Source organism: Protopterus annectens, chromosome 6.part1 (genome assembly GCF_019279795.1).
Source record: "Protopterus annectens isolate FY-2018-M chromosome 6.part1, PAN1.0, whole genome shotgun sequence".
Classification (NCBI taxonomy): Eukaryota; Metazoa; Chordata; order Ceratodontiformes; family Protopteridae; genus Protopterus; species Protopterus annectens.
In genome coordinates, this window is record NC_056738.1 from 510,551,871 (window position 1) to 510,696,049 (window position 144,179).

Genomic DNA, 144,179 nt, shown 5'->3' on the forward strand with positions numbered 1-144,179 from the left:
CTAAAAATTGTAAGACTCTAATATGCATTATAAACTAGAGTTTGAAGTATATAACCAAATAGTCAAAGAAACATTGGATAGAATAAGTAATCTATGAGTATTAAATTATCTTGAACAATAACTAGTTTGCAGAGCTTACCATATGTTTGCGCTAACAAAAATTATATATTTTTTAAATTTTTTTAGCAAAAAACAACATCACAACTTTGTATGTAATACAATTTCTTGATTCATGGGAAATTTACAAGCATATACCATTCAATGATTTTTTGTTTTCTTTTTATTTAAAACTTAATGTATTTATGTAAAATAGATTTCATTACAATCAATATGTATTTGGAAAAGATTTTATCTGTCATCTACTATTAGATGATTAACTTGAACATTTGATGCATATATTACTATGTTAATAGTTCTGTCATGTACATATATAGAAAATCTATAATCACATCAGAATCAGAAATGATTCAATAGTTGATATCAGTCACTATGAATGGTTCAATGAAAATAGTATATAATAAAATACATATTGGTGTCTTTGCAAATTGTTCCTATACATAAGGGAGAGAGAAGGGGAAAAGAAGATGACATAAGAGCAATTGAATGTCGCTTTAACTTATTTGAGATGAATATACTTAGCCATATGATTGATATGTTATTAAATGTTCATAATAAGGAATGTATTTATATATATGTATATAGCCTACAATTACTTATGTGTTTCACTATGTATATAATATGTAGAACCATAAATATCATTCAACATATACTAGTTTATAATTTCAAAGGTCTCTAAGAATACAAGAATGGAGCATGAGGAAATCTGTCTACCAAACTTGAGGGTTAATCTGGTAGATATTTTGTTTATGTCTGTCAGATTAGGAATATATATATCATTCCATGTGTGATGTGGGAAGGCTGAAAGAAAAGATTATAATAATCAAAATAATTTTACTTGAATCATTTTACACTTTTTTATTATGGCCTGAAATGAACATCAATATAAAAGTTTTACAAAAGAGATTCAGTCTATTTATGATACATGAAATAAGGAGAATTTTGTTCCAAATACAATACTATAAAATGTACTTGAATATTAATATAAATATTAGCAAGCATGAAACTCAACAACAAACATGGACTTAACACTACTCTCACTGAACATAAATGGTTTAAATAATCCAAAGAAAAGATCAAACCTACTAAAATATTTAACATTAAACAAAGCACAAGTAATATTTCTTCAAGAGACTCACTTTAAAGATGATGAAAAGCATTTATGGAATCCAAAAGAGTATACAACAATAGAGCAATCATCATATAAAACCAAAACTAGATGAGTTAGGATACTATGGAGAAAAAACATCATTAATCCCCAAATTATTTATAGCTATGAAGATAAAGAGGGGCTTATAACACTTGTTATAATAAAATTCAATAATAGAATCTGGGCATTAGTGAATCTTTATTGGTTCCCAGGAATAGGAAAAAGTATGACAATGAAACATCTAAACTTTATTAGTAAAACATATAAAGGTAGCTTGATATTAGGTGGTGACTTTAATTGCATTCTTGATCATTCAGAGTCCACCAACAAAAAAAATTATGTATAACTCCTATAGCAAAGCTACTTAAAAAATGGATTGAAAATCACAATTTAATAGATACATTCAAATTTAGAGAAAGTAATTCACTGTTATTTTCACACCAAGATCACAGATTTACAACCCAAACAAGAATAGATAAAATTTTTGTTGCACAAGACCTTGATGCGAAGATAAATAGTTTTACAATCATACCATGTTCATTATCAGATCATAGAGCAATCCTTATTAATATTCAAACACATTTTAAAAAATTAATACAAATGGCAAGAATTCCAGCATATATTACGAAACTAAAAGAATTTAAACCCTGGCTATTCACAGAGTTGAAATTCTTTCTAGGCACTAATCACACTAATGAAATCAACATAGTTATGGTATGGGATGCTCTAAAAGCCTATATTTATGGTAAAATTATCACATGGTACAAAAATAAACTAAAAGAATGGGAATCAGAATTACTCAACATACAAAACCAAATCATAAAAATAAATAATAATAATTTAACAAATGCACTGAATAATAATAAGAAAATTAATGATCTGCATGAAAAGTTTAATGAAATCCTAACACATAAAACTAATCTAGCACTAGAAAGATTAAAATTAAACTCATATGCTGTTTCTCCTAAACATATGCATAACTTGGCAATAAGAGTTAAAGTACAATCAAAAGAAATAAAATTACTATTATTATACATGAAGGAAGGAATAACAAGAAAGTGTCAGATATAAGTGATATATTAGATGATTTTAAATACCATTTTACAGAACATTAGAAGAAGGAAGGAGCTCAAACAAAAAAAAATAATTTAGATTTGAAACCTGAATTGAATAAAACAATCCCAGAAAATTTAAAATTAGAACTTCAAAAGCAAATTACTCTTAAAGAAATTTCAGAGAAAATCAAAGAAAGCAAAAATAATAAAGCTCCAGGAATGGATGGTATTATAGCTGAAATATACAAAATCTTTCCATCATCTATAATCTCAGTCTTCCAAAAAAACCTTAATAGAAATACAAACACACAACACCATTCCACCATCTTGGAGATACTCATTAATTACTTCTATAATAAAAGAAAATAAAGATGGATCAAAATGCAGCTCCTATAGACCAATTTCATTACTAAACAATGATTATAAAATCTTTATGGCTATTCTAGTCAATATAATAAAAAAATCTATGATAAAAATTATAAATGAAGGTCAAACAGGGTTTATACATAATAGGCGCACCTATGATAATATATACAAAGAATACTAACTATTATTGACTATTTAAATAGAGGAAAAACAAGAAGCCTTAATAGTTGCATTGGACATAGAGAAAGCTTTTGACTCCTTAAACTGGGATTTCTTGTTTAAAATATTAGAGTATTATGAGTTTCCTAGCTCCTTTATTTCATTAATAAAGAACATATATAAAAACAATTTAGCATATGTAAAATTAGGACCTTTCACCTCTGAATCAATACTATTGACAAAAGGCAAAAAACAAGGTTGTCCCATGTCCCCCATATTATTTGCATTAGCCATTGAAATATTTGCCATCTCAATATGAACCAATCCCAAAATAGAGAGTATAAATTTATATAATCAATATAATTAAAAAATAATGTTATTTGCAGATGATATACTTCTTACCACATCTACTTCTAAAAATTCATTAAAAGAATTAGATATACAAGTTGATAAATTTTATTCGATTTCAGGATTACATTTTAACAAAATAAAATCAAATTTTATGATATTGAATAAAAAATTATTTTAAATAAATAATAATCATATAATTGGTAAACAATCTCTCACTTTAAACTATCTAGGTATAACATTAAGTACAACATTAGAAAAAATGTTAAAGATAAATTACAGGGAAATCATACACACAATAAAGTCAAATATAATAAAATGGAACAAAATATATATATAACATTTGAAGATAAATTACAAGTAATAAAAATTATATTACTTCCAAAAATCCTATATATAGCACAAGCTATTCCAGTAATACCAGACAAATATATTTTTAAAAGAAATAAATACATTATTATTAAGATTTCTTTGGCATCCTAACAAAAACAGAATAGCTTATACACACCACATTGGACCATGGAAACTAGGTGGAATCAATTTCCCGGATATTAGAGCCTCCATTTTTAAAATAATTATAAACTGGATAGATCCGTGCTATTCTTGTAACTGGAAATCTCTCCACACTGTTATTTATTCAAATGAAAATACCATTTTAAAGAATTTAATGATAGACAATCATATTAATAAACCATGGCATATCTTATGTGCTAGCCTTCAATATAATCTAACAAAACCTACTAATCTAAAATACGTAAATGATATGTATAATTCATTTAGAAGATTTGTAACTTCTAATACAGATATAAAGTTATGGCTAGAACTTTTATATCCTTTCAATGTAACAAGAAATTTTCCAAACAAAATGCATAGGACACTTTTCATTACTTGGGAAAAGAAATGATTAATTTGCTGGCAACAATGCATTAATGAACATAAGGTTTTGGATAGTCAACTTATAATAAAAACTTATAATCTCTCTACATCAGACTGAGTATTATTACAAAGTATATTACAATACTCACAAGATCTATGCAGAATAATTAACAATTCTTCTTTTAGAGATAAACCCACACATAACTCATTTATATGAAATAGTATACAATAATCATGCTGCGGTAGCATTGTCGCCTCACAGTAAGACGCTGTCCAGTTCAATTCTCAGCTACAGTGTCTTCTGTGTGGAGACATGTGTGAATGGGCGTACCTTCGTTGAAGGTTGTGCATCAGGACTGGTAACTCGGCATGTAAAAATCAACTACCAATCATTAGTGGACCAGAGTTCTGCTGTGGCGACCCCTAACCGGGAAAAGCCAAAAGACACAACAACAAGTATACAGTAATCAAAACTGGGAAAATTTGACATCAAAATTATATAAAATTTTAATAAATTATAAAGTTAACAAAAGGTCATTCAATAAATGTATCCCAAAACCAAAATACTAAATTCTGTTAAATTGACATCCAACATACAATTTTGGAGAATTTATACATGGAAATTTTTGCATAGATCTTTTTTTACTCCAGATAGATTAAAAATGTAATACTTCTAATAATGTTACATGTTGGAGATGCTTACAGAGTTGTAAAGCAGATTGGATACATGTATTTCATGACTGTATTAAAGTTAAAAAATTTTGAGAAGATGTCAGCAATCTTATACAAGCCATATTCTCAGATACATTTGTAGTAAGTAAGTCTCTAATTTTGTTGAATGTTAATGAGAATTTAGAATTAAATAATAGCAATCTCTACCTACTATGGAACATTATAGCAAATGCTAGAAAATGTATTACCAGAAAATGGAAATCAAATCTGGAACCATCATTTAAAGAATTTCTGATAATATTGAAGGAAACTGCATTACTTGAAACCAGAGTAAAAGAACTAAGAATAGCACCAAGATGATGGAACAAGAATCCATGGGAAAAAATACTATCACTTATTGAGACACTAAACTTGAATTTAAACTCTTAATGAGAGTGAAAGAAAAAGGAACAAATGATCTCTCATTAATATGATGTTACTCTGACTAGACTGAGCAATATAATAATTTAATTTCAGGCCAACTGTAAATATTGTATATAGTTAATCATACTGTTTTACTTATCAGAAAATGTATTAAGATTATTATACAATGGAATTATTTGAAAAATTAATAAAAAAACATTTGGAGTAAAAAAAAATATATTAATTTAGCCTGGGTGGAAAATGTCCACCCAGTTTGATGATCCATTTTTTCACTTTTACATCCAATATAGAGTGCCATCCCGCTTTGTTTGATCTGCATGCAACCAGTCAATCTGTCCCCTGAGAGTGTTGTTTGAATGCTATCTGTGAAGCAGTCCTGTGTGGCCATTTATAATGACTCAAATGTTAACCCAGGTTCTTGCCTTTATGAAATGAAAAATTACATGTGTTCCCAAGATATTGTGTTAAGGTGTTATCAGCCAATAGTATGTTCCAATGTCTCCGTACAATGTCCATCAGTGTGTTGGTGTTCCTAACATAAGTAGTTGTAAAGCGTATGACATTGCCAGTGCTCCGATGCTTCTCTTTGTATTTGAGTAGATCCTCCCTCTTAAGGTTTGCAGCATAATTGCTTGCTCCTAGAACATAACCCATCTTGTTTCTAAATCTGTTAACCAGATCCTTATGAAAAACCTTGAAAGAGGAATCTTGTGAGCAGATACGCCTCATCCTAATAAACTGGGATTTGGGAATATTTCTAGTGATATAGGGAGGATGAAAGCTGGATGCATGAAGTAGGGAATTATATTGAGGGTATTTACGGAAAACTTCAGTACGTAGTGTGTGATCCTCATTTCTACTAACCTGAACATCTAAATAAGTAATGTGTTCTCTATGGTAGTTTACCATAAACTGAAGACCCCATTTGTTGTCGCTTAGATTTTCAATAAATTCCATAAGATAATCAACATCTGACCTCCACACCCGACATAAGCCATAAAGAGGTCTGCATAAATGGGGGCAAAAGATGCTCCCATGGCTGTTCCCTGTACCTGCCAGTAGCACTGATTTTGGTAGAAAAAAACATTCTTGGTTAGTACATGTTCTGTTAAGCAATTCAGGAAGATATTAAAACCCGGTTCATACAAATTAGATTTGTATAATTAATATTCAATTGCATCGAGGCCTGCCCAATGTGGGATGTTTGTGGAAAGTGCACAAACATCCAAAGTACAGAGGAACCAACCCTCCTCCAGTTGCATTTCAGAAACAATGCCCAAGAACTCCATAGTGTCCTAAATCCTAGATCTAACCCATTTCAACAAAGGCTGAAGATGTATCATAAGGAATTGGGACAAAGGTTCAGTTAGTGAACCATTCCCAGCAACAATGGGTCTGCCAGGTGGATTGAAGGGATCCCTGTGAATTTTAGGAAGAAAGTATATGTATTTACTGCATTAATATGATACTGTAAGATGGAATTTGATTTTATCGGTAATGATGCCCTCCTGCAGTGCTGACCCCAAAAATTGGTCTATTTGTTTTTTAAACATAAATGTGGGGTCCAAAGGCATTTTGGTATAATATCTGCCGTCTGTCAGTTGTTTCAGTGCTTCGGCATCATATTGCTGCCAATTCATAACTACCACAGCCCCTCCCTTGTCAGCAGAAAGAATCTCCAATTCCTTATTGTCAAAGGGCTATTATTGTCCAATACTAATTTGGAGAATATATATTATCTTTGACATCTAGTGTTCCTTTATAAGTTGTTGTTTGACCTTGGGTTGATGGTCTGATCAGACCAAAATTATATTTGCAACTGAATACACCTTATATAGTTGTTCATTATATTACTAAAAGTGTACCATTTGACTATGGATTTAACCAGGATCTTAGCAGGACTGTCCTCTGATAGGGAGGATTTGGGTATATTTTGACTTGGTAATGCTATTATTGTTGGGAATAATACTCTGACTTTCAGTCCTGAGAACCAATGTGAAGTTTTATTTCAGCAACTCAACAAAAACATGAGATCCCTAAGATCGAATGTCTGGCACTGCAAACTTTTCAAAGCCTGTTTGTCTAAAGAGATATCCCCTAGAGGTCTGAGAGTTAAGATACAGCCCCTGGTTAGCAATATAGATGATGTATTAGCCAAGGAATGATCAGGTATACAACAGCAAACATCCATGGCATTTGTTGAAACACTAGCCAGATAACATGAACATATAACAGACAAGGAAATTGTCAATATTACTAAATTATGTGAAAAGACCAAGGTCTATGAGGGTCAGCCCTTCTATACTGCATGTCTTAACAAACTAAGTACAGATCTTTTGGGCCTTGAACAACAATTGCGGGATAGAAAGGACTGTAAATTTCAACGTGACCAATTGGACTATGACAAGGGGAATCCATTTAGTCATAATAGACATGTGAGGTTTGAGGGGGGCACCAGTAGGACCAGTCATCTACTAAACGTAAATGCCCTAGATCTATACTTAAAAAATTAGGGTTGCATACGGATTCATCAAGGGCGGAGTCATCATCAGGCACTGACCTGGACATGCAGCAAATCTCAGACTCAGCCACCCCCAAAAGAAATAATACTGTTTCCCCTTTAGGTGTTGCAAATGAGCAGGACAGAAGCACAACAATAGTAAGCAGCATGGAGGGGTTATTGGAACTTCTTACGAAGAAATGATTGATTGTAACAAGACCAAAGTGCTGCATATTTCAAATGTGGTTTTAACTGAAACCCAGGTATCTCTGCTCAATAAAGGACTCAATTTTATCCCCGTTTTTTTTTTGTCTCTGAGGATGTGTTAGCACAAGATGTTATGGCATTTTGTAGATTGCTAAACCTTAAATTGCATTTTCATGACAATGTTTCCAGTTTTGACTCTGATACAACATTTACGTATCATAAATCCAGTTTTGTACCACCAATGCACCACATTGTTTATCTTTTTCAGTCTTGTGTGCTCAAAGATCTACATTTCAACTTTAGGGGAACTAACGTTAAGGCAAAGAACCTCTCAAAGACTGATATGGAGAGCCTATGTGAGCTGATTGACAACAAGATATTAATGATTCTTTCTGCTGACAAGGGAGGGGCCGTGGTAGTTATGAATTGGCAGCAATATGATGCCGAAGCCCTGAAACAACTGACAGATGGCAGATATTATATCAAAATGCCTTTGGACCCCACATTTATGTTTAAAAAACAAATAGACCAATTTTTGGGGTCAGCACTGCAGGAGGGCATCATTACTGATAAAACCAAATTCCATCTTACAGTATCAGATCCGTGCAGCCAATACATATACTTTCTTCCTAAAATTCACAAGGATCCCCTCAATCCACCAGCCAGACCCATTGTTGCTGGGAATGGTTCAATAACTGAACCTTTGTCCCAATTCCTTACGATACATATTCAGCCTTTGTTGAAATGGGTTAGATCTAGGATTCAGGACACTACTGGGTTCTTGGGCATTATTTCTGAGATGCAACTGGAGGAGGGTTGGTTTCTCTGTACGTTGGATGTTTGTGCACTTTACACAAACATCCCACACTGGGCAGGCCTCGATGCAATTGAATATTGGTTATGCAAATGTAATTTGTATAAACCAGGTTTTAATACCTTCCTGATTTGCTTAACAGAACATGTGCTAACCAGGAATGTTTTTTCTACCAAAATCAGTGCTACTGGCAGGTACAGGGAACAGCCATGGGGACATCTTTTGCCCCCATTTATGCAGACCTCTTTATGGCTTATATCGAGGAGCACATAATTTATGATGTGACACATAACATCTATTTGGGTGAAATTTACATATGGAAGAGATATCTGGATGATTGCTGGATGGTGTGGAGGTCAGATGTTGATTATCTTATAGAATTTATTGAATATCTAAACGACAACAAATGGGGTCTTCAGTTTATGGTAAACTACCATAGAGAACACATTACTTATTTAGATGTTCAGGTTATTTGAAATGAGGATCACACACTACATACTGAAGTTTTACGTAAATATCCTGAATATAATTCCCTACTCCACGCATCCAGCTTTCATCCTCCACATATCACTAGGAACATTCCCAAATCTCAGTTCATTAGGATGAGGCGTATCTCCTCACAGGACTCCTCCTTCAAGGTTTTACATAAGGATCTGTTTAACAGATTTAGAAACAGGGGTTACAAGATGGGTTATGTTGTAGGAGCAAGCAATTATGCTGCAAACCTTAACAGGGAGGATCTACTCAAATACAAAGAGAAGCATCGGGGCACTGGCAATGTCATACGGTTTACAACTACTTATGTTAGGAACACCAACACACTGATGGACATTGTATGGAGACATTGGAACATACTATTGGCTGATAACACCTTAACACAATATCTTGGGAACACATGTCATTTTTCATTTCGTAAAGGCAAGAACCTGGGTTCACATTTGAGTCATTACAAATGGTCACACAGATCTGCTTTCACAGACAGCATTCAAACAACACTCTCAGGGGACAGATTGACTGGATTCATGCCTTGTGGTCACTGCAGCCACTGCAATAAGGTCACCAAGTCCAAACAATTCTCTACTAGAAATTGTGGTGTGGTTTTTCATATTGATTTCTTTGCCAACTGCAGCAGTGACTGGCTAGTTTATTTGGCTTCATGCAGCTGTTCTGCATTTTATAAAGGTCAGACATCCAAGCCACTTAGATTGTAGATCTCTGAGATTCTAAGTGGCATTAAAGACAAGAGAACCATTAATGCCTTATATAAGCATACTACTAAACACCCCACAGCCTCTTTCAACTTTATGATTATTGATAGAATTTTGGGTGACAGATCAAACAAAGCGGGATGGCACTCCATATTGGATGTAAAAGAGAAAAAAATGGATCATCAAACTGGGTGGACTTTTTCCACCTGGGCTAAATGAATATTTATGAGGCAACCAATCACAGTATGTACTAATTTGTATTACTGTTTAAAAGGAAGAAATGAATGCTTTTGTTTTCAACACTGAAGAAGGCTAAGAAATGATTCCAGATGAAACCGATCTGTTCTTTTGTCGTGTAACTTAATAAATATATTTTGATATTTGTTACAGCTTACAGTTGTTGGCTCATTTTTTTCTGATACTTTGCTTTTTGAAGCCATGCATTTGCCTACGTGCAGGGACTTGTTTTGGAGTGGCACAATTGTGAAGAACACCAATTCACTTGTGGTGCCACTTTACATTGTGGTTGAAGAATAGAGCAAGTGGTGCTGTTGAAAAGACACACACACAGACACACACATGGAGGATGTGCAAACTCCACACAGAAGGCATCCCAGCTGAAACCCAAACTGAAGAACCAGTCAGTGTGAGACAGCAAAACTAACTGGTGTGCCTCTTTGCTACCATCAAGCACTTCATGTCAATTAATATTTCTGAATTTGCATTCTATTTTATTTTTCATTTTTCTCAGCAAGAGTGGTGTGTTGGGTTTTATATAGCTATGTAAGATGTGATACAAAAAATGCATTTTCCTGTGTATACACAGGACGGGCAACAGTAGCGATTCTGTAATTCTCCGGCAGCTCGCCAACACCAAATTCTACTCGCTTTTTTTCTTTACTGTGGGAAGAAATGCCAGATATCACTGTCTGCACTGAGCATCTTCTGCTTTTGCTTGGCAACATTGCTTGAACATGAGTGTACATTCTGACCAACATGATGGTAAGTGAGGCATCTTAGTAGTAGATAGACCTGCTGTCTCAGTGCTTGCTTCCACATCTCACATCTCAGCTTATTAGTGAAGTACCTTCTTTGTGGAGTCTGTACATCCTCCTTCAATCCATGTAGGATTTTGCTAGATCCTCTAATTTCTTCTCAGTTCCCATAGACATGCCAGAGATGCTGTAAATGCATTTTCCATTCTCCAAATTACCTTTAGTTGGGATGGGTGAGGGTTCCATTTTTGATTGCATGTGTGTGTGTGTGTGTGTGTGTGTGTGTGTGTGTGTGTGTGTGTGTGTGTGTGTGTGTGTGTGTGTGTGTGTGTGTGTGTATGTGTTTGTGTCAGTATGTGTGCATGCTGTTGCATCCTGTGATAGATGACATCTTATCTAAAATTAGTTTCTTTGCCCGGTGTCTACTGAAAGTCATCATAAGGTCCGGCTTCACTTTGGTCCTCAACTGAATAAAGTGAGTATGGGTGAGGGAATGAATAAATGAATGAATGAAAGGAAGTGAGAACCTGTGCCACATTTTCTTCCAAATCACAAAAAAGACATTTAAATCAGGCACATCTAGAACATGGAAGAACATTTTATGCACTTCTCTGTCCTTCTGATACACTCATAGCTCTTCAATGCTTATTCCCTAACATCCACTCTGACTAGCGCTCCTTTAAAATGACAGCTTCTGTCTTAACTTTGCACTGCCATCATGCTTTATACTATAATACTACCTTTGTGCACAGCACTCAACATAAATTATGCTTCATGAATTCAAATAACATGTTCAGTGATATGTGAAACATCAGGCACATTTAACTGAAAAGGTGGTAATCTAAACAGTTTGGTTTTTATGTGGGATCAGCTGTCCACACCTCCATGACGGGACTCACTCATACCTCTCAAATGTCCAGATTTTTGCAGAAAGTCCGGATTTTTGCCTCATATTTTTCACCTGTTCCTCATAAAATTTGTGATTTTGTGGATGTTGTGGCAAATCAGTGAGGATTGAATTAACTAAATAATGACATGCATTTGAATTTCAGACTTCATATCCTTCATAAAATGTATGCTAACATTGTAACTTTCTAAGTTTATAAGAGCAATATTTAAAATCCATCCCTATTTTTGCAGCTTTGTCCCCCCATTGTTTTTAGCTTTGTCCAGATTTTTTTGTGCTAAGAGGTTGAGAGCTATGGGCTCTCCTCTAAGTTAATATAAGCTAAATAACTAACACTGATGTCATAAAACCTCAAGGAAAAATGTAAAAAGATTTTCTGGGCTCATTTGTGAATTGAAAAGTGACTCATTGGTATAAACAAAATGCTGTCAATTTGTATAATGTCTGTGTCTTTTTAGGCCTAGCTTGCCACATGATTTCATTTTCAGGCAGGCCTCAGTGCAAGGAGAAGTAGCCTGGTCAATAACCAGTGATGCTTCCATGTAATACTTGCTGTAACTATAGCCATGCTTTATTGATTAAACCACAGAGTTATGTAACTGTTGCACAAGTTTAGGGGTGGAATAAAAGTTGATACTGAATAAAGCAAAACTCCTGTCTGAAAGAGAACTCATACTTTCATAGCTTCATAGGTTTGTACTAGGCTATTGGCCCTAGGGCCTATACAAGCCTAGCCATAACAATTCCCTGACTATTTCTTCCCACAGTATTTACTTCCCTGGACCTCTGTCTAGCAGGGCGATGGACATGATCAACAGTTTCACAACTATTTCATGAGTTGCGCTGCCTGCTGTTGTCTTTATTCATTTATTTTATTTTATTTTATTTTTGCAGAAGGACTGTAAGATGTCCTTGTATGATCTTATACTTCATGCACTATATTTCTTAGAATGTAACACATTTCATACACATGTTGTCATGCCTTCCTTATCACAACTATCATATTTCATATGTCCTGATAGCAAACCAACAACATTTTGGTTGTACACACTACATGACATTTAACCTTCTTTTGAAAAGCAGAAGCAACTTGTCAACAAAATAAGTCCCTTTAGTTTAAATTCTTTTGCATTTCTTTTCTTCTATAGGAAAACTAAAATATGTTTTATTTTTTTTTAGTCTACCACATAACTGGCAAGGAAAGTACAATTTTGTGAGGCCCTCACCATAACAATAGTTCTGGCTGTGCTTGCTCTTTTATTTAAGTCTATCTCTCTCTGCAACAGTTCAACATTTATGCACAACAATTTCAAGAAATGTTACTGAAATCATAATTTATAAAATTTCACTGTACTGGGTTCCCCCACTCAAAGGCAAAGGAGCACCTGCAGTTTAAATGTTAATAAAAATATAATTATGTTAATATAATTTTATGCCTTAATATATACAAAGAATGAAAAGATCACGGGCCGGATTCACGAAGGCTTGCACGGAGTCTAAGAGTAGTGTAAGACTCCATGCAGCCTTCACGATCCAGGAACAGCCCAAAGTCCGTGTAAGAGACAAGCTAAAATGGCTCTTACACGGAGTGGGCGTGGATAAGCTAATCACCTCACTTGCAGCCGAATAGCATGCAAATGAGGATGATTAGCGATCCAGGAAGCCCAGAACAGCCTGTGTAAGAGCCGTTTTAGCTGCAGAAATGTACTCAGTTGACAACTGAGTACGTTTCTGCAAAACGCAATGGAGCCATGTCAGCTCCAAATAAAGGGTGCATATGTGTCAGGCAGCATGCCAATGGCCAAATATGTGGCCATTGGCAAGGTAACCTGATGAAAATATCTTAAAAATATAATTTTCTTTTTCGGCGATCGCCGATGTTTAAACCCAGCGCAGCCCCGCGCAAATGGGCTGCGCTGCATAAAACATAAAAATGAAGGTTATAAACCCACAAATGTGGGTTTTATGCAATACATGGAATGTCAATGCAGGGACCAGCAGACCAAAACCAACATGGCCACCGTGTAGTGGTTGCTAAGGGGAGAAGCTGAGTCTAAGACATGTAACTAAGCATTAGTAGGCAATCTGATGCAAATGAGTGTTAGGATACTGAATTCCACTGTCACATAGCAAATGAGCACAGTCTGAGTAGTGTAAGAGTTACAGAAGGGGAGGAACAGAGTAGGAGATAGGTGACATCACAGGGGGGAATGGTAGAAAGAAATGCAGTTCATTGGAGGTCAGAGTTACATGACAGATGTCAGACAGATATCATGGAAAGAGGTGTGCCACTAAATAAGCATGAGAAAGTCAAGAAATGGAAGGTGTACACTGTTGCCTACACCAAAGTTTCTTGCTGGGCGTGCATGCACACGTGCGCGCGCCATGAAGCGTGAGTAAGGCAGTGTGCGCGCGTGTAAGGCAGACTGAGCATGTGGGAGCGTGCTGGGGGATGTTTAACACTGTTTGCGTGGGTGTGCACGCGTTTTAACCCGAATAAGCAGATTCTGAACCGTGTAAGCATGTGTGCGCGTGTGTAAGCCACTGTGAGTGTGTTTCTGCTGGTCTGCACACAGCTCCTCCCTGAGGAAACAGAGAGGAAAAAGGAAGCAACAGATTTAGTAGGAAGCTAGCAGGGAATACTGCTGGAGCTAGCAGGTGAAAACAATTAGAAGCAGGCAATTACACAGGCAGAATAGTAGCCCAGCCCAGCACTTAAAACTCTGCAAACACCAGTGCAGGATGTTTCTCTCAAGAGACACTGCAAGACAGGAGTTAAGTTATTAGAAGTGAAAACTGAAAAAGCTGAACTCAGAGCAGAAATGTTAGGGGCTGCCATAGCTGTCATAATGAGACATAGGCGACTTGCTGAGGGTGTTGACAATGCAGATGGTGCCAGACAACCCACAGTGAGGAGACGGAGAAGAGTGTGCAGGCCCAGGGTCACCTACCACGGGTTACATGAGCTGGAGATAGTAGAGTGCTATAGAGTGGACAGAGACCTCCTGCAGCAAATAGTGGAGCTGTGCAGGCCACGCCTCACACACAGAACCAACAGAGGGGAACCCATCCCAGTGGAAACCAAGGTATGTGTTGGCGTAAGAATACTAGCAACAGGTACCTTCCAGAGACCAACTGGTGATATGATGGGGATATCGCAGGCATCAGCCTCCAGGGTACTGCACCAGTTCCTGGATGCCATGTCAGCACATGTCGGTGATCATGTATATTTCCCCAATGCCCGTGAGGTATTGGCCAGCAATATGCGTCTCTTCCAGCAAATAGCGGAATACCCTGAGGTAGTGGGTGCAATAGACTGCACGCACATACGCATCAAAGCACCAGCCGGTGAGCGGGGTAGGGCATACATCAACCGCAAGGGCTTCCCCTCCATCAACTGCCAGGTCATGTGTGATGCCCAGGGCATAATAATGAATGTGTGTGCTGGCTGTCCTGGGAGCTACTATGATTCCCACATCTGGCATTTGACGCAGCTGTATCAGACATTTGCCAATGGGGACATCCCGCACGGACACCTAGTGGGGGATGCAGGTTATGCACTGGAGCCGTGGCTGATGACACCCATCAGAAACGCACACACACCTGAACAGGAATGCCATAATAAGGCACACGCACAAACACGTAATGTAATAGAGCATGTGTTTGGGCTGCTCAAGTCATGGTTCCGGTGTCTGGACACATCTGGTGGAGCCTTGCAGTACACACCAACTACATGTACCCAAATTGTCATGGTATGTGCTATGCTACATAATATGATCTTGCGAAAACAGCTGCAGCAGGACCAGCATAGGGCTGGGCCAAACAGCCCCCCACCATTGCCAAGGCCATTACAGGCAGAGCGTGATTCGGAGGAGGAACAACCTGAGCCTGCCCCAGTAGGCAGAAGGAGGCGTGCCCAGTATGCCCTGGCCTTGGCAAAGAGGCAACGCATAGCACATACACTGGCTCAGTAGGAACCCTGGGAATGATACCCCCTCTGACTCACTCAAATAATAACATGGATGCCTACAATGACATGACCTGCTCACAAACATGTACAGGGAAGTGTAATATGCGCATCTGACAGAGGCAGCCCTGCAGCACCACCTGAGGCATGAATGCCATGTGTTAAGTAATGTAACACCATGTACTATATGCACACCTGAGGACCCTGAATAACATCCTACCCTCACCAAGCATCATGCCACAATATGACAATGAGATGATCAAGTGCAATAATTGACTGAAGTATCGCAGTTAGTCAAAGGGGATCCAATGTGTGCCAGTCTGGGATGACATGCTGAGCATGACATGATGCTCCACCTGCTAGGACTGGTGTGCACCTATCAGTGCAGGCCGTATGGATACTGGCAAAGGCTGTTGTTACCCACAGTGTGCCCTGAATAGGTAAGGCTCAAAACACAAACCTATCTCCATAGGTATCAGAAGGGATAAGAATAAGATAAGGGATAAGTCGAAACAGCAACATGCATGCAGTCTAAACTCACCCAGTATGGAGAATGTTGATATCTGCGCTGTAACAGAAAACTGAGTCAAGGCTCACAACAGCACCCTAACACTACCAGGTTACACCTCATACTGTGCTGTACAGCCGCAAAACATGGAACAAGCTACAAAAGGAGGGTGACTAGCAAGAATTGTCAAGGATAACCACACCCCCATGTTGGTACCACAATAAAAAGCAGCATGGACTAGCCATGGTCAAGTAACAGTGGCTAAAACTGCCCCCCAGTTTATAGCCTGCTACAGACTACTGTCCCAACACCAGGAACTGCACCTGGCCTGTGCTGGAATACATGAATATATCAAGTCCTCCAAACCACATTATTTTGGGTGACTGAAAATACCCAGACATAGACTGGGAGCATTATACTAGCTCCAACAGTGTAGGACAAAAGTTCATAGAATCCATAAACCAAAAGGCCCAGGAACAACGTACCACTCCCACAAGAGGGGTAAGCATACTGGATGTGATAATCAGCAACATGGGTACTGGATGGCAAGACGAGAAGTGTATCCCTCACTGGTAAGACCAGACCATAGAGTAATCACACTGGATATACAAATCCTGACCACAGTCCCTGGCCAGAAAACCACAGGGGAAAACATGTGTAAAGCAATATTTGCACTCCTCCAAACTGATGTGGAATCCATTAAAGGTCCTGTGCAGGTGCAAAGTATGGGCCACACCTCAGAACCTGTAATACAGCCATTCCATGAACACTGCCAGGAATGCTTGGATTATGCAATCCTAAATTAAAACAAGACACAATGCCATACACGCAGGCATCTGGCATGGTGGACACCAGCCAAAACCAAACCATGCAAGAGAATGAGGAAGCCACTACATGATAGAGCAAACATAAACAATGAAGTAATCACTGATCAGTAGTATTGCAATAAAATCTGTCCACACATACAATCCACTAAGGCCAGCCGCAACAAGTTGAATCTGTGAATCCTGAGGCAATGTTACACCTGCCCCAAGTACACAGACAACCCCCAACTCCACCCAAGAAATACAAATATATGTGAGAGATGCAACCATCTAGCCAAACTGGAGGCTGAGCTCCCTCAAGTCAGTACTCCCAAAACTAGTCAGGAGGAGAAGGTAACCACACACACCACAAACACAGTCCCACATAGACCTATCACAACTGCAAACCAAACACATAAACACAGAAAAACATTCCCGGAGGCACAAATTACAAACACAGCACACCAACAGAGGCCTCTAAAGCAGACACCCAATCAAACAACCTCCAAACATAGCACATGCAACACATAGTACACAAAGCTTGTGTGCCAGTCACAGGCCAGAAGGAGAAACAACATGCCTGATACAGTTGTAATAGGTGACTCCATAGTCAGACACACTGCTGTCCTGCACACCAGACTGAACAAGGGAAAGGGTACAGTAAGCTGCCTGTAGGCTGCCACAATACGCCACATAACAGAAGTATGCAGGTCACTCCAAAGCAAGTAGAAATATGATGCAGTCATAGTCCATGCTGGTGTGAATGACCTGAGATGTACCTCCCTAGACTACATGAAAAGAGACATAGATGAGCTCTCTGATTATGTAGTTCAGGCCGGTATGACACTCACCGTTTGCAGCATCCTACCCTTACCAAGAATAATGCCACAGTACAAACACGGAATGATCAGTCATAGCAAGTGGCACACTTACTGGTGTCATTCGAAGGGGATCCAATGTCTGTCTGCTTGGGATGTCATGCTTGACAAGCCACGCAGCTGTTCTTGGGATGGCTTGCACCTGTTACCCCTGGGCATCTGGATATTGGATAAGGCCTTTGCCACCTCCATAGAGCCTTTTGCAGTCAAGGCTGAAAAGACTGACCCACCACCCTAGAAAACATAAGTGGAAAGAAACATAAGGGTAATGCTGACCAATGCCAGATGTGTAAACCCCAATATGCACGCTCCCAAGGCCATCCCCAGTATGGAGAACATCGATGTCTGTGCAGTGACAGAAACCTGCTGCAAGCCTCCTGACAGCACACCAGCACTACCAGGTTATACCACATATCATGTGTCATGGCCCCAAAACCTGGAACAAAACATAAAAGGAGGGTGAGTATCCATATTCAGCACATACACCCATACGTCCAGGTAACTGACAATGCACAAGGCATTGGAGTCCACCCATGTGCAACTAACTGTAGGCAAGACTGCTGTACAGTCTGTAGCATGCTACAGACCACACTCTCACACACAGGAACCCCACCCAGCCGTCCTGAAGACACTGGACAGTATGAATGTCCCACCAAATACCAAACAAGGTACCACAAATTACCACATAGGTGGTAAACCATTATGTATGGAAGGAGTAACCAGGGACCTAGGGACACAAGTGGACAGTAACCTGTTATGTGACACCCACATTGCCAATGTGGCTAGGAAGACTGTCTACATTTGACACCGTATCAGGAAAGGATTCACATCTATGTCAACAGAGGTCATTGTGCCCCTATACTGTTCTCTTATCACACCCATAATCTAGTACAATGCCTCATATGGGATGTACCTTACCTGACACCTGCAGCAGTTAGAAAGACCTCAAAGGTACCTCACCAAGAGGATAAAGGGTCTCAAATATATGTCATATGCTGCCTGGCTGTAGACACCCCAGCTGAATGCAGTCACATACTGCCTACACAGAGGCATTGCATGCCTGTTGTAGAAGGCCATGCCCAACACAGGAGTAATGGACATGCTCCACCCCAGAAAACTCAAAGCCATCGGAGCTGAGAGAGTGAGAGATGTCAACCTCAACAAATAATGAAATAGGATGTGCTGGTGGGACAGATACATAATCCAGAGGCTCCCCACACCCTGGACCAGAATCCCACTCCATGTTAGGCAGAGCCCCTCACTGACACTCTTCAACAGGAATCTTGCCAAGTGGATGGATGATTGTAGAGTTACACTGGGGTCTTCACTGTGTCATGTCCAGACAGAGGCACAGCAAAGCAAATCATAAATGGCCATAATATTCACATAGCAAGGGTGGCAAAAGCCACACACACTCTGGCTAGGCTAACAAATGCCCTAGGGTGGATAGCCTAGTATGAACCTATGAACCTATGAAGATACAAATTGTACAGGACACTAAGGATAATCCCAAGGCTTTCACAACTGATGGTAGGAACCATGTTGGGAATTCACAGATATGCTCTGAATCACACAAATATCACAAACACACACACACATATTGCCAACATACATCCTGACAGGTGCAGTGCAAACCCGAATGCAGAATATCTATCCCAGCAGACTGCTGGCCCCCTGACATTGCAGATGCTGAGGTAACAGCCAGCATCTACAAAGCAAAACACACAGCAGCAATGGTATGAGATGGTGTCCTGGGCTTAGTGCAACATGGACTCCAAGATTAATGGAATGCCAAATCACACTACTGCTCAATGTCAGCCTTACCACAGAATATGTACCCAAAGAGCAGTGTACAACAACAGTGGTCCTTCTCAACAAAGGTGTTGCCTGAATGGATACTGAAAACTACTACCCCAGAATCCTGAGAAGCTCGGTCTGCACAGCTATGGAAAGGATCAGCATGTACCACAGACATAGAGATATTGGGGACCTACTGACACCGGACCCTACCCAGTGTGGCTTTCTTAAGTGCAGATCCTGCCCCTAAACATGTTTGACTCAATTGAAACAGTCATTAAGGTCATTGATGAGGGCAATGTGGTCCACACAGCGTAGCTGGACCTTGCAAAGGCTTCTATACAATACCCTACGTGCTCATTATAGATAAGCTCACCAGCTTAAATATAAACCCCTATGTCAGTAGAGGGGTTGCAAACCAGACCAAGGACAGAACAGACATGGTCAGACATGCTGCAGCCATGTCAGACTACAAACCAGATATAACTGGCATCCCACAAGGCTTGGTCCTGGGATCTCCCTCGTCTGGTATATATGTCCCATAGGTACAGGCAAACATGGAAGGACTGTGTCTGAACATGTTTGCAGAGGACTACAAACTGCTCACCACATATGATCCACCAGCTGACACAAGCATCCCACAAAAGGGCCACATAGAAACAGACAAGTGGTGCCATAGCCATGTCAGCAAGCTAATTGCAGAAAAGTGTATAGTCAACCCCCGTGGATATACAGTAAGTGCCCACCAATTACCACATAGGTGTTAACCCATTATGTAGTTAACATGTAATGAGAGACCTGGGGACACAAGGTGATAGATATCCTGCATTGGACAAACATGTGCTGTAGTGTTTACAGAAACATACCATATACCCACCTAATCATGAAGGTTGTCAGATCTAGATAAGGGAGGTCATTGTGGCTCTGCAGTCATCCTTCATCAGTGGTACAATTGACTACAATAGCCCCTGTGGGATGTACCTCAGCAGACACCTCCATCAACCGTAAAGTCCCCAACAGTACCTCACCAGGAGTATCAAAGAGCTTGCACAGATGCCATGTGTTGCCTGTGTTGCTGGTATCAATAAACATGCTGCACCTTGTACAATCTGAATGGCAGTGAGCTATGCACATGAGAGACCTGAACCCCAGCACTGACTTACATAGGACAAGCTGTACTGCATGATCCATAACACAGAAGCCACCCCCACCCATGAGTGAACTCCCAGTACAGGCTACCCATAGTCACTTATCAATCTTCCTCAATAGGAATCTTGATGAGTGGATGGGAGATGGTAGCTTTATCCTGGTTATCACTGTCATGTCACAGGTAGACAGAGGCACAGTATACTAACCATGACATATGTCATGGCAAACTCCACTTACAATGTGTGTTGAAGGACAAACACACTCTCCAACTAGCATTAGACATGGACTAGGTCACATCGCTATGTTTGCAAATGTACACCTATGTTGTGGAATACACTACCTATGTTGGACAAGCCTGGTTTAAGTAGTTCATATCTGAACAGAATGCAACATGGTCAGATGTACACAACTGGCCCCTAACCAGGCTGTTGTGCTCACTATCGAAATGTAAAGCAGTGATAGCACTAAAGCCCAGGATACTGTCCACCACAGTCAAAGTACTACCAGTACACTATACAGTACTACAGTGTTAGGTCAGTGTGAAAGGATGTTGACAACTGTATGCAAAGTATCCCATGCAAACACTGCAGGCACAGTATAATCCTGTTGTGTTCACACACAAAGCAGTTGTACAGTAACTACACAACATGACACACAACACACAACCATAAACGGGTGATATTTGTTGAAGTTCACACTCATCCACAAATGTGGTGGGCTGCAGAGTCCAACATATGGAATGCTCACACTGGGCATGCTCACACACTTTGATAAATGAGACATATGTCAGACAACATGCCATGGGAAGGCTGAACTGGGCATGCTCACACACTTAGGCCAAATCTCAGTTTAGCAGTTGGACACACATATCTGGTATTTTTACGTGTTATTCCAGGAACCAACCACATTACAGCAGTCTGCCCAGTGCACACAGTTAAATGACTACAGAGACATACGTGATATAGTGGATCCCTCCCATATGCAAACATCTTCCACAGATGCACAAGTTGTTCATACAAACAGGGAATGCTATGGCAATAAAGATGTGCAAACAGTCTGTCAGCAACAAATAATGTGCATTTGACAATTAAACATATGGGTGTAGAGGTCAACACTAGGCTGTTTGCCCTAGGGAATGACAGCTTAGCCAGAGTGTGCTTGGCGTCTGCCTCCCCACAGGATGCACATTCCCCTTTCTAAACACCGATGATGTCAGCACCCTATAAGTGCAGCAGGAGAAAAGAGACCTCCCAATAATGCGAATAGCGTGCTCTGCTAATGCGTCTGTCATAACATAGTTAGGTAGGGTTTTGAATCCTGTAAATGCTCAGTGTGTGTGTGAGTGGGGTTGGTGTGTGTGTAAGTCTGTGGGAAAAAAATGTCCCTTTTGGCAACTGGGAAAACACACTACAGGATGCACATTCCCTTTCTAAACACCGATGATGTCAGCACTCTATAAGTATAGCAGGAGAAAGGAAACCTCCCAGTAATGCGAATAACGTGCTCCGCTAATGCGTCCGTCACAAGTGTCATAACATAGTTAGGTAGGCCTTTTGGCAACTGGGAAAACACACTACACGATGCACATTCCCCTTTCTAAACACCGATGATGTCAGCACTCTATAAGTACAGCAGGAGAAGAGACACCTCCCAGTACTGCGAATAGCATGCTCTGCTAATGCGTCCGTCTCAAGTGTCATAACGTAGTTAGGTAGGGGTTTGAATCCTGCAAATGGCAAGTGTGTGTGTTTGTCTGAGGTGGGTTAGTGTGTGTGAGAGAAATGTCCCTTTTGGCAACTAGGAGAACAGACTACAGGATGCACATTCCCCTTTCTAAACACCGATGATGTCAGCACTCTAAGTACAGCAGGAGAAGGGAAACCTCCCAGTCATGCGAATAGCGTGCTCTGCTAATGCGTCAGTCTCACGTGTCATAACATAGCTAGATAGGTGTTTGAATCCTGCAAGTGTGTGTGTTTGGCTGAGGGGGGTTATTGTGTGTGATGGAAATGTCCCTTTTGGCAACTGGTTGAACAGACTACAGGATGCACATTTCCCTTTCTAAACACTGATGATGTCAATACCCTATAAGTAAAGCAAGAGAAGAGAAACCTCCCAGTAATGCAAATAGCGTGGTCCGCTAATGCGTCTGTCATAATATAGTTAGGTAGGGGTTTGAATCCTGCAAGTGTGTGTGTGTTTGGCTGAGGGGGGTTAGTGTGTGAGGAAAATGTCCCTTTTGGCAACTAGGAGAACAGATTACAGGATGCACATTTCCCTTTCTAAACGCTGATGATGTCAGCACCCTATAAGTGGAGCAAGAGAAGAGAAACCTCCCAGTAATGCGAATAGCACGCTCTGCTAATGTGTCCGTCTCGAGTGTCATAACATAGTCAGATAGGGATTTGAATCCTGCAAGTGTGTGTTTTTGGCTGAGGGGGGTTAGTGTGCGTGAGGACAATGTCCCTTTTGGCAACTAGGTGAACAGACTACAGGATGCACATTTCCCTTTCTAAACACTGATGATGTCAGCACCCTATAAGTACAGCAAGAGAAGGAAAACCTCACAGTAATGTGAAGAGCGCGCTCCGCTAATGCGTCCGTCTCAAGTGTCATAATATAGTTAGGTAGGGGTTTGAATCCTGCAAGTGTGTGTGTTTGGCTGAGGTGGGTTATTGTGTCTGAGGAAAATGTCCCTTTTGGCAACTAGGAGAACAGACTACAGGATGCACATTTCCCTTTTTAAACACTGATGATGTCAGCACCCTATAAGTACAGCAAGAGAAGAAAAACCTCCCAGTAATGCGAATAGCACACTGCTAATGTGTCCGTCTCGAGTGTCATAACATAGCCTGATAGGGATTTGAATCCTGCAATAGGCAAGTGTGTGTTTTTGGCTGAGGGGGGGTTAGTGTGTGTGAGGAAAATGTCCCTTTTGGCAACTAGGTGAACAGACTACAGGATGCACATTTCCCTTTCTAAACACTGTTCAGCTGAAGGCCATGTCTCTGGCACAAGTTGTCTGTTTCTATGATGCCCCTTTGGAAGATGCTTGTGTCGGCTGGAGAGTCGACTATGGTGGCCAGTTCGCAGTCATCTGCATATTTGGTCAGCCACAGTCCGTCCGTGTTGGCCTGTACCTCCAATAAATATATACCAAACAAGAGAGGTCCCAGGACTGAGCCTTGTGGGACACAACTCGTAACTGGTTTGGAGTCTGGCATGGCTCCAGCAATTCTAACCATGTGGGTTCTGTCCTTGAGCCACTGTGCAATCCATCTAGTGACATAGGGGCTTATATTTAAGCTGGTAAGCATCTCTAGAATGCCCAAGTGGGGTATTGTTGTGAAGGCTTTTGCGAGGTCCAGGTAGGCTGTGTGAACCACCTTCCCCTCGTCAATGGCCTTGGTGACTGTTGCAAAGAAATCAACCAGGTTAAACCTGGTAGTGCTGGTGTGCTCTCAGTAGCCCTGAACCAGGCATCTGTTACTGCACAGATATCGATGTTCTCCATGCCAAGGAGAGTTTCGGGTGCATGCATCTGGAGGTTTAGACTTCTGGCGTTGGGTAGCATTACTCTTAGTTTCTTATCCCTTGTGATACCTATGAAGGTGGGTTTGTCATTTGAGCCTTGCCTAACATAGGCACTATGGGGGTAGCAAGAGCCTTTGCCAATATCTGAAAGCCCAGGGGTGACAGGTGCAGGCCATCCCTAGCGAAGCAGGTAGTTCAACAGAAGATGAATATGTGAAGGTGTAGTGCCTGTGATTAAGTAGCAGTAGCATATATGACTGCTCACGTGGACACATGCCAGGTAAGTCATATGCACTGTGTCACAGGCAATGTACATGTGAACAAGACAAACAGTGACATCCTGTCAAGTGGGCCATGGACATACATATAGTAAGCTATGCAGATGGCACTAGGAGTCCACAGAAGCTCTGTAACTATGCATTGCAGGTGTGATCAGTATTCCAGGGTAATTGCAAGCAAACATGCATGCAAACAAAGCTACAGTAAACAGGGCTGCATGTAGTCCATTGTACAACAAACAAGCTGTACCAGTTCCAGTAGGTAACACTGCAAATATGCAGGCACTATGCACATGTACATGGAAATACATGGGTCAGATGGCTAGGGTCCATTCTCAGTGCACACAAGTGTACAGACCATGTACTGTCAGGATGTACAATAACTGGATGGAAACCCATGTGCTCATACCTGCAGTAATACACATGTCAAATAACAGACACTGAGCCTTCACTCAGTGGTTCCATACTTAGTAGGAGGTATGCTACCTGGCCTGCCACCACAGTATCCCTGACATATATGGGGACTCTCCCTCCTGTGACAGTTAGTTTTGTGTGTTGGGGCTGTCTAGCATGGTATGAGATGTGAGCATGCAGTGCTAGGGTGCTCCTGTGTGTCCTGTACCAGTCGTGTAGTACTGCACACATATCAACATCCTCAAACATCTGCATTGCAGAGTCCAGTGTGGGCAACATGCCACTTGCAATTTACATGTCCATCATTGCGTATTACTACATTCATTACCTTATCCCCTGTGCTACCTATGTATGTAGCCTTCTGTTGACATCATTACCACCAGTATGCCAACATGTGCAGATGATACACTATGGTATTTACCATGGGTGTAGACAACAGGACATGACATTCACACACTTACTGCATCAGGCATGCTGTGATATACCCACAATTAATTCAGCACACAGTACTGTTAACAACATGATACTATTACTACACATCTATGTGGTCACCCTGTGCATCAGCAACATGTTAACCTGTACCTGCACAGTTGTTACAGATTGCAGGAGGTGGCACAGTTTCATCATATGCACAGGGTGTGAACTTGGTATGCCTGAGTCAGCCACCGATACCACCAATTGACATGTATGTGTATGTGTGTTGGTGAGGGACAGCAGTAGAAGGTGGGGCAATGTTGATGCAGTGTGTGCGTGTATGCGGTAGCCCTAGGTGCTGTCAATTCGCATGTGTGTATGGATGCACACAGTTCCACCTCATGGCTGCCATATACTGGTGTTTGCGGACAGCCACAGACTGTACCTGCCAGGTCATACAAATCAGTGTCTCTGGCCACAGACACGGTACCTGTGCCATACAGGGGTGCTACGGACCGTATCCGGTACCAACCCAGACTGGGTACTGTCATCAGAAGCAGGTGTTCATTGACTGGACACAGATCCCTGTCGGGCCTGGCCAGAGCCATGTGCACGTGGTCTCCTGGGGTGGTCTGATGACAGCACAGACCCAGCATTGCTGGAGCTGCTGCTGGCACTACAGGGGCGGCCGCGGCCCTGTTGTCGTCCGCAACGACTGCCAGCTGCTGCTGTTGCTGGCATATGGCCACGTCGACGCCTCAACCGCCCACCATCACCCTGGCTCATGGACATGTAGTTGTGGAACCGGTCTAATATGTCCCCACAATGTCTGTCTATGACATCGGTGAAATCACAGATGGCAGCCGCAATGTCACGCATACTGTCAGTCATGGCTGTGCGACATGCTGTCAGCTCCCTCAGACCCTGTCTGGTGTACCGTTCCATACGTGACTGTGCCTGCATGACAGCCCGAAACATAGCTGAGGTTGTAAGAGCTCTGTGGGCATGTCTGACAGGGGCAGTACGCCCATGGATGCTCCCACGAGAACACCTGGACATCTGTCTGTGTGGTGCCATCTCTGGGCCATGCCCATGGCTGCTGTGTGGGGAGGCATGTGCCACAGATACCACATTACCCTGGTCAATGCCCACTGTATGCTGTCCATCACCTAGGGACATTGGTGACAAAGGGTGTATTGGCAGGATAACTGTGCGCATTGATGGGGTTGACAGCTGTGTACTGTCAATCGGCTGACCAATGGCGGACCCTGGCATACCTTCCTGTGACATTACACAGATGTCATCATTATCAGTACCCATGGCACCTGATTCAGGTTCCCTGCTACATGACACCAGAGCAGCACCAGAGCCTGTGGGAGGGAAACAGGAAACACATTTTACAATGTCTACACATTACCAGTGATGCACACATGCACACATGCACACATGCACAGGTGCACACATGCACAGGTGCACACATGCACACATGCACACATGCACAGGTGCACACATGCACACATGCACAGGTGCACACATGCACAGGTGCACACATGCACACATGCACAGGTGCACACATGCACACATGCACAGGTGCACACATGCACACATGCACACATGCACACATGCACAGGTGCACAGGTGCACACATGCACACATGCACACATGCACATGCACATGTGCACACATGCACACATGCACAGGTGCACACATGCACACATGCACACATGCACAGGTGCACACATGCACACATGCACACATGCACAGGTGCACACATGCACACATGCACAGGTGCACACATGCACAGGTGCACACATGCACACATGCACACATGCACGCATGCACAGGTGCACACATGCACACATGCACACGTGCACACATGCACACATGCACACGTGCACACATGCACATGTGCACACATGCACAGGTGCACACATGCACACATGCACACGTGCACACATGCACACATGCACACAGTTTCACACAATTGTACAGTACTCAGTATGCGTGATATCAACACACAGACACAGACACACCTACATGCATACAAAGAGCACTACTAAGTGAGCCAAATAGTACTATTACTATCAAGACTATTACAGGAATTGTTAATACACACTCACCAGCATGGATAGGCTGCATTGTTGTTATACCAGAGGGACCTGCAGACGTGAAGAAACTAATGTCAGTGGGCACAACTGTGCCATTTTTACTGAGTATGATACAGGTCAGTAGTACAACAGTCGCCTTTCACAGGTCAGCTGCTAATATTGAGGATATCACACTTGCACATTAAATACTATGGTGACAGCTACAAACCAAGGACACACCTCACACATGCATTAACTACCAGTGTACACAACAGTCAACTATACATATGGCATATTACCTGCACGCTCACTGTCTTGCTGCTGCGTGGCTCCAGCCTCCATCATAATGCATGCCTGCTGCTGTTGTTGTTGCTGGCGGACTGGAGCCACTACACTCATGAGTAGTCCCTCCAGTCTGGTGAGTGGGGGATGTGTAGCCACCCCACCACCTGTGGCGACCTGTTGCCTGTGGATATCCGACGATGCTGACGGACATGTCTGATTAAATCACTGCAGTGGTGTCGCACCTGCTCATATGTCCTATTATGCGTGCCTATGTCATTTACCCGACGGACAAGGTCTTGCCACAGTGCAGCCCTCTCCTGCTGATTCTGGCTGGTGCGGGAAAGAGTATTGCATAATCCCGCACCAGGCTCTGGTTTATCTCCTCATCCTCAGCTGTGGAGTAAGTGGGATTCCGCTGGTGGGCCATGTACCTGAGAAAGAAAATAACCTGATATCAGCAATATATGTCAGCAGAATTTGGCACACATACTACACATGCTACTCGACTGTTATGATACAACATATCTCACATATGTAGCATCTGTCTGTCTATTGGTGGATACACATGTAAATGGCCAGGTATCAGTGCTCAGCCAGCAACTGTGCAACAGTACCTGGCACACTCCATACGACATACTACCAAACCCCAGCAGTCAGAACACTGATTCAGGTCAAGACCACCTCCTCACTCTGGGGGTTTGTATCTAGGTACTGTATGGCCTACATCATCAACTACTGTGAGCTGACCACACACTGATTGCCCTGGATATACATATCCCACCTCCACCACCAGCACAAACGACTATAGTGAATAACATTACAGATGCAAACTTTACACTTTGTAACAATGACATGGTATCCTTTCAGCCCACTGGGCCAGTGGCAGATACAACCCACAATGCTAACCCCTACACAATTGCTTTCTACAGACATCTCCGAGAATGCATGGATCATGCAATCCCATATATGACCAAGACACTCTCCACAAAGGGACAGCATCCTGTCTGGTGGACCCCAGCCATAGACAGATTGTATTACAGAAGATGGAAGCTACTGCAAGACAGAGCATAATTCCATAAAGGGAGGGCATGTCTGAGCAGCACTAGTAAGGATCTATTTTCCATCATACAAACATCCATGGGCAACTTTGAGAGGGAAATCAAGAGGGACACTACAGATAACCAGAAGGCCTTCTTCAGTTATGTTAGCAACCTGGTCAGGATCCATCCTCTATGCCCATAGTTAGTACACAACAACACATATTTCACTGACACCACAGATATTGACAACATTGTGGCAGACAGGTTCAGTGCAGGTGTCACCCTGCCCTTTCCCACAAAATAAGACATAGTTATCCCAGCTGACTGTAACCTCCCTGTCATCACAGATGTCCAGGTGAGAGCCACCCTCAGGACAGCAGAATACACAACATGAATGGGACCTGATGGTATCCCCAGTTGCATGCTACATAAACTCTGACAGGAGCTAAACACACATATAGAAGTGCTATGTAACACTAGCCTGACTACAGGATATGTACCTGTACACTGGCGCACAGCAGCAGTGGTTCCACTCCACGAAGGAGGCACCTCAACATGCCAATACAATACAACACAATACATTACATTACAATACAATACTATACAATATGCTATTGCCCCTGGGACTACAGCAGCGTACTGTTCTGCTACCCCAACCATTGTGACGCATGTGGTGTGATGGTACCTGCTGCTGTCACACAGTTACACAGGGTGACTCATATGGCATATTACCTATCTGACTAACATTCAGCAGGGGTATGTGTGACATGTACTCATGGGGAGTCTTGCTTCTTAACACTGTGTGGTTTATTGCAGGGTATATATATATTGATGTACATATATTGCTATAGATGTGGAGGGGGGGGCACAGAGGGGGTGAGAGTGACAGAGGGGGTGGGACAGGCTGTGTTGAAGGTCGTCATATACAGTCATACCTGTAGATAGTCAGATCAGTCTGTCTATGTATATGTATCTACATATATCTATATCTGTATGTGTGCATTACATATATATGTTTGTACAATATTCTGTCTACATCTGTCTATGTATTCCTACATCTCTCTCTCTATGTATGTATACATATATGCATATCATATATATATATATATATATATATATATATATATATACATACATATGTATATATATATATATATATATATATATATATATATATATATATATATATATATATATATATATATATATATATACACATACATATGTTGACATACATACGTATCCATATGATAGACAGGTATATCAACATGTTTGTCTACCATACTGTGTACACACACTAACATACTGCAAAACATACATAACTGTGAAACCTACTTTGTACATGACACTACAACCTACAATCAACCAACACTGATATGTGCACATAGATGCTCTCACATACAAATGTATGTACAGCCTTCACTGATAGTTGCTGTATGTCCCCTGCCCTTTACACATCTTCATATACATATGGATACAGACCAATGACACATATGGAGGGTTCACAGTATGTAGACCTTTATAGTATTACTTTACATTACCTGTGTTTGTCACAGCTGCTTGTGTTGCCGTCTGGTTCTCTGTCCTGCTGCTCAACTTCCCAGTTGTCAGCTTTCAGGTGGCTGTTGCTGAACAATTTGTTTGTGTCTGCTTAATTGCAATTTTCTCTGTCTCTGTCTCTGTCTCTCTCTCTCTCTCTCTCTGTCTGTCTGTCTCTCACGTCCTTCTCAGGGTGCAATGAAAGTATTGCATGTGTAGACTGGGAGTACAGCATACTTTTGTAGGTATCTGCATATGCCCATGTGATGGCCTCTGCACCAATTGTTAGCCAGCATTTGCTAATTGCATGCAGCCAGTTGTGTACTGATTGCAGTTCTCACTGTGATTTCAGAACAGTGCTATAAAAAGGTATGTGAGATAGGCATAGCCCTTTCAGATTTTAAGGGCAGGGACCATGCTGTTATGCTGTGGACAATGTTCTGTGAGTGTAAAGGTTGGTATCTCTCTCATATTTCCAGGTGTGTTGTAGATTAACATTCCTCCATTCATTTCTCCAGTTTCCTGTACTAACTGTGTATGTACACTGACACCTACAACTACTACTACTGTTAATGTGTGTGTGTGTGCTTTCCTTTCACTTTTGCTTGCACTTTGTTGCTAAGGCTTCAATAGTTGCCCTTTACAGTCACTACTTGTATGCCTGCTAGGTGTCCTGACTGTAGTGTGCTGCTGTAGCTTTCCTATTTTCCATGTACATTCACACCTTGGAATGCTTGCTATATCTGCTAGGGTGTTACAGCATGCAGTGTGGTCTGGCCATGGTGTGGGCCTTGACATCTATTAGGGTATTTGAGTATGCTGCTGAGCAGGCCCCAGAGACTTTCAGGCTCATCTGTTATGTGCCTCATGGAATGGTACATATCAGTGGGGTACACCCATTAAAATGTCTGGTATGCTGCAGTTGTGACTGTGGGTTAGCATGAGCATATGTATTACTATACTTTTTCTGCCATGCAAGTGGTGAATACTTTCAGGACTCCATAGTTACCATTGCATGTGTTACACCTTTCTGCCTACTGTTTGTACATTTCACATGGAGTCTGTGGGGCATCCCTCTAAGTCATTCACTGTTGCTCTGTCTAGGCTCTTCACTATTCAAATATGGTGGTGTCAGACCCGTCATGTGTACAGATATTTGCAGGTTGTCCACATTTCTGCCTCATATTTTGGTCAATATCTCATGCACACCTTTTTCTGGCAAATCACTCTGGGCTCAAGTCAGAATATGGTGACAAACATTCAAGTTTCAGACTTCATACCCTTCCAAACATCCCACAAAGTGCAGACCCTGTTACTCTCTGAACTGTCTGCATTTGTTGTAACATTATTTGTAATGTGTCCCTGGTTTTGGGCCTTTGCTCCACATATTTTATTACTTGGTCCAGATGTGTTCCTGTAAGAGGTTGTGGGGTATGGGCAGTGATTATCCTGCTGTGAGTATGTGTGTGGCTTGCAAGGTGCTATAGTGACATTATTACCTACTAGCTTCCAACTAGCATGGCTGTTTCAGTTCACACACTACTATTGTGGAAATCCACTAGTTTTGATAGTAATTCTAAATGGCATGCTTTGTGTACTACACATCTATATTCCCTTTACATTCATTCCTACTATTACATGATATATTTATTTTATGTTCTTGTGTAAGAGTCATGGCTTAGTGGTAAGTCATGCAGACTACTGTTTCCCAGGTCCTGGGTTCGGGACTGCCAGTGGGATTTTATTTTGCTTCTGAACTGACTACAAGACCTGTCAATCAAAGTGACTAAGGCACTTTTAAGCAGTTGTAACCAGGTTAGCGCTGGTTTGCGTGGAGCTCACGCATGCGCACTGGCATTTAGCTCCGCGGACACAAGCGCACACCCGCTTACAACCGCTTAAACGTGCTTACTCTTGCACACACCCGCGCTATTTTCTTTGAAAGAAAAGAAAATGGAGAGACAGGAAAGTGGTGAAAAAGGGGTCACAAAGAGGGTAAGACAGTAGGGAAACAAGCTTGGGATGTGCAGGAGGGATGTAGGTAAGGCCCATAGCTGCCCATTTCTTCATCAGCAACAGCTGTGCATATGTATGTAATTTGGTGTGACATTTGAAACCTTCCACCCCTGAGAGAGGTGTCAGGACAACAATAATACTTGTTGTACAGCCAATTGTAATTGATAGGTTCCATGTCCAGCAGACATGTGTGCGGAATGGGCAGCTATGTATGGGGCGTAATTTTTTGTGGGTACAGAGTGCCCTTTTTTTTTTTTTTTTCAGGTGAGAGTGGTATGTCAGGTGAAGGAAGTCGGTACAGCTGGGGAGGTAGGTTGGGTAGGTAAACGGACAAGACAAACAAGACGCATACAGGGGCAGTGTATGACACGTGTGGGGGGGGTTACACAATTGACGGGGACGGAGGTTTGGATATCCAGAGCCCATGAGCCCACAGATGGCAACAGTGGAACTGATATCCCCACCCATAGGCAGTTGCCACTGTTCCTTCACTGCCCAGGATGGGGCTGTGCTGGGGGCTGTGTAGGAGGGCAACAGGCATGCCTGTTAGTTGCACCTCCCATGCCTCGAGCTGGCGTAGGGGCTCGAGAACAGAGTCCCGAATCTCCCTACGCACCACAGTCCGGACGCTACGGAGGGTGAGTGGTGGTTCTCCTCCGGCCACACTTGCAGAGGGGGGGCGAGCCCCATCCCCTGCAGCGCTTCCACCCGCAGGTGGCACAGGGCCACCGGAGGAGGGTCCGGACTCGGCACTAGTGCCAGGTGCACTCGCCAGCTGAGGTGGGAGAGGTGGGTCCACTGGAACCCGCCTTCCCTGTGATCCTATGTTTTGCATTATGTCATGACAGTTTGGGTTAGTGACATATAATACCATTCACAATTAGTTGTAACAGCATGCATTAGTATTCCCATTAACCAAACACCCAGATATTCACACCATTGAACAGCGTGCATAACACATGCATAATTTGAACAGAAACACACAGTCCAACAACATGCAGGGTTAATTGATGGCAACAGGCCATCAGGTGTGGATGTATGAACAGGGCAGATGCATCAACAGACATGCAAATATATATGACCCAACAGGACAAACGTCCAGGGGTGTTAATTGTGATTGCACATACCATTTTCACGTGGAATGGGTTATATGTGGTTATAGGGTGGGGTAAAGAAAGTAATATTAACACCTTCAATAACAATACATATGCTGTACATTTCTAATAGCTACAGTTATATACACACTACTGTTCTAACTACAGTTTCCTATATGATAACTATTTCAACTTGGTGATAGGACTGTTACTGCAACATCAATATACATTTTATGGTTCTTCATACACATTCATATCTAGCTTTGTTCAGCTACATCATCCTGCTACATTTGCTTTATATAGCTGTAGACAAGTGTGGATGTTTGGTATATCAGACAATCATCCTATCTGCATATTGCAGACTGAGAGCAACATATCCAGATTTTGGGATACACATTCCAGATGCAACAACACTTTGAACAGATTTTGCTGTTTGGTTTTGAATCTCACATGCATTTCATTCTGTCTTGACTGCAGTATACTTTATTCAGGGGTTATTACTACTGTATTGCTGGATTCATGACACTTTCTCACACTCTCTCACTTGCTTTCATTTTACTGTTCAGGATGGTACTTCTAGGCTTTATTGACATGTTTTACCAGTAGTTATTACAATCCTTTCCAGCAGTCTCACTTCTGTCATGTTTCAGTATTTCCACAGGGATATATTTCACACATGTGATTTCATCATCTTCTGCAGCTATACTTTTCAGCCTGCTGCAGGTTGTGTACTATTTTCTTACAGGTAGGGCATTTTTATTTCAGAATATATGTCAGACAGTTTCATTTTCGGTTTAACTTACAGGCTGAAACACAGTTTTGTAATCAAGCAATACTTGCATACACTTTCACACTGTTACTTGCAGATTTTATTCCTTACTGACTACACTGCACTCTTTTGCTGACTGTCATACTTTTATATTTCTTTACAGTTACTGGTAGTGGATTACTGACCTGCCTGGTGGTGCAACCGCACCAGCCTATCGCCATAGGCTCTGCGGTTTGCAGAACGGACACCTGCAGCTGTAATATAAATGAAGTAATATTGGAATACACATCTCCATAATATCAGCTAGTTTAATTTCTTACATACATAATTAAATGTTACTTACTCAGTAGTGGGGCGTTGGGTGTTTGCCGGGCCTCCTGGATCCAAAGGTTCAGTTCGTCCTGCTTGCGTCTCTTCAGGTCCGCATGGTGGTGATGGACCTGCTCACCAGTCCTTGGAATCCCTGTGGCACTGGTGAGATCATGAGCCAACCGGTCCCACGCCTCAGCCCTGTATGCTCCCCAGAGGACCTGTCCCTGCATGAGTTGGGCCTCATGATTATGGACTAGGAGCCAGACCATGTACCTGGACTCCTCAACACCCCACCTCTGTGCTCGAAAGCAACTACCCTCTCCTACTCCTGTCATTCTGCCTGCAGGTCAGTTCTACAATCGTTTATGCTGTGTATTCCTGCCTATGGGGCTTATATAGTCCGTTTTTCCCGCACATATCTGCGATTGGCCATTTTGGAATTGTATCAACTTCAGTAAACCTGCATTGTCATGCTCCAGTTTGTATTCATTCCTATATATTAGCTATTATTGCATTTCTAGGTATTGCTGTCATGGCTTAGTGGTTCTGTACCTTGACTATGGTGTATAGTATCCTGGGTTTGAACCTGACCACTACTTTTCATTTTTTATGACTGTCTAGACATGCTGAGGGGTGTGTCTGTGTAAAGGCAGTTTTGATACGGCTTGCTCAACGTTGCCCGTCCGTTAGCTTGTTTGCGTGGTGCGCAGCTCCGCGCAAACGGGGTATGCTGGTTTAAGCCTCATTTGGCTATAGGCACGCATATTATGCTCAGCTCAGTTAGGGGCACATAGATTTAGCGTGTTAGACCACTGCTCAGCTATGGGCACTCATTTTGCACCAGTTAAACCACTGCTCATCTACGGGCACATGCACTCACTCTGTTAAACTGTAGCTCAGCTATGAGCACATCTGGCATTTTTTCTTCTCTTGTTACCTCACATGTCTTCAATATAAATGGGCTATTTCATTACATTTTACATAAATTGTGGTTTTATGTGTACATATTTGTCAGGGACTTGTTTCCTGCTTATTTTGAAAAAAAAAAAATTGGTGTTGTGGGGGCTCGAACCATGAATGCCTGCTCTTCAGCCAACATCTCTACCGCTACGCTATTGCTTCCTGGCTTATTTTGCATATTTAGTTCTTATATGCTTTCCCACTGACTGCTAACTGTAGCTGCGCTACGGGCACGCCCGCACAAAAGAGCGCACTCACGGTTAAACATCTTTACAATTTAAAAAAAAAATTTAACATGTTCATTTATATATATTTTATGTTCATAGTCTGTGGGGGCATGTGTTGTGTTGTGTTTATTCACATTTCCGTGGACTCTGTTGTGGGTGTTTACTTTGGGCACTTTTACACTTCTGGGGGCGTGTCCGCTTGCAGGGCTCAGCCTATGGACACGCCCCCTACTGTCTTACATGGACCGTGTTAGACTTAGGTGTGATTCAGCATGCTCTCATGAATATGCAGAGCATGCTGACATCACTCCGTTTAACTGCAGCCTCCGTGTAAGAGTTATAACTCTTACATGGAGGCTTCGTGAATCCTTGCCCACATTTATACAAAAGCACGATTTGTTTTTTTAATGTGAAATCACATCAGCATTGTATAGTTATCGTTTTAATAACTTTGGTTAATTTTACTCTAAAGAGGACTGAAAGCTATTCGTTTGTTTTCAACTGAATGTCATGTAAACATCGAACTCTATTTACAAAGGCCATTCTGGCCTGAATTCTTCCCTAACTTCAAATGACAACATCTCTCTACTGCTTCAGGATACTTTTGTGAAACCACAAGACAAGACTCCTTGATTGTCTCACTTTCATTTATTTTTCCACAGCGTAGCAGCCTTTATGGAAACTTGACAAAATAATCTCAAATATGAGTATGTTTTTTCAAACCATGTAAAAATATATGTATTTAGCAAAATGACAAAGATATTATTTTTTCCTAAAAGAGAGCATTATTTACAGTTCTAGTTTTGTATGAACACTTGAGTAATGTGATTCAGATACACACAGAGTGTGTCAATATGAAAATAATACAAAATATAATGTTTTGTCAAATGAATAGCAAAACCAGAACATTCAAATGGATTTATAAGACTACTGGTGGTAGTGGTAATGGTATCTAGCAATAATGGATCATCTGTAACAATAAGAAGTATTATGGTACATTTCTAAGCATGATATATCATGACTTTCAGCTATAAAATACAAATAGCTGGTCAGTCTAGCTTGCACATACACAACTTTATCTTCTCATAAAGCAGTTTGTTGCATGATTGTCTAAACTGGAAGGGGGAGTTCACAAACCCAATGACAAAAAAACATCAGTACTGAGGAAAAATAAATAGAATTTTACTTCTTATGTACTGGCAAGTCAATAAAGAGGAATTTCAGGTCATTATTGTACTCAATGCTCTAAGCAAATGTTCACCATACAACACAAAATAAAAACAAGGTATACTGAAAAATGTCAAATTCAGCAATATCGTAAATAAAAAGCAAACTGATACGGATTCAAACACAATAAAAACTCGGCTCGGACAGTGGAATGACCATTTAATACCAAAACACAAATATCTCCACAACTAACAGGTAGAAAAACTCCACAACAAACAGGTTAAGCACTTTCATCTGGCTTGCAGACTTCTTCAGAACAAAATTGATTAATACTGTGTTCATTAAATACCAAATTTGGCACCAAAATAAAATCTCACAATAAATTTCCTTAAAGAAATACATACATATAGAACTGCTGACAATCACACACTGCTAAATATATAAATAAATACATCAATACATAGATTCCATATAAAGAAACCATATGTAGACACTCTATATGTTAAAAACCTGTAGAAATGTGTGAATACATATTGAAAATCTAAAAACTATTAAATATGTGACTATAAAACATAAGTATGTATTTATATCTCCCTAAAAAAAACATACTATTGGGACAAAATTAAGTATGGTTTAATACTGATAAAATCATTAATACCTGGGTATCTGGTGGCATCAGTGAACATCTGCCACCTACTCTCCTTCAAAGCCAAAAGTGCTTTGATATTCCCACCATATGGAGAAATACCCACTGTGTCAATAATAGCAAATGTAAAATGATGAGTTTCACCATAATGATATATATGCCGATATAAGGCGTTCTTTTTATCCTTCGTTCTGATGCGATACAAATGGTCATATATATGCCGTTTAAATTGTCTCTCGGTCTTACCTATGTAGAATGCATTGCATTCTACACAAGTAGCCAAATATACCACATACTTCGTATTGCAGTTTCCACCCCTACTATATATGTAAGTCCTATTAAAATTATCTAACTTACAACCTTCAGCTTCATTAATACAATGACACTGATTGCAGGCTCCATATTTTCTAGTTCGAAAACTTCCCCTCTTTTTATCATTTCTATTGGATTCCAACATATTCTTAATATTAAAACCAGTCTTATAAACTATCTTGGGATGTATACCTAAAATTCTCAATGTATCAACATCCTTTGTTACCAAATTCCAATGTTCTCTGATAATGGCTTTGATATTATAAACAACTGGTGAATACATAAGTACACAAACTAAATGACTTGATTCAGTCTTCAGTTTCATTGATTGTGTTGTGTTCACACCTCCTAATTTCCCTAATAATGGCACATACTTACTACCCCACTCTCTTATAACATATTAAACTACATCATTCAACAACATATTGGGGTACCCCTTGGCCATAAACATGTTGATGTAATAACACATAATAATATGTAGCTTATTAAACAAGGTTTTTGGGCGATCTTTTTGTGCTTTGGAAAGGTCCTATTGATATGGTTACTGAATTTATTAGCTATATCAATAATACGACTGAGTTTCTTAAATTCACCTATTCCTCAAGTACATGTGGAATAGCTTATTTAGACACATACATTAGTCATGGGGAAGATGGATTCATATCTAGTATATATAGGAAGGAGACCTTCTCCAATGATTACTTAGAGTATAGTAGTAACCATCCTCCGCATGTGTTCAAAAATATTTTTAAAGGGCAGTGTATTAGGGCTGCATGTATGTCATCCACTAGAGATATTATGTTGAAAGAAGTGGATTTTATTAAGTCCATGTTTATGGCCAGGGGGTACCCCGATATGTTGTTGAATGATGTAGTTCAATATGTTATAAGAGAGTGGGGTAGGAAGTATGTGAAAGAATGCCTTATATCGGCATATATATCATTATGGTGAAACTCATCATTTTACATTTGCTATTATTGACACAGTGGGTATTTCTCCATATGGTGGGAATATCAAAGCACTTTTGGCTTTGAAGGAGAGTAGGTGGCAGATGTTCACTGATGCCACCAGATACCCAGGTATTAATGATTTTATCAGTATTAAACCATACTTAATTTTGTCCCAATAGTATGTTTTTTTAGGGAGATATATATATACATACTTATGTTTTATAGTCATATATAGTCACATATTTAATAGTTTTTAGATTTTCAATATGTATTCACACATTTCTACAGGTTTTTAACATATAGAGTGTCTACATATGGTTTCTTTATATGGAATCTATGTATTGATCTATTTATTTATATATTTAGCAGTGTGTGATTGCCAACAGTTCTATATGTATGTATTTCTTTAAGGAAATTTATTGTGAGATTTTATTTTGGCTCCAAATTTGGTATTTAATGAACACAGTATTAATCAATTTTGTTCTGAAGAAGTCTGCTAGCCAGATGAAAGCGCTTAACCTGTTTGTTGTGACGTTTTTCAACCTGTTAGTTGTGGAGATATTCGTGTTTTGGTATTAAATGGTCATTCCACTGTCCGAGCCGAGTTTTTATTGTGTTTGAATCCATATCAGTTTTCTTTTTATTTACGGTGTTGCAAAATTCAGCAATATATAAGCTTCTGTGGCTGGTCTGAGATAGGTTATATCTCTGTCCCCCTCTTGTTTGTCATTATGAAACTTTCAGCCAAAAACAATAAGACTACTAATAAATAGCATGACTTCTCACTTTTGGGTTAAGGATTTCATTAATTTTAATTATAACGTGGAATAATTACTTGGCTAGTACATTTATTGCAGTAGCTAAATATTTACTTCATAGATGTGCTGCAAAACATCTAAAATAAATAAACTTGGCATATTCACTGGTAGCTCAAGTATGCAGAGGCAGTCTAGTTCATAAACTGCAGACAAAGGGTTAAGGATTGTCACAGGAATGACTAAAAGATAGCAGGAGTTTCTTGCATTTAATTAGTTTTGCATGCTGTTGAACAGACATGAAAATAAACTGCATGTAAAACAGAGAAAGATCAATGTAAGGCTAACTATTGACAAGAAGAACTATTGGACAGAATGTTAAATTTAAGCTAGACTAATCTGCAGATTGTAATATTGTGTCCAGTAGCATTAATTTTTTTAGGTTCTGAAGACAGAGTATACATTGACAATGTAGTCTATCAGAAAAGTATAATAAATTTAATAATAAAAAAGTACAATTCTCTTTTTTTAAAATCTGTTTAGCACTTTAAGTATAATTGGGTTGTATGGTATTTGAGAGATTAGGCATGGTAATACACATTCTGCATTCAAGGGAAAATAATGTATGTCTACAAAATCCTTCAAAATCACAGAGCCACAACAATGATGAAGGCAGGAGTGTGTTACTGAATCGAGAGAGTTGGCCATAGTTAACACGATACCCCAACCCCATGTCGAAAAAATGAGAAAAAGGGGGCTGATGATGATGACAGCAATGATAACCCACATGATTATGATGATTGATGTACAGACTTTTGAAGATTGCCCAGAGAATATTGCATGCTGATAAAATATGATGGTATACCAGTAATACAGGATCTTAGTAAAGTAACAGCAGTCTGAAAAAGTAAAGATGAATATGAATTAAAGTCAGTGGAAAACTTTATCATTAAGAGTCAACCAGAAGCAATGGAATAGATAAATAGTATGGTCAGCATTGTTAGGAAAGTGAAAATTTGCATTTGTACTGATCAGCAAGATCTAAATAAAGCAAATGAAGAACATTACCCTTTGCTTACAATTAAAGAAGACAACTTAAGAATTCCAAATGCTATGTTTTATCAAAATAAGATGCAAAGCAGAGTTTCTGGCAGATAACATTAAGTGAAACAAGCTCCAACCTGTGTTACTTTTTTTTTTAATTTCTCCAAGTCTTTTGGGTTTCTATTACCATGACGGGAATGGACCCCATTCCTAAGTCAAAGTACGATTAATGTTCATGAAATTAGTATTGTTTCAATCTTTGATGTCAGCCAAAAGTGCTCTTCACAGCACCCACAATGTGCCCAGTAATGACTCCTTGTGCTATTCTTATGGGTTACATGTAGTGGTAACAAATCTAAATACGATTGTGTATTCTTTTTTATAAGACCCATTGCTCCTTGGAACTGTCTAGGTATCTTTCTTCCACATTGCTCTCATTTCTGCCTGCAGATCCGGATATTTTATGACTTTGTGTCTCTCTGTACACAACACACTGTAGTCACTGGGTGTGATGATTTCAATGATCAATGCTACGTTTGTCTTCTTTTCATGGACCACTATATTTGTTTTTTTAGCATCTGTCATTTGAACTGTTGGTAATGGATAATCCCATGTAATTTAAACTTCATCATTTTCTAGTTTGCTTTGTGGCTTATGTTTTCAGTGTTTTTCAGCCACTTCAATACCATAATGTTTGCACAATCCCCAGTGCAACAATGTTGCCACATTATCATGCCTTTCAGTATTTAGTCCTTCTGCCATTAGTATGTCACAACCAGCAATGAGGTGTGTAACTGTTTTCAATTTGGTTTTACAAAACCTACATTTGTCTGTTTCTTCCACATGTTCAATTGTCTTTGTAAACCAGTGTGTATGTAGCCCACTATTTTGGGGTACCAATATTAACCTTTCATCTCTTGGTTTTCACCTCTCCTTAACCATTCATGCATTCATTCCTGATCAACATGAGGTTCTTTCAGAAGTTTTCTGTACTTGCAACTATATTTATGAAGTTTCCACATTTCTTACCTTCTCATCTGGTCCTTCACCTTATATTCTTTCTTTTGATTTTTGGCACATTCAGTTGTTGCCTGATTTTTATCTACTTCTGGTTTGATTTCCATTCCCGCTTGACGCCAACATGCTTCTGCTAGATTAACCAGAGATGTCATCTTACATTTATTCTCATGTTTCAAAAGCTTTCACTACATTTGGGTCTTGTGAGGTCAGCAGATAAGTGTGGAGTCTCACGATTGCAGATTTATGCATGTAATCAAGTTCAAGGAGGCTCACCCCTCCTTCAGAATGGGGAATATATAATCTTGGTATGCACTGATTTTTATAAATCATTTTGTGAACATGACGCATCCTTCTTGTTTTCCTAGCTAATCTAGCCAACATGTTTTGGGACCAGTCAATCACTCCAAAACTGTAAGTTAGGACAGGAAGAGCAAACTGGTTTATAGCTTGGATTTTGTTCCTAGATGTCAACACTGTTTTCAGGATTAATTTAAGTCTGCTAAAGTATTTCTTACTAAGTTTTATTCACATTTGTTCATGTTTTATTGGTGATCCTTCATCAATTCCCAAATATTTATACACTCTTTCTCTTGCTCAAGTTCTTTTATATCACATTCTTTTTTAAAATTGATGTTTTCCAGGTGCTACAGTTTTCCTGCTTTAAAGGTTGCTTTTGCACATTTATCAAGACCAAATGACATTCTTATATCATTTGAAACAGTTTTGACAACTTGCAGTTGTGATTTCAGTTTCTCATCTGATGAGCTATACAGTTTTAAATCATCCACAAAGAGAAGATGAAAAGTCTTTACATTTTGTTGTTTTCTAGGAGCCAAATTATAACCATAACCTAAGCTGTTAAGTAAACAGCTTAATGGGTTAAGGGCAAGACAGAATAGCAGCAGTGACAGAGAGTCACCCTGGAATATCCCCCTTTGAATGTTTATCCCTGGGATAATAATTTGTCCTTTATCATGGCTTAATTGCATAATGGTCTGCCACTGTTTTATAGTCACTGTAATGTAGTTAATCAGTGTAGGGTGTATCTCATATATTTTTAAGCACTCTTTTATCCATGAATGTGGGATACTATCAAATGATTTTTTGTAGTCAATCCATCCCATACTTAGATTTTTCTCCTTTTTACAGTTCTTCACTATGACTTTATTTAACAGCAAATGATCCTTTGTCCATATGACTTTCTTTTATTGCCTTTTGTTCTACTGCCATAATTGAGTTTTCTTCTAAATGACTATAAACTCTGTCGACATCAGTTCCCATGTATGGTTTATATGTCTTCAGAAGGCAAGTTGTCAATAAAAATGTGAAGCAAATTGGATACATGTTATATGATTGTACAAAAATCAAAAAATATTGGGAAGAAATAAGTAAATTTCTTCAAGCCACCTTCACAAATACATTTGTACTAACAAAATCTTTAATTTTGTTAAATGTTAATAAAAAAATAGAAATGAATAATAATGATCTATACCTACTATGGACTTTACTAGCAGTAGCAAGAAAATGTATTGCAAGAAAATGGAATTCATCATTAGAACCAACAATTGAAGAATTTCTGTATCTATTAAAAGAAACAGCTTTGATGGAAATCAAGACCAAGGAACTGAGAATCACTCCTAAATTTTGGAGTAGCAATCCATGGAAGAAGATCTTATCTCTTATCGAGACTTTTAAAATGGATCCAGATGACACTTGAAAGTAAGGGGGAAAAAATATGAAAATACTTGTCTTTATAGGTAGAGGTATAGCATGCACCCGGGATATGTATTTAGAAATGTGGCCAGAGGTCAAGCCATGAGGACTTCACATTACAATCCATCCCAGGCAGGCTTTAAATCCGAATTAGAGGAACTATGTGAGAGATTTATATTTACGGGGTATAAGGATGAGGAGATTGAGATGGGAATTGCTGGGATCTCCACTTTAAGAAGAGATGTGGCTACCCCCTATTTTTCAGATTTTAAGGTAACGGTCGTTGACCAGGTAGAATTAGAGTGCCCTATAGTTACAATGGAGCATAGTAATGTCAGAATCCCCCTGTTTTATACTAAGGATGTAGGTAATGTCAAAGATGTCATCAGATAACATTGGCAGGTGTTGACTGTGGATCCAGTGATCAGAGTGGTAGTAGGGGAAACACCATGTTTTGTGTATAAGAATCGATCTAACCTGAAGAAGTTGTTATGCTATCTTAAGAATAACATGAAAGAGAATGTTTACAATACTTTTGGTACATTTCCTTGCACTTGCAATTTTTGCCACTTAATAAATTCTAGTGGTAATTTTGTGCACCCTTTGAATGGCATGAGGTATGAATTCCGTGCCCCTGCCCATTGCCTGTCTGAACATGTGGTTTATGTTGCTACGTGAGTAGCATAGGTTCATAGGTTCATAGGTTGATACTAGGCTATCTGCCCTAGGGCATTTATAAGCCTAGCCAGAGCGTGTTTGGCTTTCGCCACCCTTTTAGATTAGTAGACTGTGCCTTTGAATAGTAGGTCACAGAAGATAGCCCTTTTAAGGTTAGTTTACTGTGCCTCTGTCTAGCAGGGACACAGAAGAGATCCCCGGGGTAAACTTATGATCTCCCATCCACTCGTCAAGATTTCTCTTGAAGAGGGTCAGTGAGGGGCTCTGACTAACTTGGACTGGGATTTTGTTCCAGAGTGAGGGGAGCCTCTGGGATATGAATCTGTCCCTCCAGCATGTCCTATTTATTTCTGTGCTGAGGTTTAAGTCCCTGGAGTGTGTAGCTCTAAGGGATTTGGATTTCTGGAGGTGGAGCATATCCATTAATTCTGGGTTGGACATGGCTTAATATGTCAGGCATAGATCGCCTCTGAGTAGGCGGTAGGCAACTGAGTAGAGCTGGAGTTTCTTTAGCCGAACTGCATAGGGCATCTGTCTGAGTCCCTTGATCCTCTTGGGGAGGTACTTTTGGGGTCTTTCCAGTTGCTGCAGGTGTCGGGTAAGGTACATCCCAAATGGGGCATTATATTCAAGTATGGGCCTGATGAGTGATGAGTAGAGGGGCACAATGACCTCTCTTGATCTAGATGTGAAACCTTTCGTGATAAGGTGGGCTATATAGAAGGTCTTTCTAACCACTTTGGCAATGTGATTGTCAAAGGAGAGATTACTATCTACTTGGGTCCCCAAATCCCTAAATACGTCTTCCGTACTTAATGGATTACCACCTATGTGGTAATTTGTGGGCACTTTGTTTTTCCCAAAGGGGATGACTATGCATTTTTTGGCATTTAGCTTTAGGCCATGGCTCTGGCACCAGTTATCCATCTCTGTGAGACTGTTTTGGAGGATGCTTGTGTCAGCCGGAGAGTTGATTATGGCACCCAGTTTGCAGTTATCTGCGAACTTGGTCAGCCATAGTTCTCCCATGTTAGCCTGTACCTCAGAGAAATATATACCGAACAAGAGAGGTCCCATGACTGAGCCTTGTGGGACACCACTTGTAACTGGTTTAGAGTCTGACATGGCACCTGCAATTCTGACCATGTGGGTACTATCCCTGAGCCAGTTTGCAACCCATCTTGTGACATATGGGTTGATATTTAAGCTGGTGAGCTTATTTATGATGCCCGAGTCGGGTATTGTGTCAAAGGCTTTTGCGAGGTCCAGGTAGGCTGTGAGGACTACCTTCCCTTCGTCTATGGCCCTGGTAACTGTTTCAAAGAAGTTGACCAGGTTCAAGAGGCAAGATCTGCCCTTAACAAAGCCGAATTGGGTAGGATCCAGTGTCTGGAGGTTCCCAATGTCTTTGTTTATGAGTTCCATGATGATACGCTCCATAGCTTTGCAGACCAGGCTAGTCAGGCTTATAGGGCGATAGTTTCCAGGGTCTGTTGTGGCACCACCTTTGTGGAGCGGGACCACTGTTGCTGTATGCCATTCCTTGGGTACATATCCTGTAGTAAGGCTGAGATTGAACAGTGACTTTATGTGAGGGTTAAGTTCTTCTTGAAGCTCATGTAAGACGCAGCCCAGGACACCGTCCGGTCCCATTGATGCTGTGTTTTTTGCTTTGGAGAGGGCAGCTCTCACCTGTTCATCTGTGATGTCAGGGAGGCTACACTGTGTTGGGATAGACATTTGCTCTTTTGGGGGGGATGGGGGGAAGAAATTTGCACTGAACCTGTCTGCCAGGATGTTGGCAATGTCTGTGGGTTCAGTGTATTTTTTGTCATTTTGCACTAACTCAGAGCATATCTGGGAGTTGCCACCCAAGTTCCTGACATAACTAAAGAGGGCCTTATGATTGTCTTTAGTGTCTTGTGCAATTTTTCTTTCGAAGGTAGCCTTAGATGATTTTATGAGGGATCGTAGTTTCTTGCTAGTACTGATCAGAGATGCCTTCCCTTTTTGGGATTTTGCTCTATCATGTAGTAGCTTCCTCCTTCTGTTGTATAGCTTATTTATGGCCTGGGTCCACCAGACAGGTCTCCTGCCTTTGGGGGAGTGAGTCTTGGTTTTATTTGGGATAGCATGATCCATGCATTCCTGTAGGTGTCCATAGAAAGTATTTGTAAAGGATTCTGCGGTTTGAGCTGTATTTTCCACTGGCTCGGGGGTTTTGAAGGATACCATCTCAGTTTTGAGAAGTGTGAAGTTTACTTTTGAGAAGTTCTTCACCGTAGTTTCCTTGGCTGGGGGTGGGGATGGGATATGGATGTCCAGTGAGATTAATTTATGGTCTGACCTTACCAATGAGGGGTATACCTCTGGTGTGGAACATAGAGTCCCCATGTTGGTGATGACCAGGTCCAATATGTTTTCCCCTCTTGTGGGAGTGGTGACCAGTTGTTCCATAGCATTTGAGTTTATAAATTCTAGGAACCGTTTGGCGAGGGTGTTGGGGCTTGAGTAGTTTTCCCAGTCAATGTTTGGGTAGTTAAAGTCACCCAATATAATGGTGTTTGGAGAGACCTTCATATTCTCTAGTATTCTCAGGAAAGCCGAGTGGGGTTCCTGAGTTTGGGAGGGTGGTCTGTAGCAGGCTACAAACTGAAAGGCAGTTTTGCCCACTGTTAGTTGCACATGGATGGTCTCCGATGCTTCGTGCAGTGCTACTAACCTGGAGGTGTGGGTATCTTTGATGTATATGGATACTCCCCCTCCTTTTGTGGTTCGGTCTGAGTTTTGTGGCCGAAAAGCATGGTATGAAGTATAACCTGGTAGTGCTGGGATGCTTTTGGGAGCCTTGATCCAGGTTTCTGTAACTGCACAGATATCGATATTCTCCATACTGAGGAGAGCCTCGAGTGCATGCATCTTGAGGTTTAGACTTCTGGCGTTGAGCAGCATTACCCTTAGTTTTTTTTTCATTGTGTTGTCTATGGAGGTGGGTTTGTCTTTTGAGTCTTGCCTAAAAAAGGCACTATGGGGGTGGCAAGAGCCTTAGCCAGTATTCGAAAGCCCAGGGGTGACAGGTGCAAGCCATCACTAGCGAAGCAACGTGGCTTGTTGAGCATGTCATCCCAGGCTGACAGACACTGGATCCCCTTTAAATGACACCAATACTTTAGCCAATTGTTAAAATTGATCATTTTGTCTTGATATTGTGGCATCATTTTTGATGAGGGCAAGATGCTACTCAAGGTCAGGGTCATACCGGCCTGGGCTACATGATCAGAGAGCTCCTCTATGTCTCTTTTCATGTAGTCCAGGGAGGTACGTCTCAGGTCATTCACACCAGCATGTACAATGACGGAGTCATACTTGTACTTGCTTTGGAGTGACCTGAGTGCATGCGTTATGTGGCGGATCCTGGCACCTGACAGGCAGCTTACAGTGACCTTCTCCTTGTTCAGTCTGGTGAGTAGAACGTCAGTGTATCTGACAATAGAGTCACCTATTATAAGTTTATTAGGTGTGTTGTTTAGCCTTAAGGGCTGTGACTGTGTGGCACACTGACTTTGTGAACTATGTGATACGTGGGTTTTGGTGTGGGGTGGGGTTTGCTTGGATGTCTGCTTTGGAGATCTCTGCTGCTTAGGCAGATTTTTATTTAGAGCCTCCGAGTATGTTTTTGTGTGTTTATGTGTTTGGTTTGCTGATACGGTAGGTCTATGTGAGACTGGAATTGTGGTGTGTGTGGTTCCCTTCTCCTCCTGACTGACCGAGCCAGTACTGGGTTGAGAGAGCTCAGCCTCCAGTTTAGCTATATAGTTGCATCTCTCACATATATTTGAGCTTGTAGGGAGGAGGAGAGGGTGGTCTGTGTACATAAGGCAATTGTAACATTGCCTCAAGATTCCCAGATTCACCAGCTGGACTGGAGAGTAAACCTGAAACTGACTTTTGGACATGCCAGAATAGTATAAGGAACTACTTTTTGACTGATCAGAAAGGACCAATAGGGAGCCAAGTACTTAAAAGGAGTATAAGAGGGTGTAGTGCTTTAGTTTATTAGTGTTTACTTATAAGATTACTTATAAGAGCAAGTGCAGGGCTTTAGGATGAAGATAGAGTGCTTTATTTGAGATTTAGATCATGTGATGGATGTTATGTGGGCAAGACAGACAGGAAACATAGAGATAGGATACGTGAGCATATATATCCAGTCAAGGTGAAGTCGACAGTCAGTGCACTATCTAAGCATGTATTAGAGAAAGGAGATGCACACATGTTCACAGTTAGAGTCATTGAACTATTATCCATAAATTCTAGATGTGGTGACACGAGTAACCCCACTGAGACACAAGAGGCTAAATGGATAATCAGGCTCAGGGCAGACTTTTATCCAGGTCTCAATGATAAGGAACACCTGAAACCTTTTTTAAACTCTAGACGGCTTAGATAACATCAGTTTGGTAAATATCACTATGGCATCTATGTTTTGTACATATATAGAAATATGAAAGTTGTGTTTTTATGAGATGAGAATATATATATATATGTTTGATATATATTTTTATTTTTTGTATATATATATATATATATATATATATATATATATATAGATATGCATTTTGTAGGTTATATGACAATGTATTATTTTATATGAAGCACATGCGTAGTTATGCAGTTTTGCATGTTTTAAATAGGTGCTGATGGTATTGATGCATTTTGAGTAAAGTGTTTTATATGAATAAGGGGTTGTCACTTTAAGAAAGTATTTGAATTTTGATTTTGGCGCTGTTTTTAGTATATAACGAGTTGATACTAGTAATGCATTATGGTCTGATGAAGCCCTGTTGGGTGAAAGCGCTTACCGGATTGTCTGATTGTTTTAATAAAAGACTTATATTGGATCGAACTGTTGCCCTTGGATGTGTTTGAACTTTACCAGCTGTGCTTCACCCTGATACCAGTTTCATATTGTTTTTATTTATTTGGATTGTGAGGGGTGTACGGAGCATTTACTATTTGTGGGTTTTCACTTATTTGTTTGGTGTTGTCTTTATATTACTTAAACATGTTCAAAGATTGACTTTTGTAATTACTTTCTAAACCATTCAGGCCTAGTGTAAATATTGTACATAGTTTGTTATCATATTAAGCTGACTTAGATATATGTAATAATACCATTGTTATAAAAAATAAATTAATAAAAACGTTTGAAAAAAAAAGAAGGCAGGTTATTGGTCTAGAATTTTTATGGTAGCTTGCAGGTTCCCTCTTAAGTAGGAGCTCTGTTTTTCCTGTTGTTAGCCAGCTTGGTGTCTGTTTGGGGTGAGCATATAAATAGTTCTTACTCATGGTTAAATCTTCATGCAAAGATGTTAATACTTTTAGCCAAATGCTAGGTACTGCATCTGGGCCTGGGGTTTTCCATTTAGAGGCTTTTCTTAACTTTGTTTCAATCTCTTGTACTTTTAAACTTCTTATTCTTTCCTTTACTTCTTCTATTCATTTAGCATCTTTGTTATGTTCCACAGGATCTTCATAGATACTTCTCCAAAATGTATCTATTTCTTCTTTTTTTGGCAGTCTTTCAAGTTCTTTTACCTTGTTTCCCAATTCTCTATAAAACGTGTTTTGTTTCATCAATAAATTGCTTATTTTGTACTTTTCCTTTATATTTTCTGTGTATCTTTTGTTTTTTTCACCTTTGTTGAGATTTCTACTTTGTTATTTGTGATAGTGCATGATAGATCCTGATCTGTTCTAATATTGTATCTATCTTTCTTAGTATTTTTGTTAATCTGTTCCCTCTTCTATAGTCTTCTAACAGTGACACTTCTTGTCTTTATTGCTTTATAGTTTTCTCTATTTGATACTTCCATGATGATGTTCGATTTCTCCCCTTCCATTCCCTCACTACCATGTGTTCCTGTGGTAGAACTTTATCAGTTATTAATTTAGCTGCACAGTAATATATCCTGTTTACTTCTGTTATATTGCATGAATCTGTATGGACAGTCCTAATTACTGTGTTCATTTGTTTTATTAAACTTATTACTTTTTTGGGTTTTATTGACCTTCTGCAGTCTATTTCTTTCATTGATCTTAATATATTTATGTCTATTAAATTAATCAGCTCTTCTCTTAACTTATTTTCTTCTAAACTAAGGGCACATTTTTTGTTTTCCATTTCCTGCAGGCATTCTTTAGAAAGTTCTATAGCATCTTCCTGTGGCACATTCTCTTCAGTTTCATCCTGTGTCATCCATTGCTCTGTCATATGGGAACTCACTGGCCTATCACTCCTCAACACTGACTGCATCAGAGTTTCCATATATTCCTCTTCCTTCCCTTGTTGTCCATTTACAAGTGAGCATTTATACTGGTTTCCTGGGGAACGGTCCAAAATATCTTTATATGGCACCTGACCAATTTCTTCCCATTCCACTGGTTTCCCCTTAATTTGGAAATACATTACTCTATCCTGTTGTAGTGCTTTATGAATTAGATTTTCTACACTGAATCCTTCACTTTGCAGGTACTCCATAACCTCAGTTTCGATTTTGTTAACTTCTCAATTACTAATCTCCTTTTCTACTCTTCCTGTTTGTCTTCTTAGTTTTTATATTGAAAAGTTTTCCATGTCTGGATTCCTTTGCTTGTATTTCTCTTCAAGTATCTTTGGTGCTGCTCGTTTTGCATTGGTTAGTTTTGCTTTCTCCTTTGCATCAATATTACACCACATTAAATATCTTTTTCTTTCTCATGTCCGTATTTCTTCTTCAGATGTCTCATGATATTTCTGCTTCTCCTTACTTTGGGGACATACTCCATCATGGTGTAGTATAACCTGTGTTAGACCTTCTACACCAAATTGTTCACTTCACAGACACTCCATAACTTCAACTACTATTTTTAACTTCTGCTTTCCTAATCTTCTTTTCTACATTCCCTCTTTGTGATATTATTTTTTTATTGTGAAATTTTCCATATGTGGATGCAGATGCCTGCATTTCTCTTTGAATATCTTCAGGACTGCTTTCTTTATATTGATTAATTTGGCTTTCTCTTTGCATAAATATTACACCATATCAAATCTCTGTTTCATTCCCATGTCCATATTTCTTTTTTATACTTTTCAAAAATCTCTAGGTTTTGTAGTTTATATTTTTGTACTTCTTCAGATGCTTCTTTTTCCAAAGAGATCTAAGTTTCTTGATCTATATACTATTTTTCACAAATCTGTTGTATTAATGAATACACATTTTTATTTGAAGCTTCTGACAGTTTTTCTTGTGGAAGTATTTTTATTTCCTCTAATTTCTCTCTCAATCATTTTGTATATCTTGTGTCAGGAAATTTGGGCTTTTTGCATAATAGTAAGAATATATAATTTCTTTTTTATCCTCAATAGTCCACTTTATTGTCTTTATAGCTCTTCTTTGGCGTATCAGTTTTTGTGATTTTTTTGTGAAGTACTACTTCCTTCTACAACAGGGGAGCCATCCTCCCCCAAATCTGGCCTAGCCCCATTGTAGAAATGTTTCTGTATTTTGAGGATTACACACTGTCATCTTTTCTAATCCTGGCACCAGTGTGCCTAGCAGGATTGGGCACTTTTTTATCCTGGGTGTTATGCACCCAGCTATCTTTTTTAATTTTTAATCTACTTCTATCCATGATATATGCTATATAAATACTGTCTATATATCAGTGTCACCTTGATGAGATTTTGTGAAAACAGGGTCCACCTCGTGAAGGCACTCACCAAGACTTGAGGATGAATTCAATTTCAGCAATACTACCCCTTTCCTGCTGACTTATCATCTCTCCATTCTGACCCCTAGACTCAGCACATGTGCTTTTACAGTGTCGGAAATGTAATGTTTCTTTAAACATGCAATTAGTATTTCATAAGAACCAAACGTATTCCAAAAAAGTGGTGTATAAGTAGTTGGAACCTTATCGGGTGCTGCATACATAACCAAGGTTGTATTATTGTTGTGTCAGATACAATAAAATCATAAGAGGCTGATTAAGGCAGACTGCAAGTTAAAGAAGAATAGGTACAATATAGGCGTGACATGTCTGAATTACTGGATCATATTCTCATGAAAGAGGGATTGAAACCCAACAGAAAAAAGTAAGATTAAGTGTGCTCATGCCAGGGTCAGAAGAGAAGTGAGCATTGCAGAAGTTTCCAAAATTATGTCTTATATTGAAAAAGCTTATTACTAATATGTCTGAGATACCCATGTTTTTATGAAAATGGCTAGAACAAGAGGTAGCCTGGAAATGAAGCTATGAGCAAGAAAATAATTTTTGAAATCCTTTAAAAAACTAGCTAGAGACATTCTGTCCAAAAATTTGTTACATTACATTATCTTGATGGTAGAGGGAAACAATGCATCTATCTAGTCCATTATATTAAGCAGCTTGACATTTTACTTCCTGTTTCTACTTTCCTACTTACTGTGTTTTTACCTGCCATAAGATGTTTTCAATATCTCTGTTGATTTTCTCTCTACCATTGTCCATTCAATTGGTCCACAGCCTTCTCAGTGAAAAATTAGTTTTGGAGAGTCTGAGAGTTGCTATTCCCTACAATCTTCCACCTCTGCCCCTTCCTTTCCCCTGTTCTTCTGTTCAGAAGGACTCACTCACATATCCCTGACACAATCTTGTGCAACACAATGTTCACCATCACATCTGGTTTCATGTAAGAAGAGCTCTAGCTCCTCTAGCCTATGAATATGTTCTTTCTTCTGATTCCTAGAAATCTTTCTAGTACTTTCCTCTGAATTCCTTCCAGCAGCTTGATGCACTTTTTTATATATGACATCTGGATTGCAAACAGTACTTGTGCTGTGGTCTGAGCAAGACCGTGTAGAGTGGGAACATTCCATATTTGCTTCTGGAATCTATTCAACTGATGATGCAAAGCTACTGCCACTTTCCTTCTCACTCTACTCCTTTTGATCCAATACAGTTGTGATGATCACCCCAGATCATTTTCCTCCTCTCTTGCCATCAGTTGCACTCTTCCCAGCTAATTCTTCACAGCAAGGTTATTGTGGACCAAGTACGGCACTTTACAGTTATTTGCACTGAGTCTTAATTGCCACATTTCTGACCACTTTTTCAGTCTTTCCAAATCCTTGACTAGACTGTTCCTTCAATATTCCAGTCCTGCACCTATCTTTATCTCCTCTGTTTCCATATAAAAGACACTATTGAGAATAGCATGTAACAGCTTAGTGAATGCTCATCAGTTACCTAGTATTGTTTTAAATTCTATTTGTTACCCAGATAGTCCCACTGAGCACACAGTCCCTTTTCAGGAGCAAGTATCTAAAATCTAAAATCTAAAACCTAGAACATTCCCCAATGCATTTTAAGCATTGCAGACAAAACTCAATTTAAGAAGCACCTAAAAGACTATCTATATAGCAAATGGATCTGCTCTATCAACCCTGGCTAATCTCCCCCATATGTCTTCTTATCTAACCTTGAAGCTATACTTTCATTCCTTGTGTATCGCCTTCCTCTAACTCCTTTCTCCTCTTCCTCTAGTTATACAAAGCTATTTTTTCTCTTAAATATCTTCTGTGTAATAGAAAAAATTCATGCATCCATCAACAAATTTTTATGTTTATTTCTCATTGTGTACTATTGATTATTCTCATAATTGTCATTGCTCTAAGATGCCAGTTGTACAGTTGTATTTATCTTATCCCATCAATGTATTTATTCTTTTATAATAATACCTATGTAAATTGTAATTCTGGAGCTTTTCTCCCCGGGCCTCTGCTGTAAATGGGCCCACACTCAGTCAGACTATCCCGGTTAACAACTGTAAAATAAAATAAATAAGTAAATACGTGACTTGCTCAGTGTCACAGAGCAGGCAAATGATGGCTACAAAATAGTAAATCCCTGTCCCAGAGGAACTATAGCTTTCAACCTTAACTTCTGCATCATCTCCCAAACAAATGACTTTTAATTTTGGTCAGAGGGAAGCTTTAACCTTTATCTGAATTGCATAAATGAGATCAGTTAAAATAACATTTCTTCTTCTTCTTGTCTTGGTGAAATGAAGCAAATTTTAAGCTTTCATTAGCATCAGAAAGGTCAAACAGCCAAGATGTCAGATACATTGCTATGCCTAGAGACTGACTTTATTTACAAGAAACATGCTTTTTTTAACCATTTGCTGTATTCTTCACTAAGATGAAGGGTAAAACTGCTTATAAGTTGTTCCTATGCTCCAAATGTCACATTTGTTTGCGCGGCTTGTTCCTCTGCATTGTGATACCCCTGTAAGCACTATTAGTTCCTTAAACTGTCAGTCTTTTTTAATGTTTTAACAGGAAATTCCACCCAAATATGAAAACAGGATACCACACAGAAACAGTCATCACATTCAGAGCTTGTTTAGTTTTATAAGGACCACTTTATTTGCACCCATTCCCCAGTATGAGTGCACTTTTATACTCTAAAAGAATGCACATTGTTTTTATTTATGCATTTATTTATTTATTTACTATTTTGTAACCAGTTAAGTGGGTTGATTCAAATATCCTTTTCAACCATCAACTGAAAATACAGATCCTAAAGCAAGTAGTGTGACTATTCAAGAAGCATACAACATGTGCAAAATCAAATGGTTTTAAAGGGTCTTAGAATAAATGTACACTTGTGGATCGTTATACTTGTTATAGAGTTGTATGTACAGAGAAACATTGTAAAAATAGAGTTAAGAGTAACCAATGTGACTGTGCAACTCAATACCAGACTTACTTTAAGCCAAGAAAGAGGAAAAAAAACCTCAGGTAGTGCAACACCAGGAAGGGGATAAAACCCACAGCTGTTAGCCACGTTTGGCTAAAATGAACAATCCAACCACTTATAAAATCCAAGTGTAATATAAAATGTAATAAATCATCCACCACTCAAGGGACATAAAATCAAATATACCAGTCCACTAGTACACTCGCCAGTGTGAACCATGCCAAAATGTAAGTAAAATAATAACAAATAAAGTGTACCAATCCACTGAGTCCTTAAAAGATGTTTAAAAATAACATCCACAATATCCTGTGCTGGAAAAAACAGGAAGAAGGGATGAGTAAATGTAAGATTTTCATTGAGATAGTACTGTGTTAGTTATTTCATCTGTATGATTTGAAAAAGTTACTAATCGACAAATGTTAGGTCCTAGGTACTTTTATTCAGAAATGACGGGAAATTATGTTGTGGTTATCAGTGATGTTAACAAAAGATGGATGAGGGAGATTCTGAGAAGTTATAAATAGCTTAATGTTAGTTTTTATGTGGCTAATTCGAAGGTGATTACAGTCATCCCAGTTGCATAGCTAAGAGAAAGACTGTTGTTTGTTCTGGGGATTACAAGAGCACTTACTGCCTTGTAACAGAAGGGTGTCATCTGTATACAGTATGACATGAAGAGATGGGAGGTCTTCTGTAAGAGCATTAATAAATAATGAAAGCAAAATGGGACCCAGAACTGAACCTTGTAGCACCCGGGTGTTCAAGATGATTCCATAACTATACCCCAACATCCAAATGCTCTAAACACAAATTAACTTATTATATATAGTTAAAAAAACACTACTTATTTGAGAACACATAACATCTAACTATATGTAGTCATGTGTAAGCTAGTTTTGCATAAATGCTACACACACACATAATTAAATAAGGTGCTTTTGTAGGGAAGATAATCCTCTCTTGTTCTATTATTCCCATACTAAGATCACCATAAGCCAAAAGAAAGCCATCAGTTAATATATAAAATATAATTTCTTGCTCCTTTTCTGAGATGCTGCTGCCTTGGAGTCAACTGAATAAAATCTATTATGAATCCACATACATGATTAGCTGTAACAAGTAAACAAAAACTGGGAAAGAAAGTATCACACAAACATACTCAAGCAATTTAAAAATGAGCAGCTATGGACTGAGTGTGTGAATAAACATACATGGCATTGTGCAGTCCCATCTACTAAATAGTCTGTGTTTATCTATAATTGGTACAGGATTGTGGGATGATTCATCCTCTGTGTACCTTGTCTCACAAACACGAATTAATAAATTGGAATTAATACAACTTTCATTTGGCTATTTTACTGGTACCCAATGCTGTATATGAACAGTTGAACAGATACAGCATTCAACTGGACAAAGACCAGAATCTTGAAAAATTTAAAATGAACTTGGTGAAAACAAATGATCATGGAGATGCAGCATAAGCCTTTCATCTTGGTAAAATAGAAATTATGTGCTTTCAAAGTAAGCAAACATCTTTGTGGTTGAATTCACAACACTGACATGCTACATTGGACTGATTCACAATGCTGTACTTTGCTCAACTGAATGAATACAGCATTCAACACTGTTTTGCTTTTAAGAAACTGCATTGCTTTTCCCTCATGCCAAGGGAAAGAAGGAAAGGAGTCATACAACCAGGTCAGGGTGGAAACTCCGAGAAAGATCCATTACCTTAAAAACAAATGTGGAACAAGAAGGTAAATAAGATGCTGTATGGCAATGCATACAATGCAGAACTGTTCCAAGGCTATAGAGCCATTTTTGGTCAATGCAGCCCTGCTCCTGATCCTTTTTAATCATAGGATTGCCTAACAATTCATAAAAGATGAAAAGATATCTAAGCTGAAGCGAAAGAACACTTTGAAACACTCCTGAATTGTCATTATTCTGTAACAGATGTCTATCAATATTCTGCAAGAAAATTTCTAGATCTTTTCACCACTGAATAAATGAGATGTGAATGTTCCACCAAACAGGTTCACAAAAAGAAACCAGATGGCATTCTGACTGAAAGGTATTTAAAGACAGAGATGAGGAAGTGGTTTTGAAGTTCTAGTTGCTCATTTTCTGAATTAAAAAAAAAAACAAGAAGGAAATGCATAAGTCTTACGACTGCAAAAATCTTTACTAAATTTAGGAAGTTGTGTTGAAATTGTTAATACGTGGTCAAACTTTATGTAAGTAGCAATTCTGTTATCACATTCTTCTAAGTAGCAAACAGAAAAATAAGGTCCAACCAGCTGTTTAGTTTAATCAAAAATGAAAAGCTTTCAAGCCATTAAAACCTCTTCATCAGTGTTACAAAACCAGCTGCACTAACATCATATTTAAATTAAAACCCAGCCTATCAAAATCCAAGACAATAGTCACATGACAGAGAATATATAAAAGCTACTTAAATATAGTAAAATATAGAAATAAATACAACATTTATAATATGATACAGTGTAAATCAACAACAAATGAATACTAAATAACAATTCATACCTAACACAGACCTAAGTTACATAACTCTGTCTATCTTTTAAAATAGGTTTCACACTATTTTTTTTTGTGCTAAGACTTGATGGTCTATCTGCTCTGAGGTAGTTGATCCATCTATAGTCCATAATTTCTGTTTCATTAACTATATCTCTTTGTTGTTCAAATGTACTTTTTGTAAGACCCTGCATTTGAAAGTATGTTCATTTCCACAATAAGATGTGTTTAGCCGATGCATTAGTTTCTACTTTTCTCCGAATTTCTGATAAATTGGAGGCTATTTGTTCTTCTTGTATTTGCTTTTTTCCTATATAGAAACATCTACATTTTTCTCAACTGGCAAAATAAACATTTTCAGTTAAGCATGTTGCAAGTGTGTTCAACTCAAAGATTTTATTTGACACAGGATGCACAAACTCATTAGTCAGATTAATATAATTACAAAAACAGCAATTACAACATGGGAGGGTAGCGTTACTATTAATTACAGAGTGTTTTGTTTCATAAAGGTCCTTATAACATAGATATTGCTTCAAATGTCTTCCCTGCTTAAATATAAAACGTGGAAAATCACCAGCAAATTTCTTTACTTCTCCATCAGATTCTAAGATACCTCAATTCTTTCTTATTATTGATTTAATCTGGGGGTTACATCTTTAAATTGTGTAATGTACCTCAATGGTCTCATTGTTTCAGACATATTATTCTGAAAGGAGGATAAGTCTTTGCCTAGCAAGTATGGTTCAGCCAGACCATCTCTTTGTGATATTACCAGTTGCTTATTGTATTGACCATCTTCATATTATAACCTCTAATGTAAAAGGCATTAGTCATAGCATTAAGCTCTGCACTAAATCCACTTTTACTAGTATTACGCCTACTGGCTCTTAAGAACTGGTTCCTTACAACACTATTATAAATATGTCAGGGATATATACTAGTATTATGAACATATCTAGTGGTTTGAACATTTTTCCTATGTATTGAGATATGAAATTCCCCATTAATAAATGCTACATTAATATCTAAAAAATAATGTTCTCAGTGGAGTAATATAGTTCAAATTGCAAAAATTCAGTTGTTTGGTGTAAGTAATCAACAAATGCTTTTAAGGACTCTACACTTCCTGACCATATCAAGAAGGTATCATCCACAAAGCGTTTATAAAATGTTAAGCCATCATTTAGATACTTTACCTGACCATTTAAAATATTAAGTATATAAAGTTCTTCCCATCTAGAAAGAACTAAATTGGCATAGCATTTAGCAACTGGGGTCCCCATGGCTACACCTAATAATTGGTGGAACCACTCATAATTAAACATAAATACATTATTAGCTAGTACTACATCCAACATCATACAAATCATCAATATCTTAATTGCAGAGAGGGTACTATGATGGCATTCTTCTAAGTTATCTCCTTCCCAGTGCTGAAGAAATTATGTTGGATTTCAGACTATCGTTTGGGGCCACAGATATAATTCTCATTACCAAGCAGATCCAAGAAAATTGTTGAGGACACCATCTGGATCTATAAATAATGTTTATTGATTGGCAGAGGCCTTCAACTGTATCACTCATGATGGCATGTAAAAGGTTCATGCAAAATTTGGTTGTTCTACCAAATTCATCATAGTCTTGTACTGTTTTCTTCAAAGATTTAAATATAGACATGCAAAACCTAAAATGGGGTCGAGCTAGGGCATATCTCTGCCTCAGCCTTACTACACATCTTCCTAACAGTTATCCTAATCCTCAGCAAAATCTTATATCCACTAGAACTGACAGAGATTATAAAATGTATTTTAGGCTCTTTGATCATGGACATCTCTGTTCAAAAGTAGAGTTGCGTAAGCATTTCTCATTGGCTTTTTTTATGCTGATGATGGCCCCATTGCTGTACACTACAAAAGTTGCTTTGGAGCTGCACACAATACTTTTGCAGAGGGTTGCCAAAGCTGGAAGTTAATGCCAAATCTCAGAAAACCAAGATACTCTAAAAAACCAGTTCAAGGTCTTGCAAGTCAGTGTCCACAGTTCACCAGTGATGGACAGACCCTCGAGACAGTTGAGCAGTCCCCTTACTTTGGTAGGTACTTCTCCTTAAAAATAATATGGACATTAAGATTCAATACAGGATTCAGTGTGCTAGGTCATCATTTGGTTCATAGGTTCATAGGTTCATAGGTAGGTAGTAGGCTATTGGCCCTAGGGCCTATACAATCTTAGCTGAAAACGTACCCTGGCTTTCGCCACCCAAGAAAATTATTTTCCTGTGCCCCTGTCAAGCAGAGTCACAGAAGTGATCCCCGAGGTGAATTTCCTATTACCCATCCAGTCATCAAGATTTTTCTTGAAGAGTGCTAATGAGGAGCTCTGTTTGACATAGATAGGTAGTCTGTTCCAGAGTATGGAAAGTCTCTGGGACAGGAATCTATCCCTCCCGCATGTTCTGTTTATTGTAGTGACAAGGTTTAGGTCCCTATAGCATGTAGCTTGGAAGGATTGGGATTTCTTTAAGTGGAGCATGTCCAACAGCTCTGGGTTTGACATAGCTTTGTATGTTAGGGAGAGGTCGCCTCTGAGTAGGCGATATGCGATGGAATAAAACTGGAGTTTTTTAGACAGTCTGCATAGGGCATCTGTTTGAGGCCAGTAATCCTCTTTGTAAGGTATTTCTGCAGCCTTTCCAGTTGTTGTAGATGTCCTGTGAGGTACATACCAAAAGGGGCGTTGTACTCTATAATGGGTCTAATGAGTGATGAGTAGAGGGGAACAATGACCTCTTTTTTTTTGGATGAGAAACCTTTTGTGATGAGGTGTGCCATGTAGAAGGATTTCCTGACCACTGTGGCGATGTGATTATCAAAGGAGAGACTACTGTCCACCTGTGTCCCAAGGTCTCTTATCACACCTTCAGTGTTGAGTAGACTGCCGCCTATGTGGTAGCTCATGGGTACAGAGTTTATACCAAAGGGGATGACAATGCACTTTTTGGCATTGAGCTTGAGGCCATGGCTTTGACACCAGGCATCTGTCTCAGTGAGGCCCTTTTGTAGGATGTCCACATCGTTAGGAGTTTCAATTATGGCTCCTAGTTTGCAGTCATCTGCAAACTTAGTTAGCTAAAGACCTTCTGTGTTAGCCTGTACTTCATAGAAGTAGATACCAAACAGGAGAGGACTCAGGACTGAACCCTGTGGTACTCCACTTGTCACTGGTCTGAAGTCTGATTTGGAGTCTGCTACTTTCACAGTGTGGGTTCTGTCAGTAAGCCAGCTGGCTACCCATCTTGTGACATAGGGATTTATACCTAGTTTATTGAGTTTATCTATAATTCCAGAGTGGGGAATGTTGTCGAACACCTTGGTGAGTTCTAGATAGGCTGTGTGAACCACCTTACCCTCATCTATGGCTTTGGTGACTGCTTCAAAGAAGTCTATCAGGTTTAGGAGACATGATCTGCCTTTTACAAACCCGAGCTGTGTGGGGTACAGAGTTTAGAGATCTCCAAACTCTTTGTTTATGAGTTCCATGATGGTACGTTCAATGGCCTTGTAGACCAGGCTCATCAGGCTAATGAGGCGGTAGTTCCTGGGGTCTGTTGTGGCTCCCCCTTTGTGGAGTGGGTTAATTTATTTATTTATTTATTTATTTGCATTTGTTTAACCAGGATAGTCCATTGGGCTCAAGAACCCGTTTTCAATGGAGTCCTGGGGAGAAAAGCTCCACATACATAATTAACAGAGAATGAGGATAAACATAGACATTACATGGGGTTCAACATGAGAAAAGTAACAAGTACAGGGGAAATACATATACATTTGATGGGGTAAAACATAATACAATGTACATAATAAATCGTGCAGAAAACAGCTGAAACAAGGCAATAAGAGATACACCAAATTAAAAAACAAAAATATGCTGCCATTCAATGGGCACAAAGCCTGAAGTGAGGCTATGACTGAACATGGTACTTAGGTGAGGTGCCAGTTTATTCTCTAGTTCATTTAGAAGGCAGCCTGGGATGTTGTCAGGTCCCATCGATGCTGTGTTCTTGGCTTTGAAGAGTGAGGTTTTTACCTGTGCAGCCATGATTACAGGAAATTTGCATTCTTCTATTACAAAGATGGTCCCTTTAGGGGGTGAGAGGGGGGTAAAGTTAGCACTTCACCTATCTGCCAGGATGTTGGCAATATCGGGTCTATATCATTTTATTGAAAACTCATTTCATCGAAGCTTAATTCATTGACACATATTCACTGAAATCTCACTTCACTGAAAACCCAAATCACTGAAAGCTCACTTCACTGAAAACCCATTTCAATGAAAGTCATTTAATTGAAAGTTATATATGGCCTATTCCCCATTGTTGTGCGATCCTGGAGTTAGTATATAAAGTAAGGGGGGTGTGAGGGGCACAGCCCCCCACATTTGGGGGTGTGTGGGGGTAAAAGCCCCTCACATAAATTGGTTATATGTTGTCTTCTGGAAGACTTTTTTCATTACACTTTTAAGTATCCATCTATATGCTTTAAAATATTTACAATATGTGGGGGGGCTATGCCCCCACACCCCCTAATGTAGGGGGCTGTGCCCCCCTTACTTTATATACTAACTCCAGGATCACACAACAGTGGGGAAAAGGCCATATATACCTTTCAACTAAATGAGTTTCAGTGAAATGGGTTTTCAGTGAAGTGAGCTTTCAGTGAATTGGGTTTTCAGTGAAGTGAGCTTTCAGTGAATATGTGTCAATGAATTAAACTTCGATGAAACGAGTTTTCAATGAAATGATATAGACCCGGCAATATCAGCTGGTTCTGTATATTTAGTGCCATTGTGCTGTAACTCAGAGCAGATCTGTGTGTTGCCATTGAGATTCTTGTCATAGCTATAGAATGCTTTGTGGTTGTCTTTAGAATCAGTGGCAATTTTGTTTTCATAACTAGCTTTGGAGGATTTTATGAGGGATCTCAGCTTCTTACTGAGGCTGATCAGGGAGTTAATACAATCATGGGATTTTACACTTTTTTACAACAGTTTCTTTCTTCTATTGTAGAGTTTGTTTATGGCAGAAGACCACCAGATTGGCTTCCTTTTTTTGGAGGATAGCATCTTGGTTCTGTTACGGATAGCATGATCCATGCACTCGTGTAAGTGCTTATAAAGTGCATTGGTGTAGGATTCAGCAGTCGTACCTCTATTGTCCATCTGCATGGGTGTCATGAAGTTTGTCACTTCTGTCTTCAGAAGCCTGATGTTGGCTTTGGAGAATTTTTTTACGGTTGTTTTCCTAATGGGGGTTGGGAGTGGGATGTGGATGTCTAGGGTGATTAGCTTGTGGTCGGATCTGACCAACAAGGAATCGATCTCTGGTATGGAACACTGGTCACCCATGTTGGTGATGACCAGGTCTAGGATTTGCTGCCCCTGGTGGAGGTGTGGATAAGTTGATCCAAGGCATTGGAATTGATGAATTCCAGAAAACGTTGAGCAAAAGAGTTGGTACATGAGTAATTTTCCCAGTTAATGGTGGGGTAGTTAAAATCACCCATTATTAGGGTGTTGGGTTGTACCCTAATATTTTCCAGTGTATCAAAAAAAGAGGAGTGGGAATCCTGGAGCATGGTGGGAGGGAGGTCTGTAGCAAGCTACAATCTGGATTGCAGCCTTGCCCAGGGTTAGTTCAACTTGGATAATCTCGGATGCATTATGCTGAGCAACTAGCTTGGAGGTGTGGATATCCTAAATTAATATGGACACGCCTCCACCTTTAGTGTTTCGGACTGGGTTAGGTGGCCGAAAGGTGTGGTATGAATTATAGCCTGGTAATGCAGGGGTGCTCTCTGCAGCTTTGAACCAGGTCTCTGTCACTGCACAGATGTCGATGTTCTCCATTTTAAGGAGTGCCTCGAGTGAGTGCATTTTGTGGTTTAGACTTCTAGCATTGAATAGCATTATCCTCAGATTTTGCTTGATTGTACCTATTACAGTGGTGAATTTGTCATTTGAACCATGCTTAAAAAATTCACTATAGGGGTGGCAAGAGCCTTTGCCAGTATACGGAATCCCAAGGGTGACAGGTGCAGGCCATCTCTGGCAAAGCATCGTGGTCTGTCGATCATGTCATCCTAGGCAGACAGATACTGAATTCTCTTAGAATGACACCAGAAGCTTAGCCAATTGTTGAAGTCAATCATTTTGTCCTTGTACTGTGGTATCATTTTGGATGATGGCAGGATGCTACTCAAGGTTAGGGTCATATCTGCCTGGGCTACAAGATCGGAGAGCTCCTCCATGTCTCTTTTCATGTAGTCCAGGGATGTATATCTCAGGTCATTCACACCAACATGGACAATGACAAAGTTATAATTGCACTTGTTGTGGAGTGACCTGAGTGCATGCGTTATGTGGTAAATGTTGGCACCTGACAGGCAGCTGACAGTAACTTTCTCCTTGTTTAGCCTGGTGAGTGGAATATCAGTGTGCCTGACTATAGAGTCACCTATGACTAGAGTGTTGGGTACATTATGCCTTATGAGCTCTAGTTGAGTGGCACACTGAGTATGTGGGCTATGTGTCATTTGTTTTTTGTTGGGAGGGGTGGAGGTTGCTTGCAATTCTGCTTTGGAGGTCTAGGTTGTTTGGGCAGATTTTTGAGAGCCTCCGTGAATGTAGGCATGTGTTTTGTGCTTCTGTGTGTGTGTTTTGGTGGTGTAGGTTTTGAGGGACTATGTGATGAGTGTGGTGTAGTGCAAGTGTTTACCTTCTCCTCTTGACTGTCTAGTCCAGTCTTTGGTGAAGAGAGCTTTGCTTCCAATTTGGCTATATAATTGCATCACTCACAGGTTGTAGTGTTGGGTGGTAGTTGGTGAGGGTTGTCTGTGTACATGAGGCAATTGCTGCATTGCCCAAGATGCCCTGATTCATCAGGTAGACAGGAGAAAACACCGGGAGGTGACCTTTAGACATGGCTGGATAGGTGCTTATTTATTAAGTACTAAAAACTGTTTTCCTCTAGACAAGTGAGGAAAGTTGAGTGCTGTAGCAATATGTAGCTTATTTAGTGCTTATGAGTTCTGAACAAGTGCTAAGCTCAAAGAAACAGATTTGAGTGCTAAAACTAAAAAGCTGGCTAGTTACAAGGGAAAATCTGAAGAGCAGACTTTACGGTGCCAGGAATAGTTTAACCCTAGTTAAGTGGGGGGTGCTCAGGAGCTTACAAACAGTCCTGGATGCAGCAAATCTGTATCTGGACTACACTTGTTACAGGAAAGAGGGGAAACAAGCTTAGATTTTTTTTTCAGTAAAGTGGAAATGGAGAAAGTTGGAACAGAAGTTAATTCAAGGTTAAGAATCTGAGTGGGTTGGCCTTCACAAATGTTCTCTCCTAGATTGAATGAACTAATGACACTAGACTGGGAGGAGTGTCACAGATCAAATATATAGTATGGGCGGGCAACTGCAAAGCCACCAAGTATAAGAACACCACAACACTAGGTAGGGTGGGTGGGAAACTATTACAGCTCCTAGCTGTAGTCACTAAATGAAAGTTAACAGATCAAGGAGCAAGCAGCTCCTAGCTGTAGCTACTAAATGAAAGTTAACAGATTAAGGAGCAAGCAGACTCTAGAGAATGCTTTTAACTACAAACAGACTAGACTAGATCACAGAAACCTCAAAAAATCAAAAATGCACAGAAAAGCTCGGTAAACTTGGTAAACTGTATCAACATATCTTCACCAGTCATGACCTATGAAATGGGTAATAAGATATAGACTTACAGTTTGGTCCACAACCTAATCCTTTTTAATGACTGTGAAAGCTAAGTAACCTTCCACAAACATCTAAAGAGTTGGAAAATGTTTTGTATCAAGTGGAAGACCACAACTTTATTTATTTACTTATTGGTTTGCTTGCTTACTTATTTTCTTTTGTCTGTTTGTTTAAATCTGTTAATTTGGTAGGTGAACTATCCCAAAGACCATTTTCAGTCACAACTGTGGACCTTGTAAAGTAACATTATAACATGAGCAACACAGTGATAAATAATAAGGAAATATAATAATGAGTATCAGTGTAAGATAAACAATACGCAGTACTATAACATGAACAACATAATGGTTAGAATGGAATCCATGCTGAAACAATGTATAATACATTTGACTAAACTTATTAACTCCCAGTAATTGGTGTCATATTGTGCACCGTATGTCATACATAATGTTATTAACAATTGGTTCCTGTTCTGTAAGGATTCTACAGCAGCTGTGCTTCTTGGAGTATTTAGTTTCTACTTAGATATCACACACTTTTTATGTATGTGTTATAGTTGCAATGATTCTAATTTTTAATGTAACATAAATGGATTTCATGTGTAAAGTATTCTTCTTGCCAGATTTCTGTTGGGAGTTTTTATTTATTTATTTATTTATTGATTTAACATTTGTTAATCAGGAAAGTCCAACTTGGAATAAAGCCAATTTTCAGCGGATGCCCAGAGAGAAACACTCCAGCTGCATGTCTTTGTAATAAACCAGAGCATCCAGAGGAATCCCACACGAATGCAGGGAGGACATGCAGACTCCACACAGAAGGCACCCCAGCCAAGAATCGAACCGGAGAACCTCTTGCTGTGAGGCGACAATGCTAGATTCCAGATGGCAAGTGCAAGCTATGCAAATGCCATTTCAGCCATAGTAGTCTTAAATCTGGGTCTAAGTAGGGAAAGGGTATCCTCATTTATGTCCCTCAATGCATAGTTATGCTGTCTGATTTGCAGCTTAGATTTTAATGGGGGGCAATGGCCCAACACTTGAGTTTAAAGATCTGAGAAGGTAGTAGTGGGGTTCTCTTTGATTCATTTGTATCTGGGGTAAGAGTAGGTAATGATGGGATCTCTGGTCAGCAAGTAACACAAATCTGCAAATTTTGTTAATTGTTGTTTGTACCATTTGTATGTTTTTGCTTGCGTGGAAAGTTACTAATGGAAGACCCTATTCAATTTTTGTAATTATGCTCCTTTCTAAAACTTGGTTGGAGGCTGATATAAGTAAATGGAATATTTTATAGCACAATTTTAAGTATGAGTGTGCTTTGTTTATAATAATGTCTGTGTGTTTAGAGAAAGATAGTGAGGGATGACTGTTGAGCCAAGGTGCTTTTATTTAGTCAAAATTTAAAGATTGCTTCTGTTTGTCTCTGTAGCAATAATACTAGTGTTCTTGGCACTCTCTCAAGGTGTTCCAAAGATCATGATGCTAAATTTTAAGGTTGTAAGAGGCAACCTATACCTTTGGGTTCAGTTGCAAATCTTACTGAAGCTGTCTTGTAGTTTCAGCTAGAATTATGGAAGTTTATTACTAGCTTCAAGTATGAGGAGGCCATTATCATACATTTTAATGTTCAGATTGGGGAGGTAATTGGTGAGACTATTGATGATAAGTGAGAAAAGTGATGGATTCAGAACAAATCCAGTACTAGGCAACCTAGGCAGCTGCCTAGGGCCCATGCTGGCTGGAGGCCTCAGCCACAGCATTAATAAAAAAAGACATTTTCTCTTGCACAGTCTTCCTTTTTTTTTGCTTTGCTCGGTATCACAACATTAAAAAGTGCTTCCGTTCCACTAGCAACAATAATATTGCATTGTATTTTTAAGATTTCCTGCTTGCATGAATGCTTTCAGCCAATGAGAAGGCAGGCAGGGCACAGAGCAATGGCATGAGATTTTATTCTGCAAACAGAGATGAAATTGTTTAATAGCAGTTTTACATTATGGTTTAGAAAAGGAGCTCTGTGTGTGTGTGTGTGTGTGTGTGTGTGTAATGCCTCGGTTAGAGAAGGCTGTTTAGTTAAGTGTCTTGCTCAGACTCAAACTCTGTACATTGGTTACAGGTGAGAAGAACCTTAATCCACTGCACCAACTACCAAATATTTAGTAAGTCAGTGAAGATTACAGTAAATGTCAGTCCTTAGTCTTTCAGAGTTTTTGTGTTTTGTAACATTTATAGTGTCTGTAATTGTTATGTTTTTTATTGCACTAAAGAATAAATTAGTTCATTAATAGTCCTGGATTATGTAATAATCCTTAACCATGTTGCATTTTAGTAATATATTTATACTATACCTTCTTTACAGCAAAAGCAAAGGGGTTAAAGTTTGTCAGGTCATATAGTCTGCATTATTTGGAGTGATAATCAAAACAGTCTGAATTTCAGCATACATTATGTAGACATTGCTATATATTACTGTGATATAGTTTTCTCTACAAGATTGGATTGTAAAGGATTTTAGCTTTAAATTAAAAATGTTAGCCTGGCAGTTAGTGCAGAGGATTAAAGCCCTAACTTGGTAATGAGCTGCTTCTTGTGTCAAGGGTACAAGGTTTGAATCTTTCCACTTTCATTTACCCACTGTGTGACATGTGACATTGAGTGAGTCACTTAACCAGACAGTGCTTTGGAACAACTGGGAATTTGGTCTAGGCTTCTTAATGGTCTCCTGAACTGCAAGCCTAATACCTATGAACCTGTTGCCATTTGCCAGTCATCCCCTATTGCATAGCTGATCTAGTTTAGGAAATGTTATGACAAAATTATCACTACACCATTTTTTATTCAAGGACAGCAGGTACTGTATTTGTAGCTGAAGCACTAAATTGCAAAGTTGTTTGCCAGCAGCGATGCTTGCATTAGTAATATTTCTCTTTAATGTAGAATTATTTGGATGACTTTTACTTCTGCAGATATTGCACATATTGACTTAGCATATGTTATCAGGTTTCATAAGCATTCTTATTTAAACTTTGCCACAGTTGGCTGGATCATAATGCATGATGCTAGTGATCTTTATACAGCATAACTTAGTTCATCCAAAGCTATCAGCAAAGTATATGTAAATTATTTCTTCATAAGAATAAAAGGTGTACAACATCAACAAAGTGGCTATAACTGCTGCTGGAGGCTCTTATCTGATCATATTTAAACAGTTTTTAACCTGGTTCAGTGGGACTAGTGTGCATGAGTATGTATGAATTAATTAGGAATAACTTTGCTACTGTGTGTTTGTGTGAAATAAATTTGAAATATGTGACTTTGGTCATTATTATTAATTTTTTGCATGGGGATTTATGAATGATGCACTCAAAATATACCTATAATTTTGGGGTTTGTGTGATGTCTCTAGACAAAAATGACAGAGTCTGCTGAGCTGATAAAGTGAAAAAGTCAGTCTATCTTTACAGGACTACTGCGCATTTATATAAAGCAAATTAGAATACTTTACTGTGGTCATTTTTGTCTCTCTGTCACACACACACACACACACACACACACACACACACACACACACACACACACACACACACACACACACTCACACACACACACACACACACACACACACACACACACACACACACACACACACACACACACACACACACACATATACATTATGTGCATGGTCAATTTAGTGGCCGTAACTGTTGAGTATAAATATTAGTGGATTATAATGACAGCAGTTTGAGTGGACTTTTATGGTTCAATTGTTCAGAAATTGGTACTTTTGTCATTACTGGTTCATACATTTTGTTTTTCTGCTTAATGGAAAAAACGTTCAAAACTGCACATTTAAAATGCAGTCTTAATAAACTTGGTGTATTAAACAATCAGGAAGGTAAATCAAGAGCACATGTATTTATGTATGGTCCTAAAAATATATGAAAAGGTTCATAGTTTGAAAACAACCCAGGAACCAAGGTACACGTAATACATCACTGGCCAAGCTCTTTTTCAATGTGAGTTTCAATACATTTTCAATAAATGTAAGCTTCAAGGAAAGAGAAGTTTATTGTTGCTCATGCTAAGTCTTCTTAAACATGCAACTGTCCAATACCACTTCTTTGCAAAATTATGGGTCACCCTGTATGACCCAGGAAACCCAAACCATGTATTTAAACTTATTGGAAATGTTCATCATCCAACCCAATACCATATTTATGAGCAACTTTAATTACTCTATAATTAACTATGAATCGTATATGACACCAAACATATAAGCCCGGAGATTCCTAGATTTTGTAAACACAAACTCCATGGACCAAATTGTCAGTACACTGACCGGGGGATGCTACCATACTGGATCTGGTCCTCACTAATAAGGGAGAGTTCTACACATCTCCTAATATAGTGTCCTCTCTGGTACTCCTTTGAAGTAAAAATAAAACCTGGAACTCCAGCTAACCTTGGAATATTCAGGGACTACTCTAAAGCTATCTTCCTACTATAAAGTGATAATATGGCAAAATTTCAAGCCCCCATAAACCCAGAGAACACTGCTGTTTATGATGAACTGTTCACAGAAACCCTATACAAGCATGTTAATAGCTGCATAAAGGCTGTTGTACTCACAGAGGAATTTCAGAACTAACTCCAAAAACAAGCCACCCTGGTGGAATCACAACCTCAATAGGCTGTATAACAGAAGGAAGGAAATCATGGCATAAATTACGAGGCATAGAACCCAGCAAGATAAAAGCACTCCCATCAAACTAAACAAACAACTCCGAGGACAAATGAAGTCTATCAAAGCCATATTTGAAACAAATGTGGTCTCCCAGGCCAAGAACAATCACAAGGCAGTCTTTAGCAATGTCTGCAACCCGAAAGGCAATACATACTTGTGTGCAGAGCTCATTGTAAATGGAGTCACTTATACTGAGCAAGAATATATAGCAAACCTACTGTCCGACAAATACAGTTCCAATTTTACCCCTTTCTCCTCCTCAACCATCCCTCAGGAAATACCATCAAATATAACTCCTCCTGCTATCACTAGGGAGCAGATCCTTAATGCTCTCTCTAAGGCCATGAACACTGCATCAATGGGCCCTGACAATATCCCAGGATGCCTTCTAAATAGAATGAAATATGACCTATCAGGCCCCCTGGAATTACTATTTAACTATAGTCTCCAAACAGGCTTCATACCTCATGAATGGAGAACAGCAACAGTCATCCCTCTGCACAAAAGTGGGCCATCACAGACCCTAGAAGGTACAGACCCATAAGTCTCACTAGTCTCATATGCAAAGCCATGGAAAGAATTATCATTGAAATGAGTATTGATAGCTTAGAAAACCTCCAGACACTGGACCCAACCCAGTTTTGTTATCTCAAGGGCAGATCATAGCTACAAAACCTGGTGGACTTCTTTGAAGTCACCAAAGCAATGGATGAGGGCAAAATGGTTCACACTGCCTATCTTGACCTGGCCAAGGCATTGAACACAATACCCCACTTGGGCATTGTTGACAAACTCAAGAAGTTAGGTATAAACTCTCATGTCACCTGGTGGATAGCCAGCTTGCTCATAGACAGGACCCAGGAAGTTAGAACTGGGGAGTCCACCTATACAAAGAGGCCAGTCACAAGTGGAGTCCCTCAGAGATCGGTTCTGGTACTGCTCTTTTTTGGCATTTACTTCTCTGAAGTCAAAGCTAATGTCAGTGGCCTCTGGCTGACTAAATTTGCAGATGATTGCAAATTAGAAGCCATCATTGAATACCCCCACTGACACAAACATTCTCCAGTAAGGGATGACAACATAGAAACAACTGGTGCCAGAGCCATGGACTAAAACTAAATGCCAAGAAATGCATAATAGTACCCTTTGGCAAGTCATCCACCACTGGTAATTATCATATTGGCAGCACACCCATAACAGCTGACCCAGTAGTCAGGAACTTGGGGACACACACAGACAGTTATCTAGCCTTTGGCCATCACGTGTCTATAGCAGTGAGGAAATCATTCTGTGTCATGCAACTTATAAACAAAGGTATGACATCCAGGCCCAAGGGCGTTATTATCCCACTGTATTCAGCATTCATCAGACCATACCTATCATTGAGTACAATGCCCCCTTTGATATGTACATATCCAACCATTGGAACATCCACAGAGGTTCTTCACTAAAAGAACACAGGGCAAAAGTAACATGTTCTATGCAGAATCCATCAAGCCTCTATCCCCTGTATTCTGTCTCCTAAAGGCTGTTGAGGAGAAATCTATGCCTGGCATACAAGGCATTGTCAGACCCCACTGCAAAATAAACAGCACCAGACTAAACACTTAAACCTTGCCTGTGATATAAATATGACCTGCTGGAGAGATAGGTATGCATTCCAGAGAAAGCTCCCCATCTATGTAAAGCAGAATTCTTCCCTAAGGGTCTATATTATATGCTTGAAGAATCTTTTCTTCGAGCACATAAAGATCGACACATAACGAGTGAAAGGTATAAATCGCGAATGGCGACTTCCACAAATTTTTTCTACGGAAAAATTCACTTGGCCGTAAACATGAAAACAAAGTTTAAAATCCTAATCCAGTGTCCATGAGGGGGGTGTGCAGCCTACACCCCCCTAACTAAATATACCAACTCTGGGACCTTTCTACATTGGAGAAAAGGGCAATGACCGATAACAGCCAAGCACATTTTTTCACTAGTCTCTAGTGGACACAGGCAGCCTGTAAATGATTCATCTCCCACGCCCCTGCTTGTAAAAATTTTCATCTAAGCCCTTGTTTTCACTTATCAAGGGTACCAGAACTTGTTAGAAATTTGGGGTACATGGCTAGGTTTAAAAAAGGTCCTTGTGTTCATTAGCCTGGTAAACACCTATGAACCTATGAACTGATTTTGTTTAGCAAATGGCCATCAGTGTTTGTGCTATAAAATTTGAAATAAAACTTTTAAATTAAATGCACATCTGTGTAATCATTGTAAAAATATAGAAGACAATGGTATGTAGACTGACAGTTTTGAACTGTGTGTATGGTAACTAGGGAAAGAGAGCCAAGTAATGGGCCCCTGGAATGGCAGCAGGGAAGCCCTGGTCCATTACCCTGCCTAGAGCCCCATTTGACCACAATATGGTTCTTCTAGAACTGATCCATCTGGTAGTCTTGTGCTGAAGGAGCATTGGTTTGAGAAAACTTGAGTAGACCTGGAATGGTCCATCTGTAACCATAGTAGACCTAGAATGGTCCATCTGTAACCATAATACTATTTTGGCTCCAAAGTTGAGCCTGCTTAGCTTACAAAGAAGGAGATTATAGTTGACTGTTTCGAGTGCTTTGATCATATTGATGAATAGTCCACCTGTTAATCTAGATTCATCTGTATTACTGACAACTTGCTTGGTGGCTGTGTAAAGTGCAGTCATAATACTACAAGAGTTGCAAAAGCCATGATTGGCATCACTTAGAAGCCCATGTTTGCTAATGTGGTCTAGGGCTTGGTTATATATAATATTTTAGGAAAGTTTTGTAGGAGGGCAGAGGTTGGTTAGTGATCTGACATCCTTGCACTCCTTGGAATGGGTTTCTTAGGAAGAGGAATTATGACTATATACTTAAACTGGTTTGGGAAGATCCCTGATGTAACTGACAAGCTGTATATGAATGAGAGAGGTTTTCAATTTTATGAGCAGCTATAAATTTAAGAAGGGCTGAACACAGCTTAGAGAAAGATGCACAGTTTTTCTCAGTGAGGTTCAATAGGGCTCTTTTTTTTTGCTTTTTTTGTAAATTTGTCTGTTTAGGAAGTGCCTATAGTTAGGAATTCAGTAGTACTTCCTGTAAGTTCCTTTACTTCTTTCTAGAAGTATACTGGCCCATGCTTCCTGCCTATTCCCTATGAAAGCCACCTTTGCAAAACTGGTGTCCTGGCTCTTTTCTTTATCTCTGTGTAATGTTGGTGTAGCTGAACATTGGATTCCTGTTCCTTCTTGGTTTTCTATACCTTATTCCTAGCTCTCTAAAGCTTTTTTATGTCCGGGCTGAGGCACGGGCACTGTTGTCCTCTCTATCTCCTTTTGACTAGAGGGAAGACTGCAGCTTGCAGAATGGAAAGTTTCTCAAGAAAGGACTTTAAAGCTAAGCTGGGATCAGTCTAGAGTATTTACATGGGTAATTAATATGTTTTTTTCTTGGATTAATGAATATGTCTATATGTAAGTATATGGTGGGGGTATTTTCTATGCCTTGAAGGACCATGTTGGGGTTACTGGGCAATGGTGTTTTAGAGGACGGTGGAGGATAGAGAGGACGGTGGAGGATGGAGAGGACGGTGGAGGATGGCTATGTTAAAGCTCCTATGTTTAAAGTTAGAGATAATGATATCATTAGTGAAACTAGTTCCTGTTATTGGATTAGGTCTAGTTTATTGTTTCACTAACTGTTTTAAGTTGTGGAAACTGACATTTTGTTTAGAAGTCCATGGTGGCAGTGATGTTGAACTTTCCAAGCTTAATGTTGTCTGATAGTACGCCTTCTCAAAAAATGTCTTCCTGAAATTGCTGTAAGATGGCGACAGGAGGTGGGAGATGTATTCTATGCAGAAGTGTAACTTGGTATGGTCACCTAATGCTATTTTTGCTAAGATTTAGTTTTGATTACTGTCGCTGGTTTCTTCAGTCCTGATGTTGTTAGGTACTGTCTGATAATTTTCTGTAAATTAAAAAGGCAACATCTCCACCTTACCTGTCACTTGACTTATTGCTGAAAAAATGAAGAAGTGAGAGGCTATATAGGGAGGGGCAAAAACTGCATTTGACACGTTTCAGTTATGCCTAAAATGTGAGGTTCTTCTGAGTAAAGCCATACCTCCAGGTCATGTAACTTCATGCTACATAATATGATTAGCAGGATGCATGCAGACTAACCTTCTGACAAAGGACAGCCATGCTTCTACAGCTTTCCGTGTCATAGTCAGTACATCACTATCATCCATGACAATGAGTCCAAGAGACAGTGGGAAGAAGCTTTATCACCCCCCCTCAGATAACAATGGCATGACACATGACAGTGCACGTGAAGTGGTGGCATCTAGTCCACATACCTGGATACACAACTAGCACACAGTGGCAACATGGTATCCCACAGAAAACATGATGGATGCAGTCTTAGGTAAAGGATATACTGACAGGGAGTGTTCAAGTCACACTGTTCACCGGACATCTCTATATATACTACACAAAGCAGCAGTTATGTCAAGGGTGAAGAGAGTTCATGGGATAGTACTAAGTCAGTATAAGACAAGGGGAGGAAGTGTTAAACAGAAGAAATTGGACAAGTTTATATGGACTGGGGAAAGGGAGGCGCTGCATTGTTGATTACATCTGACAAATTGGGGAGTTTCAGGAAGTAGCCAATCTGGACAGAGTGACTACATGCCACAATGCCACAATGCCCTTCTAGTGTACATCTCTCACCTCCACTGGAGAATGAATGGATTGTTGACACTTGCCTCACACAGGGAATCTTTGGGCAGTATGGCATTTGTCCTAAGGAATGAATGGGCCATCTCTCATCTACTGGGAAGAACAAATGGGTTAGTAGGGTGCCAAGATTATTGTAAAGCCAGGGTGATGGAAATAAAAACAAAAAATGTATGTGTGCGTGCGCGCGTGTGTGTGTGTGTGTGTGTGTGTGTGTGTGTGTGTGTGTGTGTGTGTGTGTGTGTGTCTGCGCGCGCACGTGTGTGTTGGCTGTATAAAAGTTTCAGGTGGATGGCAGATCTATAATCCTTATCAGTGACAAAATAATTAATAATTTATGACATATTTCTACTTTCAATGTTACTTCATTTCTTATAACTACTTTTAGCACACTACTTCAGAAAACTTTTCTCAAATTCCAGCACTCAAACTCTTTCCACCACACCTTTTTGCTTCACAGCTTTTAGTGTATATTAAGGATGTTGGGAGATGCAGATATTTTTGTTCAAAAAGCAGGCCAGTTTTCTTCAGTGTATTCCATCTCTTCCAATAAAGGCTGATGTATGCAGTGCCATGCATCTGCACCAAAAGCAGAGGATGTACGTGTTCAGCCAACATATTAAGTGACATATGCTGTTGTTAGACTATTCCCAAAGAGCAGTTGCCAAGCAACAGAATGCATGGCACTAGTCTTTAGAGGAAGAGAGATCAAGATGATGGTCAGTTTACTTCCCTCCCCCAAGTCCAAATGACCCTGGCAGCTCTCAAAACCATGTTCTGAGTGTGGTAGTGCAGCAGACTTCAGCACACAACAAATAATGTGCCAAAGACCAGAAAAGTCAGCAGTAAAACACAACTGCTGTTTATAAATACTTTATACAAGCAGCCATCTCCAGGTAAGACTGCAACACTTGCAAACATCTCTGTAGTGTATCAGCAGCTGACTGTATCTATGGCATCACTTTCTCAGCACATCCTTTTGCATTTTGCCAGACATCACTGCCCCAGAGCATCACTCATTTTCCCTTTTTTATTTACTGTGTTAACTAGTTAGAGATACTGGGAAGACAATTTTTCAGGTCTTATCTGTCGTTATTTCAACAACAAAACTACATTAAATAACATTTAAGTTTCTGTTATTGTTACCGATGTAATGTCTTCAGACCTAGGATAGATAAGTATGTAAGAAAACTGATAATGCTTTTCAGCAGTGATAAACAGAGAGGGAAAACAAATCATGCAGGGGATTTTGCATTACATACAGTTTAAATGTAACATTGCTTAACAGATGTTTTCGCCCCCAAATAAGTACATCAGTAAGAGATACTCTGTATATCCACTGCCTATACGGCTATTTGTGCCATTATATTTTCCTTCCCAACACGTAATATTCATCTCAGCCCTATCATTCATCCCTTTTTGTTGCCTGAACATTGCTACTGAAAAAGACTGATGTTCCATTGAATGAAATAATTTAGAATGCCCAAGACATTTGCACTGTAAGTCTTTTCATATAGCCTTAAAAATCTTTCAGGAGAAAGGCTTCTTTAAACAGTTTCAATATTATTTCATTTCCCACACTGTTTTAAATTGTTCTGAAGACTGTAAAGTTCACTGAGATTTAAAAAAAATCATTATTAATTGATCCCTTATGCCTGTGTTTGCCCCTTAAGTATTTTATATGCTGATGGTGTAACATTTCATGACCACAAATCAACACCAGCTGTCCAGAAAGCATAAAAAGAATATGAGTTAAGAATCATTCACGGAATGAACGGCCATCAACTCTTGCCAAGGCCATGCAAAACTAAAATGCTCTCTTTGAGTCATACAGTCACATAAATAAGAAAACTCCATCTTGCACGACCATTACACAACTGCCAGGGCTAAAAATAACAGGCATAAATGTTATTAACTTTGAAAGGAATCAGTTCTTTGTTCTGATTCCTAGAGTAGGCTTTCTTTTTGGATGTGCCTATTAGAAAACTTTGGATCTGATGGCATTACTTGGATGTAAAAGTGCATTTGTTTACCACCAAAGTGTCACATCTCATTCTGTTGTTGTTTACACTTTATCAGCACTAAATTCTCACCTGCAAGGATACTATATATAATGACAAAATGCACGGCCTGATCTTTAAAGTCATTACATGCTATTAACATTTTGCCTAGTTATGGCGGCATGAATGAAATGCCTGATGGAAGCAGGAGAACCTAGGAACGATGTTTGCAGCATTGATGGGCAGTTGCAGACCTGCACGTCACGCTGTGCATCGTGTACAGGAGACTTACACATGCCAAAATATTTCACACATCTTGCAGATAGCGTTAAATATCCAGCATCGAATTTCCTGCAATAAATATGCTAATCCAGATTCCAGGAATGAATACCTTCTGGACATATAATCCGATCTTCATAAACTTATTATGTCACAGAGTCTGAAATAGTAGGGCTGATGATGATTCAAATAAAATAAAATACTAAATGAAGCAGCTTTTATGACAACTATATACTTTCAAATGTGTATTTTCAGGAATAGATTACCATATGTAGTTGCACTACAACCTTAAGAGCAGTGATTTAAGATTTATACTCAACATTTTACAGCTGTAGAATGAAATGACTTAATGAAAGAAAGGACTAAACTTCATGTTTAAAAATTAAAAAAGGGGAAAAATTGTGATGAACGAGTGGATCAGGATAAAGGGAGCAGAGCAAGTTGAAGGCAAGGTAGACAAAAAGGTGAATAAGATGTTCAGGATGAAGGATGAGACTTGTCTCAGGGTGTTTTAGGGTGGCAGAGGATTATGGGGTTTTGCAGGAGAAAAAGAAAGTTTCGGGGGAGAGTTGTTCAAAGAAGGTGAGCAGCCACATTTTTGATGCATGGTTTTCAGTTTGTTGATATATTACTGTTGCCACTTGTTAGATTGTACATCGGTTTTTATGGTCGTGCAGGAAAAAGAGTTCAATATATCTCAGACTTGGAGGCTTGGTAGATATATTTTTCTGATTTAAGTCAATATATCTCAGACTTGGAGGCTTGGATGATATATTTTTCTGATTTAAGTTAGTATATAACAGTTGCAAACATAATATAAGGCATATTGTTTAAGCCCAGTGTTTTTACTGAAATGAAATGGGTGCAATACCTTTAGTTTAATCAATAAATATTTAAAAGACTTTAAAAAACAAGCAGTCTTATTGATTATTTGGAGAATAGCGACTGTATATATATATTTGTCTTTCTTTCACATTACTCCATTTATTTACTTTCTTAACTTCTGGTAAAAGTTTTAAGGCAGAAAGGAATTGTGTGTGTGTGTGTGTGTGTGTGTGTGTGTGTGTGTGTGTGTGTGTGTGTGTGTGTGTGTGTGTGTGTGTGTCTGTTACCTAAAGAGAAATGAGTGTTAAAAGAATACTTCTTAAGTATCTGTGATTTTTCCAACCAAATTAGCAGGTAACCTACAAGTCAAGGAAGATTAAACTTCCGAGATTCAGTTGCCTGAGGTTCAACCCACACGACATCAGTGTTCCTCCTTAGAAAATCACTGTCTGTGAGTTCTACAAGCAGTAATGCCCTTTTTGGGGAAATTTCCCCCTTCCTTGAGTTGATGTAACAATGGAGTTGGCATATATATTTTGTGCAGTGCAACAGGGCTTGACCCGCTGCAAAACACTTAACAGTACTTTTTCAGAATTTTTTTTTTCAACAAATGCAGTTCAGGGATTCTGATCCTCATTGTATTCAGCTTCATCCACTCATAGTGGAAACAAAATTAGCTGGTGATGCATACTTTCTTCTTGCTTCCTGGGTAAGGTTAATTAAGCAATAATTGCCGCCATCCTATTCTTAATTAGCCATTGACTTCTCACTTGAATTTGCTTAGTACAGCACTGTAATATATGTGTGTGTTAAAATGTCTAGCTTGGTGCTTAAAAATGTGTATATATAATAAAAATAAAATATAATAAAATGGTAAAAATGATGAATCTAAAAATAGGACACATGAAAGGAATGGGGCAGGTTAGGCAAAAAGGGTGGAATGTAGATGAGTGGTGAGCAGAGAAAGTGAGACATCAGTTTTGGCTAGAGACCTCTGGGACAATACAGGATGTGAGGTTTGCAGGATAATAGGGGAGCTTTGGGGAAGAATATCTGAACTAGAGATGGTACTGGACTAGCTAATAAGGCTACAAAGGGCAGAGAAGGCCAGAACAGAAGGCAACAGGAATCTAGGACATAGAATGGGATAAAAAAGTTAGGAGCAGAAAAGACAGAAGACAAGATGTTCATAGGTTCATAGGTAGGTACTAGGCTATCTGCCCAAAGGCATTTATAAGCCTAGCCAGAATGTGTTGGCTTTCGCCGCCCCCTTAGATTAGTTCCCTGTGCCTCTGTCCAGCAGAGCCACTGAAGTGATCCCCCGGGTAAACTTTCTGTTTCCCATCCACTCGTCAAGATTTCTTTTGAAGAGTGTTAGCAAGGAGCTCTGCCTAATGTAGATTGGGATCTTGTTCCAAAGCATGGGACGTCTCTGGGACAGGAATCTATCCCTCCAGCATTTAGATCCCTAGAGCATGTGGCTCGAGGGGATAAGGTTTTCTTTAGATGGAGCATGTCCATCAATTCAGGGTTGGACATGGCCTTGTATGTCAGGCAGAGATCACCTCTGAGTAGGTGGTATGCAACTGAGTACAGCTGGAGTTTCTTCAGTCGAGCTGCATAAGGCATCTGTTTGAGGCCAGTGATCCTCTTGGTGAGGTACTTCTGTGGTCTTTCCAGCTGTTGCAGGTGTCTTGTAAGGTACATCCCAAATGCGGCATTGTACCCTATGATGGGTATGATGAGTGATGAGTAGAGGGGCACAATGACCTAATTTGATCTGGATGCGAACCCTTTTGTGATTATGCGGGCCTCATAGAAGGATTTTCTAACCACTTTGGCAATGTGATTATCAAAGGTGAGATTACTATCTACTTAAGTCTCCAGATCCCTTATTACGTCTTCCGTATTTAGGGGACTACCACCTATGTGGTAGTTTGTGGGTACTTTGTTTTTCCAAAGGGGATGACTATGCACTTTTTGGCATTTAGCTTGCGGCCATGATTTTGACACCAGGTATCCGTCTCAGTGAGACCCTTTTAGAGGATGTCTGTGTCAGCCGGAGAGTCAGTTATAGCCTTTAGTTTGCAGTCGTCTGTGAACTTGGTCAGCCATAGTCCTCCTGTGCTTGCCTGTACCTCTGAGAATTATATGCTGAACAGGAGGGGTCCTGGGACTGAGCCCTGGGGAATGCCACTTGTAACTGGTTTAGAATCGGACTTAGTTCCTGCAACTCTCACCACATGGGTTCTGTCCGTGAGCCAGTTGGCAACCCATCTTGTGACGTAGGGGTTTATGTTTAGGCTGGTGAGCTTGTCTATAATACCAGAATGGGGAATAGTGTTGAAGGACTTTGCGAGGTCTAGGTAGGCTGTGTGTACCACCTTTCCCTCATCTATAACATTGGTAACTGTCTCGAAGAAGTCCACCAGGTTTAGGAGGCATGATCTGCCCTTAACAAAGCCAAACTGGGTAGGGTCCAGTGTTTGGAGGTTCCCAATGTCTCTGTTAATGAGTTCCATGATGATGTGTTCCATAGCCTTACAGACCAAGCTAGTCAGGCAATAGTTCCTGGGGTCTGTTGTGGCTCCACCTTTGTGGAGCGGAATAACTGTTGCTGTGCACCACTCTATGGGTACGTAGCCTGTGGAGAGGCTGAGTTTGAACAGTGTGTTTAGGTGAGGGGTTAGTTTATCTTTGAGCTCATGTAGGATACAGCTTGGGACACCGTCTGGTCCTATTGATGCTGTGTTTTTGGATTTGAAGAGGGCTGTTTTAACCTGAGTGTCTGTGATTTCAGGGACTCTACATTCTTCTGGTATGGTTATGGGCCCTTTTGGGGGTGAGAGGGGAGTGAAGTTTGTGCTGAACCTGTCTGCCAGGATGTTGGGGATATCAGTCGGTTCAGTGTATTTTGTGCCATTCTGCACTAACTCTGAGCCGATCTGAGCATTGCCACTTAGATTCTTGACATAGCTAAATAATGCCTTGTGGTTATCTTTGGAGTCCTTGGCAATTTTTCTTTCGAAGCTTGCCTTGGATGATTTTATGAGGGATTGTAGTTTCTTGCTGATACTGATCAGAGATGTCTTTCCTTCTTGGGATTTTACTGTTTTCTGTGCTAGTTTCCTCCTTCTATTGTATAGCTTGTTTATGGCAGGAGTCCACCAAAAAGTCTTGGTTTTGCTTGGGATAGCACGATCCATGCATTCTTGTAGGTGCCCATAAAATGCATTAGTAAAGGATTTTGCAGCTTGGACAGCATTATCCTTTAGCATGGGGGCTTTGAAACTTTCCACTTCGGTCTTAAGTAACGTGAAGTTTGCTTTAGAAAAGTTTTTCTCAGTGGTTTCCTTGTCTGGGGGTGGGGGCGGAATGTGGATATCCAAAGTGATTTATTTATGGTCAGATCTAACCAGTGAGGGGTTGACCTCCAGTGTGGAACACTGGTCACCCATGTTGGTGATGACCAGATCCAATATGTTGTCACCTCTGGTGGGAGTGTTGACCAGTTGAACTAGGGCGTTTGAGTTTATAAATTTTAGGAAATGTTGGGCAAGGGAGTTAGTACTTGAGTAGCTCTCCCAGTTAATGTTTGGGTAATTGAAATCACTCAATATTAGGGTGTTTGGTAGGATCTTTATGTTTCCCAGTGTTTACAGAAACATGGAATGGGGGTCCTGGGACATGGTGGGTGATCTGTAGCAAGCTACAATTTGAACTGCAGTTTTGCCCATTGTTAGTTGCACGTGGATGATCTCTGAAGCATCGTGCTGTGCCATTAACCTGGAGGTGTGGGTATCCTTGATGAATATGGATACGCCCCCGCCTTTTGTATTTCGGTTCGGGCTTTGTGGCCAAAATGTATAGTATGTGTTGTAGCCTGGTAGTGCTGGGGTGCTCTCTGGAGCCTTAAACCAGGTTTCTGTTACTGCACATATATCGCTTTTCTCCATACTGAGGAGTGCCTCGAGTGCATGCATTTTGAGGTTTAGACTTCTGGCATTGAGTAGCATTACCCTCAGTTTTTTCTTACTTGTGCTATTTATGGCTGTGGGTTTGTCTTTTGATCCTTGCCTAAAAAAGGCACTATGGGGGTGGCAAGAGCCTTGGCCAGTATTCGAAAGCCTAAGGATGACAGGTGCAAGCCATCTCTAGTGAAGCAGTGTGGCTTGTCGAGCATGTCATACCAGGTGGACAGACACTGGATCCCCTTTGAATGACACCAGAAACTTAGCCAATTGTTGAAATCGAGAATATTTTCTTTATACCATGGTATCATTCTTGGTGAGGGCAGGATGCTATTCAGGGTCAGGGCCATACCGGTCTGGGCTACGTGATCAGAGAGCTCTTCCATGTCTCTTTTCATGTAGTCCAGGGAGGTATGGTTTAGGTCATTCACACCAACATGGACAGTGACAGAGTCATATTTGTACTTGTTCTGGAGTGACCTGAGTGCTTGTGTTATGTGGCGGATCCTGGCACCCGACAAGCAGCTAACAGTAACCTTCTCCTTATTCAGTCTAGTGAGTGGGACATCAGTGTGCCTGAGTACAGAGTCACCTATTACTAGTATGTTGGGTATGTTATTTTGCCTTAAGGGCTGTGATTGCATTGCACACTGGTTTTGTGAAGTATGTGTTTCATGGTTTGTGTTGGGGGGTGGATGTTTCTTGGATGTTTGCTTGGAGGTCTCTGTTGCTTTTGCAGATTTTTATTTAGAGCCTACAAGTATGTTTTCATGTATTTATGTGAGTTTTTTGCCGGTGCTGGTAAACAGTTGTAAGAGGAGTTCACTATAGGTAAGTGGTGCAGCACAGGGTAAAATTAATTCAGGAAATGGGAGATGCAACCATGAAAAAGAGGACAAGCAAGTGGGCTTCAAGGAGGAGGAACAGGTACTGACAATAATAACAAATGATGTAGTGGAGAAAGAGAGAGGCAGCAAGGGGAGGTCATGGAGGAGGTGTTAGTGATACCATGAGGAGAAGAGGAAATGGGAGGAAAGGGCACTCAACAAGCTCAAAGTGTGTATGAGAGGGACAGAACAATGCAACACGTTTACAGGAAGAGTACCGAATAAATGAGAGGGGGCTATACAGCATCAGAAGCATGAGACAGCCAGCACAGATAGTGAGGAGTGCTGGGGTATGGAAATGGAGCAGTAAAGATTCAGATAAGAAATCAAAGGAGGGCAGGAAATGAAGAGGGTACAAACTAGTATGAAAAGTATGAACCCGTGTAGAGGAGAAGAAGAAGGTTTGGTTTATCAAACAATCACCAAGGGGACGAGGAGTGTTGGGAAGTGAGACAGCAGTGACCAGACTTAGTAAGACATGGGAGGGGGTGGTGACAAAGATTGTCAGCAAGTATGTAACGTGGTCTCCCACTGTCCAATGTCTTGTCAGTGGAGACAGTTGAGGTGGTAGCAAGAAGGGCCAGGGAGCTGGCAGAGAGATGCCAGCAGAGGAGGAGAAGGCTGTATCGGTGAACATGGCCAGCACAATAGGGAAGGAGCGAATGACAGAGTATAGTAATGGGCTCTGGTTTACCTTACATTTTCAAACTATTAGCACCCTTAGGATCTTTTGGACTACAGAAATTTGTAGCTACTCAGGGTCTTTGATAATAATTTCTGTTTCCCAGCTCATGCTGAACTTTGGTTCTTTAATGATATATATTTTATCATCATTTTAGGTAATGTTACATATTTTATCATCATTTTTAGATAATGTTATCAGTTTTTTAACTAGATTACTATTGTGTAATGGCTGAACTGCCTATGTATTAATTTTTTGCCATTTTAATTATGCATGTTTTTATGTTGCTGTTACCTTGCCAGTTGCATCTTTGGTTTGTAATATTTATTTGACTTGACATTGCCATCTGGCTTTAGGATAACTTATTTTTCTTGTCTGTCTATTTAAAAAAGTTTATTAAATCATACCTGGTCCTTTACATTATTTTATTCAAAAGAGAACTTTACTATCAGTTATTTATTTTAACCTAGTATAGGGGTAAAAGGATACCTGACAAACTTAGACATTTTATGTCATGGACAGGCTTTGTCTTTGTCTAGAAATGACAGCATTGCTGAAAGCTGGGTTGAAAAGGTGTATCTTGCCAATGGAAGAGGACTTAAATTCCCAGGGACTAGAGAAAGGGAATTGTGGGAATGATTGTTGTGGAGAAACAAGCAAGGATGCTCAGAAAATGGTTAGGTATTGCTATTATGCAATGCAAAGAATCAGGAAAGGAAATGGGAGAAGTGATTATTAAACTAAAAAAGGCACAGCTCATATTCCATACAAAATCAAGGATAAATATATACATAACAGAAAAAGCAATGCAAATCATTAAACAGAAAATGAAAACTGCAGAGTTTCTAAGATAATGCAGCAAGTATTTCACTACTAGAGTGTTCTTCCCCATTCAGCAAGCAGTACCTTTTCTTTCTCTAACTTCAAAATCTCTTAATCATTGGATACTATAAAGAGCTTTAAAACCAAACTGTACATAGTACCTTATTTGCATTCGCTAACTGAGGTAGAATATTTATCTGCACGGCCCTTTTTCAAAATTCACCTTGGAGTGCTGTCTGCTTAAGTGATGTGCTCAGAGTCACACAGCTATGCAAATTGAGGCTGAGGGAATCAAACTCTAGACCACAGGATGCTGCTCATTAATAGCGCATAGACTTCCACCTCTGGACTAACTGCCAAACATTTTCTTCTGAAAATTAAAAAGACACATTTATGTATTTATTTAGTTTGTTTACACTTTTTGAACAGGTTTGTCCCTCTAGACCAATGTCTTTTTTCCATGGAAGACCTGAGCTGATATTCATAATGACTTGGAAGAATCTGCCCACGGCACCAGGGAACATCCCCTTCTCTTCTCAGTAATGGTTATGGGATCTTTTACACCCACTTGAGTTGCCACTAACTCAGATAACGGGGCCCTCAGTTTAACATCTTATCTGAAGGACTGCACATTCAGGAGTACAGCATCCCTTATGCTGCACAGGACCAGTCCATGACACGTGTGCTAGAATTCATAGAGAATGGTGTGGCAGTGCAATGTTTCCTGCACCGATGTGCAGAGTTGTGCTCCTACTACACCATTTAGCAATTCCTAGTTATGAGCATTCCCACAAAGGCAACATATCATTAAGTGGGATTCTAAGTGGCTATGAATTGCTCTCATTGCTCACTTGAGTGCCCTACTAGCAGGCCACACAGATGCACAGACCACATCCCCATGCTGTGACAGGCATAAGCATCTACACACACTGACATGGACACAAGTAGACACACACCCACGCACACACAAGCATGCACGCACGCACACACACACACACACACACACACACACACACACACACACACACACACACACACACACACACACACACAAACACGCACACACGCACACAGATGCTTGCAAACAGTGATACACATACCCAAATGTACACAACACAAAGTGTCATACTGTGCCTAACTGATGCTATCAGACAAGTAAGGCTAAGTAGACCAGAGTCTTGTTATAGCATAGAACACATGACCACACAATACATATAGACATACACCATACAAGGCACTGTGACACCCAACTCACAGTCACTAACAGACATACACATAGCCATTTACCTGCACACTCTTCAACCATAATCTTCCTATTTGTGCCAGCCACAGATCATGTCAAGCAGCAACCATCCAACACACACACACACACACACACACACACACACACACACACACACACACACACACACACACACACACGTAGACTAACAAACAAACACACTCAGTTAAACTCAACTTACCTGGATTGTTCATCTGCACATGGTAAAGTTGCCCATTTGCTCTTTGTGAAATGCATATCGGTGCATGCTGCTACCTACATATACTGCATTGCTCTTCAGGGTAACCTGTTTAGTATGTAACATAGGACTTTCACAATACACATTTCCAAAGGGAGTAGAACACTGGGCTAAATAAGTGTCTCCTGCCCCACCAATTACCACATTTACCAAAACTCTCACTGCCTAGTATTATGCAAGGCAGACTTTTGTTGTTAAATTGTGACAATCGTGCAATTTGCACTGTGAGGTTTTCCATACTTCACAACTTGTCTATGAATTCTAGCCCTTGCATTACATATAGTCCATGGTAAAACTTCAACCACCACCCATTGGGTGCCTCATTTAGTGTCCAGATTATATCCCCAGTTTATATCATCCTTACTCCGTATTCTACATTTTCACATGTAACATTCTTCAAACATTTAATTTTCCAACTGTCGCAACAAGCATCCAAAAAATGTAATAGTAGTGCATTGAAGAAGCACATATACATTAGTTTCTTCTTGATATAAAAACTCAGTACCTTCCATCTTTCTATTTGAATTTGAGAACATCCATCACTGGAATCCTTTCGTCCAAGTTACATCCCATATAAAGCTTTAAGACATGTCATTTACAAGTTTTTCACACCAGGTCTTATTTTACCAAAATTTGCATTCTGTAATACCAAAGCCATAAATTCTGTGCTCAGTCTTTCATAAAATTTTCCCTACCATCCTTTCTCACTTCCCCTTAGCCTTCATCATCTACTGCCTCATACAGCCATCACTAATACCCACACACCAAGTTTTTAAATAATGCGATCTCCAAATCATCTAGTCTTCTGTCAATCCAGTGAAACTCACTCACCTTTACTACCTTACTACATAATTTTAAAAAGAAAATATAAAGAAGGCCATACTGAACTCACCATACCCAGCACACATTTGCTCACTAAATGATATAATGTCAATAGAAAGGGAGTTTGTTGCTGATATGATGCATCAATTTTGGGCCCCTTTGCCCCACCTCAAACCCATCCAAGTAATTCCCAAAACCCATGTCAATCCCACCCGCAGTCCCCATACCAGCCTCTAAGCAGAGGGATCATACTGTGAATTCTCAAAACCTAGCCCATCTGCTCCTCTGATATGCATGATGTTCTGAAGTAGAACTCATCTTGTTTAACTAAGCACTTGTTCTCTGTAAAATCTGCTTTGTCTTATCTCTATCATTCAGTGCATACCGTCAACAGTCCCGACCTGATCTTGACTTTTAAACAGCACATATATAAATCAGATGCCACAGTATTCCTGAGACATACAGGGCCCTCACATCCACATATTCTGCTGAAATACTAATTTAGCAATCCACATATGCTGCACACAAATGTTAACCCAAAGGACATCCCTGATGAATACCTGCTTTACACCTAAAAACCTACCCAACCTTCCATCAATCAAAACTCTTCTCTTCATACCACTATCCAAACCCCTTAGCCAACCTGCAAACATCTTATGCATCCCTAATTACCCTAAATTAATGTATAATGTCGAATGATCGACATTGTCAGAAATCTTTTTTTTAATTTAACTTAAACGCATATTCTATCTACCTGTCCTATTCTTCTCTATTGAGAATTGTCCTTAAATATTTTTTAAAAGGTTTTTAAAATACTTTTAACATACTATTTCCATTTTGCTCTACAAGGCTCAAAACTTACTAATTACCTTAGGTACAACCTTGCCAAACCATTTTTAAGAAGCGTCATAAATTTCAGATCCATATTCAACAAAAAAGAAAGCCCTTCAACTATATATATCTTGTAGGCTCTCCTATTTTTTAAGAAAACAAAAACAGCCACATTTAATTCTCTTTAAGTAAAGGTCAGACATTTTGTAAAACTCAAAGCAGAAACGTCTGTCCCTGGAACTAAATTTCCTCGTATCTGCTTTCTTAGTAACATCTCCTGTCTCTAGCAGAATACTTTCCCATTCTATCCATTCCTCTATTATATGCAATCTCATATCTCAGTCGTGCTCAATCAACATTTTAGCCATATACCCTGTAATATAATCACATCCCTGGCACCCCAAATTTACATTTGAAATTCATACTTTAATTTTTTCACTGTCTACTCCTTCCTTGAATCTTCTAAAATTTCAGAAAGTCACAAAATCTAGTTCTTGCCAAAAAGAATGCATGCTTCTTGCCTTAACTAACATAAAGCTTCCTGTCATATTTGTTATCGTTTGACTGCCGTTCTTTTTCACACTTTTCATTCACCATACCACCATTTTCATTTTGATCACACATTTGTTGTTAATATAATTTGTAATATTTAATAATTATATTCAGTTTTGCTCATCTGCATACTTACCATCAGTAGTAAAACTCAAAAATCTAATTTAAAAACCCTCCACCATTTGTACGTGCGGTCATATAATTCATATATAGAGTTCTTTCCTTTCCTGAACAAAGCTGTATATAGTCTTAAATAAATTATGTCAGTAAGAGAGAAACATTGACTCTATAGATTCATTTTCCCTAAACAAAGTCTCACCCCACACCACATAAACACACATGTATTGCTTTATGATCAACATAACAAGTACAATCTACAAGATTTTGAATAGCTGAACCTTCTACTGAAATAAATTCCTGATTATTGAAAAAAGTAGTATTTTTGGACTTCTACTAGAAATATATTCCATTACTTTTGATAATTTCCAAATAAGTTTCATCAGTTATATTATTTGCATTTTCCCTAGTTTAAAAGTTGACATCATTACCCAATACAACATATTTTTTGTTTGCCTTGTAAAACAAAATTATTTAGTTATTTAATGACTTATTTAGCTTTTGTTAACTAGGTTTATCCAACTGGGTTAGTGAAAAAAAAATTCAGAGGAAGCCCTAGGAGAAAAACTGTAAGAGATTATAAACATTTTTAAACAGACATTCAGTAATATACATGAGCAGACATTAAGTAATTTAGAATTTAACAGTTAGACATACACTTGTTAATTAAATTACATTTATATAAGATAAAGGAAACTATTACAATATAACAAAATATGTATGCATTAGGTAGATATTAAACAAATGTTCTTGGTTGAAAATCAGGTTCTTAACATTAAATATTCTAAACATGCTATCTAGACTAAGCTCCATGTTAGCAAATACGTCTGAGTAATATATTCTGTAATTAATATTAACAACTAATTTTCTTTGTTTTTATAAACAATATAATATTGATGTAAATCAGAGCTTTTAAAAAGTTTTTTAGCATATACAGGAAGCTGGATAAAAGTAAAAAGTGACACTGAGCATTTTTTCAAGTGTTTACAGATTCCAGTTTAGAAGCAGATACATTTTTCCTGTGTCCTTTATGGCTGCTGCATTGAATTAAGCAGTGCAAGTAACATGTAAGTATTAGCCGTGGTTAGATGCAGGCAGAGAAGCAAAACAACAGTTAATTCCAAAGACATGCATCTGGGGTATTTCTCACCGGGCCTCCGGAGAAAATAGGCTCTGTCCTAGACGAACTTTCCCGGTCAACAATTGTTAAATAAAGAAGTAAATAAATAAATACAAATATCTGATAAGGACTCCGTACATTATTGTAGCTCAAAATATAGTTAAAAAATAATTGGTGACTGTCCACCTCTGTTTATTATGCCAAATACTGCAAAGTACAAAACCTTCCAAAACAATGGTGAGGACAAGGGGCTTCAGGCATGCAGACATGGAAAGATATTTTTCTTTGCACACTGATTGTACCCAGTTCATTACAACACATACACACACAGACACACATACACACACACACACACACACACACACACACACACACACACACACACATGCACACACACACAGACACACACACACACACACACACACACACACACACTTGATACTTAACATACTGCAAACTTTTGGTTTCTGTAAAATAAAATGTCCCCATTTTATCAGCTTTAGTCCCATTTACGTTTGCATAGATTCTGTGGTTCTTTATATTTCACAAAGATGTGATTATTCCCTGAGGTTTATAAAGCAGCTGGACTATATGTGGACTGTTGTATCCACTTTATGTTGGGGAGCTTGCCCTGCTCTGGAACTCAGGGATGGTCACCAAGGTAATGATGCTAGGCATGTCTGAATGTGGTGTAGGATATCAAAATAGTAAAGTGCACACAATGATGTTCCTAACTTTCCTGAACAAAACTGAACTCGACATAAAAGCCAAACCTGTCGCAGGGAGGTGGAGGGTACACTAATGGAGAGGATGAGTATTCATGAGGAGACAAGGCACAGATAGCTTCTTGTGTTAGAGACCACTGAGTACCTGAATGATACCCACTTAAAAATGAGAGCAGAGCAGGCACTGACGCTGTGGACATGGAAAATGATGACAGAGATTCCGCTCCATGTGCCTCAGTATCAGAGCATGAAACAGTCATAACTGATTAAACACTAAAGTAGCTCGCTGTGAGCCGAAAGGATTAATAATGAAGTGTACATTTGTTTAATTATTCAGGGATGTAGCCAGTGCCATTTGTGCAAAGAAACAAACTGCGGGGTATATGGGCCCACTGCACTCTAATATAAACTTGGACAATGGCTAAAGGGCAGAGTGCAGTATATAAACTTGGACAATGGCTAAAGGGCAGAGTGCAGTATATAAACTTGGACAATGGCTAAAGGGCAGAGTGCAGTATATAAACTTGGACAATGGCTAAAGGGCAGAGTGCAGTATATAAACTTGGACAATGGCTAAAGGGCAGAGTGCAGTATATAAACTTGGACAATGGCTAAAGGGCAGAGTGCAGTATATAAACTTGGACAATGGCTAAAGGGCAGAGCGCAGTACTAACATAGCCAGATAAGAAATATCTAGAGCAGATGCTGCAAAGTTATTTATATAACAAAATAACAAAAAATGGAAAGAGTGATAACAAAAAAAAGCATTTAATGTTGAATTTTGAGATGTGGCAGGGGGCGCATTTTACCTCATGAAGTAGTGGGTCACTTCTGGGAACCAGTGTCATGGGCTCTCATAATACTGAGAAGGTACTGTACAGCTTCCATACCGCCATTAAATATGCACCTATCATCATATGTTTACCTGTCCTAAGATATTACAGTTTTCATAATACCAATGAGAATCACACTATGTCGTTGATTAGTGAAGCTCGTGGTGGTTCAGACCTGATGTATGATAGCTTGATGACCACATGTTTAAATGCTCTCTCTTTCTTCTCCATGTCTCCATGGGATTTCTTTTGATGTTTCAGCGTCTTTATGTATTCCAGCAATGTGGTGGGTTATTACTTACATAGAAATGCTCATGAATATTGCATTTGTTTGCCATGGTGCACGAGTCATTGCTGTAAAATATTTACAAGGATCATTTCACTTACCGTCTTAAATGCATAAACAAATATTAATCCACCAACTGCCAAGCAGTTGCCTGAAGATTCTGTCTTGAAAAAAGAGCTCATTCATTTGCCTATGTAATTTATTTGACTTCAGCAGAAATAGCCAAAGTAAACTAGAGACTCTGCATAAATGATGGTTTGAAGACATCTGAAAACTGTTGCATTAATACTCACATGCCTTTATAGTTTTCTGAAAATTCAAAAAAGTATATTGTTTTAGATAGCTATTGAAAAGGGTCTATATTATATCCTCGAATGCTTAAAAAAGCGAACGCTGGTTGATCGAACTTATTTTCGCGAAACTGCAAAATATCGAAGCAGCAGAAACTCAAATTTTTTCCTAGGGAAAGAATTTGGTTGCCCGTTTCTGTTGCTTCGGTATTTTCAGAGTTATGGTGGAAAGTTACCGCTCAGATTCAGGTAAGTGTGCGATTGTGTGGATGTGAGTGTTGGGGTGATTTAGGTGAGTTAGGGTTAGGGCTCGGGTTAGGTGTGTGTGCGATTGAGTGGACATGAGGGTTAGGGCAGATTTAAGTGAGTTAGGGTTAGGGAGCGGGTGAGGTGAGTGCGCGATAGTGACGGACCTTAGGGTTAGGGTTTGGGTTAAGGTAAGTGGGTAGTTAGTGGTGTGTGCATAGTTTAGTGTAGGGTTAGGTATCAGATTTTAGGTGTATGCGTGTGGATTTGTGTTTGTTTGGTGTGCTTGTGTTGTGTGTATGTGTTTTGGATCAGCGATTTTTTTGCTGATCTGACAGTTCGAGATTGTAAGCTTTCACTTAAATTAGGTCGATCAATCAACGTTTGCTTTTTTAAGCATTCGATGATATAATATAGACCCATTGAAAAGATAGACTAAATAGCAAAACCTTGATCATTACAATAAAGACAGAGATAAGATGTTGACTTTAGTACTTGTGTCTTAAGCACTTTATAGCTTAAACAGAACGCTACTACAATAATAACATGAAAACATTAACAGAATACAACAAAATGTGTTATCCATAGCACTGTTTATCCAAATAAAATAAATATAAATCCTTCTAAATAATAAGTAAAAGTAAAGATTTTCAGTCAGTTGCTAGTGCTCTCAACAAGAGAGGATGACTGTCTGTGATTGAAAATGGTTGAATCCCCACAACTGACCCGAAGATCAAAGATTTAAGCTCTACACAATTAGAGTAAAACAATTAAAAAAACAGCTAACAAATGAACAACTCACAACAGTAAAATTTTCAGTGTTCTAAATGAGCCAGTGTTTAGAATTCCAAGCTGAAGTCAATGCTCGAGTACACTGAAGCAAATTTTAATACAAAGCACTCCCATAATGAGCTACAAAGGTTGTCTAGACTCAAAACTGTACTTAAAACAATCCAGCTAGTGTATGACAGCTGGACACAGCAGAGGAACTAGAGCCATCCAGTCCATAGCCAGAATGCCATTATCTTTCATGGCTTTCAACTGAAAGGAGCATTTGATGAAGAATCCTTATGTCTCACTGAAAAAAATAGATGGAGAAGTGGACATGCAATAATCCTTACAGTCGCAAGATAACTATTGGGTCATACATCATTTTATAACTTAACGGGACAGTAAGGTACCATGCTAAATGCTGTAGCTTTTCCCTGCTATCAGGAAGTCTGATTATGGTTTCATGGTCAAGGAGCTGAGTAACACCTTTGGTCCGGGATTCACAGACAGTTAACATACAGTGCGACAGAAAACAATACAACTGGCAGAAATACATAGGGATGAGATGATTCAAAGATACAAGTAGCACAACTGCACTGGGATAAAACCAGCAAAATTTATGTTGTATACAAATGACCAACTGGTGATATGGAAAGGAGGTTACTGGTGCAAACAAGGCACATGGATTATGCAAAAAAATATATATATATAAAATATGGCAGAGTAATTCAGAGATATTTAATAACACATGCACTGTGCCACAGCATAGCCTATTCTGAACACTGATGATTTTTGATGTACATTGCTTGTGATAGCAGCAGATATAGCCAAACAGGGTGATTTTGTAGCCAGTTTGGAGGCAATGACTATTTTGTCACATGTCACAGTCATCACCAATCCCTTCCAGCATCTAGCTAACCAGCAGGTCCTCCTCTGTTTGGACAGAGAGACTATATGAGAGCTTGTCAAACTGTATCACTCGCAAGTAGAAGCAAGGGGGCTGCATGGATTGCCCATTCCAGTGGCACTAAGATATGTTCATAATTAGCTATCCTAACTACAATGACCTTCCAGTGACTAACTGAGGATGCATTAAGAATATTGCAGGCATCAGCTCTGCATATTTGCATCAGTTCCTGTGGAGGAGCAAATATGGTTCCCAAAGACTGAAAAGGAAAGAACCACCATTATGGAGGCACTTTATAGCATAGACCATTTCTCTGAGGTCCTGAGAGACACTGATTGGTCCACAGGGTATGAGATGCATCAGCAGGAAATGTTTCCAGTCCCTGAACTGCCAAGTGGTGGGTATTACCCAGGACATCATCTATAGGGTTGACACTTGTCAGGAATTTTTCCAGACAGTCAGGAAACTAGGGTCTCACTCTCTCTCTCTCTCTCCAGAAATTTAGTTATGGTGGGTACCTGAAAGTTATTTTGAATCATCCTGAGAGCTAACACATTTCTGAATTATGTGTTAACTGGTTCGCCTAAATTTTCTTTCTATATCAAATGCAGTATAAAAACAATCACTGCCGTGGCTTATGCTTGTATAAGTGTGTGTGTGTGTCTGTGTGTGTGTGTGTGTGTGTGTGTGTGTGTGTGTGCGTGCGTGCGTGCGTGCGTGTGTGTGTGTGTGTGTGTGTGTGTGTGTGTGTGTGTGCGCGTGTTTGAGGGGATGTTGAAGTATATATAAAAGCAACACACTTGGTTATAATTACTTTCACTTTATACCACAGTCAAACATTAGCATTGCACACAACAGGTGTCTATCTTTGGTCTGAGAGGGATAGCTTTAAAAAGAAAAAAAAATGCTGGCGCAGTAGTACAGTGAGTAGCATTTCCATCTCACAATGCTTGTACCCCTGAATGCAATTTTGGATGTAACTCCATCTGTGTGGAGTCTACATGACCTCCCTGCCTCTGTGTGGGTTTTATTCAAGTGCTTTGTTCTCCTCCAGCACCTCAAAGACATACTGTGTGTGTGTTGTGTGTGTGTGTGTGTGTGTGTGTGTGTGTGTGTGTGTGTGTGTGTGTGTGTGTGTGTGTGTGTGTGTGTGTGTGTGTTTGTGTGTGTGTGTGTGCGTGTGTGTCTCTGTGTGTCTGTGTGTCTGTGTGTGTCTGTGTGTGTGTGCGTGTGTGTGCATGTGTGCGTGCGCGTGTGTTCGCGCGTGTGTGTGCGTGTGTGCGTGTGTCTGTGTGTGTGTCTGTGTGTGTTTGTGTGTGTTTGTGTGTGTGTGTCTGTGTATGTGTGTGTGTGTGTGTGTGTGTGTGTGTGTGCGTGTGTGCATGTATGTGTGTGTGTGCGTGTGCGTGTGCGTGTGTGCGTGTGTGTGTGTGTGTGTGTGTGTGTGTGTGTGTGTGTGTCTGTGTGTGTTTGTGTGCATGGACAAATATTACAAGTGAGTGCATACATAAATCTACTGAGCTATTAAAACAGATAAAGCATAAAATGCATCACAGAACATCTAGACCCTCAGACTTATGGGGATCATAATTTCTGGCTGTATAAGTGACTTAATGGGATCCTCCACTGTGGATCCTACCTTGTCTAAAACTGACCCACTCTAAGGTGTACGCAGAGATTGCTATACTTTATGTGGGGGTGAGGATACTGTGCCACTGTTTCTTTATTTTTCCTCACATAAAACTTCAGAGGCAGTCATAGAAATTCACAATCATTTGTGTGTTATCTGGGGCAGTCTGCAAATTATTTCTTTAACTTTCCTCAAAAAATCACTATGTAAAGATGTGCACAGAAGGTCACAATAGCTTTCCTAGGGCTAGTGTATTGCATAGGAGCAATAAGGTGGAATGAATTACTGTGAGTGTTATTTTCCCACTTTCTTGGCAATCAAACTTAAATGTACATATAGGTAGCTATTTTCTGGGGAGGGGAAAGGAGGGACGCTGCAGATGTACAGCTGACACCAACAGGTTGAAGTCTGTTGTACTCTCGTTGTTGTTTTCATTTGTCTTAGTTTGACTTCAAAAGGGTACATAGGAGGCCAAAGGGGCACACAGAAGGTGCATGCCTTTGGGGTTAGAACAGACAAGATATCCTGTGTAGATGTAAGAATTCAGCAACTTGGAATATATGACTGTAAATATGTTCTTTCACATTTATCTCAATTTAGCACAAGAGAGGGCTACATGGAAAGTGAGTATTTTTTTGGGTCTGTATCACTTTATCAAAGCAACTAACCATCAAATCCCTATGCATCAAACTTAATCCATCGAAAGCTAACTCCATTGAGCATTCATTTATGCAAATTTTTTCCCCAGGGGAAAAAAAATAATTGGCCATCATTGTGAGTTTTCCTCTTTCCCCCACTGTAGTGTGATCTCGGAGTTGGTATATTCCGTTGGCGTGGTTTAAATAATGTGGTTTTTGTGGCAGTCACTAGGTGGGCCCATTAGTTTTTTTTTTCCCTGGGAAGAAATTTGCACAAATAAACAATAGACGGATTTAGCTTTTGATGGATTAAGTTCGACAAATAGGGATTTGACAGTTAGTCACGTTCACGAAGTGATATAGACCCATTTTTTGGGGGGTTGAGATTAAGGTAGTCATCCCAGATGTGATTTATGTACCCTCACAACCAATTTCTTCTCAGTTTATTAACAATCACTATTTGATTTGTTTGTATGTTGTCAGCCTACATGATATTGACTTATATCTTCCTTGAAAGAAAAAATAGTCATTTTCTTTTCTTAGTCATGATTTTTTGTTCAGACCATCACTGGACCAAAGATTGTGGAAAAAATCTATAAATGAATTTCTGAACATTTAGAATCCCATTGCTTGTGTGGGCTAGTGGTCCCCAATCCCTTAGCTTACACAGTTATTAAAGTACAGGCAGGCTTGGTCAATTAGACTGCACTGAAAGGATATGGAAGAACTCTGATAGTTAAGACAAACTGTTAAAAAATAAAATAAAAGTATTCCAGATAGTGTAAGTAGGTAAAGAGAGGAGGAAAACAGGGAAACACTGGGGTGTATGCCAAGGTGACAGCAGACAGTGGGGTGGCGAGTGCCATGGAACACTTCACCTATGGTCCCTTATCATCTATGGCTTTCCATGCAGTCACTGTATATGGCATTTAAAAAATTGATCATTCTAGTTGTGGCTTGCTAAAGTAGGTGTGGCGACCCTCAGGCAAGGGGCATTTTTTTTTATGCAGGGGTGCGTGGCTTAATTGTCAGGACATGGAAGGATGCTAAGATGGCAACCCTAGCCATCTAAAATGTTTCTGTGCACCACCCAGGCAATTCTTATGATTCACACATATTGCACACATCCATCCTATACCAATGGCTCATCATCATCATCATCACCCCCCTTTTCCCATTTTCTACATGAGGTTGGGGTGTCATGTTTACTGTTACCATCCCTCTATTCAATGCCACACTCCTGCCTTCTTCAACACTCATGCCTGTCTGTCACAGATCTTCTCTAAAACAATCCATCACTTTGCTGGATGCCCTCATATCCTCTTGAGTTTGTTTGATGATATTTCCTGGAATGCAGCCAGACAGGAGACAGTGGAGTAAAAAGTGGGGTAAAATTGGAGCTGAATTTCTCTGAACCAAATCTTTGATTGTCTTCTGCTTTTTTGCACATGTGCCCAAACGACCGTAATCTGTTCTCTTGGACCGTTTTTTGCTATTGCTGCTAATCTGACTTCTGCTCTTATGCCCTCATTTCTTCATCTGTCCCACAGTGTGCATCCTACCACCTATCTCAGACACATCATTTTCATCACCTCTAGCTTCCTCAGTTGCTCTGACTTTACTGCCCAGCTTTCTGTGCCATACAGTAGTACTGGTTGCACCACTGTCTTCTACACCTTAATATTCAACTTCTTGGACATTCTTTTTTCATATGCTACACTTGACACTCTGTGCCAGTTGGCTGCAGCCCCTTTGATTCTAGCTTTGACCTCTTCATTCAGACTTCTCTGCTCCTCAACCACCCCTCACAGATACCTGAAGATGTTAACCTGCTCCGCTATTTTCCCTTCTCTCTCAATTCTTAGCTTCTTCTGAACTCTGCCATTTGCTGCCATTACAACCATCAGGCCACATGTAATGGTGTTACTGTTGTGTGCTGCATGTGATTACTGACTTGGTACATCCCATAGTGACATTACTGTGCTTATTACCAACCCAGCACCCACATCCAAGACACTACCAGAGATGAAGATCTGTGTCTTTTCCTCAGACAGGGACACAAGCAACTCTTCCACCTCTGTGAGTTGCTTTTGAGTTGGTGGTCCACTCTCTGTAGTGGACTTATCTTTAGTAATTTTCCATGCCTTTTCCTTTGCACAGAGTTTCATATTGGTTACCCTTCACTGCACCTGTTGCAGACACCTATTATGAACACCCACAGCATCAATGTACTGACCCAAACCCCATGAAGGCTGGTCCCAGTAATTGTGGTCTGGGTTACCTTTGTCCAGATTGTGCATGCTGTGTGTGAAGACAGCCTGCAGTAATACCTCATTCTCCTTATTGGTGAACTTTTCCAACCATTGCCTCTGTCATGGGGCTATGGCAATACCTGTACACTTGTGGATAACGTGTCAGTCAGTGTGTGTGTACATGCTCATCTGTGAATGTCCCATATATATATATATATATATATATATATATATATATATATATATATATATATATATATATATATATATGGTTCTACCTCACTTAAACGACATGCCGGAACATCGACACAGAAATCGCGAGCCCCAGAAGATCGAAAGCTGAGAAGACCGACGCAACGGGACCCAGAAGATCGACAGTGCAGAAGACCGACCTGACGGATGAAAGCACCGACGCCGAGGATGCCGACATGGGAAAAGGCTGTGTAAGTATGCGGTAGTGACGGACGTTAGGGTGCGAGTAAGTTAAGTGTGGATATTGACGGTCTGTGGGGATAGGGGTGGGTTAAGTGAGTTAGGGTTAGAGAGCGGGTCAGGTAAGTGTGCGGTAGTGATTGTGTTTGGGTTAGGGGCGGGATAAGTGCGTTAGGGTTAGGGAGTGGGTCAGGTAAGTGTGCGGTAGTGATTGTGTTTGGGTTAGGGGCGGGATAAGTGAGTTAGGGTTAGGGAGCGGGCCAGGTAGGTGTGCGGTAGTGAAGGACCTTAGGGTTAGGGTTTGGGTTAGGGTTGTAGGTAGTTGTGTATGTGAGGTTTAGTGTGGGTTTGTAGGGATTTTGGTGTGCTTGTGTTGTGTATGTGGTTTTTGGACGGGAAATATGTTTTGTTTGCTGATTGTGGTGTGTGAAGTGTATGAGGTTTCGTGTTTGTGTACCGTCGGTTATTTCGTTGTCGGGCATGTGGAATTTCGTGTTTTTGTACTGTCGGTTATGTGGTTTCGGTGATTGCGTTGTCGGTGTTTTGGTGTTTCGTTTATGTGAGGTAGAACCATATATATATATATATATATATATATATATATATATATGTGTGTGTGTGTGTGTGTGTGTGTGTGTGCTGTCTCCCCATTTCTCAGAAAGTTAGCTGTATCCTGTTGTAGGTTCATAGGTTTATACTAGACTAGTTATCACTGAGGAGTTTACAAGCCCAGCCAAGCATACCAATTGTATCATGCAAGTTTATGCACCTTAGAGGTTATTTTAAAGGGTATATGTAAACTAGCAGAATATTTACACATTGCCTTGGCCCATTAGAGATGCAGGTGCTAGACCCAGGGTGTATTTATGATTTTCCATCCACTAGTCCAGGTTTCTATTGAAAAGACTTTGGGAACAGCTCTATTTACATAGATGGGAATCCTGTTCCAGAGAAGGAGAGTTTTCTGAGACATATACTTGTCCCTCCAATGTGTCCTATTTATGTTGCAGCCAAAGTTTAAGTCCATTGATTGAGTAATTCTGATGCTATTCATTTTGTGAATATGCAAAAGATCCATCAGAGTGTAATCCAAGGATGCCTTGTATGCCAGGCATAAATCACCTCTCAATGGTGTGTAGGAAAAGAGTATAGAGATAGAGCTTTGATGTGATTGGCATAGGACATGCTGTTTACACCCTGTATTCTTTTTGTGAAGAACCTCTGTGAACATTCCAGGTGTTGCATGTACCTTGTCCAGTACATACCAAAGGGGGAGTTGTCCTCAGTGATGTGCCTGATGAAGGCCAAATACAGTGGAACAATAACTTCTCTGGACCTAGATGCCATAACTTTACTCATAAGCTGAACAATTTAGAATGACTTCCTTATTACTTTAGACACATGTTGATCAATAACAAGTTACTATCTACATGCATACCCAAATCCCTGACTACTGGTTCTACTGTTAGGGGATGCCATTGATGAAGTCATTTCCTAGGGTGGCTTACTTCCCACAGGATACTATTATACATTTCTTGCCACTGAGTTTTTAGCCATGGCTTTGACACCAATCATTTGTCTGTGTTAGTTCTTCCTGTAAAATGTTAGTGTCTTGGTGATATTCTATGACTGGTCCTACTTTGCAATCATCTGCTATCTCGGTCAGCCAGAGGCCCTTGGCATTGGCCTTGACTTCCAAAATGCCAAAAAGGAGCAGACTCAGCACAAAGCCCTGAAGGACTCTGCTAGTGACTAGCCTCTTTGTGGAGGTGGTCTACCCTATCCTAACTTCCTGGGTACTATCTGAGAACCAGCTGGCTATCCAGCATATAACATAGGGGTTCATGCCTGTATGCATGAGTTTGTTTACAATGTATTGGATATACCCAAGTGGGGTTTTGTATCAAATGCCTTAGCCAGGTCAAGGTACTCAGTATGCACCATCTTTCCCTCATCCGTTACCTTGGTGACCTTCTCAAAGATGTCCACCAGGCTGAGTAGGTATGATCTGCCCTTGATGAAACAAAACTGGGTTAGAAACAGTTTTGAAGGTTTTCTATATCCTTATTAATCATTTCTATAATTGTTTCCATGGCTTTGCATATGAGACCAGTCAAACTTATGGGTCTGTAGTTCCCTGGGTCTGTAATATAATCAACTGTTGTACAGAAGGATAACCATTGCAGTTCTTTATTCACATGGGAAAAAGCCTGCCTGGAATCGATGGTTAAGCACTGAATCCAGTGGTCCCAATATGTCATGTTTCAAGCTATTTAGGAGGCATCCTGGGATATTATCAGGGCCCATCAATGCAATGTTTTTAGCCTTAAAGACTGCATCTAGGACCTGCTCACTAGTCATTGTGGGGGAAGTTTGCTTGATGGTATTTCCTGGAGTGCAGCCAAGCAGGAGAGAGGGGGTAAAATTGGAGGTGAATTTGTCAGCCAGCAGATTTGCAATATCTTAAAGATCTAAGAAGGTGGCTACACTTACAATGAGTTCTGCACAATGCTGTGTGCTGCTGTTGAGGTTTCAGACATAGCTAAAGAAAGTCTTGTGGTTGTCCTTGCCTGGGAGGCTATCTTTACCTCAAATTTAGCTTTAGTAGACTTAATATCCCCTCTTAATTGTTTGCTAGGATTGATGACAGTGTTTATATCGTGCTAGGTGTAGCACTTCCTTATCATGGCTATGACTTTTTTCTTTTGTTCTACAACCTGTTGATGTTTGTGGATTCCACCAGGGTGGTTTGTTTTTTGAGTTAGTTCTGGGCTTATTTCTGGTAGGCACAGATGTCTCGATGCATTTCTTGACATAGTTGTACAGAGTTTCTGTGAACAATTCTGCATAGGCAGCTGTGCTCTCAGAGCTTAGGGTGCTTGAAATTTTGACAGGTTATCACTTACTAGTAGGAAGTTTGCCACACAATAGTTTCTAAATGTTACAGGGTTAGCTGGAGTGACAGAATTGATTTTTATTACGAAACAGGCAGCTTTATGGTCTTTCCTTACCAGAGAGGACACTACAGTAAGGGGGGGTGGGCACAGCATTCCCCTATGTTTGTGAGCATTTGGTTGAGTATGTTTGCATCTCTAGTGGTGTAAAGACTATCTGTTCCAAGATATTTATGTTGAAAAGTCCAGGAATCTCTGGGCCTGTAAATTTGGGGTCATGTAAATACCCTAGTTTATAGTGAGGTAGTTGAAGTCACCCATGAATATAGCATTGGGTTGAATGGTGAATGCCTCCAGTAAGTCCAAGTATGAGTTATGGGTTTATTGGATCATAGAAAGTGACATATAGCTTGCAAGTACATGATATGGGACTTTGCCATGGAAATCTGGACATGGAAAAGCTCTAGCCATCCCACCAAATCACGCATACACTCAAATCATTATGCCATAGGTACCAGTATGATTCCATCATAGTCCATGTAGGTGCAAATGACCTGAGATGTACCTCCCTGGACTATTTGAAGAGGGACATAATGGAGCTTTCAGACTGTGTGCCTCAGGCTGGCATGAGCCTGGCATTGAGTAGCATATTACCATCACTGAGGATGATGCCACAACATGAGCAAATAATGATTGATTTCATCAACAACAACTGGCTGTCTTTCTGGTGTCATTCTAAGGGGATCTAGTATTTGTCAGCTTGTGAGAACATGGTCAACAGACTGTGCTGCTTTGCCAAGGATGGTCTTCACCCTTCTCTTCTAAGCTTTTGAATTATGGCTAAGGCTTTGTCTGGCCCCATGATGCCTTTTTTAGGCAATGCCAAATTGACAAACCTACTGACATAGCAAAATCAACTCAACAGAACATCTCTCCTTATCAATGCCGGGAGCCTAAATTAAAAAATAAACTCCTACCAAGCCCACCTCACACTTAAGAATATAGATATCTATGCAGTCATTGAGACATGCTTTAAAGTGGCTGACAGTAGCCCAGCAGTGCAGGTTTTCAGTGCCTTCCACACTTTTAGACCAGTAGCTGCACAGACATTGGCTAAAGGTGGAGATGTCTCGATATACATCAGTAACAAGCAGACCTCTAGGGTGGTCAAACAGGATAATGTGCTAGAGTTCCTTCATGTACAGATCACCACAGATAACATTTCATACCATATTCAGCCAGCTATAGGTCACCCTCCATGTTCCAAGAAGCTCAGAACGCATACTTGGACCTACTGGAGACACTTACCATCCAACCTAACACCCTAATCATGGGAGACTTTAATTACCTCTCTACAGATTGGGAATCCTATCTACAGGCACAGATATTCCTTGACTTTGTAAATACAGACCCCCTTGATCAAATAGTGAATACACCCGCTAGATGCTCCAATATACTGGACGTCATGCTCCCAAATATGGAAGAATGGTGTACCCCCCCCCCCCCAGTGTCTCGTCCTTTCTGGTAAGGGCCAACCATAAAGCTGTCTCCTTCAAAATCTAAATCAATTCTTTAATTTCATTAAAACCAGTTATAGTTAGGAGCTATTCCAAGACAAATTACCTGTTATTAAGTGATGGTTTGTCAAAATCCAATGCTGCTCCAAACCCCGATAACATACCAGCCTATGCTGAATTACTCTCAGAAACCCTGTATAATCATGTCAATGGCTGCATAGAGGCTGCTGTACCTACCAGAAGTAACCTCAGAACTGGTATCAGAAACCAACCACTCTGGTGGCATTCCAAATTAAACAGGATATACAACAAAAGGAAAAATAATGATGTCAGAAATCAGGAAGGATAATTCCCATAAAGATAAAAACTCTCTCATCAAAGTAAATAGGCAACTTAGAGGACTAATTATGTCAAGCAAAGTCAACTTTGAGTTTAAGATATTTTTTCAAGTGAAAAATAACCATAAGGCCTTCTACAGTTATGTCAGAAGCCTCAAGGGCAGCACACAGCAGTGTAGATAATGGTGGCTCATTCAACAAGCCTTGTGATATAGCCAACCTGTTAGGTAACAAATTCAGTTCAGACTTTATCCCCACTCACCCCCAACCATCCTGCCAACAATACCCTCAAATATAACTCATCTGACTATAACTGGGGACCATGTACTGGCTGCACCAACTAAAGCCAGGAACATGGCCTCAGCGGGCCCCAATAACATCTGAGGATGCCTCCTGAATAGAATAAGATATGACTTACCAGGATGCATGGAGTCATTCTTTAACTATAATCTTAAAACAGGCTTTGTGCTATGTCACTGGAGGACTGGAGGATTGTGACAGTCATCCCCCTGTATAAGAGAGGGCCTTCAAAAGATCCTGGAAACTACAGATCCTTTTGTCTGACCATTCTTATCTGCAAAACCATGGAAAACTTATCATGGAAATTATCAGAAAGGGCATAGGCGACCTCCAAACATTGGATCCATCTCAGTCCATCCCCCTGTATAAGAGAGGGCCTTCAAAAGATCCTGGAAACTACAGATCCTTTTGTCTGACCATTCTTATCTGCAAAACCATGGAAAACTTATCATGGAAATTATCAGAAAGGGCATAGGAGACCTCCAAACATTGGATCCATCTCAGTCCATCCCCCTGTATAAGAGAGGGCCATCAAAAGATCCTGGAAACTACAGATCCTTTTGTCTGACCATTCTTATCTGCAAAACCATGGAAAACTTATCATGGAAATTATCAGAAAGGGCATAGGAGACTTCCAAACATTGGATCCATCCCAGTTTCACTTTGTCAAAGGAGCATCATGCTTACTGAATTTGGTAGACTTCTTTGAAAAGGTTACTAAGGCAATGGATGATGGGAAAACTGTGCATACTGCCTACCTAGATGTGGCTAAGACATTTGATACAATATCCCACTTGGCATTGTCAACAAACTTATAACACACAACAGCTATCTGTCTTACTGATAGGACCCAGGAGGTTAGAATTGGTGAAGCCACCTCCACAAAGATGATATTCACCAGTGGAGAACACCCTTCCGGATGGTCTAATACAGACAAATGCTTGGTCCAAAAGCTATGGCTTAAAACTCAATAACAAGAAATGCATTTAGTATCTTTTGGGAAGTCTGCCACCCTGTGCAACTACGTCATCAATAAAATACCCTTAAAAGTTGACTCACTAGTCAGGGATCTGGGAGGTCATATAGATAGTAACTTAGCCTTTGACCAACATGTTTCCAAGGTAGTAAAAAAATCATGTTGCTCAACTAATAAACAAAGGCATGACATCTAGGTCCACAGAGGTCATCATACCACTGTACTCAGCCCTTATTAGGCCCATCATAGAGTATAATGCCCCCTTTGGTATGTACATCACCAGACACATGCAGTGACTGCAATGTCCATAAAGATTCCTTACGAAAATAATACAGGGAGTAAACACAATGTCCTATGCTGATTGCCTCAAAGCCCTGTTACTTTACACAGTATCATACAGACTTCTGAGAGGGATCTTTGGCTGGCATACAAAGTATCCCTGGACCATGTTTTGCTGGATCTTTTGCACATCCACAAAACAGATGTTATCAGAACTAATAGGACATGTTGGAAAGACATATATGTTTCTCAGAGAATTCCTGTTCTCTGGAACACACTCCCCATCTATGTGAAGCAGAGATCTTTATTATCCATATTTAAGCACAACTTGGACCAATGGATGGATAATTAGTAATTCAACCTGGTCTGGCTCCTATGTCTCTAATGGACAGTAGCATTCAGTAAATCACTCCCTATAAATCAAATATAAATCGAATGTGTTGGTCATGTTTGAGTTGCATGGCTAGGCTTTTAAGGGCCCCAGTATTTGTTAGCCTGGTATAAATCTCTGAACCTATGAACTAGCCTTGAGGTGAGTTTGTTGTTGACATAGATTGAGACACCTCCATCTTTGGTCTCTGCCTGTGTAATAGCTGACCTTAATGTGTAGAAGGCAATATAGGCCTGCACTGTTGGGGTGCATTAAACCATGACGCAGTAACTGCACAGATGTCCATATTTACCAGGATGCGGAGAGCCTGGCCAGAGTTGAGTTTCACATTTAGGCTCCTGGCATTGAGCAGTAACACCTTTAGATTCCCCTATGGGTTGATTTTCTTCCTTGGAAGGCTTCTCAGTCTGACATTGCTTAAAAAGGCACTATAGGGCAGGACAATGTTTTAGCCAATATTTGAAAGCCTAAACGGGACAAATGTGGACCATCCTTGGGAAAGCAACACGGTCTGTTGACCATATCCTCATATGCTGACAAGTATTGTTATCTCCTTGGAATGACACCAGAAACAAAGCCAACTATTGAAGTCAATCATCTTTTCCTTATATTTTGGCATCATCCTTGGTGAAGGTAGAATGATTTCATTGCTAGGCACATACCAGTCTAGGGCACATAATCTGAGAGTTCCATAATGTTTCTCTTCATATAGTCTAAGGAGGCATGTTTCAGGTCATTTACACCCGCAAGACCTATGACTGAGTCACACTGATACTTGCAGTCTAATGACTTGACTGCATGGGTGATTTGGTAGATCCTGGTCCTTGACAGACAACTGACATAATTTTATCCTTATTCAACCTGGTGAGCAGGACATGTGTATGTCTCAGAATGGAGTATCTGATTATGAAAATATTGGGTAGTGTGTTGGCTTGCCTTATAGATTTTGCAGTTGAGGCTCCAAAGTATGTGCCTTTACATGATGTGTCGGATGTTGTTATGATGAAGTGCTTTTGGGTCACTGAATACTCTTTTTGTAGAACAAATGTCTAGGAAGTCTTTGGGGTTTAGGAAGGTTGCTTTTAAGTGCCTCAGCATATGTTGGTCTCTGTGTTTGATCAGTACTATGTATGTTGGGTGTAATGCATACATTACTGACAACCTGACTGTAAGTTTGAGTGCTTTTGTGTGAGAGTCTTGCCATCAATGACATTGTGTAATTACATCTCTCACACTGTATCCATTTTTCTATGGATTAGTAAGTTGTAAATAAACATGAGACAATCCCTACATTGTCTTATGATGCCCATCTCTATCAAGCTGCCAACTGAGAAAGTAAGAAAGTTCCCATCCATGGTGCCAAGTCATCTTTTTAGTTGAACCACAAAGGGATGGTACAGCAAAATATCATGAGTGCTGTAAGGGGAAAAAATTACAACTAGGCTGTGTATGACTGACTTCATACAGTAGTGTTACTCAGAGCACAATCAATTTGCTCTTTGCACAACTGAGTACTGGGTAAAGTTACAGAATAAGTTTTAGTTTCTAAATGCCTGTGTCTATACAAGGCACTGTTAAACATCACTGTGCAGTGAGCAACAGAATTTATAGACTCAAAGAAAGGTGACTAAACCAAGTAAAAATCACTCTGGCCAATGAAATGATCTCACCGTAAGCCTCCCAGTGTGTTTCCCAACTCAAAAAGACCAGCAAACTAACATTGCAATCCCAGTCTTCTTAATGTAAAAACACACTTTAATTAGCAAAAAGTGAAAATGCACCAGAAAAAAATCAAACAACAAGCTACAACAACTAATTACAAGGTGACTCTAAGGCAGACAAGCCAGCAATGAGGAACACATACTTTAAGGTGATTTCTATGCACACTAGCAGCAGCAAATACACTGCACAGTGATGAAATGTAGACAAACATTTAATAAAAATAATTAGAAAATACACTAGCAATCTCCAGAAATAGTTTTGAAATGTGCAATAGTTCAATTTAAAGTACGTATCATACTTACAAAATTTATGAATTCAAAGAAAATTGACAAAACCAATTGAAAACTTCTCTGTCTGATAAAACAATCCCATTTTAAACCTTACTATGTGTTTCCCAACTTGGACAGACCAAGCTACCTTTCTACTGCCACTAGAATTAAAGTCCCAATCCTCTTAATGTAAAAACACACTTTAGATTGTCAAAAGTGATAAGGTGCCAACTAGCTGCAACAAATAGTTCTCACTCTAAGCCTCTCTGTGTGTTTCCAAACTCAGACAGGCCAGGCTACCTTTCTACTCCCACTAGATTTGCATTCCCAATCATCTTAATATAAAACACACACTTTGGTTAGCCAAAAATGAAACAGTACAAGAAAAAAAATCAATCAACTAGCTACAAGGTATTACAATGCAATTCAAAGGCAGACAAGCCAGCAATGAGGAGCACACACTTTAAGGAAACTTCAAAACACACTAACAGTCTAAGGTGAGGGCCTTTCCAGTTTCATCTATCAGTGTCCAGTAAAATGAGCACAGAAGAGAAGAGAATATTGGGAGTCACTTCTATGGCCAGGTATACAGAATATGTGAGAGGGAGGATCATCCAAGGCCAGATATGTAGTAGGGACAGGCAGCTCAAAAGTTTTCAAGTTTAAAAGCACAACAAGAAAAGGATGAGTGAGTGGAAAAATAAAAATACTGATTTAAATGACAAGATAAGTGCCTTATTTTAAATGCAGTTTAAGTGTACTTCCCTGTATGCAAAATGTAGTCCAAATGCTTCCAAGAGTCCAAAGATTTAGAAAGCTGACTGCTTGCATAATGTAAAATACCAAGAGGCCAATTTTAATTAACACAAGCTCTAGTTACAACTCACACAGCTGGCCAAAGCTAGCTTTTTTCTCTTAGGTTTGAAAAATGACTAAAACACAAAATTAAATGAGCCATTCTGATAATCCAGTTAAAAGCTCACTACAATAACAATGGATACTATAAAACTCAAATCAATTTATAGTTGTAGCTTCAGATTCACAAGATAATAAAAATGCAATAAAATGAAAGCTTACTCAGAACTGATTTAAACACCCAGGCTTAGCACAGAAGCCACTTGAAAAGCACTGGAACTATAAAAATGTCTTCCAAATTCAGATTAACAAACACAAACAGGAATGATATGATAAATGCAGTATTTTAAATAGAGTTTAAATGTACTTTCCTTGATGCAAAATGTAGTCTGCATGCTTTGTTTCTAAGCTTTCAAGCTTACAAGAGTCCAAAGCCTGTGATTATTCTCCCTTTTCCTACACAGACTACAGTAATGGGCTAATGGGCATGCTATTGCAACACCCCTGCTTGCATCCATCTATTGTTCCCCAGTAGTACTCTGTGCACCATGTTTCTTCACTTAAAATGCAATGCTATGCTTTACCCTAAGCAAAAGGGACATCCTGTGTTGTCCTGTGCATCATGCTCATCTCTAGGTAGTCCCAGGTGTTCCCCTCCTGTGGCTGAATGTAACAGTGTCATGCTATTGTCCTGTGTTCTCACACCCAAATGCAGCACTTCCACTTTATCCCTTTTGCTGCATTCTGCCATGAATATTGAGTACAGTGCAAGGGTACATTATCAGGCATCTTGTTTTCCTTCAGTATGCCTATCTCACAGCTCAGATTTATATTTTATAAAGTTCACAATTGCTCATCTTAAGGCATTCTCATGCAAATTGTTGCTGATGCTACTTATCATACTAGTAAAGGCCTTTCAGCACAGCTGTTAGGCTAATTAGGACATTTAGTGTGCTTGCCTGTGAATTATTGCCATAACACAACATATGATCATACTCTCCATACTTACTGGCACTGTTATGCTCATCTCAGGGACAGAGAAACAAGTGGATACTATGCTCAGTCACCCAGCATGTGTTCCTTATAGTGCCACTGCCATGCACAATAGACATTTCATCACACCCTGTTGTAGGGATGTGACGTTTGTAAAATGATGGGCAAACGTGTATCCATGTGCATGGGAATACATATTTTTGCTCATTGATTGAATCTATGTGAGCTGACATGACTTCCCCAACAGCACAAATCCAGAATGGTGTTCAAGGAAGAGGAAGAGGAAGATTTTCTTTATCTTCCTGCATAATGACTTATAGGAGTACCTGCTGGAACATTATTATGGCCTACTTTACAAAGTATATGCCTAGCACAAGCTTGACAGGAAGGTGAGTAATGCCACTAATATCACCCATCCTTATGAGCAATGCAAGGCATCGATACAGTGATCAAAACCAATGTCACCCTGACCTGCTTCAAGAGTGAGAAAAAACATTTGGGGAAAAGAGCCAACATTTTACTGGAAGCCTTATTTTTTTACCCTTTTCTGTTAAAATACTGAAGTCTTCCTAATTTGGTTACATTGGCTATGAAGCATCATGCCAACAGGAAAGGATGTTGCAGGAGGCAAGGTCATCTCTCCCAGTAAGAAAGTGTACATGCCAAGTGCATTACTGTCCTTTATAACTACAATTTTTATGTGTAATATGTCTGTACGAATGTAACCTCTTTTTTTGATCCTTCTGCAAGTCAAGTTGTGGTTGTGGAAGACAAGAACTGGTAGTCACCTTGGCCTTCACTGGTTGATGTTTCTTGTGCTGGGTCACCAATGGTCACCAGTTCTTCCTCTCCACAAGAGAACAGAGATTACTCAGCTGAATGTGACCTAAGGGATTCACTTTTGGCCACTGTTCCCACTTCCCATGAGGGGACAGGGATTCTCTTCTGATAGCGACTGTGATATACCTGCAGCAGTTGCAGAGGCTGGTGTCATCCAAGGTGTACCACAATCTGGGTGCCTGCTTTTGGAACCATGCATTACCTCATGCTGAGGCTGTCTGATTCAAATAACTGCCAAGCCCTAACCACCAGGCCATCAGAGGTAAGCCTGCACGTGATAGCCACAAAGGTGACTGACATGTGGGTGGTTTGGCCTCTGGGCCATATCTTTTATCCATGTATTCTCTGCCTCGTGTTTTGCCATACCTTGACTGATGTTCATTGCTTTCCATCACCAGACATCCATTCTCTATCTGTGTTAATCTACTAACTGTATTTTATGACTGGTTGGTTGACCTTTCTATCTCCCCTTATCCCTTCCACAACCATTACTCACTACCATCTCCACTTACTCTTCATCTTCATGTATTTCAGATGGGAGTATTTCCCACAAAAAATGCCCTTCCTATACCAGCTTTCATTCCTTATGATTAACTTTGTGTTTTCCCTGTTTTACTTGATTTTCCCTCTTTTATAATTCTCCCATGTCCCCCTTTCCTCTCACTTATATAATGAACTGTGTAGGCCCTTTTTTCTTGTACTGGCCCTCCTTGGGTTATCTATCACTGTGTACATGGCAGCAATATGGTCCTTCACTGGGCACATAAGTCTGCATAGCCTTTGACATATTTGCCCCCCTTTTCTGTGGCATCTTGCATTCCAGTCACTGCTCCATTCTAGCAAGAATTTTTCACGGCATCTCCCTAGTGCTATTTCTCCATGTAATACAGCTGAACTACTTTAATGTGCAGTCCTTTTCTCAGACTACCATCATGATGTAAACCCTGCTATCTACCTGAGCAACTCTAAGCTGTATCTTGCCTCAGGCTACTTGATGTTCAGTGCTGTACAGACAGACAGAGAGAGACAGAGCTTGTTTATGAACCTTAGCCTCAGTCTCTGTTCCTTTAAGACAGATAAGTAACATTTTATTTCATAATATTCAACTAGCTTACTTCTTTTTTCACTTCCCCTTCCATTATCTGAAATCTAACTTAGAATCTTTCCTTCATAACCCTTGTCAGGCTCTGCTTTAAAAACACAATTAATTTCTAAACAGAATATTTGAATTATTAGAAGGGTCAGTATCCTCACCTGCCCATGCAATACTGCATGGTCTCCCCATACAATCAATGCCTTTTTCATAGTACCCTTCTTCTAAATTAATCTATTTTTTTTATTTACTACAACTGTGGAGTATAAAAAGAAGCAACCTTTGTTTTACCTTTTTAGCAACACTTCTCTGGGATAACTCCAGCAGGATATCTTACTACCATGAAGGTTTCATATTAGAATTACAAGCTTAACTCAACAAATGTTTTTAAACACCCAAGAACCTTTCCATTTACTCCCAGTCAAAAAATCTTCCAGCAGCTTGGATTACAGTTGAGAATATCCTATTCCCTCCGCTTGCATGTGGTGGCATAATTTATGCTAAAGCCATTAGGCTGAAATTTGTAAAAGGGATTTTGCTGATAGTACTATTTCCATATAATCACCTTGTAATTTTAAACTCAGGCACTTCTGTCAGACACAGCATTCATTATGCATGCCCTCTAGACCTGTACTTCCAACCAAAATAATGGTAGAGAGAGCATTCATTTTGTTTTCAACAGGGGAATGGTTCTACCACCTGCACTTCTGTTACTAATGCAATAAGTTGTGTATTCATGGTATCTTGGGAGTAAGGAGAAAGCCCTCCTCTTAATCACCCCTCCTTCGATTAATACAGCTTTCAGTCAAAGTGCTGGGAACTGTAATTTATTCAAGAGAAAATCAGATGAATCATCTACTTCCATCTTGTCTTACCTGTTTCTCATCTTTTGTAGTACCACCTTTACCTCCCAGCAAGCCACTTAGCCAGACCAAAGCTCTTACAATACCCCTGGAAAATGCATTTGTATCTGGCATTTCACAAACGTAAAGTTAAATGACATAACACTCTGTATGAGGCCTCGACCATCACTTTATAATGGGAGCATGACATGTGCATTTACAGATCCTGCACCCTTGGTAATGTGGCACAGAAGTGCAGTTAGCTTTACTACTGCTAACGCACATTGTGCAGCATGATTCAGGCTGAAGATCATTGTAACATGAAGAATGCTGTATTCTTCTGTTCACTTAATCAGGTTGTACCTCTGGCTCCTAATACATATGTCATCTCTCAGTCATTCTCTAAACTGCACATTTTCATATCAAGCCTCAGTGGCCACCTCACTAACTGAGGCCAGAAACCTAGTGGCCACCTCACTACTGAGGCCAGAAACCTAGTGGCCACCTCATTACTGAGGCCAGAAACCTAGTGGCCCCCTCACTACTGAGGCCAGAAACCTAGTGGCCACCTCACTACTGAGGCCAGAAACCTAGTGGCCACCTCACTACTGTGGCCAGAAACCATACCAGATCATGCTAGATGTAATCCCGTCATTGTTGACTACTGTACATTATGTTGGTGTAATTAATAAATGGGGCATTGTTATTGCCTGGTTCTACTGAAACAAAGCTACTGAGAAAATCCCACTGTAGCATGAAGTTTTATGGCACTCCAGCAATCACTGGCTTCACATTCAACATATACCACCTCTCCAGCTAAGACCCCCTTGCATTACTATCAGCCAGTCAATCTCTATATCACACAATCATGTAATGGCTACTTCCTCATTCAGTTTAGTTTTCTCAACAAACTCCTGAAAAGCCACCCCCTGTCTTGCTTGCTATGTCCTGCCTGAATGCTTTCATTTTGGATAACATATTGCAGTTCCTGTCTCTGTAGCTCATGGTGCTGTTAAGATGCAGTGGCAATTCCCTTTCCATTAGTTCCTTGTACAGGTGATTCATTTATTGCTTATACTTGTGCTGCCAGAAAACGCTGCCATCCTTTTATTCCTAAATGCCAGCTGCTCTTTGTAACTTACCTTTCCTCAAGTCAGCTCATCTGGTATATGAAAGTTCATATCTGCCCAGTCATTTGGGCTTTGTCAAACTATTAAAATGTCTACCTATTCCACCATTCTAAAGTGGTGATTTCCACACTTTTCTCATTTGCTGCTGCAAAGGGCTTCTATGAGGCTCAGAATCAGTGTCTAATGGGGCACCACCTCTTACCTCATTATGAAATTTCCAGAACATCCCAGATTTTACCTCATATTTTTGCCTTGCCCATCATAAAATTTGGATTTTCTAGTAAATTATTGAGGATTGCAGTCAGTCAATGTCAGGCATTGAAGTTTTATACTTATTGTTCAGAAAATGCTTGTTCATGCAAAACCTGTTGTTCTCTTAACTGTTTAAATGAATTAGTGTAATACGTAAAAAGTGTTGGTGATTTTAGATTTTTCATCCACCCGCCCGACCCCCATTATTTTTGCTTTGTCCAGAATTCTTGAGTAAAGAAGTTAAGAGGTAGGTGCAGTTCCTGTATAAGTGCTACAATTCACATATGTTTCCTGTAAATCTGTGATGGAAGTCTGTAGACAAGTATTAAAAGATACTGCCCAGCTGTTGGTGTCCATTTCTCTATAGTTGCAGAGATACACAGATACATTGCATACCTCGAGGTTTATATGAAGCCACATGACAAGCAGGAAGCATTACACATTAATTATAATTGCTAATCTGTTGATGCTGATATACTATTCCTGTTTATAGCACCAGTGACCTGAGTCTAACTATGCGGCTGACACTGGAGTATCAACAGAAAGGAAAGAGAATTAAACAATGTTTGTCAGCTGTCCTCTTTTTTAAAGTAATGGGTTCATCTTCAACTAGGCAAATGTCTGAGTGAAAGCTTTGGACTTTAGGACTTTAGAGCATGCAGATGCAAATGTAACAGCAATGCACAGATTAATGTGTGAAATGTGGTCTGAATGATCACGTCATATGCAAATAACCTGCGGTGATGACACTACAAATCTGAGTGAAGGAAGAAGTAACGGGTATGTCAAAGAAGCTTAAAAAAACTTGTTACCAGATGGCACCAAGGAGAACACTGCTGTGTCATGTTTTTCTAGTGTCCAAGATAAAATTGAGTTTTGTCATCTAGAAGGAGCACAGTCTGGGGACAGTCAGTCAATCCTCAGAGACCTTGGTAATGAGCATAACAATGGGCACCAGGATGCAGCAGATGGAGGTTATCCAAAGAATCCAACGTTCAAAAATAGAAAGGAAAATGTATACATCACATAGTTCAACAGATGTGTTTTTAGACAGGTTTTGAATTTCACTAGTGGATTCTATCAGCACAAATTAACAAGATTAAGAAACACAGGCTGATAACATCTCGAACACAAATGTGACTAACTGCTGCATTCAACACACAAAGCTCAGGACTTTCTTTGTCAGCAGCTGCTGCAGTCTGCATTTATTAAGAATGATGAAGCTAACATTATCTTTGTCATCTGTGCTGGGTTTAAAACATAGATACCTGTAACCATGCACCAGATCTTATAAGACTAGTTTACACTCTCAATAAATATTAATTGTATATTGTTAGACTTCTTACATGTCGGGTTCCTCCACATTTAAAGCAGCAGGACAAGACACCAGATTAACAACTGCTGCAAGTATCCCCATAAGTTCTAGTTATTTTTGTCACAAACCAGTTAGAGTATGGTCTTCTGACAACTGAATACTAAGATGTGCACTCTTACTATGACAAGCTGAAATCTTTAATGTGAACCTTTTCATTGTATACTTTGCATGGTTGACACTACTAAATGCCAGGGAACAGAAGAAAATTGTTGGCCTGAGTGTAGTATATCCTCTTTGTTTGCTAGTTATGTGTCATTAGTATTCACATTATTACTGATCTTGAAAGTTGGGTAGCAACTTCTACTGTGTATGTCTATATTGTGATATTTTAAAGTTTTGTGGAGTGTCTTTTATATGATGAGATACATATATCACTCTGACCTTTGTGCCCCTATGTATATTCTATATAACTGTTTCTTTTTGATAGAGCTTCAATTATTATTAGAAGTAATTTATTTATTTATTTTTTGCTTTTTGTAGTTTGTAATTTGTATTTGTATTTGTATTTTATTCATGTCTTGGAGCTTATCTCCCCGGGCCTCTACTGAAAATGGACATATATCCAGTTAGACTAGCCCAGTCAACAAATGTAAAATAAAAAAATAAAAATAAATAATCCAGAACAATCTGATGATTAACCGTAATGTACGCTTACAAAGGCCATGCTCATATTACGCTCTATGTGCAAATGTCAACTTGTCTTTAGTAACTGCTAGTTTACATGTAAGAAGAGTACTGTGGTCTTTTTCTGCTGACTTGTTTGTGATATTTATTTGGGCTACCTTGGAATAGTGCACAAAAATATGACTTGCTCACGACACATAATAGACTGAAGACAACATACATAATGCTATAAAGACCCTTTACATCTCTTCATAGCTCTCAACTCTGCCTGATTTTGCTGAATGTCCCTGATTTTGCCTAATATTTTGCTGTCCCTCATTTTTTTTTTGATTTTCTGATAAAACAGTCAGTCATTAATGCCAGACCTCAGTATTTCATACGTCTAATTGTTCAGAAAATTCATATTGATGCAAAACCTATAGGTCTATCAACATTTTCAGTGACTATGAATAATATTTATAAATGTCCCTGATTTTGTGACTTTGTCACCTGTTATTTCGGGTTTTGTCCAGATTTCTTTAGTAAAGAAGTTGAGTTATGTACCTCTTCTTGAACCTTTTGGTATCCTATCTGCACCGTTTTTGTTTTCAGAATGTAATTTATTCCTACAGCTATCAATTGTAAAAAGGCTTAATAATACATTATTATGTGATTACAACTCAGAATTGCTTATGTGATTACATTTCAAAATTGCATGGATTTAATGCTGAAGGCTCAGATGTTATGTATGATTCACAGATGCATAGATACATGGATATTCCAAAGCCACTGAGTCTCATGACCATTCACACCTTACCAATACCCTGTCTTAGTCTACACCTCCTTTGTCCAGGAAGGTCCTACAGGTCAATCCTGGGGCAAATTTGTGGATATCCATCCAGTTATCTGGTTTATGTTTATGATCAATGATAACTGTCTAGTGCATCATAACTATTTTGAATCAATGATTACTTTCAATTGATTATGAAACCTTTACATCAATACTGGCCTTCAAGTATTTTTCATTGTTCTCTTTGTAGTACTTAACTGGTTTCTAACATTAGTAGAAGGCAGATACATTTTACTTGGTTTGATTCTAATGTGAAAGAATCAGTAAGTTAAAAGAATAAAGCTTTTAAAGCATGTATGGAGCAGAAGTTAAATTTATTTATAACCAGTTCAGTTTAAAAAAGCTGATTAATAATATGAAAAATTATATATAGAGAAAAAATAAATAAAATGGTTGACAAAGTCGAGACAGAATAAGAACCAGACAAATAAGCATTTGAAGACAGTGAAATATATTCTGGATATACAATAAACACATAGTTCAAACATTAAGAAAAGATAATGGACAATTGTTATGCAACAATGAACATACGACACTGCTCCTTGTAAATACTCACACCCACATGGGGATTTCTTTTGAAATAGCTTGAGCTTCATGGTAAGGAGACATGCCTGGGTCTAGATGCAGTGGAAGAAAATAGATGAGACAATGAGGTCAGCAGGGAGGAGCCATAGATCAGGAGAAGAGAATCTAGAAGAAGAAGAAGAAGAAGAAAAGGGAAAACACTAATAAAAGATGAAAAGGGATATAGTTAGGGGATAGGGGGTTATGAGAAATGAACAATGGATATTATTGTGGATGAAGATACAAATATGACATGGCTTTAAAAGAGAAACATGTCTGGATAAGGGATATATATATATATATATATATATATATATATATATATATATATATATATATATTGTCAAATTTTCATTTTTATATTTTGTGGAGAATGTCTATTCATTTGATAGAACCACATCAGTGAAAATAGATGCAGCTAAATACAACATGTTAAAAACACTAGTTGTGCGAATCACACGGGAACACTGAAGTTATCAAAGTTGGTGTCTTTGAAGTTGATTATATTAACATGGAGACTGGAAGTGTTACCCCACCACGCACACTCACAGAAATGTGTGCTTTGAATGTGCTCTTTCATAAAACCAAAACTTTTGGTTTCTTTTTCTAGTATAACACTTTCAGAGCACTATTATTTTGATGAGTCATGTTTTGTAATTCTACCTTTTTGACCAGCATTCTGCATGGAGTCCTGTTTTTTTATGTTACACCTTTGTAGACTGTATAAAATGTAACCAGCAAAAAATCCCCTGCTCTTCAATGACAGATACCTTGGTATTCTCATCAAAAGTACCACAGATTCAAGTAAATGAAATGTCAGTTTAAATTCCCATCCAAAGCACAGAGCAGGACCTTTGAAGTGCAACAGCTCCATGATATAATAAAATGCCTTTGACAAACTATCTATCCAATTGTCGTATGTGAGCATATGTTCATAGGTTCATAGGTTCATAGGTTCATAGGTTGGTACTAGGCTATCAGCCCTAGGGCCTATACAAGCCTAGCCATAACAATTCCCTTGCTATTTCTTCCCACACTATTTACTTCCCTGGACCCCTGTCTAGCAGGGCGACTGACGTGATCCCCGGGGTGAATTTCCTTTCTACCATCCAATCGTCAAGGTTCCTTTTGAAGAGGACCAAAGAGGCACTCTGCTTGACATGTATGGGCAATCTATTCCAGAGTCTGGGGAGTCTCTGGGTCAGGAACCTATCCCTCCAGCATGTTTTGTTTATTGTGATGACAAGGTTTAGATCCCTGGAGCGTGTGGCTCTGAGGGATTGGGATTTCTTTAAGTGTAGCATGTCCAACAGCTCTGGGTTTGACATGGCCTTGTATGTTAAGCAAAGATCGCCTCTGAGTAGACGATATGCGACAGAGTATAGCTGGAGTTTTTTAAGGTGGTCAGCGTAGGGCATCTGCTTTTGGCCTGTGATTCTTTTAGTGAGGTATTTCTGTGGCCTTTCCAGTTGTTGCAGATGTCTTGAGAGGTACATACCAAATGGGGCATTGTATTCTATAATGGGTCTAATGAGGGATGAGTACAGTGGGACAATGACCTCCTTTTTTCTGGATGAAAAACCCTTAGTGATGAGGTGTGCCACATAGAAGGATTTCCTGACTGTTGTGGCAGTGTGGTTATCGAAGGTGAGACCACTGTCCACCTGTACCCCTAAGTCTCTTATCAAACTTTTGGTGTTTAGTGTACTGCCACCTATATGGTAATTCACGGATACATGTTTTTTCCCAAAGGGGATAACTATACATTTCTTGGCATTGAGCTTGAGCCCATGGCTCTGGCACCAAGCATCTGTTTCTGTAAGGCCCTTTTGTAGAGTATCCACATCATTTGGGGATTCAATAATGGCTCCCAGTTTGCAGTCATCTGCAAACTTTGTTATCCAGAGTCCCTTAGTGTTGGCCTGTACTTCAGAGAAGTAGATGCCAAACAAGAGCGGTCCCAGGACTGAACCCTGAGGTACTCCACTTGTCACTTGTCTGGAGCTGGATTTGGAGTAGGCTACTTTTACAGTGTGGGTTCTATCAGTAAGCCAGTTAGCAACCCATTGGGTGACGTAGGGATTAATGCCCAGCTTAGTAAGTTTATCTATGATTCCAGAGTGGGGGATGGTGGCAAAGGTCTTGGCAAGGTCTAGATAGGCTGTGTGGACCACCTTACCCTTGTCCATTGCTCTGGAGACTGATTCGAAGAAGTCAATCAAGTTCAGGAGACAAGATCGGCCCTTCACGAACCCAAACTGGGTGGGGTCCAGTGTTTGAAGGTTGCCAATGTCTTTGTTTATAAGTTCCATGATAATACGCTCCATGGCCTTGCAGATAAGGCTTGTCAGACTGATGGGATGGTAGTTTCCGGGATCCAAGGTGGATCCCCCTTGTGGAGTGGGATAACTGTAGCTGTGCGCCACTCAGTGGGCATGAAACCTGAGGTGAGGCTATGATTAAACATGACACTTAGGTGAGGTGCCAGTTCATATTGTAGTTCATGTAGTACACAGCCCGGGATGCCATCTGGTCCCATGGATGCTGTATTCTTAGCTTTGGAGAGTGCGTTTTTTACCTGTGTGGTCGTTATTACCGGAATTTGGCAATCTTCCGTTATTGAGATGGACCATTTAGGGGGTGAGAGGGGGGTGAAGTTGGCACTGAATCGATCTGCCAGGATATTGGCAATATCCTTGGGATCAGTATATTTAATGCCATTCTGTTTTAGCTCAGAGCAGATCTGAGCATTGCCATTTAGATTCTTGACATAGTTATAGAATGCCTTGTTGTTGTCTTTGGAATCTTTGGCAATTTTATTTTCGTAACTAGCTTTGGAGGATTTTATGAGGGATCTCAGTTTCTTACTGAGGCTGGTAAGGAAGTTTTTTGCATCCTGGGATTTTCCTCTTTTCTGCAACAGTTTCTTCCTTTTGTTGTAAAGTTTGTTTATGGCAGGGGACCACCAGATTGGCTTCTTTTTTTTGGATGAGAGCATCTTGGTCCTATCTGGGATGGCACGATTTATGCATGAGTGGATGTGCTCGTACAGTGCCTTAGTGTAGGATTCAGCAGTTGAACATTCAGATCCCGTCTGCATGGGTGTCATGAAGTTTGTCAGTTCTGACTTGAGTAGCATGAAGTTGGCTTTGGAGAAGTTTTTTATGGAGGTTTCCTTACTGGGGGGTGGGGGTGGGATGTGGATGTTAAGGGTGATTAGCTTATGGTCAGACGTGACTAATGAGGGGGTGACCATAGGTGTGGAGCATCGATTTCCCATGTTGGTAATGACCAGGTCTAGGATATTGGAGCCCCTGGTGGGACTATGAACCCACAATCTACTGCTATTCCATGCAACAAAGGTAAATATAAAGTGACATTGATAATTTATATTTACAACATACATAAAGCCCTAAGATGATATCCCAAGTTCCAAATAGTTAAACTGTTTAAAGATACACACATAATATCTATGGCAGACATAGTGCATTTAAATTAAATTATAACAGTGTTCCATGTCTCTGAATGTAGTAGGCAGCTTATAATGACTGCATCCTTAAATTTAATGTTCACCTTTGATATCTGTGCTGATATAAAGTCATTTAAGCAAGAGCCATATTTAGCAATTCTTTAAATTGACTGGAAAAATATGAAAACATGTCATGATATCTCATGCTGGTAACAACTGATATTAATAATAGGGTCCATAGCCTGAGAGGAGAGGGCAGAGAGCAATAATGTTTAAATGGGAGAGGGTGTCAGATAATGGTAGACTATCACTTACCAGTATATTTGCCCCACTTTATTCTAATGAGAATGATAGTAATTTAAAATTCTGTATGCTTGACCAGCTTTTATTATTAATCCTGAATGTTTATTACCTTTAAAGCAAATAAATATAGAATGTGTAGGAGTAAGGAACATAATGGTGATCATTAAAATTGCAGCCAAAGAACATATTCAGAGATTATTAGCTTAAAACAAAGATGGGGGAGTCTTGCAGTTTCTCACTTCATGGTTAACTGAAACTGTAATTTATTAAAGTTAAACCATCAAATGGACTATATTGGAAGTACAGTTGGACAATTAATGTCCTGCTCCCCCTCCACACATACACACAAACACCCATGTTAATGCTTTAGGCATTTCACTGGGTTTATGACATTATTGTCTAATAAACTGCAGTTTGAACTAACTGCAATTCACAAAGCTATCTATGCAGTTCTTAAGAAGGACGCAAGTGCTGACATTCAAACTGTGAAGAGTAATTTGTAAACTCTAATAGAATAAGTTTAGGTTTATAAACATAACTATGTGTTCCAGGATGCCTTCACAGGAAACATAAAACAGCACTTCTCCAACTATGCAAATGTTAAAAAGCATAGACACTGACACTGTTTTCCGCATCTATTTTATCTGTCCAACTGTAGCGGGGTTAGGATACTATAGCTGTAAATGATATTTACTTCTGCTGTCTCAGAACTTTAGATGGATCTATGAGAGTGAGTTTAGTAATAAAAGGTAGTTGTTGAGAATATCTGCAACTTATTAATATTTATGGCTCTTTTTGCAAATAAAATCCATTATCCACATAATCTTGGAACATATTTTTTCATTAGTTTAATATAAGCACCCATCCCAATAAAACATTCTTCTGACTTGTTTTGAATTTCTGTAAACAAAGAAATACTACACCGTATGTTATTTTCTTTAACACAAGCAATGTTAGTAATAACCTGAATCAGCTAATACTGCTACTGTATTGAAAGAATAAACATGCATCATAACATGAAATTGGTGGCAATGTCACAAGTTAATTATCTCTGTACCAAGATACCCAACATTTGCAGAAAGGGATTTTCCAGTTTCAGGAGTTTTGTGCACGCTTTATTTCACATACAAACTATTCCTCTAGCTCCAACCTCCATGAATCAACTTAAGCCTGAACTCATCCATCACCAGCTTCACTTGTGTGAGCTCCTCTTACCACTGTGGTTTTTACTACTGCCTGTCTGCACAAGTTTATTAGTGCAAGCTTTCTTCTCGGTCATTCCTTTGTTAGCTGGCAGATCTCATCTTTCCAAACTCCACATAGAGTATCCTGATTGCTAAACCTTGACTGCCTCTACCTAAAATTAAATATAACTGTAGTAAAACTATACCTATGATTTCCTATTTTTGGACACCAAGGGTATTTCCCTAACCCAAAACAGACTGTCACCATGCCTGGATCACTTGATCTAATCAAGTCATCTGTTTGGTAGAACAGATTCACTGCAAGGTTATTTAATGACTTGCAATGAAATTTTTCACTGCTAAACAATTGAATACACCCCTTTCAAGCACTCCATTAACATCATCTATAAGCAAACAGTGAAATTCATTCCAATGACCTGAACAAGGGGTAACAGCAATTCTCTGAGCTGTACCCTGATTTATCCTTGCTGTCTGAACTGTCCTGCACTAATCCATTCAGCAGCTGATGAAAAATGACCACTTGCAAGAAGCCATAATATATCTTTTGCAATGAGCTGTGGCACTTGCCTGTACTGAGAAGGGATGCTTCTGTATATTGGAACAACACACACATGCATGCATACACAAACACACACACTCACACACATGCATACACATGCATGCAGGCACACAAATACACAGGCATACATGTATATATACACATGAGCACAAACACACACACACACACACACACACACACACACACACACACACACACACACACACACACACATGCGCGCGCACACACATAGACACATGCATACATGCACAGAGGCATACACACACTCGCACATACTCACATGCACACACACACACACACACACACACACACACACACACACACACACACACAAACACGCGCACACACACATAGACACATGCATACATGCACAGAGGCATACACACACTCGCACATACTCACATGCACACACACACACACACACACACACACACACACACACACACACACACACACACACACACACACACATATCCCCACACCCACAGACACACACACACACACACACACACACACACACACACACACACACTACTGAGATACAGTGCTATCTTAATCACTGTACTTTAATGTGATAAGTGGTAATCACTGTACTTTAATGTGATAGGTGGAGTAGTGGGGCTCTCACAATTCAGTTTTCAGGCCTTCATTCCTCTTTTAAAGATATACACTGACATCAACTCCTCTCAATCAAACTTGACTTTCCCAAGATGACCTATCTGTTGGAGTAAAACTTGTTCCTGTGTATGTCAACACAATCTAGAATACCATAAAACAGAAAATCCATCTGATAGCTAGCTAAGAAGCCACTTTAACTTTAAAATGAAAAAGCTATTGGCAAAAGCTGGTATGAAAGAGAGAAACTCAAAGTATATGCCCCAGGTTAGCAAATAGGAACACTCAGACAGTTTAAATTTACATAAATGTCAAGTTACTAAAGAACAAAACCAAACCAAACTAAAACAATACAAACAAATCATAATGAAAACAAGTAACTACTTACAAAACAACACAAAATATGGTTGTATAAATTAAAGATTGGGGATACTAAAACCTGAATTATTTTGTCGAACTGTGCTTTAAAACAATGCAAAATAGAATATATTCATGGCTGACCACATAAACAAAAATCAAGTGAGCCTTTAGCTGATCACAGTGGATGGAATCCTTTGTTAAGATTGTCTGTCTTCCTTCACAGCTGACTGATAACAACAGGATGACTATCTTTAGAACCTCTGGACAAGCAATATTGTTTAGCCATGCATTTCCAATGCTAAGGCTATTGTTTCTAGTTTATGATGAATAGACCTAGTTGACAAAAAAAAAAAAAAATTTACTGAAGTTTTCCCTTACTGTGTTTTCCTTTGTTTTAACTCATTTTCGTTTTAACAGTTTCACAGACCATTTTTTTTAATTCACTTGCATTTGAAGGCATGTGTGAAGTCTGTGAAAATGTAAAGGATTAAAATACATTCAGAAAATGTATTAGTATGACATTTTCCTGAGGGGTAGATTTCCACAAAGAAAATTGCTCAAATCACAATCTTGGTTGGGGGAGCTTCTTTTCACAATCTAAAGTTACCATTCAGTAAAGAAAGGAAACTACTGTGCTGTGTAAAACATACAGTATTTCTCTTTTCTTTTGAGTATTAATGACCATGGATCTGACAGTAATATTTACCAAGGCATATAGGGTACAATACCTACATTCTTGAAAAAATGCCACTCAAATATATCCTGGGGATTCAGAAGAAAAAACACACACGTAAACCAGTAGCCAAAAGATGAGTGGAGGACATTCAGTGAACAGCTCACAATCCCAGTTCAGCAACACAGTTTACAAACATACGTAGTGAGGTTCCAATAGTCACAACTCGACAGGCACAAGAAAGTAGGCACCCCATATGATAAAACCAGTCCAACACATATCCAAATGTAAAATATAAGAATTTAATGTACAACAGCCACAACTTAGCACTTTCATCCCTGTAAGATCAGAAAGAACTCTAACTCTCATGTTAAGGGTTGTAGTAAAAAGGCTCTGGTTACAAAATGTGATACTAGCGTATCCTGAGATATGTTAGCCACAGTGAGAAAAGACCTCATTACTGGCTAATTTGCATGTCTTTGAATCGCAGTTAAGTACAGCAAGTGCAGATCAGTACTTTTCTGTGATACTTAACAGTGGTAGCCAATGCATCACGATAGCATCATTCACACACACACACACACACACACACACACACACACACACACACACACACACACACACACACACACACACACACACACACACACACACACACACACACACACACACACACACACACACACACACACACACACACACACACACTCAAACAGATGCCCTATGCAGCTCGACTGAAGAAACTCCAGCTATACTCGATTGCATACCGCCTGCTCATAGGTGATCTCTGCCTGACATACAAGGCCATGTCCAACCCAAATTAATGAACATGCTCCACCTAAAGAAAACCTTATCCCCTCAAGCCACATGCTCTAGGGATCTAAACCTCACCACAACAATAAATAGGATGTGCTGAAGGGATAGATTACTGTCCCAGAGACTTCCCATGCTTTGGAACAAGATTCCAATCTACATTAGACAGAGCTCCTCACTAGCACTCTTCAAGAGAAACCTTGACAAGTGGATGGGAAACAGAAAGTTTACCCCGGGGATCACTTCAGTGGCTCTGCTGGTCAGAGGCACAGGGAACTAATCTAAGGGGGTGGCGAAAGGCAACACATTCTGGCTAGGCTTATAAATGCCTTTGGGCAGATAGCCTAGTACCTACCTATGAACCTATGAACACACACACACACACACACACACACACACACACACACACACACACACACACACACACACACACACACACACACACACACACACTCTGTTGTCAGACTGTCCCCAAATCCCTCCCTTTTTTCTGCCCTGGTAAATAAAAGGATGGTTACAGTCAGTCATCAATGCCAGAAATTATACTTTCATGCTTCGTATCCCTCAATAAATCCATGACAAAGAAAAGCTGTTATACTAATGGTTTTATAAGTTTATAGGATGAATAATTAAAATCTGTCCCTGATTTCATCCCACCATTAATTTTGGCTTTGTCTTGATTTCTTTTGCTACGAGGTTGAAAAGTATGCTTAATGCTTCCTGTTTCTCTCCCTCGTATATCACAAACAGTTGCAGGCATTGAATAATACCCAAGATCCTCATTTTATGTTAGAAAAGAACCCTAGAACTAACTTATCATTTAGAGCAGATGACTAATGCTGTTTCCTGTGGTAAGGGTGCAGGGTTTGAAGCGCCACTCCCATTTGTAGTTTACTTTTTAATTGTTGTTTTTTTTTTTTTCCCCCTTTGCTTTTTAAGGCCTTAATCTTGTTTTACATAACATCCCTAATGCCTGGTGGTGAATAATACCCTCCATGGCAGGTAGAAAGGAACACAGTTAAAACTCATTCAAGTGCCTTTAAGATACACTACTTGTAAGTAATACCCGTGGCTAGTGGTCACACCAACCCAATGTTACAGGCTTTGCTCATTAGTCTAATGGTATGTGGAAATATGACAGCCACCTCAGCTCATCTACACACACACACACACACACACACACACACACACTCACACATGCAGCGTCTCACATACACACATTTCACACACCCCTTAACACTATCTGACCACTAAACTCCCCAGAACTTACCTCTAATAAGATAGATGAATATGACCTTTTCACCATGTTCATTACCATGAATAGCTCCGAATTGCACAGCTGTGTAAATACCTTCCTGCAGGTAGTTCTGAGGGAGAGCATTTGGCTAAATAGCGTATGCCTCTCTCTATGCTGGAATGCCTCATAAGCATTTCACATGGCCATAGATGCAGCCCACCACAATGCTGTATATCTTTCTGCTTTAGTGCACACCTTGTGGTAATATTTGTGAAATGGGTATTATGAGTCTGCATTCTTGTGATTACAAAAAAGAGGCATTCACAATGGTTGATCAAAACTTTGCTCTAGATCCTATGAAAACATTTAATAGATGATAATACGCTGCAGATAGTTATTCTTGTCTTTTTCGCATTTAAAATGCATATGGACTTACTGTGAAAATTATGTAACTTCCTCTGGCTTTGGCTAACTCATGCTGAATAAAGTTGTTAGCTAATAGAATCTGCAAGTAAATAGATCCTGCCTGATAAGAACACAAAAAACAGCTAGGATTTGTGAACATTCTGCTACGCAGTGGTATATATGGTTCCTGTATGTGAACCAAAATCACCACTGACCATTCTGCTTGACAGAGCATACATATGTTATATTGTAATTCCAAGAATAACTTAACACAGTGTAATACATGCCATGCCAGACTGCCTGCTACACCTACTCTGTGCACTCCATATTCAAAAGGAACACTATTTATGTCTCTGGGTTGTACCCATCTGAGGTATTTTTGAGAGAATGTGTGTGTGTGTGTGTGTGTGTGTGTGTGTGTGTGTGTGTGTGTGTGTGTGTGTGTGTGTGTGTGTGTGTGCATGCAAGTGCATTTGTGCACATGTATGCGGACATGTGTACGTGTGTGCATTTGCATGTGTGGGTGCACATTGTGCATATTTGCTCATGTGTATTTATGCATACATGTGTGTGTTTGCAAGTGTGTCTGTAAGTATGCTCACATGTATGTATGTGTGTGAGTGTATTTATATACATGTGTCTGCCTCTGTGTGCTCACATGTGTGTGCATGTTTATGTGTGTATATTTTCAAATGTGTGTGTATGTATGTGTATGAGTATGTATGCATGTTTGTGTGTGTGTGCGTGTGTGTGTGACTCTCTATAGGCATGCATAGTACTTGTCTGCAGGATGATAAATTAGGGTAGACGGGGATTAGGAGTGAAAGTTAGCTATTGCTCTTGCACACCAGCATCATGGCATCCTGTGACTGCATTCCCTAATAAGAGAATGCTCTGATCATAACTGGCTGTTCTTCAGTATCACTTTTAAATTATTATTACTATTAACATAAGCCACTGACAGAGTAAGACAGTGTGAATTAATATACATCTTCTGAAATAAAAGAAGTATATGACTCTAATTATTGTCATTAGTGCGAGTTACTACCTTTTCTCAAAAAGTCACCCGTTTTTGGAGGGATTAAGAGGGGCAGACCTAAATTTTGAGTCAAAATATGGGACATTTGGAAGATATGCTCATATGCCATAACTCTTATAATACCTAAACACATAATTCAGTCTTGCATTAAATGTATTTGTCTTTACTGAACAGTTAATCCTTTTACTAAGTGTGCACTGACACCTGTTTTGAGTTAGTTTTGGAAACAGACTAGAGTTACATTAAGAAGGCCCTGTTACCATGGCTGTACTCCATTTCTATAATTCATTCATGTATTATTTGGCAAGTATTTTACTGGAATAATTGCTTTAGCTGCTAAGTAACATGGAACTGTAGGAAACTGGAACCAGTTATACAATCTACATACCTGCACACCACTAGGAAATCAGCACCTTTATAAGGGCAGTCCTGATGTAATTTCCTGTGTCTTGGTCTTTTAACACCTCCCCCAAATCCAAACTCATACATCTTTACAGCTATTGCAGCTAGGTGTGAAAGTGAAGTGAGCACTGTTATAGTCATATCTCGGAGAAACAGATTTGTCTGTACTGTGGCTATCTTACTTACAAAACAGACTGACTCACTAATGCGCCTTAGTTCCCTTCATTCAGTCAGAAAGATTATTATGAAGAGAATTAAAATAATGACTGCAGATTTAGGCAATGTCAGTAAGAAGTTTGCTAGTTCTGAATAATGAGCCCCAGCTTCAAAATCTTAACATTATGGGAATAACTGAGTCATGGATGAAATCAGATGACATAATTTCCCAATCTGTACTGCAAACCTAGAATCTTTACCAAAGTCAGAGACCTGGAAGCAGAAATTCTGGATGAGTACTGCTAATTTATTCATTTGTGCCTTCTCAGACTACCAATCAGGGCTGCCTATCCCAGTACTCAGTGAATACAAGGTGGAGTAACTAATCGTGAATGGCGCATCAACCCATGGCAGCATACACACAGTTGCTCACATGAAATACACAACTATGGGCAGTTCAGGGGAATGCGGATTCATCCACAGCACATGTCTGGAATGACGGAGGAAACAAGAACTCTCAGCTAAAAACCCTAAATGGACACATTGATGGTGTTATAGTCTCACCTTTACCCCCAAAAGTTCTTTTTTTTTTTTTAAAACCAGCTTTATTGAATTATCACTTGTGACCTAGGCAGTTTTACATTTATATAAAACTAATCAAACTGTATTAGCAAATTAACATTACAAACATTATACTTCACATATATTGCTATATGTCATATAACCTAAGCACCATTACATAAATTATTCAATTCCTGCCCCTTTTTTAAACAAGAAACATTTGTATTCATGAACAATACTGTCTTGCCTGTGAATGCAGTTTGGCCCACTCACTCAGTGTAAAGGTTGCCTTTATCTGTCAATGTCTCCGCACCTCTTGATCTGCCATAAATTAAGTAATAATGTCTTAACAACTTAAGACTGTTGAAACTCACTAATGTTAGGAGGCTTAAATCTTCACTATGATTTTCCCCAGTACTGCAGTACGTGAGCATGTTTTTTTCTAAGATAGTTACAGAACAAACAAGGCAAAATGCAGTACCAGGAAAACATACAATTCTTGACAGCTATGTTAATTAATCAATCACTGAGGTGTATGGTATACTGTCACACTTTCAGCCTGGATTTAGAAAGAGGCATGATACACGTACAGCATTGTTTACACCACAGGCAACCTGATATAATCTGTGGACACCGGAAATCTTACTATTGTTGTTTTACTGACTCTTATAAGGCCTTCATCTTTGTGGAATATGTATTACTGGTATTTCAGCTATCATTTTATGGCATAACTCTCTTCTTGATCTAGAATTTTGGACAAAGCCAAAAATAATGGAGGGAGCAAAGACGCAAAATCATTTCTTTTTAAATGTTACTCTAATTCAGTTAACAGAACAACAGGTTTCCCATCAATGTGCATTTTCTAGTCACGAATAAGCATGAAACTCTAATGTCAGGTATTACTGACTGACTGAAAACCTTTGTGATTTACCACAAAATCAACATTTTTATAAGGGACAGGACAAGAATACGAAGCGAAATCAGGAATATGCTGCAAACTTCTTGACAGTTGAGTGATATGCATTCTGGCTTAATCCCAGCTTCTATGAAATGGACTTCTGATTGTCTGCATTACAGATATTCCATTTAAAAGGACCACTCTCAACTACAAGTGATACAATGTGGAATTCTTCCAGCATCCCACCTTGCGTACTTGTTCTTCACCTTAAATATGAAATCTGTCTCATTATCCCTAAGCATAATTCTAATGTGGATGATGTGGTCATATGGGCCTCACAGAATTACCCTCCTTCGATTAGTAACGTTCTCAACAGTAAGCTGTCTCAGATCTGATATGTTCTTGAGCAGATGGGACACTGGGGAAAAAATAAAACTATGAATCAAATGAGTAGAACGGAGACCAAGCCACAAGTATTGTCTTCCTTCTACACACACTAAAATCTGACAAATTCATACCAGAGTACACTGAAGACAACATAACTGGCAACAAATCTGGAATCAAGCTGGCTAACATTCACCCTCGGAGTAACCCTCCTCATTAATACCTTAAGCTTTAAGAGGCTAAAACTTGACCACTGCAGCTTTTTACTGATTATGTTAAACTCTGCTATATTGGTTTAAGGGCAGAAGGAAACAATAAGCCAGTCTAGTTTGCTCTTTTAGGGTCTTCAACATTCAACCACCGTCACATTCGTATTTCTCTCCTTACACGTTCTTCACCTGTGGCATGTCTTCTTAAATGACTCTGTTAATTGCCTCTCCACCTTCCATTCCAGTACCTCATTCCACAAGTCTGCAACCCTTTCCATAAAGAAGTATATTTACAGATCCAGGGAACAGCTGAAACCTATATCTACTGCCTGTGTCCCTTACTCTCTCATTGTTATTTGTTTTCAAGACCAACCTTTCACATCTTCCTAACATGATTTTATGTACTCATAGCATGTCCTATATGTTTTGTCTAGATCCTAGTTGGAAGAGTTCTAGCTTTTCTAGCCTTTGACCATATACACACCATCTATATATGATTATGATAACTTTCCTCTAGATGCCTTCAGGTGCCTAACGTCCTTCTCTTTGTATGGCTACCAGAATTGTATACAGTATTCAAACTGTGTCCTGACCAGGACCCAGTATAATGAAATCATTGTCTCATTGATTTTGGATTATGTATTCCTGTAAATACATCCCAACATTCTGTTGGCATCTCATTTTGGTCCAGGTTATCCAGTCCAGATATGATGGCCACCCCCAGATCCTTTTCCTGCTATGGTGCCATTAATTCTACTACCCATTAATGATACTTTACTTGAAGGATAGTGTGACAAAGCTACAGTAAATTGCCTGTGTCTGCACTGAATGTTAATTGCCACATTTTAGCCCACTTGGTCAGCCTTTCCAAATTCTTCCCTTAATTCTTCCCTCCTTTCTTCACTGATGCTCCTGTCATCAGCAAAGAGGTTGTTAAATTTACTACTTTCTGACAGATGGATGAAACAAGAAACTTAAAGAATACAGGAATGAGTATCACTATTTGTGGTGTTCCATTATCATTTTATTAATTTCTGATTTCTCGCTTTCTCTCACCACAGCTCTCTTTGTTCTAACAGTAATCATGCAGCATTTCATTTCCTTAGTTTTGATCTTACTGTCAACTCTTCCTGTTACTCTAGAAATTATCTGAGTGAGGCCAATCCACAGGCCTTTGCGAAATCCAGGTAGACCATATCTACTGGTTCTTCTCTCTCAAATTTTCATCAGTTTTAACCAACAGCTTATTCCAGCAATGAACTAATATTTCTTCCTGTGGATTACTGCACTAGGAGACCACCTAACCTTTCCCTCAGGACTCTCTCAACTACTCTTAAACAAGGATAACAAACTGTGGTCCTCCTGATCTTGCTTGCATTTCCCACATAAAAGAGTACCTTAGTAGTTTTTGCAGTGATGAAATGAAAAACCTCTGACAGATGATCTGATCTCATGATCTGACAAGTCTACTTTTACATCTAGCATAAGTTTCTGTAGACAAGATTAGCTCTATGGGTGAACATAACATTTTATTTCATCAAAACACAGTGTACAAAAACAAAAAAATCCAAACACGGAAGACATTGAAAAAGACTTACACAAACACATTAACATACACAAAGGCACAAACTTGCCTCACATACACCACATACAAAATATAGTCCAACATCAGCCCCTAAGCACCTAACAACAATTTTTTGCTGTTGTTGTTGTATCTTTCGGCTTTTCCCGGTTAGGGGTCGCCACAGCGGAACTCCGGTCCGCTAATGATTGGCAGTAGATTTTTACATGCTGAGTTGCCAGCTCTGATGCACAACCTTCAACGAAGGTACGCCCATTCACACATGTCTCCACACAGAAGATGCTCTAACTGAGAATCAAACAGGACAACATTGTACTGTGAGGTGACAACGCTACCACAGCACCAAGCACCTAACAACAATTGATCCAATAAAAACACAACTCTGAAACCCTAAAGCAAATGGAATACCTGTAAAGCACTCCAGCCTTAAAAATAATCCACAATATGCAGACGTGTCACTGTGTCACATATCTGTTTCCCAAACTAAATATGTGCTCTTCTTCAAAATATGACAATTCTGGCCACAGCATGTGCATTAAATATGATCAAATCGATGATACTAATGTACAAATCTAGACACAGTAGGACTTTACTGCCACATGTACATCAAATCCCAGAAATAAAATAAAGCATGCTGACTGCTACATTAATTATCCCAGCTAATACTTTGACTTTTGTCACTGATACCAACCGTACTAAGATGAAGGGAATACTATGGACTAAAAATTAAATCAACCTGGTGAATTGAAACTGTACATCAAGTAAAACACAAAACCAACAGGGACATGGAGGTATTTGTCCCACACATCCCTCCAATCACATAATGGTGACCAAAGTCAACTCCCACTTCGTTAATAGTATACTCAGCCTAATAAATCAATCACCACCTAGCACTCTCTCTAGCACCTCTGATAATCTAGACCCACTACATATAACTCAAACTAAAACCCATACAACCACTTCCTTCTGTCTAAATACTGTTCCCACCTCACTTGTGCACAAACTTCTTTAAAAGCTAAAACCATGCTCCCTATCTGCCAACAACCTTCTATCAGAGTACCTAAAACTTGCTGCTGACACAATGTCTTACCCTGTTAGTATCATCATCAATAGATCTATCACATAGTCCAACTTGCCCATACTGTGGAAGAAATCGATTATAACTCCATTGCACAAAGGTGGCAATACCAGTGAACTCTCGGCCGATCCATATCTATTCTCTTCCCTGTTTCTAAACATTAGAGAAATGAATTCACACTCAACTTATGAAATATCTTACTGACAACCACCTCCTTACATCAACTCAGCACGGCCTCCGTCCAGCACCACTGCCCTTCTTTCCTTCACAGACACTGTGCACACAGCCCTTGACTCTGGCCAAATAACCTCAGTACTTCTGTTAGACACAGTGTCTCATTCCAAGTTATTTTTATAACTAGCAACTATTGGATGCTCTCAATCTACCCTTAAATGGTTCTTAAGCTACTTAGCAAACAGACAGCAAAGTGTTAGATGGCAAGGTAGTATATCTGAATATCTAGTCAGTAAAACAGGAGTCCCCCAAGGGTCCATTTTAGGGAATCTACTCTTCAATATTTTCATAAATAAACTACATACTGCCTCTCTTCAAAGTACACTTATCCAGTACACAGACAGCTCCACCATCATCACATCATTTAACAATATCCACAATCTTGTAAGCTTAACATAAAATGCCTTTACATCAATCGAAACCTGGTTAACCACAGCACAACTCCTACTTAATGCAAAAAAAAACTAAGCTTATGCTATTTTCATCTCAAGCCAATTGCACAGGAATTCACTGTATACTCCAACAACAAGACAAAAGTAGAAAAAGTAAATCATGCTAAGTTACTAGGAATTACCATAGGCAGTAGATTCTCCTTCGAACAACACATGCTCATTGCAATAAAAAGCACACTTTAAACTAGACAGATTATATATACACAAACTTTATATGGATAAACCCACTAAAAAGGCACTTGCAAATAGCCTCTGACTCTCATCCCTCCTGTATGGAGCCTCCATCTTCAGCAACCTCCACCAGTGTCTGAAAAACAAACTCCAATCATGCTACCACAAAATTGCCAAATTTGCAACTGGTATACCATATCGATCACATCACTGTCAAGCTCTTAAGGAACTTAACTGGCAACAATACCTAGATTTCACCCAACTAACTCTAGCAAATACACACCCAATAGTTGCCCTACCTTTCAGCACATCCTACAACCCTACTCCCCACTTCAAAATCTATGAGCTACCAAGAAACAACTTGTAACCACTGTGAAACCTAATAAAAGAGCTGGACATAGCCTCTACTCCTATGCCACAACTAGGATTTGGAATGCCCTTCCCCCAGGTATCACTCTCCTCGCACCTCCATTCTCCTTGTAACATAACTCTGTCATCATGCCATCCTCTACCACCAAACTACATATTTCTTCTAGTCATATCATCCCTTTTCTACCCTCCAAGCAAATATTACACCTTTCCTTACTGTACTGCCTCCTACTGAACTCTTCTTGCAAATCAGCTAGCTACAGTGGCACACTTTTGTCCTTATTCGCATTATGATGTATGCACCATATATAGGCTACATTACTATGTGGCCTACATATTATTATGCATGTAACGACCTGTCAACTTTATAACACTGTACCAATTAATTGATTTTATGTGTTTTTGTTAAAAAATTGCTCTGTAGATTTTCATTTTGTATATCATTTTTTGTGGAGCTTTTCTCCCACGGGCCTCCACTGAAAATGGGTTTCTGACCCAGTGGACTTTCCTGGTTAGCAAATGTTAAATAAATAAATAAATAAAAATAAAAGTGAAAAAATCAATAACATGGTTGTACTCAACCAAGTTGAGTAAAGTGAAACTTGAATAAATGAGACATTGATTTATTCACTCAGCTGCTCTGCTCACTAAAACAAGGTTTGTCAAAGTAGTGGACTCACAATATGTTCTGTCAAGCAGCAAAGGATTAGAACAAGCTTTAAAAGATTAATAAACTTTGCCATCAAAAGGTTTTCTGCCATATAACAAAAGCTGGGTACAATGTATTTTATTTTGCTTATAAGTAATGTGACCTCCATGTAAAACTTCACTGAAGCCTTTACAGACTCACTTCAATGGCAACACAGACAGTCCTATAATTAGCTGGTTACATTTTTAAATATGTCTAGGACAACTATTGCACTAAATATTTCATGAACACACTAGATGGCCTTACTCATACCATAAATTATGTTCTAGCTGCAGTTGTTGAAGGTGCTAAGTGTCTTGATAATAACAGTATCTGCACATTTCTTTATTCATCAACATGAGAAATTGTTATATTCATGTGTGGCATGGACTAACAACTTGAGCAAATAACAGAACACTTGCTAAACAATATGTCTCTTATTGATGCTGAGTAACACAACAAGATGCTGTTTATTTGCTTTGGATAAAAGGCAATAAATCAGTTACTTGGTGACCCATTAGTCAAACATCTTTGCTGAAACTGTCCGACTGAATTATACTTTAGTGAAATATTAAACTTTTGCTCTTATTATACCTTTCTACACATTTTGGCAGCATCACATTTCAATAAAATAAGCAGGAGGTATTTAAGATAAAGCCCCCAGCAAGTAGAGCATGAAAGCTTTGTCACCCCACATTAAGAGTTTCATCAAAGCATTGTTCAGTCAGCCATTTTGACTAAATAATATTCAACTAATTGGTTCTTGCTGAAACTGGTATTCCTATAACAACAATAGGTGGACATTTATCTATTGAATACACTATCAAACGTCTATATTTGAAGAAGTGAAAATGCCATAAATTGTATTAATAACAGAACAACTTGCACAGAAAATACTATAACCTCTTCCTATGCAAAGCAAGCTATGCTACTTTATATGCTGAGTGACTTTTCACTGGTACCACCGTTCAAAATAAAAACTGGTTGCTACTTTAATGAAATAGCCTCATCAAATCTGTCAGAATCAGAAAGACAAACTGTCCTTCAAAAACGCACAACAAGTCATCAAACCCCTAATTTTCAAGCATGTTGACCTCTTCTCTGATACAAAACTGAAATGATAAAATCTCTGAGTTAGGACTACATCAACACAAGTGTGCTAAGATAAGCTTCTATTATCACCTTATTCATCTAACTCGCCTCCTGGCATGTTAATCACACCTTACTTTGCCTTTTCACTCCATAGCTGCTGGAACTGATTAAGAGCATGCTAGGTGTCCATTGTCACTGTCCGAACAACTAATTTACCATGCGTAAAACACAAGAGCAGCAAAGACTGAACATCAGGCAGCCTATCTCTGATGAAAGCTAACTTGTATAATTTACTCTGTCATTACTGTGCACAGCATGACATTCAAAACACCCTGTCTTCTAGTTACTCTGTTCAAGACTGTCAGAGAGGGGGCAATCTAGAAAATTAAATACCCTTGCACCATCCTTCCTACATCCCAGACCTCAAGTAACAACTGGACATGTGGCCAGATTTTTCTCTTTTCTTTCCCGAGTGAATCGACTCTCAGACAATTATTTTAGTGGTGTTCACTTTTTTAGCACTATGTAAGTTACAGAACTTCATCATTTCATTAATTCATATGTACAGTTAAGCAGCAATGCCATTTGTTTCTTTTTTTAGGATTTCACTTTGTCAAATTGTCACCAAATGACAGCAAAAACCTCAAAACCATGTCCCTCATCAAAAATAGTTACTAAAAGAATGTCTTTCCTCTACTGCATGGTTAACGGGTACAGTCAATAAGCTATTTAATGTCATAAACGCTATGTCAAAAGAAGTATCAGGTCCTTTTAATGGAAACTCAAATGTGCGATGCTTTACATGACAGTTTGCAGTATGTGCCTCAAGTGAGAGAAACAGTATCCAGTACTACAATGATAAAGCATATACTGAAGGATGGTCTGATAGCAATACTGCCTACCAGTGCAGTAATGTGTCTTTTGATACTTGGTGTTGTTGGAAATACTGGCCTAGGTTTAAATCAACTTCATATAGTAAGCATTATGTTATGTATTCAGTATCATAAAAATATTGGGTAAATTCTGCTCTGCTTAATATGAGTTATATTTTAAAACAAGTCAGAGATGCATGTCACACATGAGAGTTGGTACATTTGTTTAATATACACTATGATATAATTTGCTGAAACCTCCTCTTAACTATTACTAAAGAGAAACACAGTACAGAGTTTTATTAATTGCCAGGTAGACTAGAAAAACAAAATAACAATTATTTTTGTCTAATGTCCCTCAGGGCCTGCAAATCCACATTATATGACCGCACAGACAGCTTGCATCTTGTATTATACTTTTTTATGTTATAGCATTCATCTTTCTTCTTTATGTGAGGATTTTATAACAAAGGTTTCTTAAAATAAGACTGCCTTTTATAGATTCCTAGGTTCATAGTAGATTACTAGGCTCCTGGCTTAAGAACCCTTACAAGCCTAGCCAATATAATTTGATTTTAACCAATATATGGCCCCTAGGGGCAAGAGGATGGTATGGGTTTGTGCCTATGCCTTTGAGTGTGTTACAGATTGCTCCTGCCCATAAGGAACATAGGTGCTACCCCAGGTGTGAATTTGCATTTGAAGAGGGCCAGAGAAAAGCTCTGCTTAACATGAATAGGGATAAAATAGTAAAAATGTGAGTCAGCCAACACGGTACTCAAATGGTCTGATGAAGCAGCAACCCAGTGAAAGTGCTAATCTGTTTTAATAAAATCTTACTATATTGTGCCTTCATGTTCTTGTTTGAGTACCGTGTTGGCTGACTCACATTTTTACTGTTTTATACTTGTTTTGGTTGTGAGTCACCTTTGGAAGCCGGCTTGCTTATTTTTGTATTTTTAACATGAATAGGGAGCCTGTTCCAAAGAAGGGACATCTGACACACATATCTGTTTCTCCAGCATGTTTTGTTTGAGTTGATGACTAAGTTTAGATCCCTAGATCAGGTGACCCTCGAGCTGTTTGACTTGTGGATGTCTAGCAGCTCTATCAGGGCTGGATTTGTGAGTGCCTTGTAGGTTAGGCATAGGTCACCTCTTAATAGTTGGTAGGAGAGAAAGAGTAAAGGGATAGGGCTTTTAGTCTGTCTGCATAGATCCTATTGTTTCCATCCTGTATTTTCATTGTGAGAAACCCGCTGAGGTCACTCCAGCTGCTGTAAGTGCCTAGTGAAGTACATGACAAATGGTGCACTGTACTTGATTATTGGTCTGGTGAGAGCTGAGTACAGCAGGAATATAATTTCCTTGCATCTGGATCCCATACCTTCTTATAAGTTGTGTCACATAGAAGGACTTCCTCACCACCGTGGGCACATGGAAGTCAAAGTTCAGGCTACAGTCTATCTGTGTACCTTGATCACTCACCTCTGAGTCTACTCTTTGGGGTTGTGCTATTGATGTTGTAATTTGTAGGGGTTTTTGACTTCCCAAAGGGTATGATAATGCATTTTTTCGCATTTAGTTTTAGGCCATGGTTCTGTCACTAATTATTTTTCTGATCTAAACCCTCCTGAAGGATATCTACATCACTGGGGGAGTCAGTGATTGCCCACAGCTTGCAGTCACCAGCAAGCTTTGTCATCCAGAGGCCTTCCACATTAGCCTTGACTTCAGAGAAGTATATTCTAAACAGAACTGGTCCCAGCACTGAGCCCTGCAACATGCCACTAGTAACTGGACTCTTGCCGGATCTGGATTTACTTACTTTAACCACATGTCCTGTGCATGGACCAATTGACTATCCATCTGGTGAAGTAGGAATTTATGCCCAGTTTTGTGAGTTTATTTATAATGCCTGAATGGGGAATTGTGTCAAATGCCTTGGCCAGGTTGAGGTAGGTGGTGTGCACTATTTTACCCTTATCCATAGCCTTAGTGACTTTCTCAAAGAACTCCACCAGATTCAGTAGGCATGACCTGCCCTTGGCAAAGCCGAATTGGGGCAGGTTCAGTGTTTGGAAGTTTCCTGTGTCATTATTTATCAGGTCCATCATTATTCTTCCCAGGACCTGACAACTAAAATAGAACACTTATGGGCTGTAATCTCCTGGGTCAGTAGATGGTGCCCCTTTATGCAGATGGATGACTGTTCCTGTCTTGCAATCTACTGGGACAAAGCTAGTTCAGAGGCTGTGGTTAAATAGAGATCCTAATGGACCTGATAAGTCCTGCTTTAAGCTGTTTAAGAGGCAATGTGGTATATCAGCAGGCCCCAATGAAGCCAAGTTTTTAGCTTTAGAAAGTACAGTGGCAACCAGTTCTTTGATGATAATTGGTGGTGATGGAGTGTATTTCTTGGAGGAGAACTGGGGATGACGGGAAGGTGAAATTTGAGTTGAATTTGTCTGACAGCAGATTTGCTGTATCTTCTGGCTGAATATAAGTGATGCCATCCACAGCAATTATGGTTATCCTTAGCTTTGGAGGCTATTCTTATCTCAAAGTCTGCTTTCAGAGACTTGCCTAGTTCCCCTATTCACTTGTTTAGATCAATGAAGGACATTTTGGTCTGTTGTGCACATTCCCTCTTACTTCTCACAGGAGTTTCTTTCTTTTGTTGTACAACCTATTAACACTAGGAGTCCACCAGGGTGGCTTGTTTTTGTTGTTTGACCTAGGTTTATTTCGGTCTGGTACTGCTGTTTCTATGCAATTGTTTATATGGTCATACAGGGCTTTTGTGTACACCTCTGCATAGGTTTCTGTGTTTCTAGATTTGGGGGGGCTTGGAAACTCACTATGCCATCCCTTAACAGGGGGTAATTTACCTTAGAGAAGTTCTTAAAGTTTTTTGGGTTAGGTGGGAGGACTAGTTTTACTTCTGTCTCAAGGGAGACTGCTTTGTGATCTAATCTTAGCAGTGAGAACATCACACGGGGGGGGGGGGTCAGCACTTTCTCATATTTGTGAGTACCAGATCTAGGCCATTTGTCCTAGTGGGAATGCAGACTAGCTTCTCTAGGGTATTTGAATTTACGAAGTCAACAAATCTTTCAGCCTGCATGTTAGTGGTCATGTATGCCTCCCAATTAATGAAGGGGTAGTTAAAATCACCCATGAGTATGGTATCAGGCTGGATGGTGAGTGATTTTAGTAACTTCAGGTATGATGTATGAGTTTCTTGGTTCATGGTGGGGGACGCATAGCTAGCAAGAAAATGGTAATGTATTTTTCCGATGGTTAGTTGGACATGGAGAAGCATGTTGAATTGTTTGACCAGCATTGAAGTATGCTTAACCTTTACATAGAAAGACACACGTCTGCTTTTTGCTTTTTCATGTTCAGTGGGTGGTAAGAACATAGGAAAGGCATTATAGCTATGCACTGCCGGAGTGCTTTCCATGGCTTTGAACCATGTTTCAGTAGCTGCACAGACATCAGCATTCACCAGGGTGAGGAGAGCTTCCAGGGAGTGCAGTTTCTTGTTGAGACTCCTAACATTGAGCAGTAAGACCTTTAGCTTGTCTTGAGTAGCTTTTGTTATGTTGGAAGGTTTGTCTGTTTTACAATGCCTGAAAAAGGCACTATAGGGGTGGATAATATTTTGACCAATATCCAAAAGCCTACAGGTGACAGGTAGAGACCATTCCTGGCAAAGCAGCATGGCCTGTCAACCATGTCCTTCCAGGCTGACAAGTATTGAACCCCTTTGGAATGACACAAGCAGCTAAGCCACTTGTTAAACTCAATCATTTTCTGTTGGCATTGTGGAATCATCCTTGGAGGTGGTAGAATGCTGCTCAGTGCTAGGCTCATACCTGCCTCTGACACATATTCTAAGAGTGCAATCATGTCTCTCTTCATATAGTCCAAAGGGGTATTCACTCCCACATGGATCATAGGATCATATGATTTATTTATTTATTTACTACATTTGTTTACCTGGAAAGTCCACTGGGCCTAAAAGAGCCAATTTTTGATGGAGACCCGGGGAGAAAAGCTCTGACAAGAACATAGATGCAAAAAAAAATTAAACATTAATTGGTACAGAAGTAGAAACAGTGTTACACATAGTGGTTACAGTAATATATACAGAATATATACATAAAAGCAGGTTGGTTGCCAGATGAATTCAGAGTGGTAAAAACAAAGATAAATTAATCAGCATTATTGTGCCATATGCTATAAGAACATAGGAGGTTACAAAGCTAATGACCCTAGGGCCGTTACAAGCCTAGCCAAGTTTTACCCTTATTTTCATGATCAGTAATTATCATTCCTGTCCAAGAGGGACATAGGTGGAACCTCTGGGATGAATTTATGATTACCCATCCAATCATCCAGATTGTATTTGAAGAGGGCCAATCAGATGCTCTGCTTGACATGAAGAGGGAGTCTGTTCCAAAGGTGTGGTAACCTCTACAAGACAAATCTGTCCCTCCAGCTGGTTCTATTCATGTCACATACCAGGTTAAGGTCTTTACAGCGAGTAACACATATACCCTTTGACTTACAGAAATGCAGCATTTCCTATAAAGCAGGCTCAAAGATTGCCTTATATGCAAGGCCTCATCTCTGGGCAGTCTGTATGAAACAGAATAAAGTGACAGTGATTTCAGATGATCCTCATAGGACAGCTGTGAAGACCTGGAATTTTCCTTGGGAGGAACCTTTGTGGTCTCTCCAATTGCTGCAGGTTCTTGGAAAGGTACATACCAAAAGGGGCATTGTATTCACTTATTGGCCTGATGAGGGAAGACTACAGGGAGGTTATAACTTCTTTTTTTCTGAATGCAATGCCCTTACTTATGAGATGAGCAATATAGAATGCCCTTCTTACCACTATGGAGATATGGTGACCAAAGGTAATGTTTCTGTCAACCTGCGGGCACAGGTCTCTCACCACTGAGTGTATATTTAGGGTGTTGTTATTGATGTGGTAGTTAACAGGAGCATCACTCTTACCGAAAGGGATGATAAACACTTTTTTTGCATTGAGTTTAAGGCCATGACTTTGGCACCAATTATTAGTTTGTGTAAGACCCTCTGGCAGGATGTTGACATAATTTGGAAATTCTATGACCGCTCCCAGTTTGCAGTTATCAGCAACTTTGTCACCCACAGACCTTTAGCTTGTACTTCGGAGAAATAAATTCCAAATAGTAGAGATCCCAGGACTGATCCCTGTGGAACACCACTGGTTACAGGTCTGCTGTTGGAGGTGGATTCCCCTATTTTGACATGTCTATATCAGAACAGCGAACACTGAAAATAGCGAAAGCCATTCTGTCAAACTATAAAGTTCGAAAGCCAAAAATGTCGAAGTCACAGATCAGCAAATTTTATTCGCTGATCCCAAAAAAAAAATATATATATATATATATATATATATATATATATATATATATATATATATATACACACACACACACACACACACACACACACACACACACACACACACACACACACACACACACACACACACACACACACACACACACACACACACACAAAAATAAAGTGGGAGGCTTTGCCCCCACACCCCCCAACCTAAATATACCAACTCGGAGATCACACCACAGTGGAGAAAACAGCGAAGTCCCAAGAATGATCCAGCGATTTTTTCCCTGGGGAAAAAAATCACTGTTCCGTGACTTTGACATTCTCAGCTTTCGAACTTTACAGTTTGACAGAAGAGCATTTGCTATTTTCAGCATTCGCTCTTCTGATAGGGAGCTATTTTGACTATATGGGTTCTATCAGTGAGCCAGTTAGTGATCCATCTAATGATATATGGGTTGATACCCAGCTTTGTGAGTTTGTCAGTTATGCCTGAGTGGTGGATAGTGTCAAAAGCGTTAGCTAAGTCTAGGTAGGCTATATCCACAGATTACCCCTCATAGAAGCCCTTTGTGACTGTCTCAAAGAAGTCCACCAGGTTTAACAGGCATGATCTCCCTTTGACAAATCCAAATTGAGTAGGGCCAAGCTTCTGGAGATTACCAATATCTTTGTTGATAAAATCCATGATGATTCTCTCCATGGCCTTGCAGATAAGGCTAGTCAGGTTAATAGGTCTATAGTTCCCAAGGTCAGTGGAAGCACCACCTTTGTGCAAGGGGATAACAGTAGCCTTTTTCCATTCAGCTGGGATGAATCCAGTGCTTAGACTAGGATTGAAAGGAGTGCCCAATGACTGAGTCATACTGGTACTTAGGGGTAAGTGACATGAGTGCATTTATGATCTGGCAGATTTTGCCCCCTAACTGAAACCTTCTCCTTATCCAGCCTTTTAAGAGGGTCATCAGTGTGCCACACAATGGAAGCTGCTATGACCAGAATATTGGGTTGTGGAGTGTTTCACCTTGAGGGCTGAGACACAGTGAGACATGACTTTATGTGTTGCCCTTGGGATTGTTTGTTTATGTGCATGCGGAGTTTAAGAGGACTGCATCTGAGAGGCCTTTCAGGTTTGGGTAAGTTACATGTGAGCACCTCTGCATATGTGGGTCTATGTGCATGGGCTTTTGTGAGTGTGGTGAGTAATTTGTATGAGTCGCTGGCAACCTTTTTGCTGCTTTTTGTGTCTATATGTAAAAGTCTAGCCTCCAGTGTCAGTGTGTAACTCCATCTCTTACACACTGTAGTTGTCTGTTTGAAAATTAAGTGGTTGTTAGTGTACATAAGGCAATTGCTACATTGCCTCAGGATGCCCATGTCCACCAAGTTGGATGCAGAGATAGCACAAAATTGCCCATCTATGGTTGCAGGTCCTAACGTGGACTTGCAAGGGATAAGAGTGGAGGGTGTTTGTAACTGGACAAGGGAAAGGAGCTTACTTGGTGCAATCTGCAGCTAACCTAACCAATGATGCTGTCTAGTGCACAAACCAGTTGCTCTCTAAGCAGTGATAGGTAAACCTAAATAGTCCTAACTAAATGGGTAAATGTTGATCACCATGCAAACTAGTCCTGTGAGTAATGCAGGACTGAGGTAAAGTTCCAAGGTGGTTTTTATACAGAAAGTTCAACTTCTGGTGATTGCATGTATACAAGGCACCAGTACCTGCCACTGCATGAAGAGCACTTTGCACAAACACAGGCTTATATACAATTACACTAACTATGCCATAATACCAATCAGGTAAGCACAGAATTAGCTTTCCCATAGCAATTCCCACCTCAGATAAATGAAATCAGCCCTCTCTTGCCACAAGAGTATTGACTTTGGCCCTCATAATGTAAAATGACAGGTTTGGAGCCTATGTGTTAAGGAACCGCAAATAAATGCCTAATACTAACTAAGAAACACCAGATGCAACGTATTACAGTGCAGAACAGCAGCCCTTTCAGCAGTTTGAAATGCAACTTTAAAGAAGTGCAAAAAAAAAAAAAAAAAAAACAATAAATAACACAGTAAACTTTCATAGTATAATGAAAATATGCAATATTTCTAGATGTCTGAGCCTGTACAGGCCATATGCTCCATGAACAGCGGCGCCATTCAAATGTGCCAAATTTATATCAGTGGTGGAAATACTGAGCCCTCGGGCCAATAAAACGACTATACATAGAGCCCATTTGAGTGCTTCCGAACTCAGATAGACCAGGCAAACACCTACTGCCAATAAATAATCCCAGTATTCCTAATGTAAAAGCACAGTAAAAGTCTGTCCGGAGTTAAATGCTACCACAAACTTAAACTTATGGAAAGACAATAAGCAATTGAAGATAACAGCAGTGCACTTTAAACAACTAATAAAAGTGTGATTATTCAATAAAAGTTGTTTGCGTTGTAGAAATGAGCCAAGAGACACTCAATTGTGCAGAATTTATAAAGGCACTGAAAACAAGGTAAGCTCATTAATAAGCCCTCCTGCTAATAAAACAACTACATGCAGGAATGTCTAGAGTGTTTCCCCAACATATATAGGCCAGGCTACCACCCATTGCCACTAGATGGAAAATCCTCTGTCCTCTTGATGTAAAAATAAAGAAA